Source organism: Cupressus sempervirens, chromosome 4 (genome assembly GCF_028749045.1).
Source record: "Cupressus sempervirens isolate cs-2001-9-10 chromosome 4, ASM2874904v1, whole genome shotgun sequence".
NCBI classification, from domain to species: Eukaryota; Viridiplantae; Streptophyta; class Pinopsida; order Cupressales; family Cupressaceae; genus Cupressus; species Cupressus sempervirens.
This window is the reverse complement of record NC_143121.1, coordinates 163,657,919-163,802,097: the sequence shown is the minus strand read 5'-3', so window position 1 is coordinate 163,802,097 and position 144,179 is coordinate 163,657,919. Positions and strand designations below refer to the sequence as shown.

The window sequence follows — 144,179 nt, the reverse complement described above, 5'->3', positions numbered from 1 at the left end:
TATGTCACATTGGTCAACATACGCTGGATGGGAAATGGCAAGCTGTCTTGCTGAGGTGGAAAAGCAAAATGTATAGAAGAGAGTAAAAGAATCCAAGTTCATTTCATTATCCTTAGATGAAGTCACTACGGTAGATAATATTGCTTGGGTCTGTATGCATGTATATAATGTAAAAGATCATGTCCGTCAAGCTAATCTACTTTGTGTTCGTAAAATGAGGGCCAATTCAACTGCAAAAAATTTATATTTAGAAGTTAAGAAAGCTTTGAATGAAATTGCTGGTATGGATGACTTGACAATTGCAAAGAAGTTAGTGTGTGTCGGAGTTGATGGAGCTGCAGTAATGCAAGGGCAAAGGACTGGTCTTTGTGCAAGATTAAAAACTAGTATTGCACCTTATATGCTTGGCATACACTGCATGGCCCACCGAATGAATTTAGCATATAAGATTGTAAGTACTTTTCCTACAGTGTCAAAAGTTGAAGATCTAATCCGTGAGCTCCACTCGTACTTTTGCAGAAGTCCTAAACGCTTTGCAGAATTTAAGATTTTTTCTGAGGGAGTAACAGCAGGAAATAAGATTCTCAAGGATGTTGAGACCAGATGGATATCTTTGCATGGACCAGCAAAACGAGTTCTAGCAGAATATCAATCCTTGATTGGAGTTCTATATGAGCAACGCCTTACAGTGGACAGAGCTCCTGATTTGTTAAATAAGTTAAGTGATATAGAGAACCTATTAACTTTAGCCAGTCTTCTCCCCATGCTGGATTTAATGAACAAACTTGTTAAGAAAGCCCAAGACAGAACTACGTATATTCATGAGTATTCTGATTTACGTAAAATGACATGCATGGCTCTGGATTCTTTGTATTCAGATCTCTCAGGTCATAGCCCAATTTTTTCAAGGTGGGAGATAATTACAGATTTGAATCATGCTGAGAATTTTTTACAATTCAATGGGAAAAATGAGCTATGTGTGTTTTTGAAAGGATTTCAAATACCAATGCACCAATCTAAAACAACCAAGAGAGGCAAAGTACTACTAGTTAGAAAGGATGATTTTGACAAGATTGTTAAATCTGTTAGTGAAAATGTGAAGTCTATTTCCTACCAACTTTCAAGTGAGATTCGTGAAAGATTCCCTCGAGAAGAAATTCTTGAAGCCATGAGTTATGTGTTTCCTCAATTTTGGAAACACTTTGGACATAATCCAACTAATGCAAAGTTGTTTCATAATAAACTTGACGAATTGATAACACAGTTTTCAAAGCATACAGATTGCAATGGACAACTAATACAAGGAATCTTAGATTCAAATAATCTTAAAAATCAATGTAAACTTTTTGCATTGTGTATGAAAAACCAAATGGAAAACTTTGAGAATCCATTCGATCCTAGTGCAATAACAAGGCTCTGGAAAAGGATAAGTCAGAGTGAAGTATTACGTACTTCAATATCAAAATATTTCAAACTTGCTGATTTATGTCAAACAATGATATTAGGGTCGGTGGAAGATGAGAGAGTTTTCAGTGCATTGGGGTTTTTGAAATCAAATGTCAGAAACAAACTAGACCAAAATTTGGAAACTTGTTTGAGGTTGTTTGTTACTCAATACAATGTTAGAGATTTTCCTTATGATAGGTCATTGGCCATTTGGAATTCCACACATGAAAGACGAGGCCTTTGCAACACTTTAAAAGATGGTGGTTCTACTTCTACTGCTGACTCCAACATAAATGATGAATTTAGGTCTCAAAGTCAAAATGAAGATGAAGATTTTACGGATTTTGAATACCCGATTCAGAATGAAGAGGAACCTATTAGTACTAGTCAGACTTTAGTTTCATATTTGAGACTGAGTCAATGAAGTGAATTGTGATTTAGTAATGTAGCATTTAGTTCTAAGGAATTTATAGGTCTACTTCAGTTCTTCCATATTCATTATTCAGTCATATTGCAATTACAATTTACAAAAATTGACTTCAAGATTTTTGTTACTCTATTGTTGACATAATGTTATTTTTGTACCTTTCTCTTGATTTGAGTTCAAGATTTTTGTTACTTGTTACTCTATTCATATTGTTGACACAATGTTATTTTTGTATCTTTCTCTTGATTTAGTTGTTTGATAATAAAAAAAGAGATAATAGAGACGTGTGCAAAGCCCATAACATCACAGAGAACTACTGACTACAAAACATAATGGAAAATTGAAATACATAGAGTTGGAACAATATCTGCTCAATTATACTTCAGTCTTAATCTAAAAAATAACAACAGATCGGACCATTTGTAAGCCTTGGGAACTCATATTTATATCACTTGAGTTGCAACAAGCTTCAGGCTTACAAAGGTTACATAATGATTCATTACAAAAGACAAAAGATAACAACAATTAAGATAATCATTACAATTTTTTGAAACCTTTTGTGACATATTTTAATAGAAAAAAGGGAAACAATTACAAAATGTGACAAGTGGCAAGTGATCATTAAGCCTGTCTTCCAGTTCTAACTGCAGCATTACCCACAGCGGATGCACCGCAAAGGTAAGGTAATCTGTTATGATGAACAGCTTCTCTTTGATATTCTACTACAACACTTGTCCTCCAATTGATTCCCCAAGGCCACCATCTTTTGTGCTAATCATCTTCTACTGAAGGGATTGATTTGATATCTGCTATAATGTTGAAACCTTTTGTGACATATTTTAACAGAAAAAGGGGAAACAATTACAAAATGTGACAAGTGGCAAGTGATCATTAAGCTTGTCTTCCAGTTCTAACTGCAGCATTACCCACAGCGGATGTATCACAAAGGTAAGGTAATCTGTTATGATGAACAGCTTCTCTTTGATATTCTTCTACAACACTTGTCCTCCAATTGATTCCCCGGGGCCACCATCTTTTGTGCTAATCATCTTCTACTGAAGGGATTGCTTTGATATCTGCTATAACCTCCCAGATGGCAATATCTGTATCCACAACAGGCCATGCTATATTTCTAACTACCTCTAATTCACTGATGTTTTTAGTCCATTTTGCATCTGTGATGGCTTTACCCTCTCCACTAATTTTGTTCATATCTGCTTCAATTTTGTATGTCATATCAATCATATCATATACAACTTGATCACTTGATTCACCTCTTGAAAATGCTATAAATCTTGGATGGTCTAATATTAGATCAAAAGATTCAGACCACTCTTGCCAAGATTTGACATACCCTTCATTGTTCAAAATTGTTGGAATGAAATCTGGGGTACCCAATGCTATGCTTTTCAATTTTCCCCTTACTGCTTCGATCTTACCAATGAAGAATGAATTCAATTCTTTAACTTGATGTATCATTTTCCTTATAGGAACAATGATCTCCTTAGGTAGTTCCTTTTTCTGTGTGAGTAAAGGAACTAACCTATCAAAGAATTGAATGTATGGCCCCCACTGGGCATACAATGGAGATAATAGTGATAAAGCCTCAGAGCATTGGTATTCATTACTCTGCAGAGTAATGTACATACTATGTACATTTACAGAGGCTCTCTTTAAAGCAGTGATTCTATGAATCAAAAACTGTTTCATTGTCCTGATCTTTGCATCATTGCTAATATCAAACTCATCCACATCCATATGTGTTACTGGATGTGGTTCTTCTGCTATCTGGTCAGTTTGAATATTCTATTCTTGTACCTCCCTTACTCTTAGTGACCTTTCTTCTCTTTTCAAATCTTCATTCTCCTTTTTTGATTCCTCCAAAGCATGTTGCAGAACATATGTTTTTCTCATTTCCTCTTCATACTTCTTCCTGGCGTCAAGGTACTTTTCATATGTCTGCACCAGTTGTTTTGAAGAATATCAATCTTGTTCTTGCCTAGCATAGCAGCAGTGTTTTGGAGGTTATAAATTTGATCTGAAGAAGTTGAATGTGCATTCCAAAAAATTGCATTACCTGCCGGTGTCTCTTTAATTTCCATCAGGGTAGGCTTCTGTGATTCTGGAGCTACACTCCAAATAGCCATTGTCTTAGTATCTATATTAAATCATGCCCCCTGCAATTCACCAAATGGATTAATCTCCTCATAAGAGATTGATTTTTCTTGTCTCCTCATTTGATCAAGAAGAAATGATGAACTAATATCCCATCCTGGGAAAACTATCATACCACTCCTTTGTACCAATTCCCTAGCCTCCTCTACAGTGAGGCTTTCACTATTAGGATCATAGGCTTGGAGCTTCTGCACCATTTCAGTCACTTTTTCATCTGTGTCTCCAGGTTTTACATGCAAAGAAAGTTCATTCTGTTTGAGTTTATACAGAAAAATTTTGAATTCTTCACTCTTGATAAAATCATCATCCTTCATGAATTCTTGAGCCTGTATAATTCTGTCATCCAGCATCATGGACTGCAGTTCTAAACTACTGGGTCTCATCTCCTCTTCAGTAGCTTGATCAATTAAGAACTTTTTTCTGGCATCATCAAAATACCTAGTTCCTTTTGGAAGCACTTGTAAGGCTTTCTCTCTAGCCTTTTCTGGAACCTCAATCAATTTTTGTTTCTTCTTGCCCCCTTTATCCTAGTCTGAAGGGCCAGGCTGATCTTCTTCGTCACTAATTTCCAATACAACATCTGCCTCTGGAGAAGAAGGGTTTACCCTATCTCTAGAATTTAGAGGAACTTGAGCCATAATGTTATCAAACTCCTCAATACACTTATCAATTTGTTTAAAATAGGGTAAATCAGAATAGAAGCCCTAGAAATTAGGATCTACTTTCTTCATTTCTTCCTCTACTGAGAGGATTTCTCTCCACTTCTGCATCCTATCAGCACAGACATCTTCATACAATACATCCCTAATGACATCCTCTTCCCAAATTTTCCTTCCAATGATGACATTATAACCCCTCATTTGTTTAAGAGCACTTGTAACAATGTTATATGGGTCATAAACCCTAGTGGGGGCAGTGGGGAAATTTAACTCTCTTAGGAAGGCATCAACTTCCTCAATGGCCTCTTTACCAATTTCAAAATCCCCTACTTTGAAATTTCTACACACAAAAGACCCCTTTTTAATGGTTGGCCCTAGATATTCTCTATTCATGGATAACAACTGCCAGAAAATTTCCACTACACACACCCTCTCTAGTACATATCTTGGCAAGAAATGAGGGGGTTGGGAACAACCAAAAATTCTAATCAATGTACAGTTTTCTAACAAAAAGGCACTGCCCCAATCATGATCAATTGGTCCCTCATCATCAAAACACAAAGTTGGTCTAACAATCTTCCTGATTAACCTAGGTAATCTTTCCAATTTTGAACCTAACATCCTATGAATAGTTGCAACAAAATCATTATAAAAAGAGAGGGAATTAGAAAAAGAGTAGAACCTCTGCCATAATCTTGTCCATCTTTGAATAGGCAATGCCTCTCCAAAATTGTCCAAACCTTCAATGAAACTGGAATCCACATGGCCCACATTGTAGAAGAGGATGAGATGCATAAGCACCGAGTAATGTAGAAATTTGAAATTGTCAAGATCACCTTGTTGAGCTGTCACCATCTACTGATGAATACTATCAGCAATGAATGTTCCAAAATCATACCCCACATTAGTATGTGGGTCCTGAATGTCTAGAGCTATCACATACAATGCTGGGGAGGCATCCATGGATCCATCTACTCCCAATAGTTTGTTCAATCCGAAACCTATTTTTTGAAAGTATGCACACAAATATGACAAGGGTATAAAATCAGTAACCATTTTCGAGAATTCTCCTTTCATCTTGTTTTGATTTTCCCTCGGGATATGTCACAACATTGCATGTGTTGTATAGAAATCTCTCTATTTCTAAAATGTTGCTGCCAATTTTTCTAGGTTAATAGGAACTGACATGGGACCTTGCAAATCAAATGCTTCAACAAAAGCATCCTTACTTAACATACAGAGAACGCTCATATCCTTTCTATGAAAGGACCGAGTGGTTGGATTATATGCATTTACCAGTGCCTTGATAAGGTCAACATCCACGTATACCTCTGGCATTATCAACTTTCCCAGGTTCCTCGTCCATGGATTTGAGACGGGAACCTTCTGCACCCTATTCTTGTAAAAGTACAAGAACAATTCAGTTCCATTGGTGTACGGTACTTGAGCATCTCTACAGAAGCTGTAAGCGTCTCTAAACGCGTGGACATTAGCACTTTGAGCATTGGAAGATTTAGGGAGAATCTTCAACCATTCTTCTACAAATTTGGCAGACAATGAAACCTTTCTACCCTCTCCAGTGCCCTTCTTTACTGATGATTCTGCTTGTGCCATTCTGATCTTACTGCAAATTCTTGAATCTTTTTGCTCTGTTAGCTGTAGATACCTAAGAATTCTAGTTTTCTGCAACTTCCTGATGGGCCACGGCGTTAAATTGTTAAATTTTAATGGCTTTAAAGTTTGAAAGCTTGCACGTGCATGGATATCTATTATCAATCACTACCAGTAGTAACTACTGCCTTTATTATCGATCAACTCATCAGCTGTCCGAAATCAGATAATAGATTTGAAAACCTGATCTTTTTTACTTTCAAAATTTCAAGCTTCAAAAATACATTATCATTGACAATTGTACAATCTTATGAGTTGCGAAACCCTTCGTTCTACGCTCTGTCGCAATCGGTTCAACTTAACCTTGAAATCTTTTCGCGAAACTGCGAAACCCTTCTTTTTCTTTTCTCGAGCTACCGCAACAGTTAAATCAAATATTCACTTTATCCTTGCGACCTTGCGATTAGCCTTATATCCTCTTCTAATGAGATTCCCCTTCTGTCACAGCTTCAGAACTTAACACGTTTCACATCACGTTGTCGCAGTTGTGAAAACCCATTTCCTTCTAACCGGTGTGAAGTGGCGAACACTGCTTCATCTTAACCTTTCGCGACTTCGCAAGATCACATATCTTTCCCCTTTCACCGCTGCGAACATGAGAAAACTACCTGAATTAACATTTCGCAGTCTCGCAACCAACAAACTAACTACCTGCATAAAACCTCCGACCTTGCGATCTCCCTTTTCGCGACTGGCAGAAGTCCTTGCCCTTTAACCGCTGCGAACATGTGAAAACTGCTTGAATTAGCATTTCGCGGTCTCGCAACCAACAAACTAACTGCCTGAATAAAACTTTCGATGATGCGATTTCCTTTTCGCGACTTCGTAACATAAAAGTTCAAACTGATGAAACCCTTTGTGAACCTCCGATGCCATCGACTTCGCATATTTTTTTTTTAACCTTGAATACAATGAATTGATTCGCCCAAAAACTTAAAATTTTAATGTGATTATTATTTTTTGTTCGCCAATGTATAATTTTTTTGTGGTTTTAAAATAACACAATTCGCCCCGATTTTACACATTGTTTGAGAGACTATGAATGATTCGCCAATGGAGATTATTATTTTTTCTTTGTAAACTATTTTTTTCGCCACAAAAAATAAATTTTTTTGTCAGGTGTTTTACACCTTTCGCCAATTTTTTACACCTTTTCTAAAGGAGGGGTTTCTTAAAGTATACCCTGCTAGTGACACCCTTGTTTTGACCATGGAGATCATTCATCGTTCGCGGCCACCCTGTACCGAGTAGTCTTCAAGGTGCTCTAAGTGCATTTTGAGGTCAATCTTCCGAGGGTTGTAACTTAAAGCTCATGAGGGCTATCAAGGAAAAGTCAAAATCTACAGGACGGTAATGTTGAGTTCTAAAATAACCTATCTCATTTTTGAGAGATCACATTCTGTTTGGATTTGGCACAACAATCTCGCTCGATGCCAAAACTTGTAGTGTGCCTCAGTTCATAGGTGCACCACAACATAACTTTGAAATTGATGATCTTCGCATCAAATCATCAAAGCCATTAGCTCTGGATGGGTGGGTGAACCCTAGTGACACCCTTGTTCTGGCCACAGAGACCATCCATCGTCTGAGGCCTCCCCATACTGAGTTGTCTCCAAGGTGCTCTAAGTGCATTTCAATATCGATCTTTCGAGGGTTGTAACTCAGAGCTCATGAGGGCTATTCATAAAATGTCAAATTCTATAGGAAAATGATGCTAAGGCTGAAAATAACCTATCTCATTTTTGAGAGATCACATTCCATTTGGATTCGGCATAGCGATCTCGAACGATGCCAAAACTCGCAGTATGCATCAGTTCATAGGTGCACCATAGCGTAACTTTAAAACTGTTGATCTTGGCATCAAATAATTAGTGCCATTAGCTCTGGATGGGTGGGTGAACCCTAGTGACACCCTTGTTCTAGTAGCAAAGAACATCCATCATCCACGGCCACCCCATACCGAGGAGTCTCTAGGGTGCTCTAAGTATGTTTCGAGGTTAATCTTCCAAGGGTCGTAACTCGAAGCTCATGAGGGCTATTGATAACCCCTTACCAATTTTTATGAACTTCTCTAATTAAGAATATAAATTTATAACAAAAATTGTTCAAAATTGCAAAAGTTGCAGAAGTTGCAAAACTGTAATTTTGCAACTTTTTCTTGCAAAGTGCAAATGGGTGCAAAGAGTTAGTTAGGGGTTTTAGCACAACCATAAAAGGTTAGAAATACCTATATAAGGTGTGAAATGATAGCATGCATTAATGAAGCCAATTCTATTAAGTGGATCAGTATGGGTTTTGTGAACCTTGTGTAGGAGGTTAACAAGTGTGTTTATGTCATGATAGCACTTCAAATTAACCATTGCATCCAAATTTGATAATAAAGGTTGTGAAAATGTTACTCACAAATTATTTCATTTGAATCAAATATAAAAAACATGATCAAAATTAATGATATTTCATAAACATGAATGATACACATAATCTACGATAAATTGAACAATACTAGATACTAAATTAATATGTATATCATTGTGCACATAAATGAAAAAAATATATATCAAAATACATGTATCTAGAGACAAATTACACAAATATATATCAAAGATCATGTATCCATAAACAAAGTACACAAATATATATCAGAATACATAGATCCATACATAAAATGTGGCTGGTCATGCCATCAAAATGTGTATAATATCAATGTTTATTTAAACAATGTGGCATATGCCATCTCAAAATGCCTCATGACACATCCTATGACAACTATACTATCCTAGGGTGCTGGTGGATGATCAAAATATAGCTCTTTGCTACACTAGGTGGATCACATGCCTCCTACATAAACAAAAAAGGAAAACCCAAAGTTAAACTACTAAATTTATATGATTCTTTGTATCTAACATTGAATTACTCAAATGCATAATGATCTTTTTTTTAATGAAGATTTATACTATTAAAATTTCATAATAAATACCTCTCTCATCGACCTCCTGCGCCAATCAGGATTCCTCTCATATGCCCTAGGCAATGGTTGTACCTCGATGATTGTGGCCTGTGTATGTTCAAATATGTTTTTCAGATGAATCTACAACTTAAACTATAAAATTATAACTCATAGCATGCTAAATTTATAACATATTTAATCATGAATTCAAACTACAACTTACTAGTGTAGACTCCTCAGGATATAGTGGCTACATCATCAAATCTACAAAACTTTCCCGTCGAACCTTGTGTGCACTGAGAGTTTCTTATGAAATACAAAATAGTAGTTGTTAATATCAAGGAATTAAATTTTGAATTTATTTATGAAGATAAGGAAAATGAAAAATAAATGATACTTATACATACAATGGGGCTCTCAGTGCGAATGGAAATGCCTAAGCATGTAAGATGTAGAATCTATATGGGCTCATCGCCAGTAGTCATGGCCTATATAAAATAAAGAATGTAATTAATTTTCATTACCATAAACATTTTACAAGAATGCATCGATAATTAATCAAATATAAAGCACCTAATTACCTTTCCTTTGTCAATGGGTGTTGTCTCATCCCCTGCACTTTGTCCCCCAGGGATAGGTGGTACCTACAAGAGCATGGCATCATCAACCTGTCTCAGCTCCTCCTCGATCATCAACTAAACATGAATGAAGATCACATACATGTATAAGTCAGTATGGCTTAAAAAATAAAATTACTCTATTATAAAAATTAACTTTAAATCGCATATGTCATAACAAAAAAATGTATACACGTACTGACACAAAAGGAGTCCATGCCTCTACATTCCCCTCCTCCCTCGCATCAGGGTCTGTAGGCTCTACACGTGCGTCTAGTGTATCCTTGTCTAATAAAAAATGATACTCAAGAAGATCACCTATGGGACCTAGGCAAATATTCTTGCATGTAAGGTAAGTGTGAGGCACAGAAATGTGTGATGAGCTAGCTGATGATGAACTGGTGCTAGCATCATCAACATGGGGAGGTAGGATTGACCTAGCCTAAGATATCAATAGGCTACTCAGTCTATGAATGGCTCTAATGGTCTGCGAGCTAGCCTCTATTATAATATTAGGATGCTACACTTGAGGAGGGGGGGAAACATTAGTAGTGGGGACAAAAGTACTAGCTTTCTTCCATTCGGAAGAGGGTCTAGTCTGAGGAGCTCCTAACCCTACACCCATGTTGGGCTTTATGCTCCAATAGTTCACCTTGAGGCCCAACACAAATTTTGCATACAATTTTTTGAGGAAATAAAATGGCACCTCTAAATTGCTATGTGGAGGGATATCAAAAACCATCCACCATCGATAACAAAAGTTTTCACATATGGTGTCATTTGTGCACCATTTAATTGATAGTTTGGGTTTTTTGCGATCAACTTGTATACCATTTTTTGGGTTTGCAAAAACATCAGCCAAATCATCTTTGGTTATATTGAGGGTCGCAACCTCATCACAGTCCAAGCCATCATCAAACATCTCATGCATTTCATCACACCAACAAACAGCGACATTTTGTTCATTGGTAAGGGTTTCAATGTTATCCACTATGGAGCCAATGCGAGTACATTATAATATATTCTTCGTAAACCCCTCAATTTGGTGAGATTTTCAATTATCAAATCCTTGATTTGAGGAGGGTTTTGAGGGGGTAAAGTTTCATTTGGTGGATGGTTTTTCTGGGCCACTGGATCGTTTGGTGGGGGGTTACAAGGAAGTATTCCTTGCCTTAGTGTCATCATTTTGATTAGCTATTCCTATCAATTTGCAAAACATAATTTATATTAAAAAACCTTAATTTTAACAATTTCTACCAAAAAAATCCTAAATTCTAACAAATTCAACTAAAACTAACAAATTTATGATAAACTTTATTAAATTTATATTAAAATTGATAAAAAAACAAAAAAAACCTACCTTATATCGTGTATCTGATAGAAAACCCGATATCCGAGCTACTGAGCATGAAATAAGCCTATGAAAACAACCCACGGGTCATATTCTTTTTTTATTATTATTAACACTAATAGATATCAAGTATCTAATATTATATCAGATATCCAATATCTATCAGTGTTACTACAAAAAAAAAAAAAAAAAAGATAACCCGTAGGTTGTTAATGAAATAAGACTGTGAAAACAACCTGCGGGTTGTCTTTTTTTTTTTTTAATAACACTAACAGATATCAAGTATCCAATATCAAATTAGATACCTGATAAGGGTTGGGCCTTACTTTCTAGGTTTGGTACCTGAATAGGTGAAAAAAAGTCAAAGTGGATTTTGAAACACTTTTAGATGTTTTCAAACTCTATTTTTTTCACATCACCACTTTTTGGCACACCATGATCCTACATATACCCATATAGAATATCTCTATTGAAATGCATACATATGCAAACTGTAAGTCTCGAATAAACATGTATGTAGAAAAATATAAAAAGCCATATACATTTGACCATCCAACTATTGAAGTACTAAATAGTCAAATAAATAGTGAAACATGTACATGCCATCGAGGTACTAAAATACACGTGTATGTAAGTCTCCAAAATATACAAAGTCTCCAATATCTAAATGCATCAATACACACACACACACACACACACACACACACACACACACACACACACACACACACACACACACTACTGCTACTACTACTACTATTAGAGGGACCCCTTAAGATGCACATGAACAGAATAACCCTCTGCTCGAGTCTCCTGGACATCCTGTGCCTGAGGCGCATCAACCAACCCTGCAAAAAATACACACACACACACACACATATTAGAGCTATATATATACCTGGGTCTCAAGAGGTGAAGGATGATCATTAGACTCCATCGTATCATCTATCAATGCACCTCTACTGTCTGAAACATTAGTATGTCCTAATCCTCTAGCATCATCTCCTAAAACTCCAACACCTACTGAACCACCACCAGTGCCACAATCTCCAACTGCTAGTAATGATGAGTGGAGTGGAGTGTGTAATTGGTTCAGTAATGGTGTAGAACAAGTGCTGAGTTGGAATAACATTTCCATGTACGATGAAAAACCCATGCTCAAACTAGTATCAATCTTAGATAGCACTCATAACTACTCAACAAAATCATCAAGGCCCTCAGCTGTGATTCTAACATCTCCAACTCATATGCCTGAGTCATCTGTAGAGTGTCGTGAGCCTGGTACATAATGTTGTGAGATATGTTGTGTGGCGACTATCACTGGTGTGGTTTGTGCCTGTGGAACTATGGGGCTCTAATGGTGTCTGATGGCGTCCATCACTAAGTGAACTGGCATCCCTTGTGTATTAGAAATATAATTGATACTCTGCAACATATCCTCCAAAAAATACATCGCTAAATCCATATGTGTGTGTTGTCCTGAAAGAGCATGAAAATCGTCTGGTATTGGTAGTCCAGCAACTCTATATGCTTCATCAGGGGATGTGCCTAAACTACTACTAGATGCCTCTAAAGATGATTGACCTAGACGACTCCGTCGAGTGTGAATATTATATTTTTAAGCATGAATCTTGCTACTATTTACAAAAGTGAGCTAGAAGGATTTGGCAATTTTGCATTACTGTGAAAGAGCATCATAACAACATTAGACATAGCAAGACAAAGTTTTGCATCTGATTGTACACACAAAAGCCCAACACGAATGCATCTGAATGCCTGCTCCTCATTGACTTTTGATGCCATTGAATCTACCAAACCCAAACCACTTCCTCCCATGAATTATTTTCATTCCTGCATCACATGCCATTAAACCACAAGACTCTGGCAGAAAATTTGATAAGTTACAATTGTAGCAAATAAAGTGCTTACCCAATCTAGAGGCTTTCCATTTGGTATGGAAGAAGAATATCAGAGTTTTTCTTTCCAGTGATGATCTCAAGTACCAGCACTCCAAAACTATAAAAGTCTACTTTAACTGACATCTACCCTTGCATTACGTACTCTGCAATCATGTAGCCACTACATTTGAATTGAAATTGTTGACAATAAATTGGCAGTAAAGCTTAGTTCAAAAAGACTGTGTTGTAGCCCTAAATCAAACAAAATGATAAAAAAACATATCAATAAAAAATCTATATTTGCCAAAATTGGGAAAACTATGAACTGAGATGCCTCAATAAGTCCTCACTATTTTTATGGTTGAAAATAAATTTGATGCAGCCACATTCAATATTATATTCTTAAAAATATGGAGGTCTGAAATTCATTAAATAATACTGAAGCCGAAGCTAGAACTTAGGTAGTTAAAGTCATAGGCACTTTATTGTAATTTGAAGTGATCTAAATTATTAAATTTACATAAACGTTAGTCAAGAAAACAAAGAAATTGGATGCTACATGTTGGATTGGTTAGCTTTTGCACCCTGGGGTTTATATTTTTTTGTAGTTGATTTTCAATCTTTGTAATCTTTTTGGTTCTTCTGATATATTTGTCTTTGTAGCAGTCATTTCTTTTTATGGCTATGTTACTACATTTATTTATATGTATAAGTCAATAGATATAAGGGTGGAAAGAGTTTTGCAAGGAATGGTTCAAAACCAATCAATGTATTGTTCTAGTATGTTGTGATTATCTTTCAGTTGTTATTCTAGTATAATAAATGAAGATGTAGTGCCTCTCATGTTTGTAGTTTGTACCCTATTTATTTTGATGCGAGAGATACTTATAATCTTATTATTTGGTACCTTGAGATGACCTGAGGGTCAAATGTTATACTATTGATTTAGTACCATAGATGCTTTATTGATATTCTATTCAGTTTATCATATTTGCATGTTGATGCTATGTTGACGGTAGATCTATGATGATATCTGATTATATAGTTTATTGGACATAATCCTTGATTATGTTATGAGATGGATTTCATGCTATGCTTATTTACTTCATTCTTGTATCTTTATGCTTTCTGCGAATGTGAGTGATGTAAATGGATTAATTAGGTATTTAATGCATTTTTATTCGCCTATGATATTATATGCAATTGTACTTAACTGTGTATTTTAGTGTCCAGGAATTATATCCCTGGCAGCAGCACATGGAGTTAGTGATTCAACTATTTATATTTTACCAATGTCGCCCTTGTATGGTTGAAGTATCCTTATTTTAATTGTTTTAATTAAAACCTTTTGGTGATTAGTAAATCCGAACTCATCTGCATTATGTGATTAGACTAGTGAGTGTATCTATGCATTTAGAGGTTTCCATTGTTGCAAAAGTGTTAAGTTATTTTCTACGATTTTGGGCTTTTGGGCTTTAAATCTTTTCGGATTTAATTTTTGGCAGCTTTGCCTTATGCGAATTCTTGTTACGGAGAATAACTTGTTTTCATTTCGGTTGATTTAGAGCCTAATTGTTCTAGTTGGCTATTTGCCCTAATTAGCTATTGACTCGAAAAGTGAGTAAGTATTGAAAAAGTGATTTTATTATTCACTTCTCACTTTTTGAAATGGAAAAATTGAGAGCTTTTTGAGAATCTTCTTCGAAAGGATTCAAATTCTATTTGTTTTGGGAGCTGTGCGTGTGGGTTTTTCATAAGGTTAGTCTTGTTGGATCCAACTCGAGGAGTTCTTGCTTTACTGTCACTTTCAACTGTTTTGGCGAAATATTTATTTTATTCTACAGATTTTAGTTTCTTTGCTTTTTGTTGTCAAGTAGGGCCTTCCTATTTTGTTATTTTTGCTCCATTTTAGCTTATGTTTCGTGTAGTAGTATGTTAGGAGGCTGAGAACTAGTGTTCTTCTTTGTTACTATATGTTGGTTTTGCCCAGTTGGTTGGGTATGAACATTTTCCCTATAATTGGGATGGGGTTTTGGGGTTTTGAGCCATTATGCTGATCATTTTTGCATACGATGTCCAAACTCATTTATTTTTGGATTTTTTTGATTTTAGTACCAAAAGGTCTAATGGGTTTTGATTTCAAATTTTTTCCAATTTTTGGGGTTTTAACCTCATTTTGCATGTCACCCTGTTTTCTCAAGTTTTCTTCGCACAATGTGGGTCATGGAGTGGATGATTCATTTGGATGTCAGTCTGACCATTGTGGCACTTTTATGTTGCTTTGGGATGCATGTTGCATCTGTCCTCCTGAATCTATTTTTGGCTAAGTGACTTTTTGCTTTATTTTCTCATCCTGTCCTTGTGTTGTGATCTTCGTGATGGTGGTGCGCCACACACAAGTACATGTGCATACATATATGTTGAGTGACCTGCAGGGCTCACCCTTTCGTGTACTTGCCAAAAATTATGATCATTGGGGTTGGGTTGGGAATTTGCATGCCTACAGGCACTCATCATTGGATGAGCATGGGTAGGGTAGGGTAGCATATGGAGGGGGCTTCTATCTCACAACCTAGTGATCATTGTGTCCAGAGGGTTGGCGAAGGAAGTTTTAATTAAGTGATAAATAAATGAAAATACTCAGAGGTAATAAATAATTTAAGATAATTAAAACTAGACTATGAGCCTTCTGTTGAGGGAGCGCAGCTGCCAATACTACCTTGGGCTTATCGAAGCCAAGCCACTCTCCATGATGTCAGCCCCTACATAATAGTCCATTGAGTTGTCTAACCAAGACCTATAGTTTATCCACTATTTGTCTTGGGTTCAGTCATCATATTGCCTGGCATGTGTGTTAGCCATGGATGTTGTTCTGTGTAAGTTTGTGGTTGGATCATTTTCTCCATCAACATGGCAGGTGTGGACCTATGGGTGCCATGTGGTTGGGAGGCATAGCTACCTATACCACTGCTAGGGACCGGTGTACAAAGACGGTCTATTGTTCTAACACGACCATGGCTGGATGTTTTCACTTGGTACTTCGGGTTCCAGAGTATGCCTTCTTATGATTTATGCTTTCATTGGAATGCTTGTATATCATTTTTAGATGATGTTAGATTTGATGCATTTCCTTCTTATGATGATTAACATGTGATAGGTGAGGTTATCTACTTGTAGGGTTATTTTATGCTTTGTTTCTAGCATGTTAGATTTCCTCATGCTTATGTTGTAACATGCTTAGTAATGACATCCTTATTATGATAGTACTGACGATCTAGTTGATGGCTTGGGATGTTATGCACGGGGGATGGCTAGGGCCCAGGATGGTCTTATGATGCAATTGACGGTTGGGAGGAACCGTGTACTTAGTGTTTTGTTCATTGCAATGTTATTTATATTACTGTGATGTTACTTTCAAGTACACTGCAATATTTCCTTTTGTACTTTTACATCTTACTATTTGTTAGATGGCTAGTTATTGGTTTCTATCTTTTAGATATGGTTCGAGTGTTCTTGCCTTGAAATGTGGATCTGGTACTCCCCGATGTGGAGATTTTGTTCTCTATTTTACTCATTTTGTTGTCCTTAGTTTTTCCTTATATTTCCGTGGGTGACCATGTGTTAGGATGGTGTGATATAGTAAGTGTTGCATGCCCATTAGAATTGTATTGTGCAATCCCTGATTGTGTCGCACGCCTCTTGGAGTTTTCTTGTGGGATGTTTTCCAATATCGCACCCCCTTTGAAGAAATGTCATACAATACCCTTAAAGTATCGCACACCTTTGTGAGCAGTATCACCTTATCCTTGAAAATGTCACCCTACTTCTTTAGAAGTATCGCATGATACTGAAAAGTATCACCCAATGTTGATTTAAAGTATCACCTGAAAATTGTGAAAACCTGTGCGAGTAGGCTGCAGGCACTTTTTGGTAAGACCCAAACTTTTTGGGAAGAGTTTTGAGTACCTTCTTCAATGTTCTTCAATCCTATGGTGTCACATTTTGGATTCAGAATGTTTCCATTCGAATTCAGTTCTACGTCTTTCCATTTTTAGTCCTTTAGGGTTTAAGATATATCGATTTAATTCATTATACTCAAGATATATTTTAATATATGTGACGAGTTCTTTGAGATAGGTTCCAGACCTCTACCAGCTAAGATAAAGATTCTAGGAAATTTTAGGGCATCAGAAATTCAAACTCAGCCAAATTTCAGGGCTTCAGGATTTTAGACTTAGCAAATTTTCAGGAGTTAGCATTTGTCTTTCAACTTGGTTGATTTCTTGTGTTTTCTTGTTTATGTTTTAGTCAGTGGTGATGCTTGGAGATCTTTGGTGATTGGTTGTTGGATAGTCTTCCGTTGCGATCTTTATGATTCATGTATGATGGTTTTCTTGTGCTTTCATACTTATTTTTAAAAAAAAATTATCTTGCTTGTATTTCATCCTTGTTCCAAGGATCTCTAGACAGAGCATTATAGAAGACCAAACTCTTTAAAAAAAAGGAAAACTTTAAAAGCTTGAATATACAGTAATTTGTTGTCCCTGTTGAGAAAATGTTGCTTGTATAGAATGGCTTGTTTTGTTATTTATGTTGCTCTTTGGTTTGGGGTGATTGATAAGAAGTAATAGAATGGCGAAATAAAGCATGGTGGACAATTTAATCTCATTCTTTACAACTAGTTTCTTGTTTTGGTATAGTCCTTAGATTTTCGAGGATACCTATGTGTGGTTTTTTTATCATTGTTAAAGTACAGTTAGAAGAATATTTGATTGTCTGTTGAGGATTAGTTGACAGCCTGTACAAGAAATAAGGGTTTGTATTCCTTGCATGTCTATAGTGTGCTAAGTTGTTTCTAGGAGAAATTTTGGCATTCGAAAAGCTTTTATGTCCTAGATTTTTCTATGCAAAAGACATTGTACTACTTTTGATGAATATTATGGGCCTAAGACATTTGAGGTTTCCCTAGTGCATACATGTTTCTTGAAATTTTTTTTGATAAAATTTCCGCACTTTTATTTTCAAAAATTAGGAAATATATATCTCGGTCCATCTTAAGGGTAATTTTTCTCTACACGTCAAGAGTACTTTGAAAATTGAAAAGAATTAGCATCCATACTCCACTAATGTTAAGTTGTGTCCTCTACCTCAGAGATTTGCACTAATGGGGTTTTATTGCTTTTGTTGCTATTTGACAATTGATTGATAGAGATTCATTGCTTCTTTATTACTGCTCTACGGTTTGTCTTAATGCAAAGACTGATCAAAACCCTATCTAATGAACATTAATCATGAATTACTTTCTAGCTTGTATGTGTTTGGATTCAAATTTTTTTTTCTCAATATTTTTTGGAAGGAAATTGGATTTGAAGTTCTATAAATAGATGCTATGCCAGGAAATGCTCCACCTGGAGACTTTTCAAAACTATGGGTAATGAAGTTTGTTTGTAGAATTTGGTGAGAAACAAAGGATGTGTTTGATGGGCAATAGTCTAGGTAATCAATTTGTTTGTTTCTTGCGGATGAAAAAGCATTCCTTTAGATGGGTGTAAGTAATATTTCCTAAGTTGTCATCAAGGAAGATCCTCAAGAATTAGCAGTTGATTTCTATGTTTGGTAGTTCAAACAATAAATTTCATTAATATTTTTTTTGATGAACAGTCTTTTTTTTTTATTAATAAATAATATACTTTAACAATAAATTCTATTAATATTTTTTTTGATGAATAGTCTTTTTTATTAATAAATAATATACTTTAAAAATAAATTCTATTAATATTTTGAGAGTGCATTTACTGATAATATTAATATTGTATTGTTGAGTATAGTGCCAAATTAGGAAAGGGGATTTACTAATTGAACATTGCAATTTCGTACTTTTCAATTTCTTATGTGGGGTTATGTGGGAAGTTCAAATTGCTTTCAAAATTTACAATAATGTGTATAGGAACCCTTACTTCTATCTAAAGTTTCAACATCAGATCATCAAATATAAAGTCATATCAACGTGCTTTTTAATCAAGGTGTCCTAAAAGATTAAAAAATGAGACCAAGCTTGTGCACTGTCATATATTTTGTTGATGTTGCATAACATAATTGGCTATGTTTTAGATCCTAGCAATACATTTGATTGTATCATGAATAGTTATTGCCACTAACAATTTCAGATTTGGAACTATTGATTTGATATTGTCAAAGAAAATTAACATTAAACCAACAAGTATTATAACAATTATTAGAATGTGTTCAGCTACTAGACCTTTCCCCTTAACAAAGATGTCAAATATTACTAACAACACTATTTTAAACTTGATCTTTCTCATTAAAGAAGATACCAGATGTTAGTATTAACGCAATTTCAAATAAGTTCACAAACTTTTACGTGTATTTTTTTGTATTTAATTTTGATCTTTCTTGTACTGAAAAAGAAATCTAGAATACAGATTTAAGAAGTATGCTCAGTTTAATGGGTATGAGTCTAAAATAGAGGTTAAATAGTCCCACTTCCATTAGACTGTTGTTGGAATGTAAATGTTCCAAAAGTTAGTCAAAACAGGAATCAAATAAGATTTCTAGATTTTTCATATTTAACTATTAAAAGTCTATAATTAATTAGGTGTAAATATGTTTTTGATTGATTGAGTTAGATCCCATTTTATTAGCATATTTGTAAGATCTTCTTGACTTCAGTTGAATGCTAGATGTTTGTATTCTATTGATGAATAACATACTGACTTATTTTACTATTTTGTTTTGTACCTTTCGTGCTCTTTAATTTTTTCAGCCAGTGATGAATCTATCTTTGTTCTGTATCTTTCCTGCTCTTTAATTTTTCTAATTTTTATTCAAGATTTCAGCCAGTGATGAATCTATCTTAAGAAAATGAGAAGAGTTCAATACGAATCTATTCAATTAAGTAGATATTTCTTTGCATGTGTGTGTGTGTGTGTGTGTGTGTGGTTTGCCAGACAATTGGATCATCACTCTATTCTTTTATTTCTCGAACAATACCTTTTGTTTTTCCTAATTATTTCTAACAAACCTACAATCTACATTTCACACTTAAATTATTTAAAGCAAGTTTTCTAAATAATTGCAAACAGAAAATAACTGATGCATAAATATAATTATTATATAATTTAAATAAATCAAACTTCAAATGATTAACCATTAGCAATCTATACTTAAAATCAGGTAAAGTCCATAATTAGCATGATGTTTACCATGTGCCTCCAACTCTTGTATGGATATGGGTCTCGTCCTGAGAGAAAATTCTTGCTACGCCAAAGTCAGCTATTTTTGGATTGAGCTTGTGATCAAGCAGAATGTTGTTTGCCTTTATATCTCTATGAATGATTCGTACTGGTGAATCCTCGTGAAGGTAGAGAAGCCCACGAACAATTCCAACGATGATATTATAACGTTTTTGCCAGTCTAGCTCTCTGCATTTCTCTGGATCTGTTATTCCTATTATTAACACTTTAGTCACCTCTTCATCTATTCCAGAGCAAATTAAGATATTATGATAACTTACCAAAGAGAAAGTTGTCCAAACTTTTGTTGGGATAATACTCGTACACAAGCAACCTTTCATTTTTCTCCATGCAACATCCTAACAACCTTGCAAGGTTTCTATGCTGAACATTTGCCATCAATTTAACTTCATTTATAAACTCTATTTTGCCTTGTGTAGATTTGGCATAAAGTTTCTATACTGCTATCAAATTTCCATCTCTAGTTATTCCCTGAACATAAATGACAGATTTAGAGCTCCCCATGTGTTGTTAAACTAACTCTAATTTAGACTAGAATGAGCTGTAAAACTACCTTGTACACAGCACCAAACACTCCTTGTCCAAGCTTCTTGTGGTCAATGAAATTTTCTGTGGCTTCTATCAATGCTTGTAATCTAAAGACAAATTTATGCTCGTGCATAAACAACTCAGATACAGGGGATAATTCACGCCTTTCTGTAGCATTACAAAACAATAAGATTAAAATGGGTAAGCTTAGTCTATTCATCACACTGGACTACCACAGCAAGAGGAATATTTAAGTAGAAATGGATTTCAGAGAGAACACCTTGGTTGGTTGTAGAAGTAGTTATTGCCTTTCCAAACAGGGCAGATTTAACTACTTTTCTCCATACAATCAGACAAATAACTAGCACCAGAATGTTGCCTCCCACAAAGCCTAAAACTATTGGTAATGTTTTTGAGGACTTCTCTGTACAATACAGTTCAATAATTAGGATTGTGTCCAGTGGTACTGTAATATTTTCAAAAATGAACATTAGAATAAGATAATTGAGATAGCTCCATTCACGTTAAAGAATTACATCTGCTCATAACTGTAGCATCTAGCTAATGGCTACAACTGAATAATAAAATAAAATATAGAAGAGGTTGTATTTTTAATATCATATTAAAAAGAAGTTCATAAAATATTGTATATGACATGTTAATGACAAGGTAAGCTTCTGACTGTAGAATGGCTTTTGCATCTAAAAGATTGATCTAGCCATCCAATCAAGGAGCAAACAGAATATTAAATAATAAACATTATGAAATGGACTGAACATGCTTTTTATAAGTTAGCTATTACTTTAATCTAAATTGTAGATTTATATAATAGTAAACTTTGACTGAGGAACTCTCTTTTTGTATTTAGAATGATGAAGTGTGATCTGTTTTCTAGATCATTTACTGTAACAATCTTCATAATTTAAGATTAATCTACTTATATAAAAGGAGGAAACAAGAAAAATAACTCGTGTAACATATAATTTGATCAGAAATACAATACAATATCTTTATACAATTATCTACTCGAAAATTGCCTCTCATTCCACTAAAGATTTCCGTGAACAAAACCCAGCACCCTAAAAAGTTTGAATAGGTACTGGTAGAGGAGGCGTTCATACTTTTTGATGCGGGAGGCAGGGGACCAAATTCCTCAGGGGAATGAGAAGGCGACTGAGCAGAGTAATAAAATGAGTACACTCCATATCTCGCCATGCAGCTGCCACACCTAACCTGAGCCCCTTGCTTTGTAGAATACTCCAACTGTGGCCTTGCTTTAGCAAAGCATTTTCTGCAATCTTGTATTGATATGTCCCTACAACACTGAACCCTTGTTTGCAGGGACGTAAGCTTTGTTGAACAGATCCGACAGAAGGGTTTTGATTGTGGACTGGAAAGCGTTAATATCGCTGCCGTTGGTCTCACCGTTCGACACAGAAACTCCATCAGTATCAAGTATTGAAAAGAAATCAGTGCTGCCATAGCGCAAGAAGCAATCATTCAACGATATTTTCCTTCGTTTACCGTTGGGGCAAAACTCTTTAATAGTGTTATTCGCTTCCCGCACACAGTTTGAGCAACTCGCTGCTGTTATATTTCCAGTACACTGTACCAAACCGTACACCTTATTGGGTGATTGGCCATGGGAAGAAGTGTTAAACCCTGAACTTTGAGGGGCGTTTTGAAACAGATCATTGATAACTAGATTCAAGTTTCCAGAATAGATGCTGCCATCGGTGAAAGTTGGGGATTCATTACAGGTGTGATATATGTAGGTACAATTGACTGAAAGAAAGCTGATTAGAAAAAGGGAAAATAGGAGGATTGGAAGAGAAGTTAATCTTTCGCAAGGAAAAAGGGAGGAAAGATCTGTACTTCATATTGTTCTTGCTCTTTTACTTCTGAACCCATTTGATATTTGCTCAAACCCTCTGAAGTTACAGGGTTTGAATTGGGCGAGATTTTTCAATGTCAAATGAAGTCTAGCAAACGCCCAGGCTGAGGCAAATATTGACCCAAGTCGCAGAAATTTCAATTCAGGTGAGCAGTAGAAGTCCAGTAAAAGCGCCAGCTGACACTTTAGTAAAGAGTAAAATATTGCCGTAGGTTCCAGTCTTCCAGAAATTGGAGGGTTTTAATTACTTATCATTAGGTGAGATGTTTCAATGTCAATTGAAGTCACGAATAAAGTCAAAGCTGCGCCTTCAATAAATGGTAGGAATCGGTCTATGGTGCAACTTATTTGTATTGTATGCCAGTGAAAATAATTTAGACTTGTCAATAGGTTTTTGGTCTATCAGTGCAGTTGAATGACTCACAAGAGCCCACCAAGAATGAAGTCTTGCTGAGTGCAAGGCTCTGACATCATAAGGGATGAGGTTGGGATTGTGCCCTGGGTGATTTTGATGGCATTGATGCCCCTGAGTCCCTGGCTCTAAGCCGAAGAGGTTTTAGGCACGAGTGGGCCTGTATTGGATCCCTAAAAAGTCTATGTGGTGGCCTTCATTGTTTGGTAGCTCGCAAGCTTTGTGTCTTCTTGGGTTGTCTCACGGGTCTAAGACCTCCATCAAAAATAATAATAGACTATGACATTATTTAACACTGGCTACGGGTGCATATAAGTGCCCTGTAGCCGCTTATTGTGTGGAATGGCTATTTAGATGAAATACGGAAGGAGAGTATACATGTAGGATTTGAAATAAGTTTGAAAGAGGTATAGACATTAAATTTCCACAATCTATTATAACTAGCAATTCCAAACTTTTGTGCTTGCAACTATCAATCAATAGATTTGTGCTAATATTTTTTATAACTATAATTCAATGTGCATAAATTACATTAAAATTAATTTTCAATTTAAGTAAAATAAAATTTAATTCTTTTAATAAACTAAATAAATATTATTTATTTATTTAATTTATTATATATTATTAAAATATCATTTAAAAAATAACATGTATAAAGTGAATAGTAAAAAATTGCCAAGTATTGGGCTAACCTTGGAATCAAGCAATTCATTGATATCTTTGAAATGGACAGACTTATCCTTTGGGATGAATTAAAGAATAAATTTAAACTTCTTGGTTCCCATAAAAAGAATTATAGTATGATTGTTAAAGCTAGTAAAGACATTCCTACCCTGTGTCATGTGGACTCTAATAGTTTTTTGAAGATAAAATATGGTATCATCATCTCCAAACTTAAAGTTAAGAATATTTATTATATTTTAAATTATAATGTTGACATCATCAATCATATTAACAATATTTGGAATATTGATTTGGATATTTCTTCTAGGAAGAAAGTTGTTTATTATTGTAACGCCCCGCCAAGGGATCCAAAAGAATTAACCTAAAGTTTCACTAAGTTCGCAAAACTTTTTTTTTTTTTTTTTTTTAAAGTAAGAAAGTATAACATACACATCAAACACATAGTAGCGGAAGCAATAACATGTAATCATCAACAAACATACATCACAAGTTACACCTTAAGGATCCCAAGACGTTGAGTCACATTTAAATTTAATTAATTCTAAGTCTAACAACTACCACATACATATGAAAGAATAATCAGAAAGTCCAATGTCCATAATATACATTTGTTCTGAATGCCTATTGGCAAATTAATTCGGAATGCTCAATCATCCACTGTACATGTCACAGGGTATGAAAGGCTTAAAAGAATATACATATGTAAAGATAAAGATACATCATCCTCAAATCCATGATACAAAGTACAGTAGAATAAATGAAACTAATAACATACCTGATACATCCATACATCCATAATGATAAAACATCTATCATAAAATCTAACCATCAATCCTAATAATCCAAGAACATAGTGAAGGTAAATGCCAACCAAGAAAGCTCCAGCCACGGTGACCACGGACGGATCTCAATGGTAAGAGTAAAAAGCACTACCACCCGACCGCGTGGAACCTAAATGGTCCACTCCCACCGCGCTGAGGAGATAGTCTCAAGTCCCAAACAAGGTATCAAACACAAAACACAAGTACTCTCTAAGTCTGGGAAATCCTAAAAGTATACTAACTCAAAGGTTCCAACATAGAAAGACATCTAAACCCAGAGGCACCACAAAGACACGTAGGAAACCTTCTATGCAAGCGAGAAAGTGTCATCACAAAAGTCACGTAGAAGTTACTCGAGCAATCCCTTAGGAATCCCGGGTCCCTAGTGATTCCTGCGGCCACTAGTATCCTCTCGTACTGACGAGGCATACTGCGGAATGCAAGGTCGTAACCAAGCGTTCTCTCTACCCCATCCTAGCCTGTACTAGCACTCAAGGTATGGGAGAGAACATACAATTATCTTATTAGGTTCATTTAAGTCAGTATTTAGGTGAGATGTTTTCACTTGTTAAAACAACTTACAATGGGTTACTCTAGGTAGCCTCTTACGGCCCCGATCCCCATTGCAAGCCACTTCTCGATACTACACATAGATAACCTACCATTGGCTCATGAAATCACAAATCAAATAATCATAATAAAATCACCTCAGTCCTATATAAGCGACTGAAAGCATCAAATAATAATCATATGATTACAACAGTTCTCTATCAGCAACTGAAGGCATCAATAATAAACCACAAAATCCAATGGTTCTCCAATGAGCAACCAGAAAGTATCCCATTAATAAATCACAATACTGATCAAAGACTCCAAAATGGTTAAGTCAACACATGACATCATCAAGAACATAACAAACACTTCAGTCCTCTCAACCAACCGAAAGTAATCCAAGTATAACTGATCGATGACTCAAAAATGGTTATCAAATATAACTGATCGATGACTCAAAAATGGTTATCAAATATAACTGATCGAGACTTGAAAATGGTTAAGTCAGGTATCTCATAAACATACACCTCAGCTTCACACAAGAAGACTGAAAGCAATAACAACTAGTAAATACAATCATGTCATAGAGCACTCCGTCACACTACCATGGTCGGGTTAAGAAAGATCGAGATCAAATCATCATAACATCACATTCACAACCCCGAGCCTCTAGTAACAACCTAAACTGGTCAATACTAGAACAAACCCCAAAACTTCAAAACATAGACAATATAACAAAACAATATAGTTCATATTCTCACTGCTAGATTGATTTGAACATATGTAATCAGGTTAAGTGTAATATTTTTGTTTCTAGTTTAATTTATGTTTTCACGAAAATAAGTTCACAGTTTGACCTACATGTTAACCCATTCATCTCATAATTAACATATAAATATAACCCATATAGATATTCGAATAAAATTTGTACAATTACTTTTCTTTTGATTCTAAGTCAATTAATCAATATAATTAGAAGGAAATTATTTATTTAATTATTGAAATAATGACCTATTATTTTAAATAAGAAATTTCAATTTAACTAAAAATCAATCCTATATAATCTACAGTTCTATTAACAATTTAATTAAACTAATTTTAATTAATTTAATCAATAATTACTGTGCTAATTACTTATTTTAATATCTCCATTAATTACTAATTTATTAATATTTATCCAAAAATTATTAATAAATTAATACTTACAAAAAACTATATTAAATGCATTAATATTTAATTATTAAATATTAATAAAGATTATTATTAAAACATTATTAAATAAAAACATATTAAAATTTATTAATAAAAATTTTAAATAGTAATAAAACCTTTTTATAATTAACATTAATTTAATTGAAAATCAAATATAAGAAATCCCGTATTTTTTTATAAGCCCGCCGGCTTAATCATAAGGCCGCCTGCGGCAGAGGCCTGCGACCGTCGGCAGTACTCTATACTGTCGCTGCCGCAGTACTCTGCGGGCAGGGATGGCAGAGCTGCCGGAAAGGTACGGGGGGGGGGGGGGGGGGGGGGGGGGGCGGGGTGTGGGTATTCCCGCCCCCTCCCATAATATTAAATTTGTTTTTTTTTTTTTTTTAATTTATTTAAAACTTTTTAAATCATTCACCTCCAAGTAAAAAGCATATTATTATTATTATAATTAATTTTTTTTTTTTTTTTTTTTTTTTTTTTAAACATTAACAATTGCAATCTAATAGAGAAAATAATTCCAACCCTACGAATTTTCTTTTTAATCTCAAAACTCTCCCCAAATCAATTCTCTCTCTTCTCTATTTTAATACAATCCTAAATCCCGATTTAATTTTGTTGAAGGATGTTCCTAAACAATTTTTTTTTTAATCTAGATTTACAAATGAAAACGAATAGCAAAAGATCCAGAACGAAGAAATGATACACTCAAGAAGACAAGATTCTTACAATCACAAAGTAGACAGAACATATTAAATTTCTTAAATCATTTAGGGGTCAAAACACCAGACCCTACCTGAACCCGATGCTAATACGCAATCCCCAAAATCTGTAAGAGAACTCGCTCCTTTTCAATAACTTTCTTCTGAAAATCTTTCCTCGAATTCTCCTTCTGAAATTTGCCTCCAAAAACTCTCTCCAAAATTTCTGTCTCCAAAATTCACAGTCCCCCCTTCGTGTCCAATATCTGTCGTCCCCTCAAATGAACCCCTAAAGCTGTGATAAAGAGTTTTCTCCTCAAATCGGGGCACTAATTGTGCGTTCACCCGAGAGGACTCTTTGCTCAACTGGGTTAACTCTCAAATTAACTTGTATTAATCTTTGCTTTATCTTTTTAATGCACATTAAATGGATTATTAAATAACTTTATTTAATATTCCACTTGACTTCTATTTTAATCTTTATTACTTTTAATCCCATGCACACTTTATGAAATTAAAAATAACATTATTATTTCCTCTTATTTTATCTTTTAATTTCTTTCTTTATTTTCAACACATGCTCGCATCATGCAATCTTACAACTTTTAATAATTAATATATTTTCACTTTTTAATTTATTTTAAAAACTTAATTGATAAAATATTTAATTAACTTAAATAACAATAATATTTAGCATTTATTTAAAAATGAACTCTAAATATATTATTATTAAATTAAATTAATATTATAATGTTCTAAATTATCCTTAAACTTTTATCTCCAAATTTAATTCTTTTTATTTAATTAATTTCTCAATTAATTAAATATAATCAAATATTAAAATATCATAATAATCTTCTATTAAATTAAATCATTAATTAATCGTTTTAATTAATTTCTTTTATATTTAAACTCATGCTTAGATCATGCGATCTAAAAACCTTTAATAATTTAATATCTTTTCCACTTTTAATTTATTTAAGAAACTTTAATTGATAAAATATTTATCAATTCAATTTATAATAATATTTAGCATTTATTTAAAAACGAACTCTAAATATATATTATTATTAAATTAAATTAATATTATCACATTCTAAAATTATACTTAAAACTTTTATCTCCAAATTTAATTCTTTTTATCTAATTAATTTCTCAATTAATTAAATATAATTAAGTATTAAAATATCATAATAATTTTTTATTAAATTAAATCATTAATTAATATTTTTTAATTAAACTTAATTAATAGAAAATACATCAAGGACTCATAAAGCAACATATGAAAACCCATCATAGAAGAACACATACTAAATCAAACAAAAGGGTTATAATCATGAAATAACATCATTTGATGCATTCGGAGGGTACTTAACTCAGATACTTGTCCTAATTATCAATTAAGACAATTGGCTAAAGGGTTTAGGATTTGGACTTAAAATTTTATCTCCCCTCTCTTACCATTGAGATAATGTGATAGGGTACGCTCATCCTGGCAATTCAGGGAAGTCGATACCCGGTACCTGCAATCTGCATAAAATTTACGCATGTACAGACACAATATTCTAAGCTAAACAGACAATGGCAGGAAGTGGTGCATCATGTAGATCCCGACTAGCAGGTGACTACGACTCCCTTCCTTAACCACATCAGAAACACCATACATAAAGAAAACAAACACACACACCATACACATGCAGTATGGGGTAAGTATCCATAAGAAAGCACATGTGATAATAAACCATCTAACTAATCATCATCGATAATTGAAAACGTTGAATAATCATCATACATGCATGAAATATAGAGTACCAAGTAATCTCATCATCTAATAAATTGAGTGTAAAACAACATCTGATAATCTGAAAGTAATGCTACTAAACATCAAGTATAAAACTAGCCTAAAAGAGTTTGGCAATTAAAACAAAATGTGAACTAGGGGTAGGCATTACAATTATCTTTTGAAAAGTTCTGTTGATCCTAAAATTAAATGTTTTAAATGGTTACTTATTCTCAATAAGCTACCTATTAGGAACTCTTTCTCTGATATTAACTATTGCAGCATTTGCAGAACCCCAGAAACGAGAAAGCATATTTTCTTTGACTGCAATTTTGCTAAAGAGGTTTGGTTAATGTTTGGTATTTCTACCCCTTCTAATTTCAATATTTTTGAAGATATTACTAGTTTTATCTCTAATGCTAGAAATGATGTTAATATGTTTTGGGATATTACCTCATCTAACATTTTATGGCAAATTTGGAAGTGCAAAAATGAAGAAATGTTTCAAAATATCCCCAGAATGCTTACTGAGTCTTTTCGAAGTCTCACATATTTCAAAAAATTTTCACAGATTCAGATGACTATGAAAATCAACAAGGCTAAATTCAAAAGGCTGCTCAAGGGCGGTCATGCTACCTTTTTTGTGAATGAGGTTAAAAATGGATATTTCTGGAGGTTGCACTTGGATAATATACATGTTTTCAATCGAACCTTCAGCAAAATTATCAAGGAGATTAAAAGAAGACCTCACAATGCTACTAGTGAGATGGTTTACATGCTGAAACAAATTCAAGATTAGAAAAGCATGGTGTGGATGGATGGCTCTATGGATTGGATGGCTTGGGTGGACACCTGGGATGATGTGCTTTACTAGGTGTCTTGGTTCATGATTTTGTTCTAGTGTTTCATTGTATATACTTCTTTTTTGATGGTGTGAGGCTTGGCCTCTGAACTCTGATACTCTACATTCTCTTGTATTTTTTATCTCCTTATTTCTAATATAAAAATAGTAAAAAAAAAAAAAAAAGCTAATATGAAAACTAAAAATTATACTAATTTAAAGTTTATCAACTTAAATATATAAATAAAATAATCATTTAAAAAAATCTCAAACAAAAATTTTATTATGAAAAATTAATATGAGAAATATAAAAATATATTAAAAATAGCAACTCCTCGCACAAATATTCTATTAGCTAAACTAATTTTAAAAACAAATTAAGTTAATTTAAAAACTAAAACTTCAATCAATTTTAAAAATTAAAAGTTAAATAAATGGAAGAAAAATGTGACTTAAAATTGGATATAACAATTAATTAAGTTTCTAAATAAATAAGGAAAAAAAGGGTCAAAACTAGAGATAAATTATAAATTATAAATTAAATAAAATCTCATTTCAATAAGTTCAAATATAAATGATTTCTAATTAAAATAAAATCATATTTATTTTTAAAAAATAAACAACCAATAATAACTAATTAAGTTAAATAAATATTTTTAAAAATAGTAGTTAATGGTAGAGATAATAGCTAATTAAGCTAAATAAATAAGAAAAAATAATAGTTAACAATGCAGATGATAACTAATTAAATTAAATAAATAGATAAAAGAGGAGTTAAAAATAAAATGAACTGAAAATTGAACAATAATTAACATTGTAAATGATAGCTAATTAAATTCAATAAATAGATAAAACAAGAGTTAAAAGTGAAATGAAATGAAAATCGGTCAGAAAAGTATTAACGGCAAGGGTTACAATTTAATGGTCAAAGGCTAACAACTTTCCGGCCAAAAAATAATTTTACAAAAAAAAAGTTCTCACATATAGCCTATGGACTACTAGCAATTGCAAGCTTTTGTGCTTGCAATGATGAGCCGATAGGTGCTTACTTTAAGTAAAACAAAATTTAATTTTGTAATAAATCAAAAAAAAAATATTAATTTATTTAATTTATTATATACTAATATCATCTTAAAATATTTCCAAAAAATTCTATTATGAAAAATTAATAAAGAATAACGTGTACCAAAAAATATAAACTGAAATAATTATAAAAACTAAGAACTAAACTAAAGGAAGTCTCAATGTTTCACCTCTGTGAGCATCACCTAGATCCAATGACTGCTAAGTGTTCTATTTAATATCATGAGAGATGGTTTATTGTAAAACACTACTCATTAAACATAAGTCAATGAGTTTGACTCAAAAACTACATATTTAAATCTTGATAACAATATCACAATCTCCTTAAACAAACTATTATGAAAAATTAATATGAAAAATAATAATAATAAATATTAAAAAGTAACAACTTCCACAAATATCATATTGGCTAAACCAAAAGTCAATATTTAAATGAAAAATTATACTAATTTAAAAAAAAAACTATTTAAAACAAAAAATTTCAATCATACAAATATCCTACTCATGAATCCTATTTGCTAAACTCAAAATCAATATTTAAAATAAAAGAATTAAACTAAATTTTTAAAAAAATTAAAAATTAAAACTTTAAAAAATAATTATAGAAGTTAAAAACTTAACTAATTTAAAGTCTATTGGCTTAAATATATGAATAAAATATTTAATTTAAGAATCTCAAAAAATTAATATATAAAATTAATATCAAAAATATTAAAAAAACAGTAACTTCTCCCACAAATATCTTATTGACTAAACTAAAAATTAATATTTAAAGTAAAAGAACTAAACTAATTAAAATAATTTAAAAACTAAAACTTCAATCAATTTTAAAAATCAAAATTAAATAAAAAGAAAGAAAAACATGAGTTAAAAGTGGAGATAACAACGAATTAATTTTCTAAATAAATAGAAAAAAAAGTTAGAAGTATAGATAAATTGATTTATAAATTAAATACAAGAGTTAAAAATTAAGAAAAATAAATAAATAAGAAAAAAAATAAAAGAGTTAACATGTAGATAATAGCTCTAATTAAATTAAATAAATAGGGAAAAGAAAGAGTTAAAGTTGGAGTGAGATAAAACTAGTAAAAAATAATTAATGACAAGAGTTGATAGTTTTTCGGTCAAAGTCCAATCAAAAAAGTAATTTTACGGGAACAAAGTTCCCACATATAGCCTATTGGCTAACATATAAAATGAAAAAGAGGGGGTAAAAATTTATTCAACCAAAATCAAAGTACAAAACAAAGGCACATGACCCACAAAAGCACTACATATTCATCTCACCCAATATCAACTGCTCAACAATCCCACTAAACTCATTAGGTAACTCCTCCCTTCCACTATTATCCCAGTCATCCTTGTTCTCTGAAGCCCATTTCGCAAAACAATCAGCCATTCTATTCCATTCTCTAAGAATATTACGAAAGGAGACAAAGTCTAAGGAATTACAAAGACTTAAAGTATGTCTAACCAAAGCAGCTAATTGCCAACTAACATTCTTTAAGCTTTGACTATTCAATATGTCCACAACAATCTGAGAATCAAACTCACAAATGATCTTCTTCTAGCATAAAGAACAACCCCTCTCAATTGTAGTCTTAATAGTAAGGGCCTCCATCAGGTTATTAGAATATTGACCTTTGTAGGTAGAGAAGAGAAAAACCATACCACCATCATTATCTCTACCTATGCCCCCAACACCAGCATGACCAAGATTCACATGAGATGAACCATCCGTATTAATCTTCAAAGTCCCAGCTGGAGGCGAGAGTCCATCTCCCATTCTGAAAAACCCTTTTCTTGCCATGGCGAGGTCTTTTTCCAAGGGTGTCACCACATCTACTCTCTCCCAAATTCAAATTTCCCACAGTAGAAAAATCACCAGGATCAATACTTTCAGACATATCACACTTTGTAGAGGTGGTCTCCTAAAGCCTATGGAGAATAATTCTCCATAGATGCAAACTTTCTAGCTTGGAGTCACAGAAAATTCTGTGGTTCCACTCTAGCCAAAGGTTCCATAGAATGAGAGACTGCCCAACCATCCAAGCAACCCACAAAAAAGAAGTCTTCACTGGAGGTCTACCCAAACTCTCCCAAAAATCAATTAAAGAGTACGTATGATCATAACCCTGTCCCGAATAAGGGCAACAAAAAAATAAGTGAGAAGTACATTCCTCATTCTTCGAATAGAGGGAACAGATAGAAGGTCCCTAAAAACCTTGTTTGTGAAGATTCTCCCAAGTGAGGCATTTGTTCTAAGCCAACAACCATAAGAAAAATTACATTTTGGCCAAGAAAGGTTAAACCAAACCTTCTTCCACTAGTTCACCTCATTTGGACCATGTAGGTTCCTATCAAGCATAGGATAACCTTGGGCCACAGTAAACTTGCCTTTTGGACTAGGACTCTAGGCCAAGACATCCTGCCCATGGATAGAGCTGCAAAACCTACTGTCCAAAGTTTTAGTGAGAGCAACACAGTCCTCATCAAAGCCACCTACTAGCCACTCCTAAGGGTCCTCCTAGCAAGTCACCTCCACTTAGCCCAAACACATGACCATCTTAAAGTACTCCACAGTAACCCATCCGGCATTAGTAAAAATGTGGCAAAGAGTCTAAAGCTAGGGAAAGCTAGAAAGAATGGGAGGATGACCATCCCAAGAGTCCTGCTGAAATAGGGCATCAGAACCATTGTTACAAATCTAGAAGATGCCTTCCTTAATAAGTTGAGCGCCTTTCTTAAGAGTGTCCCAAATACAAGAACCTTTACCTACCAGAGTAAGTCTTGGAACATCAAGATAATCAGCACTCGAGAAATACTTGTGGACAAGAATCTTGGCCCAATCCTAATCCTGACATTTACACTATCTCCAGTACAGCTTGGCAGCCAAAGTCGTGACAACAAGAGCCATCAACCTAAAACCAAGGCCCTCAACCTGCTTCGGCCTACACATAGAACCCCACTTAATGAAGCTCCATTTTGAGGAAAGAATGATGCTAGACAATAGGAATTGCCTAGATAAAGCATCAAAACCCCTCACAAATTTGGAAGGGGGAACCTGAACACAACATCTATAAATTGGGAGAAACTGTACCACAGTCTTAAGGAGAACCATTCCCCCAACTGAAGATAACCATCTATAAGTCTAGTGACTAACCTTACTCTAGAATTTATGCAAAATCCCTTGCCAGTAATATCTTCGCTGAAAACCCAAGACTAAAGGAACCCCAAGGTACATCAAAGGAAAAGATCCCATTTGAAATCTAAAAATCCTTGCAATCATGTTCTGAATAAGACAAGGAGTGTTAAAGAAATAAATAAATGACTTAGCATCATTAATACACTACCCGGAAGCTTTCAAATGGGTATTCAAAGCCCACCTGAAATTCACAACCTCACTGATTCTAGCCATGCCCATTAACCCAGTGTCATCCACGAACTATAGATGGGAGTAAGAGGGAAGATTAATATTCAAGCTCCAACCTTGGATAAGACCCTATCTCACCTGTGATTTTAAAAATCTACCAAGACCCTTTGCCATGATGATGAATAAATAGGGATATAAAGGATCCCTTTGCCAAAGTCCTCGAGAAGCCCCAAACAAATCAAACAGTTCACCATTAATGAGAACTAAGATGGAGGGAGAGGTCACATAGCTTAGAACCCAATTCACCCACTCCTCATCAAAACTAAAAGCCAAAAAAAAATTATGTAAGAACTCTTAGCTCACCTGATCATAATCTTTAGCCATGTCGAGTTTAATAAACATAGCTTTCTCCTTGGATGTTGACATAGAGTGGATCACCTCCATTGCTATCATAACCCCATCCAAAATCTATCTACCTTCAACAAAACCACCCTGTTCAGTAGAGATGAAAGAACCAAAGAGTAGTTGGAGTCTCTCAGCGACTAGTTTGGTAATAATCTTATGAACAACATTACATAACGCTATAGGCCTAAATTGGTCCAACCTATTAGCCTCTTCCTTCTTAGGTATAATAGCCAAGAAAGTAGAATTCAAAGACTTCACCATCCGTTTATTTCTATGAGATTCTTGAACCACTTCAAGGAGATCAAACTTTATTATTTCCTAGAACTCCTGGAAAAATTCAATCAAAAAGCCATTTGGACTAGGGGCCTTGCCTTTTTTCATATTAAAAACAACATTCTCCAGCTCTGGTAATAGGATAGGGCTTAAGAGGGCCTCATTCATCTCAGCAGAAATCAAGTGGGGAATACAATCCAAAATGGCATGCTCCTCAATCTCAGTAGGAAGGGCTTCCCTAGTAAAAAGATTAGAAAAGTAACTAATAGCTTCCCTAGAGATTTCTCCATAGGATGAGATCCAGTCCCCATCAAATGAGACAAGAGAGGAGATAGAACTCCCCTATCTCTAAGCTTTCACTGAGTTATGGAAGAATTTAGTGTTCCTATCCCCTTCTTGTAACCAATCAACATGAGATTTCTACTTTCAGAAAATTTCCTCCTAAAACTCCCATTCCTCCAATTACTTTAGAGCCAAGATCTCAACTTTACTCAAATCAGATGTCATCCACTAATCTCTAATCTAATGGGTAATAGTATCTAGCTTGGTTTGAGTAGCTACCTTTTGAGCATGAAAATTCCCAAAATGATGTTTATTCCATCTCTTAAGCTTGTACTTCACATGTTGGAGCCTCTTACTAAAAGTGTACATAGTTGTTCCATGGGCAGGCTTCCCCTCATACCTCCAATCCACCATAAGGTCAGGTAAAGATAGATCTCTAAGCCATATCAACTAAAATTTGAAGGAGGGCCATTTGGTGATGGAAAGCTTAATGGGCCAATGGTCAAGGCCCCTCCAATCCAGAATTTTAGAATTGATAGTCCACCTGTTGTTCATCCAATAGTAGGAAACCAAAAATCTGTTAAGCCTTTTTGAGATAGCCTCTCCCTCACATCTCCAATTATTCCATGTAAAGACACCATTGGATGTCTTCACATCAATGAGATTCAAAGAGCCAATCATATCCCTGAGCATATTTGAAGACAGGTCCAACCTTCTAGCCCACCTCATTTTTCCTCCAAACTAGTAATAGCATTAAAGTCCCTAGCCATAATCCATGGGAGAAAGGGTCTATGGATCAGATGAATCTGATATGAGATCATAAATGTGATTTACCTGAAAAATTAGTAGGAGCATATATATTGGATAAGAGACACCTTTCTCTAGTTTCAAAGCTAGAAGCAACCAAAGAGATGGAGAACCGACTGGAGATCCACCATAAGGGGGAAACTTTTATAGGGTCCCAGAAGCAAGCCTCCCTTCCTGAACCATTCAAGGCACCTACTCCCTGCTAAGAGCCTTGAGGCCAAATCTGCAAGGCGTAGTAAGCCAATCCCTCCATTGAAAGCTTGGTTTCCTGAATAAAGATTACATCTGGAGACTACGACTCAATTAATCTGTCAACAACCTTTTGTTTGGGGATGTTGTACAACCCCCTTACATTCCATGACAACTCAATCATTTATAGGGGTGAAAGAAATGAGAATCAATGGGTTTCACAGACTTAAGCTCAACCAAATTTTCACCCATTATCTGCACCTTCTCTTGATCAATCTTCCTACCACTCTTTGACAGTTTATCCAAAGACCCCTTTTTGAAGGATTTCTATTGTATGCCTAAGGAAAGAGGAGCCTTATTAACTTTTGCAAAATTAGGTGTCCCCTTGGGCTTATTGGGGATAGGAGTTGCCAAGACAGGACCCATCAAGCTCTATGATTCACCAATATCTCCAATATCCTACACTAGAGGAGGCAAATCAATATCTAACTACCCAGCCTGTTGTTCCCCTATAGATAGAATCTGATATTCACTTTGTATATCCCCAACTTGAATCTCCTACAGCCCTTTGGCCTCAGCAAGAAGCTCAACTGGGGTACCTTCCTCTGGGGCCAAATCTCCAAGAGCCTCAAACCTGTTAAAGGTGTCATTGGTCTGCCTATCCCTCCAAGTTCTCTTCTTTCCTTTACCTTTGTTACGAGACTTGACCTGAGTAAATCCCTCACTATCAACAGGTCCCATAGATGAAGTAGCCTTCCCCTTGTCCTCCCCAGGGGGTCCAGGAGTAGCCAAGGTGGGGGACTTGTTCCTGGGACAATTGTAATATAAATGCCCATATTCATGGCATATTCTGCATTTGAATGGTAGGGTCTTGTAATCCAGCTATTGGATCTAAGAAGATGATCCCATGCAAATTTCCATAGAATCTGGCAACGAATTATTTAAATCAACTTCTACACAAATACAAGAAAAAGAAATTACCTTACAATCTTGAGTTTGTGTAGCTGAACCCACAGGTTTCCCAAGAAGCAGTGAGATTGAGTGCATAATATCTTCTCTCCAAAATTCCAAAGGTAGCCTTGGTAAGTGGACCCACACCGAAACTCATGAGGGGATTTCCTTAGCAGAGTTAAAGCCCATATGCCAAGGCTTGATGAAAAGCCCCACCTAATTAAAGACATAAGGCCCCCCTTCAAATGCCTTATTCCTGTCTATTATGCTTGAAAAGATGACCATAAAGTAGTTATTGGCTGCTAAAAGAATCTCCATATCACCTTCTGGGTTCCACATTCAGTGAGCCTAGGATTCCAATACAAGCAAGGAAAGGCGAATACCCAAAAACCTACAAATAAGGGCACGATTGCTCTAGTATTCAACATCCTCTGACACTTGCTCAGGTTGTATAACCAAAATTAGTTGGTCCTCATCTCTCCGCAAACATCCATTCACTTTCTTTAATTGAAACACCTATTTTGAAGAGGATTCGCCATCCCTCAATTGAGGCGTACCATTCACATCCTTGATATTGACATGTAATGAAGACGAAGGCTCCTCCATCACTGCATCACCAATGAGAAGCTAGGAGGAGGGTATACCTCAATCTTCCATTCAAAACTAAATTGAGACTCAGCAAAAGTGAGAAGGGAACAGGGCACAAGCCCCATCAACTCAACCCACCACAACCCCCACCAAAAATGAATCACATAAATGTTTAAATCAATCAAAAATCTGCCACGGGCTAGAGAAACCCGACCACCCTATCCACCAACACCGACCAAGCCAAAAAATGACAGACCAATAAATAGACGACCAGCAATCCTCCCACTCTTAGGCCAAAACATTGCAGGGGCTAGGGCACAAGGGCCCTAGTGGAGACCAGGTTTTCACACGCACACATTCATCTCTCCGTCCGACTAAAACATATAAAATGATAGTTTAAATAAAAAGTAAATTATTTTTCATACATATAATTATGTATTAAAAAATTAAATTTTAACAGCTAAATTTTGAGTGTAAACAAATTTCAACATTGTGCTTAAATTGTTAGGACAATCTAGATAAAGTCTTTATTATGTGCAAAGTTGGCTCCCCACTTTACTTACATGTTAAATCATTATTGAAAACAAATCAAAAAAATACAAGAATGAGAAATCATCTAAAAGATCGTAGATTATAATTTTATATATTTTTTGATGTGTTTACATGTGAGTAATCATAACATATTGTCCATCAAGAAACAATACATGCAACAAATTTTTACAATCACATCAAATTAAATTCTAAGCATCCCAAGTAAAATCTACCTATAAGAAAATTAGAAACTTAAAAAGAAAAATAAAATGGAAACATTGTAATTATTAGCTCTTTTATGTGTTGAAAAAAGAAAGTTACACATTTATGATTTTTTTAGATTATGAAAAAAAAGGTTATATTTAATTAATTAAAAATTTCATACATCATTGAAAAAGGAAAGTTCAATTTTACGAATTCATTTTGTAAGACTCAATAAATTTTTTACATTATAAAAAGGGAAAAAAAGGAAATTAAATTTCAAGAATTCATCATTGCTAAATTATAAAATTGATAAGGTCTTATAACTTTTCTGTCAAAATGTTAAATTCCTCCTACAATAAGTGTATGACTTAATAATTTCATTCGAAAAATATTTCTTTCTATACAAAATTATGTGCAATTTGATCTAGCTTAAGCTTGTCTATTTTTTTTAATCTATAAATGACCTAAGCCTTCTATTATAATAGATAAAAGAAAATGAAGTTACAAAATTCTCTTTTCAAACAGGCACTAGTAGGAAAGAACCAAGTAAGAAAATCTTCGGCCTTGCATGGGACTGAAGTCATAAATTATACAAATTTAAAAGGGGTACACGCCAGTTTTAACATAATCTCTTTCCTACCGATTTATTCACACATGGACAAGCCAATTGCAAAGAAACTTCCTTGAGATATTGAAAGTTGCAAGTTCAAGTAGAAGCCATATTCCAATTTTGCATCAAATATCCTTCCTAGATTTAGAAATCCAATTGATATCTTCATAATAAAACACAACTATCTTTCAATTTGGGGTTAGTTGTCAGCGTCCAAGATTATTAAAAAATGAAATGAGTCAAAAATCAAAGTGCAAAGAATAGAGTGTCTCATAACAGAATCCCTTCTCAAAGTTACCTTTCCTTCCATATTAATAGTTGGTGTCTCATATTATCTATTAACTAGAGGAGACTACCCCATGTAAATCTGTGTTGATTAGAATAATCATTTTATTTTTATGTTGTATTTGTAATTATTTCCTAATCTAACTCTCTTCCCATTAGTTTCCATGACTTTCTAAGTTTGTAATGTTATCTAGCTTCGACCTAGTCCATAATGTTCATGTATAGTCTTCTTATCAATCATGTCTAATTTAACATAATGTCTACAATTATTATACTCGTTATTCTTTTAATTTATTTACTTGTGTCCTATTAATTATAGATCCATGTCTATACTTCCTTATTTGTCAGAAGAATTGTTTCCTCTTTTAATTTATTTACTTATCTGTCCTATTAATTATATATTCATGTCTATACTTCCTTATTTGTCAGATTGTGTAACACCTCGCTCAGGAACCCAAAAGAAATAGACCTATTATGTTACAATGTTTAATGAACTATTTTTTTTTTTTTTAAATTGACAACATCAAGATAACATTAATGTTGTGTAGCAATACGAACATACACATCAAATACACATAAGCAATGATAGATACAATTTCAATTACTCAAGGGTTCCTTTACATTGAGTCACATTTAAGAAGTTTAAATTAATTAGTTTAAGTTTCAAGTACAATGTCTCGTAAACATAAAGAAATAATAGATACATAATCACATAAGAAAATGCATAAGTATAACTTAAAAAATGAAAGTACATCCAGTAAATAACATCCACTGCACATCTCATAGGGTAATGTGAGAATAGATACAATACATCAGAATACATGATAACATATATACATCAATTGAAAAGAAGTCTCTCAAATAAGAAATAAGAATGATAAAGGTACAATTGCATCACCGAACATCCAACAACTGGAAATGTGAGGGGGACTCAAATGGTAAGAAGACACTACCTCCTGACTGTGTGGTTACCTAGTCAGGCATCCACTCCCACTGTGCAGGGAAGATAATGAATTGATCCAAAAATGGCTAATCAAATGTAAAACATTCCTAGGATAGCATTCCTAAAACTCAAAACTACCTCAAAGGTAACACATACTACTCAAGAAGATAAGATACTCCAAAAGAAAGAGCACTCAATCCAATACCAACATCGCATAACAAACATCATACATATACCAAGAATATATCACATCACCAAAATTATAAGATAAAGTCACTGAAAGATATCCACCTCAAGTTAAGAACCACGTGACAAAAGTACAATATCCATAAAACACCAATCACCATCAATGAAAGTAAATAACCACATTAAATGCATCCAACAATAACTACACCACTAGAGGTACAAACAAAATCTATAGAGGAGAGTCATGCTACATTTTAGAGAGTGTCATGACATGGTCAAACTACTTGAGTTACTCTGGACTAGTCTCTCAATAAATCCCAAACCCTCAAGCGTTGAGTTACCTAAGACTAGTTACTCTAAATCCTGGACCCTCAGTGTGACACATGCAGAACTAGAGAACCCTTTCAAGAAGACAAACTGAACCAGTGATACTATCATCCCATTCCTATCCTTAGTCAATACAAGAACTCAAGGCATGGGTGGGGAAAATATTTCTAACTTATCATTTTATTGTGTTTCCCCAAAATATTAATTACTAGATTATCACTTATTAAATAACTTACAATAGGTTACCTTGACACTAACTACTTTGGGTCCCAGACCCCTACTGCAAGCCACTTCCAAAGACATGTACCTAGACAACCTCTCCTAAGTACATAAAACACAATTGTGTCCCATACCATAACAACCATAATGATCAAAACCAATTCCTTAACAGGCAACCTAAAAATTAGTTGGTTCTCCCAACCCAAGTAGACATAAATGCACCACACAAAAAAATTCATACATGCTCTTTTAGATTTAAAAGAAAATACAAGCTCATCATAACATTTGGAATAAATATACGTCATAAAAGAAATCACAAAGACAACCTCTAGTGCACATCCTAACTTGGCCAATTTAACAACCCACAAAGAAAAGTATCAAAAAAATAAACATCACAAAACTATAAATAGAATATTAAAAAACACATAGTTTTCAACCACATGATTTAATTTCACCAATTTCTTTTGTTTAGTTTGGATCATAAAAATGTGTTTAGAAATAAAGTAAGAACATACATGTTAATATAAATTGTTATGCTACTAAACTTATTTAAAACAATAAGTATTTAAATATCCAATCTTTTTGTGCATATAAAATATTATGCAATATTATCATGCTATTAATTTAAATAATCTTAAATCATAAATTATTTAATTAATAACATAAATGTATATTATTAGATTAAATAATAATATCAATTTCATTTCTAAAATACTTATTTGACTTTTATTTAGGTCCAATTTTAATATTTACTTTTCCTTTAATTCATAATGCAACTAAAGATCAAATTATAAATTTAATTGAATTATTTATAATTTCTCTCAAAGTCAAATAGTTATTAAATTAGATGATTACAAAGTGAACTCTATCACAACTTCTCTTATAATATAATAAAATTCTAAATATTTATATGCAACTAAGAGTTTAATTATACTTAAATTATCACTAATACTAACATTTATTTTAGAATTACATAGATAATTTTTATTTAATTTTACAAATTAATAATTTTTTATTTTTTTTTAAATAAGTAAATTTGAAAATTAAATTATATAAAATAAAATTATACATGCAATTAGTATTTTTGCATGTCTTTGATCTCTCAAATCATGCAATCATACCACACTTAATTTTTCTATTTTTAACATATTTGTTTTCACATGCATATAACCATACTATACTTAGCTTTCTATTTTTAGCATATTTACTTTCACATGCATGTATATGTTTAGTTACAACATATTTTCCTGTTAATTAATCTTTTACTTTCCAAATAAATATTACAATTAAATTATTTTACATGTAAGAGTAATATTCGTCTATATTTAGAAAATTCATGATAATCACATAGTTTTAATGACAAACTTAAAGGTGAAACCCTAATTATTCAATTTATTGTTTTCTTCCAATTTTCAATAATCAAATTTTTGTTATACTAAAAAAAGGTTATAAGAATTGAGTCACAATAATTTTCTACAGTTTTTTCTATAATTTTCTCTAATCAAGTTTTTTTGATTAATAAGTTTTCCTTTCTCAAAATCTAGAACATAATTCTTTATTTAACAATCAATATAATAAATTAATAAAAAATATGCAAACATCGAAGAACACACAACGTAAACAGATCTTTTAATGAAATTTTACAATGAGTTTTAAAACCCTACCTCAAAACCACAACTAAAATCTAAGACAATCTATGAATGCATGCAAATCCAAACCCTCTAAAACTTTCAACAATTCTTTTGATCCCATTCTGAATTTTGCTCCCCAAACCCTGTGTCATTGCAAAATAAACTCTAGATCTCTGATAAAGACTTCTCCCCTAAATTGGGGCTCTAATTGTGCAATCACAAGAGGAAACTCACTGATCAATTATTGTTTATTACTTTATTACCTTTTACCTTTTCATGCACAACTTTTTTAATATTTAATTAAAATGCCTTTAGTAGTTATAATTTTTAAAAATTTTAAAAATTTAAACAATAAAGAGTAACTTGAGGAGTTTTCCACAATTTTTCACAAAAGTAGGCTCATTTTAAAGGTATAATCGAAAGGAATAATTAAAAATTAAAATTATTCCAAGAAAAATAATTTTAATTATTTACTAAAAAATATAGTTCGAGCCATATATTTTGGTAAATATAAAATAATATGGATGTACATGATACAACACAACAAATACAAGACATAAGAAGACTCTAATTCTGTCTATAATGAACCACCACTTATATCTAAAAGTTTGGCATTTTCCCATTATGTTACAATTCAATGTTCTTATATGTCAACACTTTGTTAAAAATAAGAGATTGAAGGAATATAATATAAATAAATAAAATTAACCCAAATAAATGCAATCCTCTTGCATCCTAATAAAACAATCATAACCTCATATGTCTCTCAAACCGTTTATATTTTTCGTCTACTCTCTCCTCCCTATTTTTGCCCATCAACTCTCGTTATTTATTTAAATATATTTATCTTCCTCTCTAATTCTTTTACCATCTCTAACTCATATACATACACATCTCATTCTTATTTCAACATTGAGTTCTTAACTCCTTGTTGCACAATATTCTTTCTAAATGATCTTATCAAGCACACAAATATACTTAAAATGGCAAAAATATTCCTCAATTAACCTATTGAACTTCTTGAACTTACCCATTGCACACGGAGAAATAATCTCTAATATAAAAACAGAATTGTAAACAGAATTTATCTAGCTTCAATTTCTGTAACGAAAGCTTCATTTACTGAACGAATTATCTAGTGGCCCTAGATGTCTGGAACGCTATTCTCTTTTCGCACTCCTCCAATTCCAATCCTGACTTTGATTTTCAAGCAGGAATCTTGGATTTGGCAATTTCGCATTACTGCAAGAGAGCATCATAACAACATCAGTCATAGCAGGACGAAGTTTTGCATCCGATTGTACACACAAAAGCCCAACAAGAATGCATCTTAACGCCTCCTCCTCGTTGATTTCTGATGCCATTGAATCTACCAAACTCAAACCACTTCCATGAATTGTTTTCATGCTTGCATCACATGCCATTAAACCACAAGACTCTGGCGGGAAATTTAGAAAGTTACAGTTGTGGCAAATAAAGTGTCTTACCTGATCTACGAGGCTTTCCATTTGGTATGGAAGAAGAACATTAGTGTTTTTCTTTCCAGTGACCATCTCAAGTACCGGCACTCCAAAACTATAAACGTCTGCTTTAACTGACAGTTGCCCTCGCATTACGTACTCTGGGGCCATATAGCCACTACATTTGAATTCAAATTGTTGACAGTAATTTGGCAGTAAAGCTTAGTAAGATTAGTTCAGAAAGACTGTTGTAGTCCTAAATCAAACAAAAGCAACAAAAAAAAAACCAAATCAATTAAAAATCTAGTTTATTTGGTAGAATTGGGAAAACTATGAACTGAGATGCTTCCTTAAGTCCTCACTATTTTTATGGTTGAAAATGAATTAGATGCAGTCACATTCAATATTATATTCTTAAAAATATGGAGGTCTGAAATTCATTAAATAATACTGAAGCAGAAGCTATTGGTTAGCCAGTTAAAGTCGTAGGCACTTTATTGTAATTTGAAGCCATCTGAATTATAAAATTTACATAAACATTTGTCAAGAAAACAAAGAAATTGGACGCTATATGTTGGATTGGTAAGCTTTTACAGTCTGGGGTTTATATTTTTCTGTAGTGGATTTTAAATCTTTGTAATTTTTTGGTTCTTCTGGTCTATTTTGTCTTTGTAGCAGTCATTACTTTTTATGGCCATGTCACTACATTTATTTTATATGTATAAGTCAACAGATATAGTGGTGGAAAGAGTTTTGCAAGCAATGGTTCAAAACTATGCTGTGATTATCTTCCAGTTGTTGTTCTAGTATAATGAATAAAGACCAAACTCTTTACAAAAAAGGAAAACTTTAAAAGCTTGAATATACAGTAATTTGTTGCCCCTGTTGAGAAAATGTTGCTTGTATCGAATAACTTGTTTTGGTAGTTATGCTACTCTTTGGTTTGGGATGATTGATAAGAATGGCAAAATAAAGCATGGTGAGTAGTTTATTCTCATTCTTTACAGCTAGTTGCTTGTTTTGGTATAGTCTTTTGGTTTTCGAGGATACCTATGTGTGGTTTTCTGATCATTGTTGAAGTACATTTAGAAGAATATTTGATTCTCTGTCGAGGATTATTTGACAGCCTGTAGAAGAAATAAGGGTTTGTGTTCCTTGCGTGTCTATAGTGTGTTAAGTTGTTTTTAGGAGAAATTCTGACATTCGGAAATCTTTTCTGTCCTGCATTTTTCTATGCAAAAGTCATTGTAGTACTTTGATGAATATTATGTGCCTGAGACATTTGAGGTTTCCCCAGTGCGTGCATATTTCTTGAAATTTGTTTGGATAAAATTTCTGTACTTCTGTTTTTAAAAGTTAGGAAGCATATATCTCAGTCCATCTTAAGAGTTATTTTTCTCTGCGTGTCAAGACTACTTTGAAAACTGGAAAGCATTAGCATCCATACTCCACTAATGTTAAGTTGTGTCCTCTACCTCAGAGATTTGCATTAATGGGGTTTTATTGCTTTTGTTGCTATTCGACAATTGATTGATAGAGATTCATTACTTATTAGTTCCTGCCGTGCAGGAAACTATTGCCTAGAGTTCGCCGTTAACTCGTTATTAAAACATTTCTATACATTCAATCTCTATGGCCGCATGTTTAGTTCCTGCCCTATCTTATTCTTCTACCATGGCTGAAGCTGCTTGACGTTTAATGACTGGCAGGGGATATTCAGATATTCACAACAATCGACACGAGAGAAGAGGGGATAATCGACAATCGAGGCTAGAGAAGAGGGGAAAACCGAGGTTGATGACAGGACCTCATAAAGGTTTTTTCAGGCATTTCCACAGAACGAGGTTTAGGGCAGGTCGTTGCTGGGGGATTACCAAAAGCACCAGCTGCCTGCTATGGCCTTCCCTCCTTCATGCAGGTGTGATGCGTGCCTTTATCTTCGGACTGTAGCAGATCCCTGTGGCGATTACAAAACGGAACTAGATGAGCTTCTTCTGTGCAGGATATGTTTGTTGTACCGGTGAGAGGAATAGACCGATGTGTTTGCGGAGGCTGCTGAGAGGTATTCTAACCCTTGTTTTTTGTTCTGGTGCTTCTAAACAATTCGCACCATTAGAGTTTGGATTTTTCTGGCCCATTGGTTTTTCTCCGTCTAGCAGAGTATCATAGGACTGTATGCTTCACATTACTGGCCTTTTCTTGCTTCATAATTGGTACTTTTGGTTTAATTGTCTGTGCCTGATAACTCTCGCCCAATTAGGGTTTGCTTGATATTGTGTGCGAAATTTCAATAATACCTTCACCAAGAACATTACAGAAACTTAACATAATAATAATTAGTCCAGGCAAACAAATATTAAAAGAATAAAATACACATTTCGACCAAACCTTAAGTCATCAAAAACCTTAAAATTTTAAAATAATTTTCGAGCTAGTCTACTCCCTGGAAGACCTAAAACTGCTAACGCTCAAACTGTGGATGCAAATGTTCACAGTAACAACACAGTTTTAAAATTCTGTCCCAAATGTGTATACAATTTTGATAATATCTTTTTACAAAGAGAAATTGTTGAAAACTCTAGTGAATATAAAAACAGAATATTAATGTTGTTCTCTAAGCTTGAACTTACCTCATCAAAAACTTGAAAGATATGAATGTTGGGTTGGTGAATGGTACACACAACAATCCAACTAGTATCCACTGTGTTGCACACAGTACGCATTACTATAGCTGCTGCATAGGCATCTAATCCTGAAATTTTCCCTACCTCTGTAAGAAGTTTATCACAATAATATCTGAGTTGATCTGCTTGCATGCCCTCCATCAAGTGAGAAACATCTGTTCATTGCTAGTCATTAATCTTTTCCTTCAATCTTAGCAGGCCAAAAACTAATGATTTATGGACTTCATTCCTTCTATGCCAATTTGGCCATCTACTGTATGAAAAATAGAGAAAAATAGCAAAATATAGTGTTTAAATGTGCTATTATTCAAGAATAATGCCCACTCTGAATTATATCTCCCCAACTGATAGTTAATTTGCTGACTGGAGACTTTTCCTGATCTATATATTTGAAATATGTGTTTTCAGATTATAGGCTGATGTTGCTTGATTGATACCTTCCAGATTCAGGTAATTAAATAGGGTCTTCACATCTGCTCTGTCGTGATGCTCCCTTATTTGAAGGCAGCAATATTATTGTCTCCTATATGATGCCTGAGCAATGAATCTTTTCTTCCTGAACATGTTCCATTTCTTGTAGTCGTTCATGGGATACTAGATTTAGTTGCTCCCTATCTAAAATTCATTAAGTGCCAGGGCATGTTGTAGGGTTTAATTAATTATGTCTAACCTCCTGTTGGGGCTACTGCCGGGCCAGCAACTTCGAGGTTAGTTTCCTGCAAATTTTTGTGTTAGGTCAATGTTTTAAAAGTTCTCAAGAACCTCAAACCAATTAATAATAATAATGACTTTGATGTTAGGAATCAGGAATATTAAACCGTTTGGCATTCTTAACCATTTCTCCTTCCACCAAATTTATGGTTACTCTGTTATCATAGTTACGACAAAAATCTAATGTCATCAACCATTATCTGTCTACAAGAAACCCATCTACAGACACCACTAGTCAACAATCCCTTGCCAAAATACAATTGTTTCACAACACACCAACTCCACAGCATAATGACATGCATTGATCAGAAAATACATGTGTTAAGTTCTACACCACTATGTGTTGACAATGTAGAGGCACTAGTTATCTCCTTACTCCTAAACAACCAAACAATATTCCTTTGCAATATCTATGCAAGACAAACTGCTACACTCACAAATATCCTTACAGCTATCAACACAGTAATGGCACTTGTTCCCACCCAAAGCTTTATCTACATTGTTGGAGACTTCAACATTGACATCTCTACAAGATCAAAAAACACCAGATTGTTAGAAGACACTATGCATTCATACAATTTGCACTTGGTACAAGAACCACCAGGCCCTTCACCAAGTACAATAACAGACCACTTCTAGATGAACACTTACTCATCTACACCACTAGCCAAAAGATTTGAAGCATACTGGACTGATCATGATATTCTAGTGACTTCCATTCCTACCATTCTTTAGCCACCATATGTAGTAAGCAACATCAAATTGTCCAGCACACTTATGCTTTGCAAATTTTACACACTGCACACTAACATATGCCTTGACACAAACAACTTGTCATTTATGTACGATCATACCAATTGCATTGTCATATTGCAAAATCTAATTAAACAAAAACACAATTGCAGGCTCTGTTAAGCATGAGTGCAACACAAGATACATCATACGGATTGGTCTCCTCAAAGCCATATCTTCAACAAGACATGGACCAGTTAAGTATGAAGAGTACATTGTCACCTCCTACATAAATCTATCACTGTCACACTTGCTTTCGTAAATCACCTTCTACTTCAACTCCTTCATTACTGTAGCAAACTAGACAGCACTAAGCAAGAGAAACACAGCCTTCAAAGCACCTATACAGGAAGGAGACAGGAAAAACAAAGGTATAGCTACCAAAGCCCATATCTATAACTTATGCAATTCACCTCCTTTCAAGGTAGGTTATGGCAAACTGAATCATGAATTCTAACTTGTTTTCACACTGCTATGTTTTCTTTGCCTGCATGCACAGGTGTTCCAAAACCATCATCTCAATGCCACATGATTTTGATCCTGCACTGAAATCAGCATCTAAACGGTACGGTAAATGAATCTTACTGAATACTAGCATGCCTAGACATATTGTAAATTTATGTTCCACACAGTGTTCTTATCATTTAGCTCTATTGTCTATTGTCCTCTACACACTAACACTCAAGTTTTCTCTTTCTTTTGTAGGTGCACAACAAAGAAGGATACAAATAGTCAAGCAAGTAGTCCCTCACAAGAGCCCCCTTTAAAACGGTAACAAAATAAAAATTACATAAGTGTCTTTTACCAAGCTCTTCTTTTCCTATTTGTAGTACCATTATGTTGTTTCCTTGTTGCTCACTACTGTCCATACTAATGTGCAATTTTCCATTGCCTTGTTCTCCTCATTTTACAGCTGCTGTAAATATAGTGAAACTAATTACCATACAAACAGGGATGCAACTGGCTTTGCTGAAACCCGGTAAGAGCTCACAGTTTCACTGTCCACTTCATGCTTTATACAATCTCTATAAAATCTACTGCTTATACTTTTCAGTTCTCTCATGTCACAGACAATTAAGCATAGCAACCCCACACAGCGGGCCTATTAGACCATCTCCACTACACAGCTACACGGAGAAACGGTATTAATTTACAACATTTTGCACCTATCCTAGCCACAACAATATTTCCCGATCTGATATAGTTCTTATTGCTTTCTCCATTCTACTTTCTATCTAACAAATAATTTTGCAGGAAGAGGCCACATATCCTATCTCTTCAACCCGAAAAAGCAAAGAACGATACAAAGCAAGTCTACTCATTCTCTCTTCATCCTCACCTAGCTTACACTTTCTTTCCTATATAATTCCCTACCTTTATAAACATTCTCACATGCTTGCATTCCCTCTTCTATGCAGTCTGCAAACCAGAAGCCTACAAAGTGTGGCACCACAACAGTACACCATTTCAGACTCCACAAGCATTTCAAACATGTAACATACTCAACTACTTTCATTGCTTATAGTTTGCTAACTTTTATTTTGACAGGGAGCTAATGAACAAACGGCCATGCATCCAACACCCTACACCACAAACTGAAGACAGCCACATAGAACAAAGGTATGTTATCATTGCCTTCAGGGTTAGTTTACTCCTCGCAAAGATGTTTTCAATTAGTTGCAAGATTTTTAGTCCTCGATTTTAGCGTATTCTTGTACACTAATCTGAGAGATTTACATTGTAATACATGTATAGACACTTTACAAGCCCCTAGAGTATTATAGGAGATAACACTACACATCATTCACAAAGAGCCCTCTAGTTAGACCCAGACACAATTGTAAATTTGAGCAACATGGTTTAATTGTGTAGTTACATGTGCAATATGAACTATATATCTCAAGTGCGAAAACAAAACAAGCAGTTGTGCTTTCTTCTAGTGGTGACATTAACTTTTTTCCCAGAAAACCGTACAAGATTTCTTTATAAGTTTATTTCAACACACAGACTTCATACAGTCATATATATATGAGGCTACCAGTCCCATTCCTACTATGCTAAGCTTGAAAGAGACCCTAATATCTAGAGTAATTGATTAGTGAGTTACTTTTCAACTTTTCATACTACGAATTTGTGTTCTTGTGGATTGTAATGATTTATTTGGACCCACTGACAACATGATTTTGACAAAGAGGGGAATTCAGAAATTCTCCCATACATTCAAGGTTGAACACATATTTAACAATAATCCAGCTCATTTACTGTTAAGGCCATATAATTTTTAGATTGGTAAGTTTATATCAAACCACCTTTTCTCTCACCAAGAGGTCCAGCCTGCATAGTTACATTCTATTCTTCCTTGAAAGAAATTAGTTCTTCCTCTGTGTCACAAGAAGATGGCTGTGGAAAACAAAGCTACAAAAGATTGTCGCAAGTGGCTAACGGCAGAGAAATTGATTTCTCTATATATAACAATGAAATGTACAATGAATACAAATATAATCAGTTTTCAAATTTGACAATATAATTCACTAGCAATAAAATTTCACTCCAATTCTGTGTTCTCTTCTCCTCATATTCAAAAAATATGTAACCTTCTTCCTCTATCAATCTCTTTATGTTCTCTAATTTTCTATCTTTTAATCGACATGAATATGTCATCTTCTTCCTATGTTTCCTTGATGATTAGTTCTATTTTTTAATTACATTTCCTATATTGTATTATTTCTAGTTTTACATTTCATATACCAAGAATGTAAACACAATTTAATATGCTCTAAAACATGCTGCTAACATCAGCATGAATTTTCTTCCTCTTCTTCTCTTCTTGCAGCTTGACCTCAGTACCTCAACAACCAAGCTCCATTCAGGATCTCTGTAGGAACTGGGCTGGCTTAGTCTTTGAAGGTGAAGTCTTGGTGATCTATGGACCAGCTACAAACAAAAACCCAAATACACAGAGCAGAGCAGAAATCGTCCATGCAGACCTTGTTGATGCAAATGGCCAGATGACAATTACAATGAACATCAGTAATGCTTTGATAGACAACTTCTTTCCACTCTTAACAGTTGGTTCCAGCATTCGAGTTACTAAGTTTGTTGTGCAAAGCAAATCACAGTTCGAACGAGGAGATGCAGCCTGCTCTATTGCGTTGACAGGCAACAGCGACCTCACCACTATAAAACCTGTTTGCAAGCACCACTGCTTGACACCTGACATGACAATTGCTCACCTGCGAGACCTTGAATCTATCTATCTTGTAGGCTCCTTTGGTGCTATTGCCACAAGCTACCACAATAATAGAGGACACCTAGAAGTACATGTAAAAGATGGCGATTCTCAGTACGACATGGCCACGGTAAATGTCTACCTCCCTATTTATTCAAATTTAATTCCCAACCTCTGACTGTGGACTAACTAATTCTTACCTTGCTTTTATTCACTAACTTCTACATTTCCAACTTATGCATTTCCAGGTTCACGTAGCAAGCACCTATACAAATTTGTGGGCTTCCCTCATCCGCCTGATCTCTACATCAGACATGCCCCTAGTCCTCTTCAAAAATTTCGTGCATAATGCTGCACGTGGTTCACCAATCATCCGACCATCACAGTCTTCATTCGTCGAACAACTTAATGATGAATGGACCAAGAACCACCTCAAGAGTCTCGCCAGATCCAATCTGCAGGCAAGTAGGAAGAGGCCACATACCCTATCTCTTCAACCCGAAAAAGCAAAGAACGATACAAAGCAAGTCTACTCATTCTCTCTTCATCCTCACCTAGCTTACACTTTCTTTCCTATATAATTCCCTACCTTTATAAACATTCTCGCATGCTTGCATTCCCTCTTCTATGCAGTCTGCAAACCAGAAGCCTACAAAGTGTGGCACCACAACGGTACACCATTTCAGACTCCACAAGCATTTCAAACATGTAAGCATTTCAAACATGTAACATACTCAACTACTTTCATTGCTTATAGTTTACTTACTTTTATTTTGACAGGGAGCTAATGAACAAACGGCCATGCATCCAACACCCTACACCACAAACTGAAGACAGCCACACAGAACAAAGGTATGTTATCATTGCCTTCAGGGTTAGTTTACTCCTACTCGCAAAGATGTTTTCAATTAGTTACAAGATTTTTAGTCCTCGATTTTAGCGTATTCTTGTACACTAATCTGAGAGATTTACATTGTAATACATGTATAGACACTTTACAAGCCCCTAGAGTATTATAGGAGATAACACTACACATCATTCACAAAGAGCCCTCTAGTTAGACCCAGACACGATTGTAAATTTGAGCAACATGGTTTAATTGTGTAGTTACATGTGCAATATGAACTATATATCTCAAGTGCGAAAACAAAACAAGCAGTCGTGCTTTCTTCTAGTGGTGACATTAACTTTTTCCCCAAAAAACCATACAAGATTTCTTTATAAGTTTATTTCAACACACAGACTTCATACAGTCATATATATATATATATATATATGAGGCTACCAGTCCCATTCCTACTATGCTAAGCTTGAAAGAGACCCTGATATCTAGAGTAATTGATTAGTGAGTTACTTTTCAACTTTTCATACTACGAATTTGTGTTCTTGTGGATTGTAATGATTTATTTGGACCCACTGCCAACATGATTTTGACGAAGAGGGGAATTCAGAAATTCTCCCATACATTCAAGGTTGAACACATATTTAACAATAATCCAGCTCATTTACTGTTAAGGCCATATAATTTTTAAATTGGTAAGTTTATATCAAACCACCTTTTCTCTCACCAAGAGGTCCAGCCTGCATAGTTACATTCTATTCTTCCTTGAAAGAAATTAGTTCTTCCTCTGTGTCACAAGAAGATGGCCGTGGAAAACAAAGCTACAAAAGATTGTCGAAAGTGGCTAACGGCAGAGAAATTGATTTCTCTATATATAACAATGAAATGTACAATGAATACAAATATAATCAGTTTTCAAATTTGACAATATAATTCACTAGCAATAAAATTTCACTCCAATTCTGTGTTCTCTTCTCCTCATATTCAAAAAATATGTAACCTTCTTCCTCTATCAATCTCTTTATGTTCTCTAATTTTCTATCTTTTAATCGACATGAATATGTCATCTTCTTCCTATGTTTCCTTGATGATTAGTTCTATTTTTTAATTACATTTCCTATATTGTATTATTTCTAGTTTTACATTTCATATACCAAGAATGTAAACACAATTTAATATGCTCTAAAACATACTGCTAACATCAGCATGAATTTTCTTCCTCTTCTTCTCTTCTTGCAGCTTGACCTCAGTACCTCAACAACCAAGCTCCATCCGGGATCTCTGCAGGAACTGGGTTGGCTTAGTCTTTGAAGGTGAAGTCTTGGTGATCTATGGACCAGCTACAAACAAAAACACAAATACACAGAGCAGAGCAGAAATCGTCCATGCAAACCTTGTTGATGCAAATGGCCAAATGACAATTACAATGAACATCAGTAATGCTTTGATAGACAACTTCTTTCCACTCTTAACAGTTGGTTCCAGTATTTGAGTTACTAAGTTTGCTGTGCAAAGCAAATCACAGTTCGAACGAGGAGATGCAGCCTGCTCTATTGCGTTGACAGGCAACAGCAACCTCACCACTATAAAACCAATTTGCAAGCACCACTGCTTGACACCTGACATGACAATTGCTCACCTGCGAGACCTTGAATCTATCTATCCTGTAGGCTCCTTTGGTGCTATTGCCACAAGCTACCAGACTAATAGAGGACACCTAGAAGTACATGTAAAAGATGGCGATTCTCAGTGCGACATGGCCACGGTAAATGTCAACCTCCCTATTTATTCAAATTTAATTCCCAACCTCTGACTGTGGACTAACTAATTCTTACCTTGCTTTTATTCACTAACTTCTACATTTCCAACTTATGCATTTCCAGGTTCACGTAGCAAGCACCTATACAAATTTGTGGGCTTCCCTCATCCGCCTGATCTCTACATCAGACATGCCCCTAGTCCTCTTCAAAAATTTCGTGTGTAATGTTGCACGTGGTTCACCAATCATCCAACCATCACAGTCTTCATTCGTCGAACAACTTACTGATGAATGGACCAAGAACCACCTCAAGAGTCTTGCCAGATCCAATCTCCAGGCAAGTAGGAAATCCTGACTCTTTTCAACTCCAACTGCCTTCAAACTTTCCCATAAGTGAAACAACTAATGCTATTGTGCTTTCTTTTGCAGGTTGTAGGCACCCTCAAGGCCAGAAATACTCATTTGGAACCTTACGAGATGTGTTGCAGTACATGTCATCGTCCCTTGACATTTGACAGCTCCGTCGACCTTGACTCTGCCGACTGTACACACTGTCAAAAACCAGCAAAGCCTACATGCCGCCACAATCTGTTATGCACATTGCACAGACAAGAAGGAAACATTGACTGCACTTTACATGGAGATCTCCTAAACCAACACTTCCCAGAGTTTACTGCCATAACATATGAGGACTACCAAAAAAACATTTCAAAAATGGTCTACGCTCTATGGAAGCTACAACTATATGGCACATTCACACTGGCTATCAACAACACTATTGTCAAGATAGTTAAGCAGTGATTTCCCCTTGCAATAATGCACTAACTTGTACTTGGAAAACACCCATCTCCCTACAATTCACAACTATCACTTCTGTATTTTGCTGAGCAATCTGTTGCTCAGGACATTTCACCTTTACTTTTGTATAGAACATGAACAATGGTTTTGTGTATCGTCACTAACAACAGTATGTATATTTAGCTCATATTTAACAACATTATATGCTACTTGTTATAGACACAAACCCATGACTTAATCTGAATCGTCCTTGCATTTTGCTGTATATTACAACTTGCACTTATTAATTTACTCTTACGCTACTTTGGGGCACTCAGTGTACTTTTCTGCTTCACTTTGGTTGTCTTCAATTTGCTCTACATTACAACTTGCAGCTATTTTTAGCATCTTTCAGCTACAACTCTTATCTGTTTGCACCTTATTTTGGTTTCTATTGTATCTGGTCTTTTGCATTTTCAGGCATAAATTCCCTAGTTTCTTTTTAATCTGGATTTTAGCTTTTTGAAGCTTAAATTTTAAATGTTATTAGCATATGGAAGCATAAATTCATATGGAAGCATAAATTCAGCATTTTAAAGCTTAAATTTTCAATGCTATTACCATATGGAGGCATAAATTCTCACACGTCTTAGCATTTCAAAGCATAAACTCTTATCTGCTTGCAACTTCTTTTTGGGTTTCCGTTATCTCTGGATTTTACCATTTTGAAGCTTGAATGCTCTTTTCCTTCGAAGGTATTTCAAATCTTATTCAGAGCTCTTTCTTCCTGCAAATCTGGCTGTTATATTAGAGCCTTCTTTCAGAGGGATTCAGTGTCTCAAATCGCTCGAGATGTTGACCTTGCCAGCTTTAGTTTCTTTTTAGTTATTACATCATATGAAAATGACATAAGCAGATTTCAATGGAGAAATCAAAGGTCTACACATACATATCATTTCAAAGATTGCTCTGTTTCAATTTCCTCTCTTTTCTCTATCTACCCAATCATTTTGCAATCATCAAATTTCTATTTCTAATATGTTAACCCACTGGTACTTCTGATGCACGCAACATTTTCATTGTCATGGAAATGTCATTTATGTTAGGATGATAAGGTACATTCATGTTACAGTTTGATCTAGGTATGTACTCAATGCTTTCCTATTAGTTTTGCCTGCATATACAAGGCTAATGCTCATGTGCCCCCCCCACCATTCGATAGGCAGCCAGTTGGTTAGTCAGTTGATTCATCAGTGGATTAAGTCAACTGCTCTTCTATTCCACAAATCGACACAATGATCCACCAACAAACCAGCACATCATCCCTGAGCTACAGTCAACTCTAAAGAATATATACTCAATAAATATATACAAATAAATTCAAACCTGCTCTTCTATTGACATACTCAACAAGAGTGATGTCATTGTTAATTCTAGCTCCAACGTATACTTGGCACTTGATTGCTCTAGACATGCGTAGCTTTCTCGTATAGTTTCATTCTTGGATAACTCAATGTTATTCCACTGCATATTTCTAAATAAACACCACCGATTCTCAAAACTGTTGTTTCATGCACTGAACTACAGTTGAAAGTCATGGTAGGGTTTATTTTAATTGAACATTGTTTGAAATATACATTGTGGGAATTGTGAGGGAATTCCTATTACAAAGGGTTGCTCGGAGACTCCTTACATTTATCCCCAACATACAGACTTCCCTCAATTCAAGAACAGAGACATTTTTCTTCTTCTGATTGTATGACAAAAATGAAAGCTCTGATGGCAAGACGTCATTATATCAAACAAAGTTCTCAAAAATAAAATTTGACTGCTTCAATCAAGGCCCCAGACTTAACATCAAGACGATTTGGCTCTCTCTTATACTCCTACTGTCAAGTGCATTGCAACTTCGATGCCTTGTCTGTGATTAGCTCTACCTGAGTAGCAATGCATTGATGGGTAAAATAACCCCTTCCATACCTCAACTCTCATCTCTATATGTGCTTGATCTAAGAAACAATACATTAGATGGTTCCATCCCCCTCAACATTAGATGCTATTTCAAGATGCACAGTCTACTCTCTTCCATCTGTTATGTCTTTGTACTGCGATGTTCTCCTTTACCTCAACACTACCTATTCCACCCAACTAGCTCAACACTGCCTATTCCATCCAACTAGCTCAAACCCGCTTAGCCATTCCTTCCTTCACCTCACCACTGCCTTTCTCTTTATTCACTTGGCAGGAACTAAGCTGCCCTATAGCCCTTGTTTATTACTACTCTGCGGTTTGTCTTAATACAGAGACTGATCAAAATCCTGTCTAATGAACATAAATCATGAATTACTTTCGGGCTTGTATGCGTTTGGATTCAATTTTTTTTCCTCAATATTTCTTGGAAGGAAATTGGATTCGAAGTTCTATAAATAGATGCTATGCCACGAAACACTTGCAGAATTTGGTGAGAAACGGAGGATGTGTTTGAAAGACAATAGTCTGGGTAATCAATCTGTTTGTTTCTTGCGGATGAAAAAGTATTCCTTTAGAAGGTTGTAAGTAATATTCCCTAAGTTGTCATCAAGGAAGATCCTCAAGAAATAGTTGTCATCAAGGAAGATCCTCAAAAATTAGTTGTTGATTTCTATGTTCGGTAGTTCTAACAATAAACTCCATTAATATTTTTAGAGTGCATTTACTGGTAATATTAATATTATATTGTTGAGTATAGTACGAAATTAGGAAAAGGGATTTAGTAATTGAGCATTGCAATTTTATACTTCTTAATTTCTTATGCGGACTTGTGTGGGAAGTTCAAATTGTTTTCAAAATTTCCAATCATGTATATAGGAACCCTTCCTTCTATCTAAAGTTTCAACATCAGATCATCAAATATGATGTCATATCAACATTCTTTTTAATCAAGGTGTCTTAAAAGATTAAAAAATGAGACCAAGCTTGTGCACTTTCATATTTTGTTGGTGCACTGATGTTGCATAACATAATTGGCTATTTTTTAGATCCCAGCAATACATTTGATTCTATCATGAATAGTTGTCATCACTAACAATTTCAGATTTGCAACTATTGATTTGATATTGTCAAAAAAAATTGAACATTAAACCAACAAGTATTATAACAACTATTAGAATGCATTCAGCTACTAGACCTTTCCCCTTACAAAGATGTCAAATATTACTAACAACGTAATTTTGAGCTTGGTCTTTCCCATTAAAGAAGATACCAGATATTAGCAGCAACACAATTTCAAAAAAGTTCAAACTTTTAAGTGTACTTTTTGTATTTAGTTTTGATCTTCCTTGTATTGAAAAAGAAATCTAGAATACAAATTTAATAAGTGTGTTTAGTTTAATGGGCGTGAGTCTAAAATAGAGGTTAAATAGTCCCACTTCCATTGACTGTTGTTGGAATATAATGTTCTAAAAGTTAGTCGAAACAGGAATCAAATAAGATTTCTTGATCTTTTATATTTTACTCTTAAGAGTCTATAATTAATTAAGTGTAAATATGTTTTCGATTGATTGAATTAGATCTCATTTTTATTAGCATATTTGTAAGATCTTCTTGAGGTCAGCTGAATGTTATATATTTGTATTCTATTGATGAATAACATAGCGAGTTATTTTATTATTTTGTTCTGTATCTTTCCTGCTCTTTAATTTTTCTAATTCTTTTTATCCCGTATTTCAGCCAGTGATGAATCTATCTTTATTCTCTTTCCTGCTCTTTAATTTTTCTAATTTTTATCCAGGATTTCAGCCACTGATGAATCTACCTTAAGAAAATGAGAGGAGGAGTCCAATACAGATCTATTCAATTAAGCAGATATTTCTTTGCAGGTATGACATGGTTTGTCAGACAATTGGATCATCACTCTGTTTTTAAATTTCTATTTCAATTTAACAACTGATGATTTAACAAATAATCACTTGTCTAAAAATACCTTTTGTTTCCCTAGTTATTTAGAACAAACCTACAATCTACATTTCACATTTAAATTATTTAAAGCAAGATTTTCTAAATAATTGCAAACAGAGAATAACAGATGCATAGATATTATTATTATATAATTTAAATAAATCAAATTTCAAACCATTAGCAATCTATACTTATCAGGTAAAGTCCATAATCATCATGATGCTTACCATTTGCCTCCAACTCTTGTATGGATATGCGTCTCATCCTGAGAGAAAAATCTTGCTAAACCAAAGTCAGCTATTTTTGGATTGAGTTTGTGATCAAGCAGAATGTTGTTTGCCTTTATATCTCCATGAATGATTCATACAGGTGAATCCTCGTGAAGGTAGAGAAGCCCACGAACAATTCCAACGATGATATTATAACGTTTTTGCCAGTCTAGCTCTCTGCATTTATCTGGATCTGTTATTCCTATTCTTAACACATTAGTCACCTCTTCATCTATTCCAGAGCAAATTAAGATATTATGATAACTTACCAAGGAGAAAGTTGTCCAAACTTTTGTTGGGATAATACTCGTACACAAGCAACCTTTCATTTTTCTCCATGCAACATCTTAGCAACCTTGCAAGGTTTCTGTGCTGAACATTTGCCACCAATTTAACTTCATTCATAAACTCTGTTTTTCCTTGTGTAGATTTGGCATAAAGTTTCTTTACTGCTATCAAATTTTCCTTGTCCAAGCTTGTTGTGGTCGTGGAAATTTTCTGTGTCTTCTATCAATGCTTGTAATCTAAAGACAAATTTATGCTCGTGCATAAGCAACTCAGATATAGGGGATAATTCACCCCTTTCTGTAGCATTACAAAGCAATAAGAGTAAAATGGGTAAGCTTAGTCTATTCATCACACTAGACCACCACAGCAAGAGGAATATTGAAGTAGAAATGGATTTCAGAGTGAACACCTTGGTTGGTTGTAGGAGTAGTTATTGCCTTTCCAAACAGGGCAGATTTAACTACTTTTCTCCATACAATCAGGCAAATAAATAGCACCAGAATGCTGCCTCCCACAAAGCCTAAAACTACTGGTAATGTTTTTGAGGACTTCTCTGTACAATTCTGTTCAATAATTAGGATTGTGGCCAGTGGCACTATAATATTTTCAAAAATGAACATTAGAATAAGATAATTGAGATAGCTCCATTCACGTTAAAGAATAGCATCTGCTCATAGCAAAAACATAAAATAAAATATAGAAGAGGTTGAATTTTTAATATCTTATTAAAAAGAAGTTCATAAAATATTGTATATGACATGTTAATGACAAGTTAAGATTCTGACTGTAGAATGGCTTTTGCATCTAACAGATTGACCTAGCCATCCAATCAAGGACCAAACAGAAAATATTAAATAGTAAACATTATGAAATGGACTGAACATGCTTCTTATAAGTTAGCTATTACTTTAATCTAAATTGTAGATTTATATAATAGTAAACTTTGACTGAAGAACTCTCTTTTTGTATTTAGAATGATGAAGTGTGATCTGTTTTCTAAATCATCTACCGTAACACTCTTGATAATTTAAGATTAATCTACTTATATAAAAGGAGGAAACAAGAAAAATAACTCATGTAACATGTAATTTGACCTGAAATACAATACAACATCTTTATACAATTACCTACTCAAAAACTGCTTCTCATTCCACTAAAGATTCCCATGAACAAGAAAAAGCTTGAATAGGTAGATGAGGCGTTCATACTTTTTGATGTGGGAGGCAGGGGACTAATTTCCTCAGCGGAATGAGAAGGCAACTGAGCAGAGTAATAAAATGAGTACACTCCATATCTCGCCATGCAGCAGCGAAACCCTTGTTTGCAGGGACGTAAGCTTTGTTGAACAGATCCAACAGAAGGGTTTTGATTTTGGACTGGAAAGCGTTCGACACAGAAACTCCATCAGTATCAAGTATTGAAAAGAAATTAGTGCTGCCATAGCGCAAGAAGCAATCATCCAACCATATTTTCCCGCTTTTGTCGTTGGGGCAAAGCTCTTTAATAGTGTTATTGGGTTTCCGCATACAGTTTGAGCATGTCTCTGATGTTATATTTCCAGTACACTGCACCAAACCGTAGACCTTATTCGGAGGTTGGCCATGGGAAGAAGCGTTAAACCCTAAATGAGTCCCCTACTTTCACCGATGGTAGCATCTATTCCAGAAACTTGAATCTAGTTATCAATGATTTGTTTCAAAATGCAAAAGTGGTGAAATCGGCAAGGAAGAGCGGCGCAGTGTGGAAAGAGAGCGACAAGACAAGATAAAATTCCTGGAACATCTGATGGCCGTGTGCAACGAGCGCAAGTGCATTCCCAAAACTTGGGCTGCTTTTTACGAGATTGTTAGGCAACAGCAGCTTCAGCTTCAGCTTCGACCTCCTTCCTTCCCATTTCCAGGGACTCATTTTCCCTCCTCACCTTGAGGCAGAGGCAGACACGTGGGTGATTCTTCTTCCTCTCCCCGCTGCTCTTTTGGATTCACGCTCACTTGTTCCTTTGTTCCCACCACCATTTCATTAGTTCTCCTCTTCTTCTTCTTCTTCACATCCTCCTCCCTCCTCCTCTTTCTCACGGGAGGCCTCTGGTCTTGAGCAGCATCAGGAGGACTGAGATCATGATTTAGAACCTCCCTTTCCCTTTCCCTTTCTCCACCATGATGATGCTGATGCTCTGCATCATCTACTGCTGCTGGAACAGCAACAGCAAAAGCAGCTTCAACCTCCTTCCTTCCCATTCCCAAGGACTCATTTTCCCTCCTCATCATCTCCTCTTCGGCATCAACATCTTCTTCCTCTCCCCTCTGCTCTTTTGGATTGCCCACTTGTTCGTTTGTTGCCCTAGCCGCCTTTTCATCGCTTCTCTTCTTCTTCTTCTTCACATTCTCCTCCTCCCACCTTCCCCACGCTTGTCTAGCGAGTGTGTACACAATCTGCTCATGAGGCTCGAGCCCACCTGATTTCTCATCCTCCGCCTTCTCCTTGAGAGTGTAATACTTAGCCTCCAGGGATCTTTTCTTATTCTAAAGCTGGGCATTGCTGTAACCATCCTCGAAATGGGACCTAACAATCTCGTAAAAAGTTGGAAATGCACTTGCGCTCGTTACACACAGCCACAAATGCTCCAGGAATTTTATCTCATCACTCTCTTTCCACACTGCGCCGCTCTTCCTGCCGATTTCACCACTGGTGCATTTTGGAACAAATTTTAGAACAAATTTCTGGAATAGATGCTACCATCGGTGAAAGTAGGGGATTCATTACAGGTGTGATATAAGTAGGTATAAGGTGTGATATAAGTAGGTACAAGTGACTGAAAGAAAGTCGATTGAAACTAGGTAAAATAGTAGGATTTGAAGGGGCAGTTAATCTTCGACAACGAAAAAAGGGGAAAGATATGTACTTCATATTGTTTTCGCTGTTTTACTTCTGAATCCATTTGATATTTGCTCAAACCCTAAAAGTTATAGGGTTTCAATTAGGTGAGATTTCTCAATGTCAATTAAATTCGGTAGTAAATATGGAGGTAGAAATTTCAACTCAAGTAATGTCCCCATCTTTTTAGCATCTCATTGGAATTTTTAGCTAGGCTAAGTAAAGAAATAAGTATAATTTTTTAAATTAATTTCTTATAAAATAATTAAATAAATTAAAATATGATTTATTTAAATATTTTAATATTATTATAACTTTGTAATAATAAAGTCATTTTAATATTATAATGTGAGAATATGTCTTTTATTCCATATTGGCTAGGGAAGTATTTTACATCAGAAGTGTTTGATAATATTCCTTGAGAATGACATCAAAAAATTTATAGCAAATTGGGCAAAGGATATTACAAAAGTCAAATAAAAGTTTAAGCTCGCACTGTCGAGATGAATATTAAGTAATCTTATTCATCATAAAGTTTGCTTAAAATAGTTTTATAAATAACTAATATAAATATAAAAATTTATAAAATTATATATGTTAGATAGTATTTAGTATTTTTAAAATATGATAAATAATAATAAAATTATTCAAATTAATAAATTGTTAATTTATTAATATAGTAGATTGAATTAAAAATTAAAAATACTTTTAGTGCAGGGAAAAGAATAATTTTGATAACATATAACATAGTTTTGATATATAAATTTTGTGAAATAATTTGAGTGGAAACTAATTTAATTAAAATTAAAATTTCTATTCATTTTTATTTTATTTTTTGAATAAAAATTATTTGATTTTCAAATATGAAAATTTAAAAAATCAATAAAAATTATGAAAAATATTTTCTTAAAGGGATTGACTTTTTAACTTTTACTTATTTTGTGTTGTTAATAACATTTTTAAAACATGTTTATATTGTGATATTACTATCAAGATTTAATTGTGCAACTTTTAAGTCAAACTCATTGACTCATGTTTCATGAGTAATGATTCACATAATTAGAACGCTTAGCACTTAGCACTCATGTGATCTAGGTGGTGTTCACAAGGAGACTTTAGAAATATTCAATTAACAAAAAAAAAATTGTGATTGGTTGACTAATTTTAAATGATAAAAATATTAAGTAAAAATAATCTACAAATATATTAATTTCATTGGATGTGCTCTTAGAGACTTTTAGTAAAATCAAAATTTACTTCTTGGCATCCCACTCATGGGAAAAAGAATAGGGAAAGAGAAACTTAGTCTAAATAAATTAGTTTAAATAAGGATACTACGCCCTTTAATTTTTTTTAAACCAATTTTAAATTAATTCAAATAACCTACCACTTTAGCTAGTTATAACTAATTGTCCATTAGATAAACCTTATCCTATATAATATTGTAACATTAATCTTCTCTTTTCTCGGTATCTACATATATTCTCTCCAATATGTGTGTGTGTGTGTGTGTGTGTGCACATGCACACACACGTGTGTGTGTGTGTGTGTGTGTGTGTGTGTGTGTGTGTGTGTGTGCACATGCACACACACGCACATGCACGCACGCGCGCGCACACACACACACACACACACACACACACACACTTTTGGCACCCTACAATTAAATAATCCAAATTTGATAGAATTATTTTTTATAATTTATAATTTTATTGGTATGTCATTTTTATTAATTATAACTCATATATATTAATATTTAATGTTATCAATTACTATGGTTTACAATTTCTAAAATGAATTCTTTGATTTTTGACATAACTAGTATTATATCTACCACACATCACAATTTGTTCATATGAATAGAATTTTCTTTTTAGAGACTCAATTAGTGTTTGTGTGAAGGTTATCATTATTAATGAATTTTTTGTGGAGGAGCATCTTGTGTATAAGGGAAATCTTCCATCACCCAAAAATATTTTGTTTCTATTTTTTTAATAAGGGTTGTTTCAGTGCAAAGATGTTATTTGTGGAAGCTTGCTATTGTTTCTAAGTTAGTCATATGAGCTTAGAATGTTCTAATTTCATAGGTAGAGTTTAATCTCCAATATATTGGCCTATCGATGGAGTTTCATTGCAATATCATATGTATTGGTGAAGTTATGAAGGCTTTTTCGTATTAAATTTTGAGCTCAATTTTGAAGGCCTGAGAGCTCCCAAAACAAGTTCAAACCATTTTCAATAAATGCTTATGCAATCAAGCATTGGAGATCAGGAGCTATCATTTTTGAAAAGAGGTTATAATAGCCAATAAAGTCTACGATTAAGAAGTTATGACCTATGGAAGTTGGGCTACCTAAAATTGTAATTTGAAATTGTTTTGAGTTGACTCTATGTGATAAATATGAAAATAAAGTAATTTTAGGGTTGGTTGGCCTCAAGGATTAGGCTGAAGTCTAGAACCTCCTTGGGAAATAGAAAATGGCCCATATAAGGAAGACCCATAGGGTTGTCTAGGGAAATTTTGGGTGGTTTTTCAAGGCTTTTTCTTATTGGATATTGTAGGGAAAATGCCCATGTGGCTTTGCATATTTTATTTCTAATATTTATAATTGCATACTTTTAAAGATAATAAGAATCATATTTCTTGTTCTTGTAAATTGTTGTTATTTCTCTAGTTATGTATTTTTGGCATTAAGGGGAGTAACATTCATCAAGTGGTATTAGATCAAAAGCTCCTAAGTCTGTAGGAAAATCATCAACTATGAGTTAGTTTACATCGAGACCATGGTTTAGGTTTTCAATGATAAGTGTAAAACTTACTCCAAGAAGGGAACGTGACAGAAGAGTCAGGGGTGTGACACTTGAGGTTAGAGCCTCTGAGTGACAAGCATTAACATTGCAAGAAGACATTTGTAGATGGATGAATCTTGTAGCAAGAGATGAAAGTGAGAATGATTTCAGGGAAGAAGGAAATGTTGATCATGAAGGAGAAGGTAATGTTATGAACCAAGAGGAAGAAAGAATTTTCAAGGTCATTTCCAAGACTGGGAAAATACATAATATTGAGGTCCTCACATTAATGGGAAATCTTAACCTAGAGGAATTAATCAACTAGATCAATGAATTAGAAGATTATGTTGAGTAAGAAGATATTGAGGATCCTAATATGGTCAAGATGGGAAATTTTGGTTTGAAGGGGCATGCTAGGATCGAGTGACAAGAGATTCACTTGGAGTGAAACAACAGAGGAAAGGAGAAAAACACAAGAGGGGACTAGATGGTAGATAAATTGAAGTAGCAATTCATCCTTGTTGATTATGATCTTGATCTAATGAAGAAGATGTAAGGGTTGAAGAAAGCAGAAAGATCTATTTAAGAGAAAATAGAAGAGTTCTATCAAGTCTTCATTATAACATGTCATGCAGATGTTTACAAGGAGAATGTTATATATTACCTTAATAGTTTGAGGCTAAATATTTAGGAAGAGTTAAGTCTATTCAAAATTAACCATATTGAAGTGGAATACAATTTTTCCCTGATGATATAGAGAAATTGAACACAAAGTTTGAGAGAGGGTAAATTGGAAGAGGTCATGGTGGAAGATCTAGTGGATGATTCTGTGGAGGTCAAAATGAAGATCAGAAGAAGGGTGCAACCAATAATAGTCACAATCATAGGGGAATTAATTTTAATTGTTTCCATGATCAGAATAATAGGTATTGAGGAGGAAGAGGAAGAGGAAAAGGACCTCAAAGAAGTGATTTTGTGGAACATGTTTTCAGTGTAGAGAAGAAGGTTATATGCCTTATGATTGTCCTCAATTTGAAGGAAGGATAGATAGGATAACTAAATGTCAAGTCAAATTGATACTGTGGATGAAAATTCCAAGTCATCCCATTCTAAAGATGTTGATAGTAGAGAAGTTCTAGTTGATAGAAGATTCCTGCTGAGTGGTGAGGATGAATTGAGCAATGGAGAAGCTTGACTCACATTAGGTGCAAGTGTAGGAGAAATTTTGTAAAGTGAATATTGATAATGTTCACACTTTCAATTTGGTGTTAGAGGAGATGGTCATGAAGTTAAAGATCAAGAAGAAAAAAACACCCATGTCCATAGTAGATTACTTAGGTGAAGGATGACCACAAGATCATGGTAAACAAATAGTGCCTAGTGAAGTTCAAGATTGGGGGCTACCTTGATGAGGTACTATGTGACATCATACTTATAGATGCATGTCATAAGATGTTGCGTAGGTTATGGCAATTTGACATGCATATGGTATAGGATGGTCATGTGAATATTTATTCTCTAACAAAAGATGAAATGGAGCATAAGCTAAACCATTAAAGGACATAGAAGAAAAGGTATTCAATAATTCCATAATATATTTTGTGGATGGAAGAAAGTTAAACAAGGTATGAGACATGCAGAATATGCACCATGATTTTTTTTGAAAAGTGCACATAACGTGATCTCCTTATGTGTACTATTGATCAAATTTGGAAATTAGTCTTAGCTCATTACCAAGCCAAAGAAAAAAAATAAAAAAATTAAGTTTGAAATAATATGGTCATATTATGCTTAACAAAACAAAATCCTATTATTAAGAACTAAAAGAATTGCTTCTAGTTCTCCATAACCCCATTAGTTTATGAAGAACCAGAAGTAATGAGAGTGAGATATATATATAGAGAGAAGGGGGTGAAGCAGTTGCAAGGGGGAGAGAGAGAGAGAGAGAGAGAGAGAGAGAGAGAGAGAGAGAGAGAGAGTTTATATTACTCTATAATAATTCCACAAGACTTGTCACTTCTATATTTGAATTTTTTTGTTTGAGTGCATGTGCACTAAAGACCTTTTATCAATTCTTGGCATACTTGTAGATGGTGAGTAGTCATCATCATCATCATCTTACAAAGGCTAACACACATATCTTACTTATTTCCTTTGTTGATTTCCCCTTTCTAGCTCTTCATGCAATTATATATATAACTTCTATTAAGTGTCCAAGAAGCTCTTCCCAATATTTTCCATTAGCCAAGTGGTCTTTTTCTCGTAATCTTGACAAATTGGTTATAGGTTTCAATCTTAACATAATTCATAACCAAATCCTATATAGCTATTTTTCTCCTTGATTGCTATAATTTTTATCATGAACTGAACATTTCATAATTAGTTGATATAGAATAATAGTTTTCTCTTGGCCAATCCTTTAGGCATATGATTGATCCTATAGATCCATATAAGAGTTGAAATCTACATTTGGTACAAGAATAGAAGTAGATCTCCAATTTTAAAACTTCATCACCTAATATATTTTTAATTTTGAATGGCACCATTTGATATTTTTTGTTGGCAACAAGAACTTTTGAAATAATAATCATTTTAAGGCAGACATTTCCCATCATTCTCATAAGATGAAGGCCTGAACTTCTTTCTAGTTGTTCTTTATCTAGTCATTCTTAAAGGAATAGAATTCTTACCAGCTTAATCTTCAAAGAATTGAGTGAGCTTTCTTTCTTGTTTCCAAATTCTTTCCTAAAACTTTGCAATCTATTGTCCCATCTGTCCACAAAATTTGGTGAAAGCTACCATGTTAGTGTAGATTTCCTAGCTGATGTCCTAAAATTATGTGGTGATGTGCTTGGCCTAGATGATTTCTTATAACTATGTGGTGCCCTATCTTTCCTAGGTAATGTCCCATAACTTTTCCTTCCTAATATTTGATGTCTTCTTGGTAGATATTACCCAAGGGACTCTTTAATTGGGAAAAATCCTAAAAGGAAACTCTCATCTTGTTTAAAAATTTGGAGGTTCTTATGTTGGAGCATATCATTAATTGCATCAATATCAAATACTATGATGCACCAAATCTTTAAAATCTCACATAAACCTTCAAAAATGTTTAGATGTTCTGATGACAGGCCTCTTGAAACTACCTCAAGAAATTCAGTTGCCAAGCACATCTTTTCCATTTGGTTGTGTAGATCATATTTTAGTATCAAAATCCTCTTGATGTCTTTTTTCCAACATATACAAGAACATATAGCCATTGTAATGTTCTCTTTCTTATCATCTTCAATTATTATTGTCAAAGTGTACATAACTGTCAAGGGTTTATCAACTTCACAAGCTATAGACTCCAAAATACCTCTAACAATTTGATGTCTTCCATCTGTTGATAAGTTTAATGATGGATAACAAAGATATCCAAGGATAATCATATAGAGACCTTCTCCTACTAGAAGCTTGTGCAAATAGATGATAGTTGAAATAGACACCTATTTTTTCTCTACTATATGTGATAGATTTTGAGCTCCAAGAGTCTCATACATTGATAGACTCTGATGATTCCTGAGATTGTTTAGACTTAAAAGACCTAGTTAATAGTCACCTTGGTTGCAATTAACACATGATATCCATGTGAGCCTAGATGTCAAATGATGATGGTGAATACTCGCCATCTACTAGTAGCTCAAGTAATGATGGGAGGTCCTCAGTGTACATGTACTTAGAAATAATATTTTAAGGGATCTTACGGGATCTTAAGGGGTTCTAATCTCCATTTTGATACATTATGACCCCGCATGACCCCTTTCAGCATATTAGACTCAACTAATCTATTCTTTCTCTTTCTCTTACCACTCTGAAAAATTTTGTGAATTAGGATTCAATGGCACTACATAGGATAATGATGGATGGATTTCTATTCCCTCCAAATATAGTGGTGGTGGCATATTGACAGGCTTTGATTATTCCTAATATTTTTGAGACCAAGAAGACCTAGTGAACATTAACGTTGATTTCACTTAACACGTGCTATGCATGTGAGCCTATGTTAGCAGGAACCTACAATACTAGATTGACAGGGAAACATGTGATGAAGAGGGAACCTACAACTATTGGACTATCATGGAAAACTTGTGATGAAGATGACACCTGCAACTACTAGACTATCATGGAAAATGTGTGATGAAGACAACACTTACAAGTACTAGACTGTCATGGAAAACCTGTGACAAAGATGACACTTGCAACTACTAGATTGTCATAGAAAATTTGTGATGAAGATGGAACTTGCAACTACTGGATTCTCATGGAAAACTTGTGATGAATATGACACCTCCAACTATTAGAATTTCATAGAAAATTTTATCTATGTTGTTTCAAATTGGGGGAGAGAGAGAGAGAGAGAGAGAGGTGGGGTGGGGTGGGGTCAAGAGGGTTGAGCTTGGGACACGAGTTAGATACTAAAAGAGGGGGTTAGATATAAAGATACATGAGAGAAAGTTAGAGTGTATGTGATAATATCGAGAGAGAGAGAGAGAGAGAGAGAGAGAGAGAGAGAGAGAGAGAGAGAGAGAGAGAGAGATCGGAGCCATTTAAGATGAATATTATTGTAGATTTCCTTGTTGTCATGGTGATGCATCCCTAGCTTAATTTCAAACCCTTCTTTCTACTATTCTTGACATACACACAAAAACCCATCACTAAATTTTCCTACATGATAAAAATAAAAGAGAAGATTGAGTAAAATGAATTAAAGTACCTTAGAGCCTTCATAGGAATTATCCATCATTTATTTAGAAGATGATTTATCTTCTTTCTCAACCACAAGAGACTCTCTCATATGTCCTAACATTACATTGTATTACTGCATTCCAATCAAGTTTTCCCTATAAGGTTCACCATTTGGATGAAGAACAAACTAAATGATTCGAAGACCCGTAGTATGAGTTCTAGAAGCTAAAATTTCATTCATAGAATTGGTGTTTGAATCTTTGTATAAAACCCACTATACATTGTCTCTCCACCACACTCTTTCTTTGTATAAAACCTAATGTGCATCATCCCTCCATTCATTTATTTGTTGAAATTAATCCATTTTTAGGTAGTTGCTTCATCAATTGGGCCTAATTAGGCCTATTAGACCTCTGAATAATTAACTATACTTTTACATAAACATAATGCAAATGTGTTGTGTCTAGTAAAGTCATACTAGACATATCACAATCATGTTATACCTATTATAGTCATATTATATCTAGTATAGTCATACTAGACATAACATGATTGTGTTATGCATAGTATGACAACTTATTCATACAAAGAATAATGTGATCACATTTTGTTAACAAAAAAGTGTGATCATGTTTAGACTTGGTAATAGGCTTGTTTGACTATCCAAAGTCTTGGGTTGATTTTCCCTCTATTTTTTATTGCTTTAGACATTTTTTCAACTTGCAAGATCAATTCTCATCTTTGACTTCATCAAGTTTACAAATGGTGAAGTGAGTATCTCTAAAATTTCCACCAATCTCACAGATTTTATTACCTTTCTAACCATACTTTTAAAAAGAATTGACAAGATTAGCATTGTGGAGTTATTTTTCTATATCAATGTATTAACTATCTTGACCATCCTCTCAGACATATTTCTACCATGTTTTTATTAAATTTTGATCTACTTAACCAAATGGAAAATAAATTACATATTATGGTTCTACACTTGATTTTATACACTTTTTTTTTTAAAGTGTTCATTTTAGATTATTTTAATGCAAGTTATGCCCAACGCATGAAGAGGTACCAAAATTTTAGGATGGATTCAATTCAAAAAATCATAGAAAAAAGAACTACTCACTAGAGAATTATGAAAAAAAAACACAACTTCTAGATCTTACCCTTGCCTATTATCCTACCAAAGGGCTTTTCAAAGTACTAAATATAACTATATATTTTGAGCACATGGAAACACTTATGTTATGTTTTTTAGAAAAAAAAATAGGAACATTTTTCTATGCACTTGGGGTTTGACCCTCTTAATCTTATCCATTTAAAAAAAAACCTTAGTATTTTAGAAACTAGATTCAGAGTACTACAATTTGTATATTTGACACATTTTCCCATTTTGAGAGCATGACCCTCAAATGGGTCTTCCAAGATCTTGTTTATTTGATTTCAAAAAAAAGGTGCTCACTTATAACCCCCTTTTTGCACACATCTTGGTGCACACACACCCCATGCACATATGTATTTTTCTATAATTTCAAAGGATGGTAAAGAAGAAATAGAAGATGTACTTGTAAAAGTTTTAGATTTGTTGGATGATTTTATGGATATTGTATCCAGTAATGTGCTTGATGAATTCCCACTAGTAAGAAAGATCAATCATCAAATGAACTTGATTCTAGGAGTCAATTTTTCAAATAAGGTAGCACATAGAATGACACTAGTAGAAAGTGAAGAGTTGAATAGGCAAGTATGGGAGTTTTTGCAGAAAGAGTTGATTCAAGAGAGTCTTAGTCCATGTGTTGTACCAAAAATATTAGTGAAAAAGAAGAATAGAGAATGGAGAATGTGTACAGATTCTTGGTCCATCAATAAGATCACCATCAAATACAGATTTCCCTTACCAAGGATGCATGATATCATGGATGTTTTTAGCAGAGCTACGTATTTCAAAGAGATAGTTTGGAAGAGTAGATATCATTGGATTTGGAGCATAGAAGGAGATGAATAGAAGAGTTCCTTTGGGACAAAAGAAGGATTGAATGAATTTTTCATCGTGCCTTTTGGGCTAGCCAATGCATAGAGCACTTTCATGCAACTCATGAATGAGGTATTTGTTAGTAGACCGATGAATGAAGTCGACTAAGAAATCACTACTAATATATCTCTAATCGAAGTCATGAAATAATATCATATAACTATAAATCCAGTATCTCTAAAACTAGCCAATATAGGAAATTAGCCTAAAAGAGTTTGACAATCAAAATAGAAAAGAAAACTATGGGTGAGCATTGCAAATTTGTTGTTACTTTCTAACCATTGTATCAATTTGAAATCATTTAATCAAGATTGACATAATAGTCATTTTTTAATACTTTAAACAAGGTTAACCTTACAGTCATTTTTAAATCCTTTAATTAAGGTGACATTCTAATGAAATATTTTTAAGTCTTCTAACAAGGCCACTCTTAATAACGTGATTAAATCATTTAATAGGGTCACACATAAAAGTGTGTATTGTAACCTTTAACAGGGTTGGCTCCTAATAGAGCTCATTTTAAAAGAGTGAAAATATTGGTGACATGTTGCTGGTGGTTTTCCCACATTGGGTTTTTGTGTTAAATTATGGTGCCATACTTGTGTGGATACTACTTTAGATAATTTATTGTTAATTTTTTACATTTTGCAAGTTTTTTATTATTGCGATGGTAGACTGCAAGTTTTATGTTGCTAATATATTGTTATAGAGACTAAGATACTTAATGTTTAGATCTAACTTGGTTTAAGTGTCTAAAAGTATAATTGATACATCTATACCTGAGGATAATTGATTCAACACCCCACCCCCCTCAATTATCATAAATCATTCTAAAAATTAGTATCAGAGCTTTGGTACTTCTAGAAGGAAAAAAGTGAAGGGACTTAAAGTTAAAGATCAATATGTACATGAAGGAGATACCCAAGGTTAACGAGGAAAACTTTCCTACATGGAAAATTATGATGAAGAAACACATTGCTAGCATAGGAGATTCAACAATATTCTACTTGGAGAATGATTGTGTGGTTGTACCTACACCTATTACAACCCAATAGATTAAGGAGGAGAAAGGACACAATCATTTAATGTTGGAGACTACATCTGTCCTAAGCTACTAAGAGTTCGATGACATAAAGGAATGCAATTCTACAAAGAATATGTGGGAAAATTTGGAAAAGATCCATGGCAGAGATAAGAATTTAATCAGACCCAAATCAGAAATCTTGAAAGGAAATTTTGATGACATGAAAATGATAGAAGTTGAGAACATTACTCAATATGTTGAAAGAATCAAAGAAGATGCAAATACTACTAGAGGAGATGATGAAAAGATTAGTGATGAGATTGTGATAAAAAAAGGTATTAAGAACTTTACTTCCTATTTATGATATTAGTATTTCTACAATACAAGAATTGGGATGTACTCCTAGTAATGACCTAACATTGGATAGTCTGGTTGGTAGACTTGCTACTTTTGAATTGTCAAAACTTTCAGAATCTCAATTCCCCAACGATTGAATCTTCTCTCAAGTCACAATTGGTTTTGCATAAGTTTAAGAAAAAGAAAGGAATGTGTGAAGCCAATGAAAGTAGATTTTTTGATGATTATCTTGAGGATCTTGAAGCATTAATGGCTAGGAGACTACATGGAGGTAAAGGAAAATACAAAAGTAAACTTTGTGTAATCTATTTTTCATCCAATAAAGTTGGCTATATTGTTGCAAGATGCCCTAACCAGGATGACAAGGATGAAAGGAAAGACAATAAGTTCAAATGAAGAAGAGATGGAAAAGACAACAAAGGATACAAGTCTTACAAAGGAAAAGGTAAGAAGTCTTGTTTCGTTGTTAAAGAAGAAAGTGATAGTAATTCTAACAGTAATGAAGAAGAAGTTGTTAATGTTACTATCAAAGATGATATTAATGAAGATGAACAAATTATAGTTGTTCCATGTGTGAGTAAAGGTGATAGAGGGATGATTGATTGTAGTTGTTCACATCGCATGACTAGTGATAAAAGTAAGTTTGAAAACTTAGAACATTATAAAGGAGGTAGTGTTAAGTTTAGTAATGATGCACCATATTTTGTGAAAGCTAAAGAACCTATAAAATTAACTAATAAGATCATATGAAAATATTCTTATTGGGTTGAAGGACTTAACTACAATTTGTTGAGTGTGGAATAGTTGAACAGTTCAGGCTACAAAGTTGAATTTGTGAATAAGAAGGAAAATATTTAAAATGGTTCAGGAGAATTGATTAGAAGTGGAGATGAAACCAAAGTTGATTTATTATATGTAGACCTATCTAATGACATTTGTCTATTTGTACAATGTGAAGATATATGGTTATGGCATAAGAGGCTATGCCATGTGAAATTTGATAATTTCATAAGTATTAATAAGATGAAGAGAGTATGAGGACTACCTAAATTTTAGAAACTTGATAATGTGATCTATAAACAATGGTAGTTGGGGAAAATGACAAAGTCTAGTTTCAAGAGAAAAACCTATACTTCTAATTGTTTTTTGAATTGGTTCAAACTGAAGTTTGTGGACCTATTTTTGTGCAAAGCTATTGTGGTGACAAATACTTTATTTTATGTAGATGACTACTCTAGAATGATGAGTATGATTTTTCTTAAAGAAAAATCTGATGCATTTCAAATGCTTAAGTGATATATGGCTAAAGGTTAGAAAGAAGTAGGTAAAAGATTGGAGTCTCTGAGATCAAATAGAGAATTTGAATTCATATTTGGGAAATTCAACACATTCTGTAATGATGGAGGAATTAAAAGATAGATTTCTACACCTAGGACCCCTCCACATAATAGTATAAAATAAAGGAGGAAAAGATCAATCATGGATTGCATGAGGACATTGATGAAGGCAAAGAATGTTGCATCTAAGTATTGGTGAGAAGTTGTAAGTACATATATTTATACCTTGAACTAAGTAAAAGTCAAAAAAGGTACAAAGCTTACACCTTTTGAGATATGGTAAGGACATGCATCTAATGTAAACTATTCCAATGTTTTTGGATGCAAATATTATATATTGAAAGACAATAGAAATAGAAAACTTGATGCTAAAATTGATGAAGGCATATTCTTAGGTTATTCTAGTAAGAGAAAAATATATGTGTTCGAACTCTACCACTATCAAAGTTATGGAAAGCGCAAATGTGAAAGTTGATGAATATGTAGACAAGAGTGACATTCATTGTAAAAAGGAACCTAGAGATTATAGAAGCTTTATATACATTGATGAAGGTGAGCCCAGTACCTTACCCAAACTTGAGAAGAAAGTTGTTGAGAAATAGTAGCTAGTACATGTTGAGTTATAGCCATAGCCTATTGAGCATTGGGAAGTACATGTTGAGTGTCAGATAGAACCTGTCAAGTAGCAAAAAGTGATTTCCAAACAACTAGATGAGAAATTCAAAATACATTAAGTGTAAGCTACTATCAACCTACAAGATGAACCTGAAGTAGAAGAAAGAAGAAGACAATCCACATTAGTGAAGTATGTGAGAAAACATCATGCACATGATGAAATAATTGGAGACAGAGACTTTGGAGTTATGACAAGAAAAAGACTAAGAAGTGACACATGTTTACTATGTGAATTTGAGCCTAAATAAATGAAGGATACTTTGGATAATGAACATTGGATCCAAGAAATGAATGAAGAGATTGAAAAAATAGAGAAGAATAGAACCAAGTCACTTGTGCCTAGACCGAAAGACAAGAATATTATTGGAACAAAGTGGATATTTAGAAACAAGATCAATGAAAAAGGGGAAGTAACAAGAAAAAAAAAGGCTAGTTTGTGAAGATGTGCACATGAAGAAGGAATTGTCTATGGGAAAAATTTTCCCTTGTTGCAAGATTGGAAGAAGTAAGAACACTACTTGCATATGCTTCTTACAAAGGATTCAAAGTATACCAGATGGACATGAATACAAAGGAACACATTGTTGATATATTCACAAAATCCTTACCTAAGGATGCACATGAATATCTAAAAGTTAAACTAGGGGTGATTCCCCTAACTGAGGTTACTTAAGCTATGATGGAGCTCTACATCAAATGCATTTATTAGAATATTTTACAAGTTGATATAGGACACACTTCAGGACTTGCCTAAAGTTGTGAAGTAAGAGTTACAAGTTCTTGAATCAGTTATAAGCAAGATGGTAGAAGAACATAGTTTAGAGAAGTGACCAAGAGATATTTACATGTTAAAGATGTACAGGAAAAAGTTACCTAGTGATGGTATTGGAGTGTCTTTGGCATTGTTATTGAAGAGAAAGAATTTTATGTAGTTACCATATGAGGAAACAAACTAATAGAGATGTTTCAAAGAGGCAGAGTGCATAAAGAGATAAATTGGTGAAAGGTGTTTCCATCAATCATAAGAGAAATAGAAGTTCAAGAGATGTATATTAAAGAGGGAGCTAGTTGATTTCATGTTCTTATATGATAGAGGGAGTCTATGTGTTGTTATACCTTGAGGTGTTGCATATCAGAGCTATGTGCATGAGAATCAAAATGAAACTAAAAGTGAGATTTTTGGACATTGAGATGATAATCATAATGAAACTAAGGATATTAATAAATATGTGTAAGAATTTGGCTTAGGCCAGAATTCACCCAAGAACTAAAAAACTCAACACAAGCACATAGTAGACCAAAATAGACAGAGTATGATCAGAATGATGATATTCATTCAATATGCCAGCTTAGCCAACTTGAGAGTACACTAGGAGTGCCTGCATATAAAGGCCTCAGGAGAGCTTCTAGAATGCATAGAAGTTAGCAACATGATAAGTCATACAACTAAGCACATGTCCACCATATATGGGTTATCCTCCATTACACACAGGATTAAGTGCGATGATGTGAGGATAAGCCTACAATTGTGTAGCACACAAATCAATGGTTTAGACAACATGTACTAAATGAGGAGTGCAGATAACTGTGTTGTCAATATGACAACTTAGTGAATGATGCATACTCCTGTGTTGTAGACACCATGTGCATAATTACAGTTGCGTAACTCAATGAGAGTACACAAACTCTTAAGTGTCTCACCTAAATAAATAATAAAATAATGCATTAACCTAAGTAAACTTAAGTAAGTGTAACAAGTAAATACTTATTTACACCAACACCCCTCTTAAGTGCAACTCAGGGGAATGCCCTTAAGCTCACAAAATCTAGGATGAAATGCAATATGGGTCCTGACTACGAGGCCATGTTAGGTACCCATGTACATAATGATATGCAAATCCCTCATAAAGTAGGGAAAGAGGGAAAACCTCATGGAAAAAACCCTCCCCCAATAAGAGAGATAAAATGATGTATGGATGGATGGAGTAATCAAGACCCCACCATTATGACATACATCCAGTATATACATAAGAGAATGATGAGAAGAGGAAGAGAGATAGGATGGACTCCCCCCCAAAGAAGAATGCCAAATAGTTACTGCTCCGATGAAGAAGCTGATCCAAGACTGCAGAATGGTGTTCCTCCCCTTAGGAAGAAATAATGCCAAGGGTACAAATGAGACTCTTCTGTTGTGTGTGGAAAGAATCCCACGGATAAGTGATTTCTCTAAAATCTACTCAACTGGTTGAAGAACCTATCCCAAAGAACTATCTATCTCTGCAACTGATGAAGAACTCTACTACAATTGTTGATCATAAGTATCCACAATCACTTCAACTTGTAAGGATCAATCATGTAGAGAATGAACAAGAGAGTCAGATGGATCCCTTGTGACAATTGAAGAAGGTAATTCTGCATCAAGAAGAAGAGGCAGATCATCAATACTATCCCCGAAATCTATCACTGAACCTGTATCTAGAAGACTGGATGTACCTTGTTGTTCTGGACCTATCACTATGGCATTGTATGCATGTGGACTGAATTGCTAAAGTGACCCCTCATTGCAACTATCAATAGAACCCCACATGTCTGAATCTATTGAAGCACTATCGCTGAAATCACTATCAATTTCCACACTATATGATGTTCGAAAAGGAGTAGAGGACAAATTGGGTGAACTTTCCTCAAAATGTACATCCTTCTCCACAAATATCTAATGTGTCTCAAGATCTAGAAGTCTATATGCCTTCACACCATTTTCATAACCAATGAAGTTACAAGGCTGAGATGAATGTGCCTTGCATCCCTTAGAAGATCTCTTTGCCCATGCATGACAACCGAAGACTCTGAAGTGTGTCACAATAGGTTTTCTGCCGCACCATGCCTCAAAAGGAGTTTTTCCATCTAAGGCTGGATGAGGAGAACAATTAAGAATGTGAGTGGTGCTGAAGATTGCTTTGACTTCTAATGATTGATCTAGAGACTTGGCATGGATCATGCAACTTGCCATAGATTTAAGAGTTTGGATCCTCAATGGTGTAACATCTGTCTTATGCAGACTAAATGGTGCTGGAGTTTGAAGATCAATGCCCTCATGTCTGCAAAATTCCATAAGTCTTCTATTCACATACATGCTTCCATTGTCCATGCGGAGTATTTTGATGGCCTTTCTAGATTTCTGTTCTACATGAGTCTTGAAGTCTAGAAATTTGTCCAATACTTCATTCTTACTATGAAGAAAATAGACCCAAGTGAACCTTGAAAAGTCATCAACAAAAGTAAGTATGTAGTGACCTTGGCTGAATGCAAAGGGACCTGTTAATACCATGTGAACCATCTGTAGAACACCTATTGCTCTAGAAGACTTCCCTCTCTGTAACTTCGCCTGTAGATGCATATCCACTAAATCTATTGAACATTCACCATTAGAAAAGTTGATTTGAGGTAGACCATTGACCATTTTGTATGTGCAAAGTTGCTGAAGATAGTGGTAGTCAAGATGACCATACCACTCATGCCATAATTGCATGTTTGAATTTGATTGAGATAACAAGGCCTTTGAAGGAGATTTGGGCACAAAATGAGAGAAAGAGTACAACCTTTTGTTATAATTCACTTTCCCTACTGCAACCAAGGAATCATCTTTAAGACTGTGCACTTTTACTTAGTTTGGAAGGAACTCAACTCTATGTCCATCTCGAAGGTGAGTGATTTGGTAGATTGAGAGGAGATTTGAACTTAGTTTTGGAACATAGAGAACCTCTTGAAACTCTCCATTTTCCATCTCCACATTTCCTTTTCCTTGAACTGCCATTTTGCTATCATTTCCCATGAAGATGTGTGGTACCTTTGAGTGATTCAATGAAGAAAAATCCTCCTTTGATGAACCCATGTGATATGAGGCACCTGAGTCAAATATCCATTTCTTTGAAGAGTTGGAATTAGCCATGAGTGCTTGCCCTTTGCCCTTTGAATCTAAAGATGACCCTTTATCCTTATAAGCATTAGGCAATGGAACATTATGTTTCTTCATGATGTTGGTTAATTCATCAATCTTTCTGAGATAACACTCATGCTCTTAATGACCCAATTTTTTGCAATACGTGCACTTCTTCTTCTCCTTATTGTTGTCCCCTTTCTTGTTGGAATTTGAGGACTTGCCTTGTTGATTGGATTATGGTGTTGTCTTTTTTGCATCCTCAGATTTTCTCTTCCATTTCTTCTTACCCTTTCCTTTATTTGAAGATTGTGCAGCTAAATTTTGAGAACCCTTATTGTTGGCCACCAATGCTTTAGACTGAGGTGATTTGAGAATCCCCATTGACTTCAACTTCTTTTCTTCATCATCTAATAGCTTAGAATATTCATCAAAAGTGACTTTCTTGTAGGCAGACCCTAAGGTAGTCTTTGAGGGGTTAAAAGAAGATACAAATGTGGAATACTCCGATGGCAACTTGTTATGTATGAGATAGATAAGTCTGTCATCTTTGATAAAACTCCCACAATTGATAAGCTTTGTCCTTAATTCATTCACCTTGATGATGAAATCTTGTATGGAGTCATATGACTTAGGATCTAAGGATACAAGCTCATCTTCAATCTTGAATACATCCTCTTCAGGCACTTTACCATATAGGCTTTCAAGGGTATCCCAAGCTTCCTTGGATGTAGTACATTTCTTGATTTGATACATGATATTATCATCTACCCCCAAACATATATCACCTAGGGCTTTCCTATCCATTGCTACCCAAGCTGAAATTTCACTTTCTAATGCCTTATCACCTGCTGGTTTAGGAAGAGTACCATCTACATATTGTGAAACTCCATTATGCATTAAGTGATACCACATTTTGATTGTCCACGTAGCATAGTTATGAGGAGTTAATTTAGAAAACTCAAAGTTGCCCATAATGCAGAAAATGAAAGAAAAGTGTAGAAAAGAGAGAACACAACACCAAGGACACCCCCCTTTTTCACTAAATCAAGAAACCCCCCCAAAAATAGATGCTTTGGGCACTTTATCAGTAGTGCGATTACAATAGCCACTTGCCAATTTTGGCCTTCATGGACTTCTAATTTTGCTTGTTACAACCTCTTAATGTAGTACAAATCTGAAACTTTACAATGTGCTACAATTCTGAAGCATTACAAAGAAAAGAAAGGCCCTATTGGTGAAAGTGACAATTTTGTCCACACAACCCTACAATCTGATACTAGATCTAGAAAGTAGATGAAAAAATATGCACTTTCAAAAAAAAAAAACCTATTTTCCACTCCAAATGTGCCCATATGGAGTGTTTGAGGTTGCAAAATGTAAGATTATGTAGGTACAGTCACCAAAAAATGTAAATTATGAATAATCCACGGACCAAAAATAGAAAATAGCTACATCATTGAAAAATATAAAAAATTCTACCCAATTTTTAAAAAAATTGCATTTGATTTAGAGTCTGGATGTCCGAGTTATGGCCTCCCAAAGTCGTACTACAAAAACCAAAATCAATCTAGAGAGGGGTTGCATCAACGAATGAAGGGATTAAATTTGATAGTCATACGACCGTTGCATAAGTTATAATTTGGCGTATTTTGACATCTAGATAGGCATCAAATTTAAGACATGAAAATGATGATATCAGCACACCCAGCCCTCGGGTGATGTGGCGGCTGATGTGGATTTATGTATTGTACAGAAGTGTAGGAAAAATCCACATGGTAGGTACACATGTCGCTGACATGGTGTTTGTCTGCTTCACTAGCAAATGGGTTGGACAATCCTGTTGGCACTTGCATGTCAGATGAGTCAGTAGGTGACATTATCACTGATTGTGCAGCTGACATTTTTGAATGCGACATGGGCTAATCACTAGGCATCGCGTAGCACGGGATTTGTGTGTGGTGGTTTAGTTTTGCCTCACCAGATTTCACAAACCATCCTTAGAGATGCCTTTTCTTGACAAAATACGCCGCTGGACGTGACTTATCACTGAGCCAGAATGTTCTGGAATATTTTCTCAGAGTGCACAACATTCCTTGAAAAATGTTGCCGGAACTTGTTTTGACACTAGATTTTTGTGTGGGTTTTATCCCACATGCATTGTGAGGTAGGATTAGCTGTTGTTTAAAAGGTAGAGGCCTCAATGCAAATGCCAAAGCGAATATGCTGGATGTGTGGGTTGTGGTCGCTAGAGGGGTTGTGTCCGTCGGTAACTATTTGTAAGGAAACTTGGCAACAAAGAATATAACCGTTTCCACATTACCCATAATAGATCTGAAATAAACACGGAATTAAAATCCACATGCAAGAGAATAGACAACATACCCACAAAATGTGACACAAGATATACCCTGGGAAACCCTCATTGAGGGAAAAACCCAGCCTCCAAAAGCATCCATCACCATGTATTATTCAGCAAAAATACCATTGTCATACAACCATGGAAGCCTTCATGGCCATAGCCACAACCGAGCAAACTATGTGAACAAGCATGAATCCACACATCCCATGCCATGCTTCCAACCTTCACAAATGCTCCCTTGGCTAACCTGTCAAGCCTTGTCCCGCTCGACTCTTGCCTTTTGTCTTCTCCTTGTCACTCTTTCTCTATACAACAACTACCCTTGTGCCTGCTTATATAGTAGCAAGTCCCACAAAACCGCTAAATGGTATTACATAAACCATGTGCTAAAACCATGTGCTACCTAACCCACTGACCCCACATTTAATATTGGGCATTTAATTCTTTTCCCCAATATTAAATAATAACATAAAATATTATCACAATGTTACAATACAACTCATCAAGAATATTTCATGGGAATCTTTCCATGTTGCACGTCCATCTAGGTACAACATTACATAATAAAAATAAAATAATAAAATAACAATATTATGCAATGTGTGCAACACCCATTATCTCAACAATCTCCCACTTGTTGTATACATTGCATAGGGTCAATACGTAGCCACACAAAATGAACAAGGGAGAAATCCCTCCCAGCACATCCACCATCATGGATAAAAAATATACCAAGTGCTCCATCCTGGTACCCGCAACAAAATCAAAGTATCCAGCATCTCGAACATGAATGATCTCACCTCCTATTATGCCACTCCCACTGGACATACATAGAAGCCATCCAAAGAGAAAGCCACCCAACCTGTTGCATTAGAAGATCATAAAATCTTGTACCAACTAAAATTCCAAGCACAAATAACCTGATCCAAAGGTAATCACATGTATCCATAGTTGTCAAAATATCCATAGCTGAATTAACACCCACAGCAAAGTGCCAAACCAATCCAACTATCCATACCTCAAAGGTATAACAAGTGAATCTTATATCACCGACATATCCAATCTGCAACCTGCAATCACAAGCCTCAAGAGCAATACCTGCCACATATATACCAAGAAGCTCCCACTGCAAAAGATAATGTCAAATCTATAACCAATCCACTCAACACATCTCAAAGAAGTGAATCCATGTAGCATCAAGGACATTCACAATACATAATCCAATATCCTGCAAGAACAACTCTCATAACAAGTCTCTAATGCTCTCCCAAGTTCACCACAACCAACAGAGGAAAGAGATAAAAGAATAACCATGTCATCTCTCACATGACATACATGAGAACAAACCAGTGATCACAATCTTCAACCAATCTCAAATCCAATGTAGGCAAAACTGAACATCCAGGAAGATAACCAAGACCAGAGAAACCATGCAAATCATAACCTGTATCATGTCCTTCTACACACACCTCTAGATGTAAATTGTGCAAGTATGATCTCCTCCATAAAACCCCAACAAGAAGCCTCAACAACACCCAAATCATACCATATAACTAATCATGGATGTAAGCCTCTCACAAGAAAATCAAACTCAATAAAACCATTCGTAAACCAAGGAATATGCCCAATATAAAACCATCTCCCAAACTCAACCAGCATAACAACATATGCACATGGAGATAACCAATGCTAAACCATCTCTCAAATGAACCCTCCAGAAGTAACTCATGTACCATAGCTCAAGATCCATATCCATGAAAGACAAGCATAAATATAATGCAATTGAGAGAAACAATGGGCTATACCTCTCGAGTAGCAAACCACCGAGTAGACTAAGAGTGGAGAATGAGAATGCTCATCAAGATACCCAAGTCTCCAACCAAGACTCATCTAAGAGCAATCTCCTCTCAAGTCCATATCAGGTGACTGCCCCTCGGACTTCCTGCTAAAACCATCAACCGTCCCAACAAATACTTCTCTAATCCAAGAGAAATCAACGTCACCACCGTCTCTAAGTATCCATGAGCACCTGTAACCAATCAATTCATGCCAACTCCAAATGCAACATAGAAATATCATGAAGTATCCAACTTATGATCAGTGTACTCAATACCAAGAAACTAAACCAAGATCAATGTCAAAGTTCCAACCATGGCCTCAGGAACATAAACATGACAATATGATCTTACCATCTCAACTACAGAGATAACATGCTCCTTATGAACATACCATAACATGTCACAACTCTAAACGCGTATCAAGAGTATACCATGACATAATAATGAAACCATCCTTATACCAAGGATAACATACCAAATAAAAGCATAAACCACACCTTTGCCAAGAATCCTATGAGTCCTCAAGATGCAACCATCTCCACACACCATGAAGAAAAAAATCTCCACATACTAGGAAGAACCATCTCCACACAACATGAAGATAACCAAGAACTCCATGAGTCATCAAGATCTAACCATCTTCATACACCATGAAGATAACAAGTGCACCATGCAAATGTCAAAGATGCTTCTGCAGCAACAGGATCTAAGACAAACCTCCAACATCTGCAAACACTCAATAAATATATCAATGCCAACAACTCCCACTCAACCGTGGTACCAAGTCACCTATGGCATCATAAAATCCATCCTCTCCAAACCAAGAAGATATAAACCAAACCAGGAACTAATCCTGCACTGTCACCCCATCACTGTCACAAGCTCCCACTAAACTATGTATCCAAGCTATCCATGACATCATGATGAAAAACCATCCTCTAATCATGAGAATCAACCAAGGCATTAAACCATCAAAAAACTCAAAGTGCACATCATGAGCTCCTCAAAAGAAAACTAAATAACTATGATCCTCAACCAAGAAGATATACCACCATAACTGAATCAAAAAATCTAAGCTAATGAACATCAAGGATGTACCTGTATATCCAATCATGTCATGCCAAAATCCATGACACCATGATCACATCCATGAACTGAGCATCTGGCTCTCAAAGTGTCCAACCTGTCAGCATAAAATAGTCAACCACAATCCTCCACCATGACTGTACCTGGTAACAGCATCTCATCCCTTCTACATGAAGAAAATAGTAAATCATGTGACTTAGGGCATAGACAACCCAAATCCAAGCCACCAATCTGAATATGCATCAATAATGAAAGATCAATGGACAAAGACAACCCATAACCAAGCTATAAATGCAACCTGTAAGTATAGACCGCTTACAACACTGCACAATTTGTAGACCCAACAAGTCATCATGCATATCCAAATCCAAACATCGATAACCATATCATCATGAGACCAATCTGAAATATGAACTGAGTATACAATGACATCAAATCTTAAATCTCCAATGCCATAAACTCACAATGTTACCATAGTCAAAATATACCTATAAACTGTTCAGATCAATATATCAACAAATAAATCATGCCAAACTTGCACCAAATCTGAACCAATGTGTAGAGCTCTCCAAGAGCTTTCCGTTGACTACTCGAAGTCCAAAAACCGACTCTGTATGCCCAAGTTATGCCCTAATCCGTGCTCAAAATAAACAACATCTGACTTTAGGGCTCTTAAAACCTGACAAAATTTCAAAATCATAGAACCAAACCTACACCATCTTGTAGTGCTTTGACTTAGCTTTCCAACGCTTGTAAGAACTCTGAAATTCGATATTCTGAGAGAAAGTTATGGTCGTTTTACTAAAACAGTCTTTTTATCATTTTCAGTACGATTTTTCATTTTTTATTTTTTCAGTGACAAAAATTCCGACGGGATTAAATTTGACGGCCATTATGGGCTGAAACCAAAAAACTCTTTCATTTCCTCTGAACATGGCCAAACTAGGGCATATTATATATCAAAATTTATGGAAATGTCGACCCGGATCCAGTGGTGAGGTCTATTTTTACCCAGGAGGTCATTTCTGCAAGCTACCCCCCAAAACCCTTATTTAAATGAAACATCCAAAAAAAAAAATCCTTTTCTCCAAGAATTTCACATGCCCAAATCTTTTAACATCCCATCATAACAGCAAATCCAAAAACCCTCAGATCTGCAATATATCTTGCCCCTTTTTTTTTTTTTTTATCCTCTCATGCATTCCCATGGATTCAATCTAGGGTTACAATAATAAAACCATAGCTCTGATACCACTTGTAAGGAAACTTGGCAATAAAGAATATAACCGTTTCCACATAACCCATAATAGATTTGAAATAAACACGGAATTAAAATCCACATGCAAGAGAATAGACAACATACCCACAAAATGTGACACAAGATATACCCTGGGAAACCCTCATTGAGGGAAAAACCCAGCCTCCAAAAGCATCCATCACCATGTATTATTCAGCAAAAATACCATTGTCATACAACCATGGAAGCCTTCATGGCCATAGCCACAACCGAGCAAACTATGTGAACAAGCATGAATCCACACATCTCATGCCATGCTTCCAACCTTCACAAATGCTCCCTTGGCTAACCTGTCAAGCCTTGTCCCGCTCGACTCTTGCCTTTTGTCTTCTCCTTGTCACTCTTTCTCTATACAACAACTACCCTTGTGCCTGCTTATATAGTAGCAAGTCCCACAAAACCGCTAAATGGTATTACATAAACCATGTGCTACCTAACCCACTGACCCCACATTTAATATTGGGCATTTAATTCTTTTCTCCAATATTAAATAATTACATAAAATATTATCACAATGTTACAATACAACTCATCAAGAATATTTCATGGGAATCTTTACATGTTGCACGTCCATCTAGGTACAACATTACATAATAAAAATAAAATAATAAAATAACAATTATTAAAATATGTCCACTCCAAATATTGAATAATACACCCTACGATATAAAATATAATATTCAACCACACAAAAATATAGAGCCGAGCCAGGGTGTCACTGCCCGGTTCGGCAAATTTTTTTTCTCTACTAGGGCAATTAATAAATCTGAAAATAATAATTCAAAAAAACCCAAAAATGACAGAGATGAATTAATTCAGATCCAAAAATCAAACAATCAGATCAATGAAACGACCATACTCGATCTACAAATTGGGGCCTCCGAGTTCCAATTTGCATTTTTTTTTTGCCTCACGATCAACTTTCACCTAATATAGGCAAACTTATAGTTGATTTTCACTGAATCAACACTTCAGATGCAACAGTGAGGTCAAATCTGGCTTTAGATGTTCCCAATTTCTGTGGATCCTCCAGATTTGTGTTGAGGTGCTGAAGCATGAATGGTCTTGAACGACTATGTGTAGAGAATCTCCCTCAGCTCTGATACCATGTAAGAATTTGGCTTAGGCCAAAATTCACCCAAGAACTAAAGAACTCAACACAAGCACATAGTAGACCAAAATAGACAGAGTATGATCAGAATGATGATATTCATTCAATATGCCAGCATAGCCAACTTGAAAGTACACTAGGAGTGCCTATATATAAAGGCCTCAGGAGAGCTTCTATAATGCATAGAAGTTAGCAAAATGATAAGTCATACAACTAGGGACATGTCCACCAGATATGGGTTATCCTCCATTAAACACAGGATTAATTGCGATGATGTGAGGATAAGCCTACAATGGTGTAGCATACAAATCAGTGGTGTAGACAACATGTGCTAAGTTCTTTGAGATAGGTTCCAGACTTCTATGGGCTAAGATAAAGACTCTAGGAAATTTTAGAGCTTCAGAAATTCAGACTTAGCCAAATTTTAGGGCTTCAGAATTTCAGACTTAGCAAATATTCAGGAGTCAACATTTGTCTTTCAGCTTGGTTGATCTCGTGTTTTCTTGTTTATATTTTAGTCAATGGTAACGCTTGGAGATCTTTGGTGTTTGATTGTTGGATAGTCTTCCATTGTGATTTTTATGATCCATGTATGATGGTTTTCTTGTGCTTTCATACTGGTCTACATTTTTTTTTTTATCTTGCTTGTATTTCATCCTTGTTCCAAGGATCTTCGGGTGGGGCATTACATCTAGTATCAGAGCCCACATTGCAACATTGGGATCTATGTGTTATGCTTCCACTATGGTTTTGTTTACTATTGGGTATTGCTATAGTATGTTTGATTATTTGATATCTGGTCGATTCATGCTTTCGACTCTTATGCTTGGGATATAACTTTGCTGACATCACCTTGTTGTTCCCACAATGATGCCTCCTACATGTAGACCTAGTGGCCATGGTGGTAACCATAGTGGTTTCCATGGAAATGAACACTGTGAAGAGTAACGACAGAAAGGAGAGGGAGAATAGGGTAACACTAATCAGAATTTCATATGAGCATTGATGCCAATGCTTTAGGAAATTCTTGCTCAGTTGGGCCCTTGTCTTGAGGAGCACCAACATGATCATGATCAGGAAGAGGGATCTCATGATGGAGATTCCTGTCAGTAGGAGCATACAGAGGAAAAGCATGAATGAGAATGTTCTTGTACACCACCCAATGGAAGAAGGCACCGATGGAGGGGTCATGGCTGGGATGATGTTGATCTCACTCAAATTGAGATGATGCGAGAACTTTAGAGGTCTAAACCACCAAAGTTTGATGGCTAGGGAATAGGACTCAAGGCTGAGACCTGGTTGCTTGATATGGGGCATTTTTTCTCATTGTTACCTTATGGGGGCAACATAAAGGCCCGTTGTGCGATCACACAGCTGAGGGAACATGGTTCCATTTGGTAGGATGGAGAGAGTGAAAGGCTTGGTATTAATGTCACAAATCCCAGCTGGGAGATCTTCGAGGAAAGGTTCAGGGAGAAGTTTCTATCACCATAGTGTAGTGAAACTTGTATTGATAAATTTCATGAGATTAAATAGGGCTTTATGACAGTTGATCAATATGAGAAGTTCCTTGGTGTAAAACAATATTTGAGCTACAAGCAGGATGATGCACTCATCACCCAACATTTTGTTAGGGGCCTCAAAGACTCCATCATTGGATATGTTCGTGCTCATCAACCGATGACACTTGCTCTTGTTGTGGAGAAGGCAAGGATCATAGAGAGCAATGTGGCTAGGGGGCACAGTGGTAAATCTAGTTCTCAAAATCAAAGTGCATGACCTTTGGGGTAGGATGCACAATATTCTCAATCCTTTGGAAAGGCCCAAACTTAGTGAACACCCTCTCAGGGTGGTCCTCACCATAAGAATATGAGGAGTTACTTAAGCAAGGGTGGACAGTCTTCGAGTAATTCAGGATAGAAAGGAGATAAAATAGGGGACAGAAATCTTAGCAAGATCGTCCTCCACAGAGTGTGCAACAGAATTCCATCAGAGGCAGTGCACCATATCCTAGCGCTACTCAGGATGGTTGTGGGATAGGTCCCAACTTTATTGGGAACTTCTATTCTTGTGGCCAGTCTGGTCATAAATCTTTTGATTGTTCGATCAAGCCATCTTCAGGACATGGTAAGGGCGTAACGAGATCTGAGCCTACTATAAGAGAGGTAGGTCGAAATCACCAAGTCTTTGCGGCAGTTGAAAACCATCAAGCTAAGCATCAAGGTACGGTAGTCGAGGCTACAAGTACATTGCATGGTGTTTCAACTTCATTTTTGTTTAACTTTGGTGCTTCAGATTTTTTCATATCACCATCTCTTGTTCAGCGATGTGGGCTAGTGGCAATGCGTCAGGTTGATAGGTGGCAGGTTGAGTTAGCCACAAGTTCCAAGGCAGTTGTTGACTCTTTAGTTAGGAGTTGCGATTTGAATTTGGGAACCTTCAGCACCATAGTGGATCTACGCATTCTACCTCTGGGGTCGTATGACATTGTGTTGGGCATGGATTGGTTAGCCACCCATCAAGTGAATATCGATTTTCGTCATAAGATGGTACAGTGTGTTGATGACACAAGTGGGTAGGTGGAATTTTTGGGAGTTCAGAAACCAGTCTCACTTTGGATGATCTCAACTAATTAGCTGAAGAGGAGTGTGCGGAAAGGATGTCAATTGTTTCTTGTGTCTATTAGTGATCTTGAGGAAGTTGAAAGTCGTATGATGACACTTGGTGATCACCCACTCCTTCGTGAGCATGCAGATGTGCTTCCTAATGAGATTCCAAGTATGCCACCGCAACGTGACATTTATTTTTGAATTGATCTTGTACTAGGAGTAGAGTCAATTTCACGAGCTCCTTACCACATGACTACTCTAGAGTTGAGTGAGCTCAGATTAGAGCTAGAGGAATTGTTGGCCAAGGCCATATTCATCCTAGTGTATCCCCATGGGGTGCACCAGTCATCTTCGTGAAAAAGAAGGATAGTTCTTTGCATTTGTGCATTGACTACCGGTAGCTGAATAAGGTGACGATGAAGAATCGTTATCCTTTACCGAGGATAGATGGCTTGTTTGATTAGATGAAGGGATCGCGAGTGTTCTCAAAGATTGATCTTAAGTTAGGATACCATTAGCTTCGTATCCAGGAGATTGATATTTATCGAACAACTTTTCATACACAGTATGGGCATTATGAATTCATAGTTGTACCCTTTGGGTTAACAATTGTGCCATCAGTATTTATGAGTTTGATGAATGGTGTATTTCGCACTTATCTTGATCAATGTGTCATTGTATTTCTAGATGACATATTAATCTATTCAAAAATTGTGGAGGAGCATGAAGTCCATTTATGTCAAGTATTGCAGTCCTTGAGAGACCATCAGCTATATGGCAACTTGAGTAAATGTGGGTTCTTCCAGTCAAAGATGAAGTATTTGGGACACATCATCACTGGTGATGGAATTGTAGTGGATTTGGAGAAGATTCATACTATTATGGATTGGTCGGTACTCACTAATGTCTCAGAGTTCATAATTTTATGGGATTGGCAGGTTACTACTGTTGCTTTGTGAAGGATTTCTCACGAGTAGCTCATCCCATCACTTCTCTTCAGAGGAAAGGGAAGAAGTATGTTTTTTCAGACAAGTGTGAGGCAACATCTAATGCTCTTTAGGAGTGTTTGATCAATGCACTAGTCCTTACAGTGTTTAATCTTGTAGGTGATTTCATGGTTTGCATAAATGCTTCTTTGGAAGGCGTGGGTGCGGTGTTGATGCAGGATGGTTGAGTGATTGCTTATGAGTCCAGGAAACTCAAAGACCATGAGCTAAACTACCCCACTCATGATTTGGAACTTGTAGCCATAGTGCATGCCCTTGTCCATTGGAGGCATTTTCTTTTGGGACACAGGGTTCAGTTGTATAGCAATCATAGGAGCTTGCAGTATATCTTTACTCAGCCAAACCTGAATGCACGACAACATCATTGGATGGAGTTATTATGCGAGTATGACTATGATGTTCATTACATTAAAGGGAAGGAGAATGTTGTCACGGATGCTTTGAATAGAAGATGACATGAGGTATCAATGATGTCATTGGGAGTGGATTTGTGGGGCCGTATCTTGGAGGCTTTGCCTAGTGACACTTGGTATCAAGAGGTGAGGGCGAAGATCAAGTCTGGACGTACCCTTGAGGGTAGATTTTCAGGTTATATGCTTGAGTCTAATGGACTATTGTGACACATAGGGTGTATCTATGTACCTGTTTCAAGTGACCTTCATACCTTGGTTTTGTCGGAAGCACATCGTGCATCGTATTTCGCACATCCCAAAGTCAAGAAGATGCATGTTGATCTCAAACGGATGTACTTTTGGGCAAGGATGAGATACGATGTTGCTGATTTTGTTGCTAGATGTCTAGAGTGCCAGAGAGTGAAGGCAAAGCATCAGCATCTGTCAAGTCTTTTGCAGCCACATACCATTCCAGAGTGGAAGTCGAATACGATATCTATTGATTTTATCACAAGGTTGCCTTGTCATTGCAAAGACATGATTGTATCATGGTGACCGTGGACAAGTTGTCCAAGGTAGCACATTTCTCACCCATGAGAGCATCCTACACAGCTTCTTCTGTAGCGCATATTTTCTTGGTAGATATTGTTGGATTACATGGGATCCCTCTTCTGATTATTTCAGATAGAGATCCAATGTTTACTTATGCACTATGGATGTCTCTCCAGTATGCTTTGGGCACACAACTCAATTTTAGTTTGGCTTATCACCCAGAGACCGATCGTCAGACTGAGAGAGTAAATCAAGTTCTGGAGGATATGCTTCGCATGTACGTTATGGACATGCAGGTGAAATGGGAGGACTATTTGAGTTTGCATACAATAATGGATATCATAGTTCTCTTGGCATGTCACATTTTTAGGCCTTGTACGGTAGACCATGTCATACCCCTTTGAGTTGGGATCGTTTAGAGGATTGAGTTCTTTTGGGTCCAGAGATTCTTCAGGATATGGAGCAGCAGATTGTTCGCATTATGGCGCATTTAGTTACTACTTAAGAGGACCGAGTTCTTTTGGGTCCAGAGATTCTTCAGGAGATGGAGCAGTAGATTGTTCGCATTAGGGCAAAATAAGTATGCAGATGCCCATAGGTTGGATCGTTACTTTTTTGTTGGTGACAAAGTGTTTTTGAGAGTGCGTCAGAGGAAGAGCCCATCCATTATGGGAAAGGCTCTAAGTTGGCACCACATTTTGTCAGATCTTTTGAGATCCTCGAGAGGATTGGTCCTATTTCTTATCAACTAGTGTTGCCACCTAGCCTATCGTGCATCCATGATGTTTTTCATGTTTCTATTTTGAGGCAATATATTCTAGATGTGACCCATGTTCTTGATTGGGATGCTTTGTAGGTAGTAGATGACTTACTTTGGAGCCCATTTGTATCCTACAACACTGAAGGCTGATCTTGCGAGGTCGAGACATAGAGCAGGTAAGGGTCCAATGGGACCCGAGCGATGAGACCTCTGCGACTTGGGAGGATGCTACACGACTTAGGGGATTGTACCCCTATCTTTTTGTTGGCTTCCAAGAGTAAGTCTATACTAGTGGGGGAGGATGTAGTGCCTCTCGCGTTTGCAGTATGTACTTTATTTATTTTAATTCGAGAGATACTTGATACTCTTATTATTTAGTACCTTGAGATGACCTAAGTGTCGAATATTATACTATTGATTCAATACCATAGATACTTTATTGATGTACTATTCAATTTATCATATTTGCATGTTGATGCTATTTTGAGATGACAATAGATCTATAATAATATCTGGTTATATGGTTTATTGGACATAATTGTTGATTATATTATGAGATGGATTTTATGCTATGGTTATTTACTTCATTCTTGTATCTTTACGCTTTTGGAGAACGTGAGTGATGTAAATGGATTAATTAGATATTTAATGCATTTTGCTTCGGCTATGATATTATATGCAATTGCACTTGATCGTGTATTTTAGTGTGCAAGAATTATATCCTTGGCAGTGACACATGGAGTTAGTGATTCAGTTGTTCATATTTTACCAATGTCGTCCATGTATGGTCGAGGTATCCTTATTTTAATTGTTTTAATTAAAACCTTTTGGTGATTAGTAAATCTGAACTCATCTGCATTATGTGATTAGACTAGTGAGCGTGTTTGTGCATTTAGAGGTTTGCATTATCGTGAAAGTGTTAAGTGATTTTTTATGATTTTGGGTTTTTGGGCTTTAAATCTTTTCGGATTTAATTTTTGGTAGCTTTTCCTTAGGTGAATTCTCATTACGAAGAATAACATATTTTCATTTGCGTCGATTCGGAGTCTAGCCGCTCTAGTTGGCTATTTTCCCTAATCGACTATTCACTCTAAAAGTGAATAAGTATTGGAAAAGTGATTTTGTTGGTGTAAACAAGTATTTACTTATTACACTTACTTAATTTTACTTAGGTTAATGCATTATATTAATATTTATTTATTAGTCACCTAGGAGAATGTGCACTCTTGTGAGTTGTCATGATGACATCACAAGGGTCTGCACCTCTTTTAAGCACATGTTGTCTACAACACAGGAATCTTCTACACACATATGACACTTTTTCATTCTTATCCATTCATCTAGAATGTTGGATAAGGTGCTTAGTTGTCTTATCTCCTAATTGTTTCTAGAGACATTCTACGTGCTTCCTAAGAGGCCTTTATATACAGGCACTCCTAGTGTGTATGTACATGCTTCTGAATAGTAAGCAATATCATATTGATCATATTCTCTCTATTTTTGTCTACTGTGTGCTTGTGTTGAGTTCTTTAGTTCTTGGGTGAATTTTGGCCTAAGCCAAATTCTTACAGATTTTATTATTCACTTCTCACTTTTTGAAATGGAAAAATTGAGAGCTTTTTTAGAATCCTCTTCTGAAGGATTTTGTTCATTCAAGGAGCTATGAGCATGGGTTTTCCGTGAGGTCGGTCTCATTGGATCCGACTCGAGGAGTTCTTGCTCTACTGTCACTTTCAGCTATTTTGACGAGATATTTATTTTATTCTACAGGTTTCAGTTTTTTCCCTTTTTGTTGTCAGGTAGGGCCTTCCCGTTTTGTTGTTTTTGCTCCATTTCAGCTTCCTTTTCTTGTAGCAGTATGTTAGGAGGCTGAGAACTCGTGTTCCCCTTCCGTTTCTATATGCTAGTTCTACCCGATTGGTTGAGTATGAACATTTTTCCTATTTTTGGGATGGGGGTTTGGGGTTTTGAGTTGTTATGCTGGTCGTTTTTTCATACGGTGTCCGAACTAATTTATTCTTGAATTTTTGGTATTTTAGTACCCAAAAGTCAAATGGGTTTTGATTTCAAAAAAATTCCAATTTTTGAATTTTTACCTCGTTTTGCATGCCACCCTATTTTCTCAAAATTTTCTTGGCACAATGTGTGTCGTGTACCTGGACGATCCATTTGGATGTCAGTTCGACCATTATGGCACTTTTATGTTGCTTTGGGATGCATACTGCATCCATCCTCTCGAGTTTGTTTTCACTTGAGTGACTTTTTGCTTTATTTTCTTATCCTATCCTTGTGCTTTGATCTTTGTGATGGTGGTGTGCCACACACAAGTACGTGCGCATGCATATCTGTCGAGTGACCCTCGGGGCTGCTCTTCCATGTACTTGCCGAAAGTTATGATCATTAAGGTTGGGTTGGGAATTTGCATACCTACGGGCACTCATCGTTGGATGAGCATGGGTAGGGTAGGGTAGCATATGGAGAGGGCTTCTATCTCCCAGCCTAGTGATCATTGTGCCCAAAGGGTTGGCAAAAGAAGTTTTAATTAAGTGATAACTAAATGAAAACACTAGGTGGTAATAAATAATTTAAGATAATTAAAACTCGACTATGCACCTTCCATTGAGGGAGAGTAGCTACCAATACTAGCTTGGGCTTGTCGATGCCAAGCAACTCTCCATGATGTCAACCCCTACATAGTAGCCCATTGAGTTGTCTGACCAAGACCTATAGTTTATGCATTGTCTATGTCTTGGGTTTAGTCATCATACTATCAGGCATGTGTATTAGCCATGGATGTTGTTCTGTGTGAGTTTGTGGTTGGATCATTATCTCCATCAGCACGACGGGTGTGGACCTACGGGTGCCACGTGGTTGAGAGGCATAGCTACCTATACCACTGCTAGGGACCAGTGTACAAAGATGGTCTATTGTTCGAACGCGACCGTGGCTAGATGTTTTCACTTGGTACTTTAGATTCTGGAGCATGCCTTCTTGTCATTTATGCTTTCATTGGAATGCTCATATATCATGTTTAGATGATGTTAGATTTGACACATTTCCTTATTATGATGATTAGCTTGTGATAGGTGAGGTTATCTACTTGTAGAGTTATCTTATGCTTTGTTTCTAGCATGTTAGATTTCCTAATGCTTATGTTGTAGCATGCTTAGTAGTGATGTTCCTATTACGATAGTACCGACGATATGGTTGGTGGCTTAAGATGTTATACATAGGGGATGGCTAGGGCCCACGATGGTCTTATGATACTATTAACGGTTGGGAGGAACCACATACTTAGTGTTTTGTTCATTGTGATGTTATTTCTGTTATTGCGGTATTTCCTTCTATACTTTTACTTCTTATTGTTTGTTAGATGGTTAGTTATTGTTTTTTGTCTTTCAGAGATGGTTCGAGTGTTCTTGCCTTGAAACGTAGATCCAGTACTCCCTGGTGTGGAGGTTTGTTCTCTGTTTTACTTGTTTTGTTGTCCTTAGTGTTTTCTTGTATTTTCCTAGGCGAGCATTTGCCAACATGGTGCAATACAATAAAGTGTTGCATGCCCATTAGAATTGTATCGTGCGATCCATGATTGTGTCACACGCCTCTTAGAGTTTTCTCGTGCAATACTTTCCAATATTGCACCCCCTTTGAAGAACTGTCATACAATACCCTTAAAGTATCACATGCCCTTGTGAGTGGTATCGCCTCATCCCTAAAAATGTCGCTCTTCTTCTTTAAAAGTATCGCGTGATATTGGAAAGTATCGCCTAGTGCTGATTTAAAGTATCGCTTGGAAATTATGAAAACCTATGCGGGCGGGCAACGAGCGCTTTTCAATGAGACCCGAACTTTTTAGGAAGTGTTTCGAGTACCCTATACAGTGTTCTTCAATCCTATGGTGTCGCATTTTGGATTCAGAATGTTTCCATTCGAATTCAATTCTACGTCTTTCCATTGTTAGTCCTTTGGAATTTAAAATATATCGATTTAATTACTTATACATAAGATACATTTTAATATATGCGACGAGTTCTTGGAGATAGGTTCCAGACCTCTATGGGCTAAGATAAAGATTCTAGGAAATTTTAGGGCTTCAGAAATCTAGACTTAGCCAAATTTCAAGGCTTCAAGATTTCAGACTTAGCAAATTTTCAGGAGTCAACATTTGTCTTTCAGCTTGGTTGATCTCTTGTGTTTTTCTGTTTATGTTAAGTTGTTAAGTTGTGTCCTCTACCTTAGAGATTTGCACTAATGGGGTTTTATTGCTTTTGTTGCTATTTGACAATTGAATTATTGAGATTCATTGCTTATTTATTACTGCTTTGTGGTTTATCTTAATGTAGAGACTGATCAAAATCCTATCTAATGAACATTAATCATGAAGTACTTTCGAGCTTGTATGTGTTTGGATTCAATTTTTTTTTCTAAATATTTCTTGGAAGGAAATTGGATTCGAAGTTCTATAAATGGATGCTATGCCAAGAAACGCTCCAGCTAGAAATATTTCAAAACTATGGGTAATGAAGTTTGCTTGTAGAATTTGGTGAGAAACAGAGGATGTGTTTGATAGACAATACTCTGCGTAATCAATTTGTTTGTTTCTTGTGGATGAAAAAGTATTCCTTTAGATGGGTGTAAGTAATATTCCCTAAGTTGTCATCAAGGAAGATCCTCAAGAATTAGTTGTTGATTTCTACGTTTGGTAGTTCTAACAATAAACTCCATTAATATTTTGAGACTGCATTTATTGGTAATATTAATATTATATTGTTGAGTATAGTACCAAATTAGGAAAGGGGATTTAGTAATGGAGCATTGCAATTTTATACTTTTTAATTTCTTATGTGGGCTTATGTGGGAAGTGTTAGGATAAACCACGGACAGAAATAAAAACTACATGCAAATATAACCAATAACAAAAATAATAGAACACACAGAAATGAACACAAGGCACCAAGATTTAACGTGGTTCACCCAATCCCTGGGCCACGTCCACCAAACAGCAAGTCCGATCTTATTACAATCCAGTGATTACAACCTGATTACAATCCGTAATCCCTTACAGCTCAATACCGCCGCAAGAACCAATTTCGTATCACCACACATAAAAATACCCAACCCTAAGCCCTTTTTATACAAGTATTAAACCGCTTTAGGGTTATAACATGTCGGCCATATGTCGGCCATAATATGTCGGGTACCATGTCGGCTACTTCCAAAAAAAAAAAAAATTCGGCGAACCCCACTATTTATGAAGTATGTACAGTACTTTCCTGATCAGTCACCACAATCTAACAATCTCCCACTTGGGGACTGATCAGGCTCCACACTAAACAACAATCTCCCACTTGGAGACTGATCCTGTAGCAATACAGCTACCGCATGGGGCTCCCACTGGATCAAACCACCCTGGACTTTGCTGTTCTTTTATTCACATTTAGTCTAAAAGACCAACTGAAGCTGAAGAGGAGTTCAGCTTCTCCCTTGTGACAACCTTTGTCAACATATCTGCTGGATTTTCATTGGTATGTATCTTCTCCAGCTTTAACTGTCCATCCTCCAAAACTGACCGAATGAAATGGTACCGCAACTGTATGTGTTTGGTCTTAGAATGCAGAGCTGAATTCTTAGCAAGATGAATGGCACTCTGACTATCTGTGAACAAATAATTATCCTTCTGAGGATGTCCCAATTCTTCCAAGAAGAACTGAAGCCATATCATCTCTTTGGCTGCCTCTGTAGCAGCAACATACTCTGCCTCTATAGCCCCACCAACAGTAAAGACATAACCTGTAGTACTCTGCCTGGTATCAATATCCCCAGCCAAATCTGAGTCAACATAGCCCTATAAATCAGTAGTAGAGCCCTCAAAGTGTAAACACTTATTGGATGTTCCTCTCAAATATCTGAGAATCCACTTGACAGCATTCCAATGCTCAAAACCTGGATGACTCATATACCTGCTAACGACTCCCACTGCATGTGCGATATCTGGCCTAGTGTATACCATAGCATACATCAAACTTCCGACAGCTGAAGCATAGGGTACCTTGGACATCTTATCCTCCTCTTCCTGTGTCTTGGGACACATCTCCTTAGTCAATTTCAAATGACCAGGTAAAGGTGTGCTGACAGCTTTAGCATTCTCCATAGAGAAACGTTGCAACACCTTCTCAACATAATCAGCTTGAGATAGCGTCAATGTTCTGTTCTTCCTATCTCTGCAAATCTTCATACCAAGGATTTGTTTTGCTGCCCCCAAATCCTTCATAGCAAATGCATGTGCTAACTAGCATTTTAGCCCCTTAATATGATGCATGTTAGACCCAGCTATAAGCATATCATCAACATATAGACATAAAATAATGTAGCTATCATCATCCAACCTCTTAAAATAAACACAGTAATCTGAATGACACCTGTTATATCCATGCTCATGCATAAAACTGTCAAATTTCAGATACCATTGCCGAGGTGCTTGCTTCAGGCCATATAAACTTTTCTTCAATTTGCACACTAAGTTCTCCTTACCTTTGACCTCAAAACCCTGTGGCTGAGCCATATATATTTCTTCATCCAAATCACCATGAAGAAAGGTTGTTTTAACATCCATCTGCTCTAAATGCAAATCTTCAGTAGCCACAAGACTTAAAACAGTACGAATAGAAGTCATTTTAACAACAGGAGAAAATATCTCATCAAAATCAATTCCCTTTTTCTGTGCAAATCCTTTTACAACTAACCTGGCCTTAAATCTTTTCTTACCTCCTTCCTCTTCTTTCAACCTGTAAACCCATTTATTCTGTAAAGCCTTTTTACCTGCAGGTAACTTGCACAAATCCCATGTCTTATTTTTCAGCAAATAGTCCATTTCATCTTTCATTGCAGACTCCCACTGAATCTTAGTATCCACCTGCACTGCTTCATCATAACTTTCAGGTTCACCAGCATCAGTAAGTAAAATAGAATACAAAGAGGGAGAAAACTTTTGTGGAGGTCTAATTGGCCTTGTTGACCGTCTAACATTCACTGGTGTGTGTGGTATTTGTTGTTGCAGTTGTTGCACATCATGAGGAATGGCTGGAACATCAGCTTTTGGAGTATCATCCAACACTACATAATCATCTTCTTTCTTCTCATGTTGCTGCAACAGATCTTTGTACAACACTTTTTCATTGAATATGACATCTCGGCTTCTTATAATTTTATGATTTTTAAAATCCCAAAGCCTATAGCCAAATTCATTAATGCCATATCCAACAAAGACACATTTCTTTGATTTAGCTTCTAGCTTGGTTCTATTTTCAGAGTCTATATGAGCAAAAGCTTCACAACCGAAGGTCTTGAGAAAAGAATAACTCACCTTCTTACCAGTCCATGCTTCCTCTGGAATACCACAGCCCAAAGGAGTAGAGGGACCTCTATTAATCAAATATACTGCAGTATTGACAGCCTCCGCCCACATGTGTAAGGGCAACCCAGCATGCAACCTCATGCTCCTTGCGCGCTCCATTATAGTCCTGTTCATGCGTTCAACCACTCCATTTTCTTGTGGAGTCCTTGGAACAGTTTTTTGTCTACGAATACCATTAGTGGAGCAATAATCTTCAAATTCATGACTGCAATACTCACCACCATTATCAGATCTGAGACATTTTAATTTCTTACCAGTCTCATTTTCAACCAAGCATTTCCATTTCTTAAAAGTTTGAAATACATCAGATTTCTGTCTAAGGAAATAAACCCATACTTTTCTAGTTGTGTCATCAATAAATGTAACATAATAATGAGAGCCACCAAGGGAAGATACCTGAGCCGGTCCCCATACATCTGTATGCACAAGCTCTAATTTCTCCTTTTTGTTTTCCTTCCCTGTCTTTACAAAACTCACTCTCTTTTGTTTTCCATACACACAACTTTCACAGAAATCCATATTCACACATTTTAGACCTGGTAAAACTTTCCTTGAATGAAGTACTTTCATACCTTTCTCACTCATGTGCCCAAGTCTATTGTGCCACAGCGCTGTATCAGAATCTACAGCAGCTATTTGTTCTCCCTGCTCAACTGTAGTAATTGTTCCTGAATATTCATTTTTCTCTGAAACAATCAAAGTAGAAGGAACAATATGACCTGTACAAAGATATAAGATGCCTACTTTCACACCTTTTGCTACTACAAGGGAACCTTTTGAAACCTTCCAATTTTTATCATTAAAAGTAATTACACAACCCTCATCACCGAGTTGCCCTGCTGAAATTAAATTCCTACTCAACTTTGGAACATGTCTTACCTCATGTAGTAGCCAATGATTCCCATTCTGCAACTTAATCTTAATTTTTCCCTTTCCAACAATCTGACAGGGTTCATTATCCCCCAAATAAACAAGCCCAAAATCCCTTTGGACATAATCAATGAAATAACCTCTATGAGGTGTAGCATAAAAAGAAGCACCAGAATCTAAAACCCATGAATCATCAACACTCTCTAAAGACAGAAGCAAAGCATCCTCTTCGGATTTATTACTTACCACATTTGCCTCTTTGTCTCCATCTGATTTATCTCCTTCATTTTTCTTTCGAGTCCAGCAATCTTTCTTTTTGTGCCCTGGTTTCCCACAGTACCAGCAATCATTTGGTCCTCTCGATTGAGACCTCCTCCCCTTTGACTTTCCTCTTGATTTCCCACGATTTCCAGAGTTACTTCCTCTTTCAGTCGTTCTGCCCCTGCTTTGTGCATTTAAAGCACTTCCTGATGTAGATCCACCTGAGGATTTTCTACGAGTTTCCTCACTTAAAATAACACCGATCACATCATCATATTTTAGGGTACTTGATCCAGGAACAGAATTACTCACCGCCATTACCAAGCCATTCCAGCTTTCAGGCAAAGAACACAAAATCAAGAGAGCCCTAATTTCTTCATCAAAATTGATACCCATAGAAGATAATTGACTAGTAATAGTATTAAACTCATTTAAATGATCTGCAACAGATCCACCTTCTGCCATTTTCATATTAAATAAACGCTTCATGAGAAATACCTTATTTGAAGCGGAGGGCTTTTCATACAGTGTCGATAGGGTTTTCATCAAATATTCTGTCGTCTTTGCTTTTGTAATATTAAATGCCACCGATGGTGCCAAGCATAACCGAATGCTTCCTAGTGCCTTTCTGTCCAAAAGATCCCATTCAGCCTCTGACATAGTTCCCTGATTCTTGGCTTTTCCTTCCAACGGCTTCCATAAATCCTTCTGATATAAATAGTCTTCCATTTGCATCTTCCATAAATGGAAGTTCTGCCCATTAAACCTATCAACCCTCAGCTTACCATCATCTGCCATTGCTCCCACTCAACCGTGAGACTCCCACTTAACCGTGAGACTTTCCTGCAGAGGATAACTGAGAAACAACTAGGCTCTGATACCACTTGTTAGGATAAACCACGGAAATAAATAAAAACTACATGCAAATATAACCAATAACAAAAATAATAGAACACACAGAAATGAACACAAGGCACCAAGATTTAACGTGGTTCACCCAATCCCTGGGCTACGTCCACCAAACAGCAAGTTCGATCTTATTACAATCCAGTGATTACAACCTGATTACAATCCGTAATCCCTTACAACTCAATACCGCCGCAAGAACCAATTTTGTATCACCACACATAAAAATACCCAACCCTAAGCCCTTTTTATACAAGTATTAAACCGCTTTAGGGTTATAACATGTCGGCCATATGTCGGCTACCATGTCGGCTACTTCCAAAAAAAAAAAAAATTCGTTTATGAAGTATGTACAGTACTTTCCTGATCAGCCACCACAATCTAACAGGAAGTTCAAAGTGATTTCGAAATTTACAATAATGTATATAGGAACTCTTACTTCTATCCAAAGTTACAATATCAGATCATCAAATATGATGTCATATCAACATGCTCTTTAATCAAGGTGTTTTAAAAGATTAAAAAATGAGACCAAGCTTGTGCACTGTCATATTTTGTTGGTGCACTGATGTTGCATAACATAATTGACTATTTTTAGATCCAAGCAATACAGTTGATTCTATCATGAATAGTTGTCCTCACCACTAACAATTTCAAATTTCCAACTATTGTTTTGATATTTGTCAAAGAAAATTTAACATTAAACGAACAAGTATTATAACAATTATTAGAATGCATTCAGCTACTAGACCTTTCCCCTTAACGAAGATGTCAAATATTACTAGCAACACAAATTTGAGCTTGGTCTTTCTCATTTGAGAAGATCCCAGATATTAGTAGCAAGGCAATTTCAAATAGGTTCAAACTTTTAAGTGTATTTTTTTGTATTTAATATTGATCTTTCCTGTATTGAAAAAGAAATCTAGAATACAAATTTAAGAAGTGCGTTCAGTTTAATGGGTATGAGTCTAAAATAGAGATTAAATAGTCCCACTCTCGTTGACTCTTGTTGGAATATAATGTTCCAAAAGTTAGTTGAAAAAGGAATCAAATAAGATTTCTACATCTTTATTTGATTCCTAGATCTTTTATATTTAACTATTAAGAGTCTATAACTAATTAAGTGTAAATATGTTTCTGATTGATTGAGTTAGATCTCATTTTTATTAGCATATTTGTAAGATCTTCTTGACGTCAGTTGAATGTTATATATTTGTATTCTATTGATGAATAACATACTGAGATATCTTACTAATTTGTTCTGTATCTTTCCTGCTCTTTTATTTTTCTAATTCTTTTTATCCAGTATTTCAGCGAGTGACGAATCTATCTTTGTTCTGTATCTTTCCTGCTCTTTAATTTTTCTAATTTTTATCCAGGATTTCAGCCAACAATGAATCTATCTTAAGAAAATGAGAGGAGTCCAATACGGATCTATCCAATTAAATAGATATTTCTTTGCATATATGTGTATACATGGCTTGTCAGACAATTGGATCATCACTCTGTTCTTTTATTTCTCTTTCAATACAACAACTTGTCTAACAATACCTTTTGTTTTTCCTAATTATTTCGAACAAACCTACAATCTACATTTCACACTTAAATTATTTAAAGCAAGATTTTCAAAATAATTGCAAACAGAAAATAACTAATGCATAAATATAATTATTATATAATTTAAATAAATCAAACTTCAAATGATAACCATTAGCAATCTATACTTAAAATCAGGTAAAGTCCATAATCATCATGATGCTTACCATGTGCCTGCAACTCTTCTATGGATTGAGTTTCTGATCAAGCAGAATGTTGTTTGCCTTTATATCTCTATGAATGATTCGTACAGGTGAACCCTCGTGAAGGTAGAGAAACCCACGAACAATTCCAACAACGATATTATAACGTTTTTGCCAGTCTAGCTCTCTGCATTTCTCTGGATCTGTTATTCCAATTCTTAACACATTAGTCACCTCTTCATCTATTCCAGAGCAAATTAAGATATTATGATAACTTACCAAAGAGAAAGATGTCCAAACTTTTGTTGGGATAATACTCGTACACAAGCAACCTTTCATTTTTCTCCATGCAACATCCTAACAACCTTGCAAGGTTTCTGTGTTGAACATTTGCCACCAATTTAACTTCATTCATAAACTCTGTTTTGCCTTGTGTAGATTTGGCATAAAGTTTCTTTACCGCTATCAAATTTCCATCTCTAGTTAGTCCCTGAACATAAAAGACAGATTTAGAGCTCCCCATGTGTTGTTAAACTAACTCTAATTTAGACTAGAATGAATTGTAAAACTACCTTCTACACAACACCAAACCCTCCTTGTCCAAGCTTGTTGTGGTCATGGAAATTTTCTGTGGCTTCTATCAATGCTTGTAATCTAAAGACGCCTTTCTGTAGCATTACAAAACAATAAGAGTAAAATGGGTAAGCTCAGTTTATTCATCACACTAGACTACCACAGCAAGAGGAATATTGAAGTAGAAATGGATTTCAGAGAGAACAACTTGTTTGGTTGTAGTAGTAGTTATTGCCTTTCCAAACAGGGCAGATTTAACTACTTTTCTCCATACAATCAAACAAATAAATAGCACCAGAATGCTGCCTCCCACAAAGCCTAAAACTATTGGTAATGTTCAATAATTAGGATTGTGGCCAGTGGCACTATAATATTTTCAAAAATGAACATTAGAATAAGATAATTGAGATAGCTCCATTCAAGTTAAAGAATTACATCTGCTCATAACTGTAGCATCTATCTAATGGCTACAACTGAATAATAAAATAAAATATAGAAGAGGTTGTATTTTTAATATCTTATTAAACAGAAGTTCATAAAATATTGTATATGACATGTTAATGACAAGTTAAGCTTCTGACTGTAGAAAGGCTTTTGCATCTAAAAGATTGACCTAGCCATCCATTCAAGGATCAAACAGAAAATATTAAATAATAAACATTATGAAATGGACTGAACATGTTTTTTATAAGTTAGCTATTACTTTAATCTAAATTGTAGATTTATATAATAGTAAACTTTGACTGAAGAACTCTCTTTTTGTATTTAGAATGATAAGTGAACTCTCTTTTTGTATTTAGAATGATAAGTGTGATCTCTTTTCTAAAACATTTACTGTAACACTCTTGATAATTTAAGATTAATCTACTTATTTAAAAAGAAGAAACAAGAGAAATAACTCATGTAACATGTAATGTGACCTGAAATACAATACAATATCTGTATACAATTATCTACTCAAAAACTGTTTCTCATTCCACTAAAAATTCCAACGAAGAAAACCCAGCACCCCAACAAGAAAAAGTTTGAATAGGTAGAGGAGCTCATACTCTTTGAGGTGGGAGAGGTGGGAGGCAGGGGATTAATTTCCTCAGGGGAATGAGAAGGCGACTGAGCAGAGGAATAAAATGAGTACACTTCATATCTCGCCATGCAGCTGCCCACCTAACCTGAGCCCCTTGGTTTGTAGAATACTCCAACTGTGGCCTTGCTTGAGCATAAAGCTTTCCTGAAGAAGAATAGTTCGCAGATCCAGCAGCGAAACCCTTGTTTGCAGGGACGTAAGCTTTGTTGAACAGATCGGACAGAAGGCCTTTGATTGTGGACTGGAAAGCGTTAATATCGCTGGCGATGTTCTCCCCGTTCGACACAGAAACTCCATCAGTATCAAGTATTGAAAAGAAATCTGTGCTGCCATAGCGCAAGAAGCAATCATCCAACCATATTTTCCCTCCTTTTTCGTTGGGGCAACGCTCTTTAATAGTTTTATTCGCTTCCCGCACACAGATTGAGCAACTCGCTGCTGTTATATTTCCAGTACACTGTACCAAATCGTAGACCTTATTGGGAGATTGGCCATGGGAAGAAGTGTTAAACACTAAACTTTGAGGGGCATTTTGAAACAGATCATTGATAACTAGATTCAAGTTTGTGGAATAGATGCTGCCATCGGTGAAAGTCGGAGATTCATTACAGGTGTGATATATGTAGGTACAAGTGACTAAAAGAAAGTTTATTAGAAAAAGGGAAAATAGGCGGATTGGAAGAGAAGTTAATCTTTCGCAAGGAAAAAGGGGGAAAGATCTGTACTTCATATTGTTCTTGCTCTTTTATTTCTGAACCCATTTGATATTTGCTCAAACCCTCAGAAGTTACAGGGTTTGAATTGGGCGAGATTTTTTTCAATTTCATTTGAGTCGGGCGTAAAGGTCGAGGCTGAGGAAAATGTTGCCCCAGGTGGCAGAAATTTCAATTCAGGTCAGCAGTAAAAGTCCAGGCTGGCACTTAATTAAAGACAAAAAATATTGCCGTAGGTTTCAGTCTTCCAGAAATTGCAGGGTTTTAATTAGGTGAGATTTTACAACAATATAAATAAAAAGATGATAAAATTTAGAAAACGCAATAATATAAACTAGCAATCGCACCTTAGTGTGCAATAGGTACGCCGTATTTTGGTGTAAAATTTGTTCCTAACTAATAGAAATGAGACATTTTATTTGTTCTTCTCAGCCTCCATCTTCACACATCTTTCTGCCCCCTTACTCTCTCACTCTCTTCCCTCTACACCACTCCCTCTATATTTTCCCTCTCTCTCCCTCTCTCTATCGCTGTTATAGCATCCATCGCCTATATCCATACAAAAGATATGCAATGTTCTTTGAATCTTCATTAAGATGATAATAAAGACCATTAATTGTCCATTTATTGATATTAGAAGAAGAAATTAAGACCACAAAGGCACTCTATTGTTCAAATATTTACTCGCAATATATAATGATTGTAATAGATATTAAAAACTATTTTAAATATTTTACGGTCATTTGTAATAATGACCACAATATTGTTACAAATGACTAAATTATAAAACTTTGTATTTATAAATAAATCTACAAAATTTATTATATATGAAAAAACATTTCGACAATATAGTAACAATAATTTGATTCTTTATAAAAAATAATAGATAACAAAATTCCACTTCTTAAGAGTGAGATTTCATCCTAGCTATAAAACCTTCATATACATTGATTTAACCATAACATATTTTATTTTTTTATATAAATGTAATCCTACAAGGAAAGTAAAAGTCCAACACCATTAAATAATAATTTAAGCTGTCTCTTTCACTGAAGTATACATCATCATCATCATATTTTAGTCCATCTAATTCCATTAGTACATATTTATTTATTAATTTTTAAAATGCCCCTTCCAACATGTTTGTGGGCGTTTGGTTCAGAAATTGTAAGAATTGTGAAATTTGTAGCTTTAAACTTAACATGATTTGAGAGTAAATGGGGCGAAAAAAGAACTAATGAAGTGATAGAAACATTGATTAATAGTTGAAGCCTCACATGGTGCAACAAAATGGGTTTTTGTTCATATTCTGCGTTACAACGTTTTAGGAGACCACATTTCTTTGAGGCATTCTCTGCCAAAGGTTCAGATGCATTGTCTATGCTTCTGCGTTTTGGAATTTTGGAAACACGACTACATGGGTAGTTGCAACTATAGCATGTGACAAAATCCTTTGCTTTATCTTGTGGCAGATTTCCATACCCAATTCAAAAGCCTCCATTTGGCACAGACAGTAAGTATGGTGGTAAAGAGTGTCGAATATGGCCTCAAACTTGCCCATTACATATGACTGGGAGTTTTAGAATTTATTTCATTAGATACATTTTGTGCATATCCTTCAATCGCATGAGTTTTAGTAGACCAGATTCCTTTGAGGCGTCCTATCAAACAATTCAGATGTCCTCATGCTATCAAAAGTTTGCTGACATGTCTACCAGATCATTTACAAATGAATTTTATCTCCAAAGACTCAATGTTTCTGTTAGTGGTTACCACATTCTACACCTCTGTCAGGCTGCTTTATTATGTTTGATACTTGTTGACGCATTCCAAAATCGGTGATGAAAGCAAGCGGCCCAGATGCTTTAAATGGTCGTCTACTCCTTTTTCGAGATTCTAAACCGTCGATCGCCATTTTCAGCTCGAATCCACCGTCAATGTACATCATGCGCTAAGAACGAAAAAAAGTTGAAAGTAGATCGACGTTTCACATTGCTTCAATGGCAGTCATTTGCTCTCCATGGCTATCAACCGTTGGATGTCAAACTGAGCCTCTCAACTTCATAGAGGAAACGCCTATGGCATAATAATTGAAGAATCACTCATAATTTCAAGGTAACTTCTGACAAGTTGCATATGTCAAAAATATTGGGGAATGGCATTCGATGGGACATGACACATGACACTTAGTGGATGCAAATATGTTGCACCATAGCCAACACCTTGAATGACTTGGTACACCTTTCACATTCACACTCATACCATCTCTATTGAATTATGGTATGGGTTGTGACATTTGACCACGGTATTGTTGAATTCTTGTATTGCCACCTAACTGTGGATAACAAAGGAAAAGTATTTAAGATGACACATCATGTGTCACCCATTCCCCCAGTTGAATAATTTTAATCTACCATTTTAAAGAGCAATTTTGAGGTGTTGATATATGTCATCATTTTTAGATCGTCTCGTTTCATTGAGTTATCATGCACCTAAAATTTACATATCACAAGTTCTATTATGCAATCTTGACATACTCAATCACCAAAAACCCTTGAGAGGAGAAACTTATTATCATTCTAAGTTATAGTGGTTAGGAGGACGGAGAGGAGTTGATGCTATATCCAATCCACACTTCTATCATTATTAGCATCAAAGAGAAGTCAAACGAAATTCATGGCTAAGGCCTCTAAATGAGAAGGGCCTGAAACAAAATTCCCATTAGGATCTTCAAGTTTTTTAATCATATTTATTTTTTGTGCTTGCAAGAAAACCTATGAAAGAAAGTAGTTTTTTGGTACCCCTCCATTAGCTATTGGACACGCGACCTCTATTTGCAAAAACACTCTTCTTTGGGAAGAGTATCCATCCACTCTTTCATAGTAGATTCTTGTTTAACATGGAGGTCATAGGAGCTATCTCCTATAGCCATTTGTTATTGGAGATTGTCCAAATTTCTAGAAAGGTCCTTTTTCTTTTTTTAAATATCCCCAAATTTCATTTTCTTGAACCTTCTACATATCCCTACCGATTTCCAACTTTTTGGACACTTTGAACATAGTTAAACCTTTGACCTAGGTAGACCATTAGTCTTTGATGAGGTCACTATATTCAGGGTAGAAACTCCACATGATTTCAAACCTGGCGGGGGAGACTCTAGGGCAGTTAAGGGGTTTCCAATTGAGAAAAAGAGTATAATGGTATGAGGTCATTCAAGGAAGAGAGGAAATAGAAGAAGTAGGGTTGATATCCCAAGAGGAAGAAGTGAGGATCTTATCCCACCTAACCTAAATAAGGCATGCTCCCTTCCTATTATTCAACCAAGTAAAATGGGAACCATATAGTTCAACATTGTAGAGGTTGTTAAAGGAAAAGAAATGGTGTCATGTCCCTCTCTTAGCAACGTAATTATAACAAGGGATTTGCCTATTATTGACTCTCGTAGGCAAATAATTATGTGAAGAGGGTCGATTTTGTCTTCCAAATAAGAAAGCGGGGCCTACTCATTTGAATATTAAATAAAGGTTGTATTCTAACTTTATAAAGTCAATTATTTAATTTTATAAAGTTAATATTTGTAGTGCAAGATGATTCCGGATGATTTCCAGAAACTTCCCGGCAAAGAGATAAATAAAGGACATCGGGCTCCCTTTGAGGCAAGCGATTTCGAGGATTTAACTTCTATTCCAATTAGAGTGATTTGTAACCTTCGGGTCTGCAAATTCTCAGATTATCTTTGGGAACGATAACTCCCATTGATAAGCAATTTTGAGGGTGTGAAATATCACCTGAATTATTGCCATCCGGAAGCGATACTACGGTCACTTCATCCGCGCAGTAAAGAAGAATCAGATTGTTGCAGGATCAGCGGAATTCAGAGGGAAACCCGGAGGGAAGAAAAAGCTAAGTCATATCAAAGAGCCACAATTCATGCCACAGGTTGGCGGATTTAAATCCTGGAGAAATCACAGGTAGCAATCCGATCTTTAGCCGGCAAGCTTAAAACCTCCGGTTCAGGGCGAGCGAATTGGAACCACCAAATTTTGAAAGGGAGGAATATTTTTATTTGCGGGCTCGTTGCAGAGATTAAGGCGGAAATTCGTAGCAGAATTGGGACGGATTGCAATCAATGTACACCTGAGGTGGGATCGATTTACTTAAATGAAGTGTCCACCAGTTTTTTAGGGTTTTTTCCAACGCGATCCGAACCATGTCTCTTTCGGCGGACACCTAGGGAAGGAATTTGCGAACTCTGGTTTCTACTAGACGACTTGCCATGGGCGGCTCTCCTTCAGCAACGAATCTGCATACAACTATTAACAAATTCAGCTCGAGGCCTGGATCCATAGTGGTCAACAATACTTAGGAATGGATTACGGGAATATTTCCCACTGTTGCACGATATCAGGAGATTTAAAAAAAAACATGCTTCCACAAGCAAGGTAACCGAGACCCTAAAACGACAGATGAGCTTGCGGCGCAAGTAGGGTATGTATAGACTTATAGCTATGTTCGGATTCCACCTATATTACAAGTTGATTAATGTAAGCCTGTGAGCACAATAAGTTACTTCTCAGGTATGAGTTTATATGCATACAATGCATTTATTTTCTTCAGGCCACTATGTCTATAGTACATGCATGTGCGTTTCATATTTTCTCCTCAGCCTTAATCTAAACAGCTCAAATTCAAACAGTTTTTCCAAGGTAATATTGTTATTAGCTTGATTTAATTAGTAAGGGTCAGTTCAGTGGTATCAGAGCAGTAGTCCTGCCATCCTGATTGGGTAAAGGTACTCTAATTTTCGGAGTTGTACTCGAAAACCATATTCAAGAACAGAGATATGGGTGAAAGACAGAGTCCGCCAAGATTTCCCAGAGTTGACGATGATGAAACCAGAGAATTTTACAGAGCCATGACTAACAGACAACAAGAAATAACTCAGACACTACAGGCTTTGACTACCATAATGGAAAGAGTTATTCAGCCCAGGATTCAAGATCAAGGAAGAGGCACATCTGATCACGATGATAGGAGTGTGGCAGGATCACAAGGTGCTCCTAGGCGCAGATCATGGACAACCAATAGGCCTACTCGTCCCACCTTCCTAAGGGAAGAGGCTCAGGAGATAGGAGAAGATGATGCACCAGAAGATTTCCAGGATGATCTTAGGGCTACTACGGCGGAATGGCAAGCATTACCCCCGCATGTGCGTGAGTTATTAAACTTTGATCGATATCTAAACCAAAGAAGAGAACATATGAGGAATAGCCGCCAGAATCAGAGACCTAGAGGGAGTCATGAAAGTGAGTTACAACGAGCTGTCAGTAAACTTACTTTGCCTTTCTTCGATGGGAGTGGTCAGATGACGGCACAAGCTTGGATTCATAAGTTGGACACCTTTCTAGCATTAAGGCCTATGTCTGAAATAGATGCCATCAGATATGCTACCTTGCATCTGGAAGGCGCAGCTCATGACTGGTGGTCACATGGAATGATTACCTTGCAGCACAATCAGGTAACATCATACCAGGACTTCGTGGATAGATTAGTTGAACGTTTTGATAAGAAGGATCCAGAAATTTTTTTTCGTGACCTTGCACAATTAAAACAGACTGGCAATATCGAGGTTTATATTAGTGAATTTCAGAGGTTGTCAGTCATGGTACCAGATGTATCGGAGAGGAGGTTAGTTATCTTATTTACAGAAGGATTGTCTGAACCCCTCAAGGGATGGATTAAGGCATTTGACCCACCAACACTGCAGGAAGCCATGAGGAAGGCACGAAGTATGGAACTTACAGCCCCTTCTAGCCGGTTCCCTCCTAGAAGTACTACCTCTTTCAAAGACAATAGGAGGTTTGATAAAAATAAAGGGAAAAGCATTGAAACCAAAGGGAAATCTACCACATCCCTAGATACAGAAGCATTAAATGACTTGCGAAGAAAGAAACTATGCTTCTATTGTAAAGGTCCATATGACAAGGATCATGATTGTCCCTTGCGACCAAAAGGAAAAGCCAATAGAGTTATGTGGGCATATTACGAGGGATCAGATTCCGACGGTACGGAAAAAGAGGATGAACACACTGGTTCAGAATCTGAGGAAGAGACGGGAAAGCCAGAACAGAAAGAAGAACCAGAATTGCATCTACAGCAAGGGCGTTTGTCTAGTATTCAACAAGAAGGATCTTTCAGATTACGTGGTGTCCTAGCAGGGCAAAAGGTGATTACATTGGTTGATACTGGTGCCACACATAACTTCATAGATGCAAGATTGGTCGAGCATCGTGGTATTAAGACAGAAGAATTTGAAGGCCTTCGTGTACAGGTTGCTGACGGATACACTCTTAAGTGTAACAAGATAGTCAGAGACATGCCTTTACGCCTGAATAATTATGAGTTCAAAGCAGACTACCACGTGGTCAATATGGGTGATTTGGATATCGTTTTGGGAATGACATGGTTACGTCTATTGGGTGAGGTTACCTTCCGACTCAGGGACATGGAGATTAAGTTCGAAGTAGATGGGAGGCAGCATGTATTGAGAGCTATTCGAAATAGTGATATCCGAACGATCTCTCTTAGACGATTGGAAAGATTGGTGAGACATGAGGATCTTGAATGGGCAGCCATGTGTACTCTCATGCCTACACAGGAGGAACAACCCAAGACAGAATATCATCCCGACATACAGATATTGAGAGAAAAGTACAGTAAGGTATTCAGCGATATTCCACCTGGTACACCACCTGATAGAGGGATCGAGCACATCATCGAATTGGAAGAAGGCGCTAAACCAGTCATGATTACTCCATACAAGCATCCCAAAAGGCTTAAAGATGAGATAGAAAAAACCATCAAGGAGCTTCTCACAATGGGACACATCAGACCTAGTAAGTCTCCTTTTGCTTCTTCAGTAGTTTTGGTTAAAAAGAAAGATGGTTCATTACGGATGTGTATAGATTATAGGATGTTGAATAAGAAAACCATTAAGAATAGATATCCTATTCCACGGATTGATGAGCTAATAGATGAACTGCATGGGGCATGCTACTTTAGTAAGATTGATTTGAGATCAGGTTACCACCAGATTAGAGTCAGAGAACAGGACATTGAGAAGACTGCATTCAGGTGTCATTGTGGACATTTTGAGTTTGTAGTAATGCCATTTGGATTGACCAATGCACCAGCCACTTTCCAGTCCACCATGAATAAGGTCTTCCATCATCAGCTGAGAAAATTCGTGTTGGTATTCTTTGATGATATCTTGGTATATAGTCGAACATGGCAGGAGCACATGGCGCATCTAGAAACAGTATTGAAGACTTTGCAAGAAGAATCCTTGTATGCCAAAGAATCCAAATGCGACTTGGGAATGACTAAGTTGTTATACTTAGGTCATATTATCAGCCAAGAAGGTGTACGGATGGATCCTGATAAAATTCGTGCTATTGTAGAATGGCCTACTCCTGAGAACCTAACTCAGTTAAGGGGATTCCTTGGTTTATGTGGATTCTACCGCAGATTTGTTTGCGGGTATTCACGACACGCGGCTCCTATAACCGATTTGCTTAAGAGGGGAGTTTTCGTTTGGACAGCAAAGGCACAGGCTTGTTTTGACAGGTTCAAGGAGATCATGACTTCGTGTCCAGTGCTAGCATTGCCTGATTTCTCGAAACCATTTGAACTCCAGTGTGATGCCTCAGGAGATGGTATTGGGGCTGTTTTAATGCAGGATAAACACCCAATTGCATATGAAAGCAGGAAACTCTGTGGGCCAGAGAAATCATTCAGTATTTACGACAAGGAAATGTTAGCTATCATGCATGCACTAGCTAAGTTCAGGCAATACTTAGTAGGTGGCAAATTTTGCATAAAAACTGACCACAACAGTTTGAGACATTTCCTCGGGCAAAGGGATCTCAATGATAGGCAGCAGAAATGGGTCAGTAAGTTACAGGCATATGACTTCGATATATCTTATGTTAAGGGCACACAGAATGTGGTAGCAGATGCTTTGTCACGTAGACCACATCTTAGTTCAATGATTGAGATCTCTGAGAATTGGAAGCATTTGATTATTGCAGAATATGCCAAAGATTCATGGGCTTCTAAGATAGTGGATGGGACACTTGTTGATACCAGGTATACACTTGTGGATGAATTGATTATTTACAAGAACAGGGTATTTTTAGTCCCAGGATCGAAGGTGAGACAGTTCATTATGCGAGCTCTTCATGATTCACCTATAGCTGGTCACCCCGGATACTTTAAAACATATAGACAGGTGCGAGAACGGTTCACATGGAGAGGACTTAAGAAGGATGTTTCACAGTATGTCCGTGAGTGTCCCATTTGCCAACAGAATAAACAGGAGCACACTTTTCCAGCAGGGCTGCTACAGCCACTTCCCATTCCGTGTCAGAAGTGGGAATGCATATCCATGGACTTCATTACCGGGTTGCCTAAGGCCCAAGGACGTGATTGCATTTATGTGGTGGTGGATAGGCTAACAAAATATGCTCATTTCTTTCCCATCACCACTACTCATACCGCAGTACAGGTGGCTGAAGTATTCTTCAGGGAGGTTTTCAGGTTACACGGGATACCCCGCAGTATTGTCAGTGACAGGGATAGTAGATTCTTGAGTCATTTCTGGCAAGAGGTGTTTCGATTATGCGGCACTGAGCTCACACCCAGTACTAGTTATCACCCGCAAACTGATGGTCAGACGGAGATAGTAAACAAATGGGTGGAAGGCTACTTGAGGAATTACGTAGCCGATCAGCAAAAAGCTTGGGTAAGATGGATTTATTTGTGTGAATATTGCTATAACACCACTTTCCACATGTCTATCCAAATGACACCTTTTCAAGCATTATACGGCTATGATACACCCAGTTTCATTGACTTATTGGTGAGTGATGTTCGGGTTCCACGTGCTGGGGATTTACTGCAAGAAAGTAAAGATATCATTAGCTCTCTACGTGATAACATCGCTCGAGCACAGAATCAGTATAAGCAATATGCAGATCAAAAGAGGACGGAGAGGAGCTTTGAGGTGGGCGACATGGTTTACTTAATGCTCCAACCATTTCGACAATCTACTCTCAAAAAGAGTGGGTTAGAGAAGCTTAAACCCAGGTATTATGGACCATTCAGGATCAGTAGGCGAATAGGGGAATTGGCTTATGAACTTGAGCTTCTAGCAGACAGCAAAGTATATAATGTGTTTCATGTATCACGTCTCAAAAAAGCATTGGGACAGAATGTGATACCCTCTGCAGTCTTGCCGCCTCTGGATGATGAAGGGAAATTGATTATGGTATCGGAATCCATTTTAGAAAGCAGAGAAAAATAGCTTCGCCGAAGAATAATCCGAGAATATTTGGTTAAATGGAAGAATCTACCAGTCGAAAATGCTACTTGGGAGAATGATACCATTTTGCAGCATCCAGCTCTGAGATTGCTTGAGGGCAAGCAATATCCGGAAGGGCGGACTGTCATGTCCCTCTCTTAGCAACGTAATTATAACAGGGGATTTGCCTATTATTGACTCTCGTAGGCAAATAATTATGTGAAGAGGGTCGATTTTGTCTTCCAAATAAGAAAGCGGGGCCTACTCATTTGAATATTAAATAAAGGTTGTATTCTAACTTTATAAAGTCAATTATTTAATTTTATAAAGTTAATATTTGTAGTGCAAGATGATTCCGGATGATTTCCAGAAACTTCCCGGCAAAGAGATAAATAAAGGACATCAGGCTCCCTTTGAGGCAAGCGATTTCGAGGATTTAACTTCTATTCCAATTAGAGTGATTTGTAACCTTCGGGTCTGCAAATTCTCAGATTATCTTTGGGAACGATAACTCCCATTGATAAGCAATTTTGAGGGTGTGAAATATCACCTGAATTATTGCCATCCGGAAGCGATACTACGGTCACTTCATCCGCGCAGTAAAGAAGAATCAGATTGTTGCAGGATCAGCGGAATTCAGAGGGAAACCCGGAGGGAAGAAAAAGCTAAGTCATATCAAAGAGCCACAATTCATGCCACAGGTTGGCGGATTTAAATCCTGGAGAAATCACAGGTAGCAATCCGATCTTCAGCCGGCAAGCTTAAAACCTCCGGTTCAGGGCGAGCGAATTGGAACCACCAAATTTCGAAAGGGAGGAATATTTTTATTTGCGGGCTCGTTGCAGAGATTAAGGCGGAAATTCGCAGCAGAATTGGGACGGATTGCAATCAGTGTACACCTGAGGTGGGATCGATTTACTTAAATGAAGTGTCCACCAGTTTTTTAGGGTTTTTTCCAACGCGATCCGAACCATGTCTCTTTCGGCGGACACCTAGGGAAGGAATTTGCGAACTCTGGTTTCTACTAGACGACTTGCCACGGGCGGCTCTCCTTCAGCAACGAATCTGCATACAACTATTAACAAATTCAGCTCGAGGCCTGGATCCATAGTGGTCAACAATACTTAGGAATGGATTACGGGAATATTTCCCACTGTTGCACGATATCAGGAGATTTAAAAAAAAAACATGCTTCCACAAGCAAGGTAACTGAGACCCTAAAACGACAGATGAGCTTGCGGCGCAAGTAGGGTATGTATAGACTTATAGCTATGTTCGGATTCCACCTATATTACAAGTTGATTAATGTAAGCCTGTGAGCACAATAAGTTACTTCTCAGGTATGAGTTTATATGCATACAATGCATTTATTTTCTTCAGGCCACTATGTCTATAGTACATGCATGTGCGTTTCATATTTTCTCCTCAGCCTTAATCTAAACAGCTCAAATTCAAACAGTTTTTCCAAGGTAATATTGTTATTAGCTTGATTTAATTAGTAAGGGTCAGTTCAAATGGGCAAGATCTTGCATACTATTAGAAAAGTTCATTAACCCTCCCACATTCTTCCAGGGCTAAACGAGGGAGTTAAAATCTCCAAAGACCATAACTTGATCACAAAGAAAAAAAAAATCATGAAGTGAGGTCATTCAATAATTGGCTTCTCCACTATCTAGTATTGGGTGCATATATATTGAAGCTTTTCCATCGTACTATTGGGGTGGTAAAGATGATGGAAAAGTAATACTCTCAAAAGGGAAAAATTCCCCCCTTGATAATAGTGGAGTTCCATATGGTAGCAATCCCCCCTAGTCCCTAGTACCTTCAAAGTAGAAGAAGAGAGCACTAGGCCAAAGTTTAACCATAATATTTGAGAAGTCGTAATAGATCAATTTGACCTCTTGAGCATGAGTATATCAACCCTATCATCAATAATATAATTTTTAAAAGAAAACTATTTGTGGGTATCATTATTCACCCTAATATTCCATGAGAGTGGGGTCATTTCTTACCTTTCAAGTTGAAGTCTAAGGTAAGTTTGCTTCCTTCAATAATTTCCCTTGCAACTTTCTTATGGTGTGAAGTTCTCTAAGTTTGTCTTCCTATACATGTGTTATTCCCCACATCCACCTTCTTTCTTCTTGTCTTCTTTTTTAAGTTTATCATTCAACATCAGCCCTAGGCATCCTGATCTTGTGAGTTGAGGATTTCTCATTCATAGCTCTAGAAGAACTTGTTTACCCAACTAAGATGGTACCCAGAATGCAGTTGGAATTTGTTTGAGGAGAAATCAAATAGAAACCTAAGGTACTAGCTTCTGGATTGAAGGGGAACCCAATATTATCAAGAAAGGTGTGGATTACACCTTCTTTTAGGGTGAAACTAGTAGAAACAAGGAATCCTACAATACCATTTGATACCATCTCCACCATAGGTTGGGTATTCTCCAAAGGAATCACATTACCCAAGACTACCTCCATCGCAGGTTCAATTTCCTTCAAGACTTCACAAGCCACCTTATTTTTATGTTTTGCCTTTTCTTTTGACACTTGGAAATCAGCATAGATGTGGCCCTTGGAGTTGAAGGTTTTGAAGAAAAGGGTAGCACCTTTGTATTCCACCACTTGGGACCAACTTCCCAACTTAGATTTTAGACTGATGAGGTTGGGGAGAGATTTGCTAATAGTCACATTAACATAAAATTTAGCAAACAAAAAATGATATTTCGTTAGATTTATAATATCAGCCATAATAAAGTTACCAAAGCAATTCCCAATCCACCAAAAAACCTACTCATCCTAGAATTTCAAGCGGGAGACTAGAAATCTCACCTAGATAGGACCCATGTAGTCAAACTTAGAGGGATCAAACCTCGAGTTGCACTTGGTCATACCAAATAAATATTTTCCAAAAATCCATGAGTTCGAGATAATATAGGAGAGGTCCTTAGTATGGGTAAATTTGAAAAGGAAGATTCTACTTGACATATAGTCTAAGTGGAGATACCCCTTTTATGTTTCCATTATAGACCAATACATTTATGAACCATGTCAATGGTAGGCCAGAAGTTAAAGAAGCGCTCAACCAAGGCCAAGTTTAACCTAGCCATAATTTCATCCACCACAACATTTAGAAGAGTGATCTCAATGTAATATTTGAGATAAGATATGCTAGCCATGAAGGTTTCCAACTTGCTAGTAGGGGTACCTACGACACATTTTTCGAGTAACTCTATGGGGGAAATAATGGTCAGACTTCCAAAGAACTTGTGACAATGTTGTCAGGACCTTTGTTACCAGAGATAGAGACTATAGGGGCCTCACAAAGAGCCAAGGGAATATAGGTATTACCACCCATAAGGGCAGGGGGAATTTGCACCTGCCACTATCTAGTAGGAAATCTAAAGTGCCAAAATGTGAAAAAAGTTAAATAGAAGAAATTAACCGTGTCAATCACTTAATTTTTTTTGTGAATACTGTGTTGTTGAAATAATTTTTGTCCTTAGTTTAACACTTAGATATTTTTCACAAAGTGTTTCCATAAATACCAAAGGGGAAAATGTTGGCATATTATCTTTAGATAAAGGCACTGTAAATGTTTCTATTGATGAAAACATACAATATTGGCATGGGCACTTAGCTAATTAATAAATTTTACTAAAAGTTTAACATGATAAATGCCTATGTACAAACAATGAACCTAGGGTGCAAATAGAGAGTTTTGATCAATGAGAACATGATACTTATCTAATATGGCTACAGTTTTAGATGTATGAAATATACAATGTTTACATACTTTAGGTAATATTTCCTATTCTTTTATGGCTATTGGAATATGTTTTGATTAAGTGAAATGAAATTTCCATAATATAATAGTTTTCAAGAAAACTTGTGGTGATCAGGAGAGTAAATCTAGAAAGTTAAATTATTTGGACAATTCAATTGCTTTGGAATATAGGAGCAAAATCCTATATATCAGCCCTTGGATAGTACAATACTATATTTTATAGGATTTTTTACTACACATTTTGTGGAAGCATTTTACAAGAGGACTAAATAAATCATGTTGAATGTTAAAAAATAAAGTTTTTTTGTGTGCAAGTATAGATAATTATAGGATATTGATGATATAATTATAGTCTTATGATATGTGTGAGTCAATATGTTGGAATAGATTATTTGAGATCTTCATTATATACAAATCAAGCATTGTGATGTCAAGTATAGTCTTTTAGTTTTGTAATACTTTTATTCTAATTGGATTCTGATTCCAGAAGGTGGTTTGACATTTATTCAAGATCTTGTGCACTCTTTCTTTTTGTTGTTAACTCCTAATAGGTCTAGGACCTATAAAAGCTATATCCTTCTATCAAAGACTCATATATTAACTACAATGTGATGAATACTAATAGTGTTAGACCTCTTAATAGAGAACTTTCAACTTAGTGCATAGTCGGAGGTACCATCCCCACTAGGGTTTTCCCTTGCCCAAGGTTTCCTAAAAACTAAATCATACTTTTTTGAGTTCTTTATTTTTTTTATTTACTTTCCAATGTTGTTATATATGGATTCTTCTTATTAAATTTCTATGTAATTAATACATTTGAAAGTGGTCCAACACTAATTCAACCCCCTATTAGTATTGCTTGATCCTAACTAGTATCATTCCATGATCTATATCATAAATATAATCAAATTAAATTAAATATCCCCTTATCTCAATAATTTCAAGAATTATGTTGCACGCTACCTTAAAATCACAAGAAATCACACAAATACCTATGTTTACTTACCATACCTTGCATTATATAGAACTAATATCATTAATGGATACATTATATCTACTTCTTGTAGTACTCATTTATATACACTCACAATACTTATGGTTCATTCACAATGCCAATAGTTGTACAAGGAGAAAATGTTCAAAATTTACACATAATTAGACAACATTATCATTAAAGTTAGAATTCCTTAACCTAGCTTATCTTCTGATTGCAACATGATTATAATCTACTGAAATAAATAATTCTTATGTACCATCTCATAGGGGTTCCTACTACATGAGTAAATTATCTAGGAATGCTTTCTAATCACCTCTAAAGATTAGTGGATCCACTTATTCCATTTATGTGACCTAGGAACTCATGGCCATCTTGTCATAACATAAACATCAATATCTATTATATAATACTATATATAAAGGCTAACATTATATAATTGATGTTGTGTAAGAAAAAACTGAATAATGCAAAAAAAGTTGGACAAATACCTTAATTTTGAAAATAAAAAGCTAGTTAGTATAAATTTAAATTCATTTAACATACACAGAGATGAACATTAATTTCATAAAAGTTGACAGTAGAACAATTTTTAAGACAGTATAAATAGAAAAATTAATTTTACAATAGTTATTTTAATGATATAATAATGATAACCAAAAACATACATATATGATCAACATAATTGTTGCATCAAAAGTTGATACAATCTTTACATCAATGTTCAATAAATGAATCCACCTATATGCTATACAAGTGAAGTACGATTAGATAGTACATGAAATGAGTACAACAAGAATGAAACTAACTAATTAAACTAGGATATCATTATAAATTTTCCCTCGGACAACTATTCATTTTTTAAATCTGAACACATATGCATCTCAAATAATCTTTCCATTCTCTATCATGAGACACAATTGATATATGTCTCATTTAAGCATCTAGAATAGTTTTCCATTTTCTATTTTAAGAAAAGAGTGCCATCCAGACACTTTTAACACCCAATCACAAAGTGGCTATGTCCTTGTGGCTTTTCCTAACATGAAGACCACCCAAAAACCTAACAACTGCAAACTATTGGGTTGGATGAGTTTCACGAGATAATAAAAATGAAAGTTATTAAGGAAATCATATATAATAGAAGCTTTGACCAAATGATTTTTAATGATAGATTAGTAATGGATGGTATTATGAGAAATACATCATTTTCATGCAACTACCCTGCCCTCATAACTATATTAAGCATGCCTCCCTTATATCATGCATGAAAAAAAGAGTATAAAGAAATGAGAAATAACAAAGTCTTAAGAGATATTAAAACATTTGATAAATCGTGGAAGCAACTAGTCTCGATAAATAATAAAATACCCAGCATGAACTTAATGATTAGCATGAAGGTAAAGATAATTTATAACTACAATCTTACATCTATTTCTAAAAATGAACAATTAATATAAGATATTATGCTTTTCATCATGAAAAATCTTATACCTCATAAAAAATCATATAAGAAGCGAGTGTTGACCAATCTATCAAGAACACCAATAGTGTATAACTCTAGTTCATCGTCATGAAAATATGTTGACCTACTCATCAAATATCCAAGAAATTTTCCCCATAACATCAAAACTTAGATAAAATGCATACTTATAAATGTGTATTGTCTCTTACAATGCATTATTCTTATGTGCAGTCATTTTTATGCTAATTTAGTTGATCATTTTATAGTTGATAGCACATCATTGAGATATATATATATATATATATATATATATATATATATATATATATATATATATATATATATATATATATATATATATATATATATATATATATATATATATATATATATAGTTCAAGCAAGAATAATGATTGAATTCTCTCCACAATATAATCCTGTATACATGCTATATCAATGTTCCACATTGAACATGATAGGAAATATCACTTCACATCATAAGGCTAAAAATATGGAACAACCACTCTAGCAACCTCAAGATGAGAAGAAAACTCAAAAGTGAAAGCTCACAAATTAAGTTAAATTTTTTTAAAGTGGTGAGAAATTTCAATAGAAATAAATATGAACAAGAAACACTTAGAAAGGTAGAAAATGTGGTGGCTACATGGTCACAAGAAAACTTTAAAATTTCAAGAACTATCCCTTTATCACTTATATATATATATATATATATATATATATATATATATATATATATATATATATATATATATATATATATATATATATATATATATATATATATATATATATATATATATATATATGGGAGGGAGGGAGGAAGAGTGAGTATATGTTGTATGGCACCTTATGTCCAAGGTGCACTAAAGAATATTACCAAACTTCTAGAAAATATAGCTCCCATCCTTGATATAAATTGATACTCATAATCCTTTCATCACACATGTAAAATGCATCACTTTCATAATATGCTACATGTAAACAAGCCAAGTCTAAATTTAATAGGCACTTATAACAAAGTGAAAAGGTCAATCCTTAAATTAACTACTCCAAGAAATCATAGAAGTTTACCTTCTTCCTTGCTATACACATAGAGAGATTTTGTAAATTCAAATGTATCATTCACAGAATATATTTCACAATCTAAAGTTTGAAAAGAAATTGGTAATATTGACTTCTATAGCTTGGAAAAGGAGCATACTTACCCTTCCTATCAGGACTAACCATATTGATAAACTCAACAATCAACATAAAGAACCAACATGCACACAGACTAAACTAGTTGATTTATAGTTTATACCACCTAGGGTCATGCCTATGAATACCGAACACAAAGCCCTATAATAGAACCTAGAAGCTTTGACACTGTATGTAAGACTCCAACCTAAAAAGTAAGTGTCACATCAGCAATTCTTATAAAATGTATAAAATTATATAAGAGGCACATTAATTAGACCACAAAATATAAATTCTAGTAAATTTAAATTTTAGAAATACAAGCATGAGAAAGAAGATAAATAGACAAGATCTTAGTTACAAATGACATTTTTACAAGATTTAACATCTGACTAACCAAAATATTCATCCAAGAGACCATTTGATGACCTTCTTAATAGGAGCTTGAGACACTTAATTAATCCAACAAAAAAGGGCAAGAATATTGTAGGACAATATTTTTGCCCTGCCTTGAGGTTGTTAAGCTTGTTAAAGAGTTCCTAACATGATATGGAGATGGTTGAATCCTTTATGTTGATGCATCAGATTTGGAATCCTGAGGGGCTGATGTTTCATCTTTGAAGGGTTTTATTCGAATTAAAAAGGTGAAAGGGTGTTTGGAGAGATCAGATGATTGACTAGTATTGGTTATTCAACCTGGGCAGATTTTAGAGGATGTAGAATATTGGAGCAAGCATGCACTTATTTGTAATTTTTTGGGTCTCTGTCTCTCTCTTCCTATGTTGGAATCATGGGCACATTAGATTTGGAATCCTATGGGGGATATGGAGATTCTCTTGGCTATCAATAACTATTTTCTGGTTACTTTTTTAAATGTGACAAACTGGAATAAGGTGTTTGAAGATGGTCCATATTTCTTTAACCAGGTAGATCTTTTTATTAAACCCTAGCACATAGGATTTAATTCTGCTGAGGAGATGCCCTCTCGGGTACTAGTGTGGGTTTGTCTACCAAGGCTATCTCTAGAATTTTGGAGAGAGGATATTCTCCACTCAATTTCGTTGTTTCTTGGGAAACCCATAGGTTTGGCTATACACACTCAAGATTGTAACGTAATTTCTTATGCACAGATTTGTGTTGAGGTTGATCTTACTAATCTACTGCTAGAATCTATGGAAATTTTCTTGGGCCCTACCTCATGGGTTCAACAATTGGACTATGAGACCCTACTTTTTAGATGCAGGACATGTCATGAGTATGGGCACTTACAATGTAAGTGTCCTCAAAATAGATTCTCTCAACCATTGGTTTCTTCTACTGTGACCCCTAAGGATGATAAGGGTAAGGCCCCTATGCTGAAGGGGTTTTCAGACAAGGAGGGATTTCTCATAGTTAAGCCTCGCAACAAAGGAAAAGGGAAGAAGAGAACTTGGATGGATAGACAAAATGATGGCACTTTTAATAGGTTTAATGTTATGGATGATTTGGTGCAAGAGGAAGGCATACCAATTGATTTGCCCTCAAGGGGTGAATCTCATCGAGGGACCTAAGCAGGGGAGGTATGGTGTCTAGCCCAATTACCAAAAGAGAAACAAGGTCAACCAATCCTTTTGAATGAGCCATCTCAGGAGAAGGATTGTGGTGTCCTTGGGGGGGATGAGGTACAACTTGGGGGCAATTAAAATTATATTGCTTCTATTCTCCTTGTCCAGAAGGGGATGCCGAATAAGAAAAAAGGTACCAAAGTTGCACCCACTTTAGGTTTACAGAAAAAGCCTTTTAAAAAAGGGTCCTCGAAGAAGTCTTCCATTAGTGGAAGGAAGACTAACTAGGAGAAGGTTAAGATGATGGGGGAGACATTATTTGAGTTAGGGTTTGTGAAGCCTATTGATTCCCACTTCTCTCAGCCTTCGAAATGATTATTCTATCTTGGAATGTGAAGGGCTTGAACAACATCCCTATACAAAAGGTTTTTCGTAGATTGATAGAAGCTCATTCTCAAGATATTGTTTTCATTCAGGAAACTAAGCTTACAGTTGATGGTTTCGATAGCTGTGGGCCAAATTTGTGGCCCCATGCTAGCTTGCAGGGAGTGGGTGCTCAAGGTAGCTCTAGTGGAATTTTCGATCTCTAGAATCCAAGGAAGGCAACTCCTCTATGGTGGATCTCAAGTAGGTATTCTATCTCTTTGATTGCTTCCCACTTTGAGACTAGAGAATGGTGCACGTTTTCTAATATTTATGCTCCTAATGATTTGGTGGGTAAATCTCTTATGTATTCACATATCACCTTTGTTCATTCCTTAGATCCTTTCCTTCCTTGGATTGTAGCTAGGGATTTTTAATGTTGTTACTAGTTTAGAGGAAAAGAGAGGTGGGGTAGCTTGGTTGGGCCCTTCTTCAAATATGCTTAGAGATAATATTGGTTTCTTGAATCTCATTGATATTAAACCTGACAATGGTACTTTCAGCTAGAATAACGAAAGGAGTGGGACAAAGGCTATTTTTGAAAGGCTGGATAGATTCTTAGTTTCTTACTTTTGGATGGACATCAGATGGTTCTTGATTGGAGAAGCTCTAATAATTGGCCTATTAAGCTTTCTGTCACTCCCTTCAAGGCTATTAAAAATCCTTCTTTAAAATTTCAGCTGATGTGGTTAAGAGATCCCTTTCTGCAATATCTTATGATAGTTTGGTGGCATGAGGGTAGGCCTTCTCATGGTTCTACCATGTTCTCTTTTGAGAAGAGGCTTCAACATGTGAAATTTAGGCTTAAAAAGTGGAACAAACGATGCTTTGGGAATCTACAGGACCAAAAGTTGGTAGCTTAGTCTAGGCTGGACAACGTCACTCGCGAGATTAGGGACCGAGAAATGACTATGGATTTAATTATTGCCGAGTCCTTAGCTCTAAGGGTGTTAGAGGAATGGGAGCTTTAGGAGGAAATTAATTGGTAGAAAAAGTCTCATACGGATTGGCTACAAGAGGGAGATAGGAACACTACTTTCTTTCATAACATGGTTAAAGTCCACAGGTCTAGTAATTATATTTTCTCTCTCGTCTCTATTACTAGAACTCATCTCTCTTCCAAAGAGGAAATTTCTCTAGAGGCGATTAGATACTTTTCCCAACTTTTCTCTAGGGAGGAACCAATTCCAATGTTGGAAGCAAGGACCATTTTAGATTGCATTCCCCATCTGGTTTCTAATGATATAAACAAGAATCTCTTGTGGCCTATTTTGTTAGGTGAATTGGAGAAGGTGGTTTTGGTATGAAGAAAGGTAAAGCCCAAGGATCAGATGGTTTACTTATTGAATTTTTCCAGGAATTTTGGGAGATTATTAAATTTTAACTTCTTGAAGTGGTCCAAGAATCACATAAGAACAAACAAATGCTCAATTCTTTGAATGCTACCTTCTTGGCTCTCATACCCAAGATTGATGGGACCAACAATTTGGATCAATTCAGGGTTATTGCTTTGTGTAATGTTACTTACAAAATTATCACCAAATTAATTGCTGAAAGGCTCAAGCCTTATTTGGCTACTTTGATCTCTGAGGAGTAGGGAGGCTTTGTTGGCGATAGACTTGAGTCCTTGATGGGGTTGTAATTGCATCATAGGCTATCCACTCTATGGCTACCTCCAAGAAAAAGGCCATGTTCATTGAGTTGGATTTGCCAAAAGCTTATGACTAGTTTAGCAAGGATTTCTTGAGTAGAATGCTTCTAGCTTTTGGATTTGATGTGGAATGGGTTGATTGGATTCTCAGTTGTGTGACTTCCCCTTCCTTTTTTGTTCTTATAAATGGAGAACCTAATGAGCTATTTTCTGCTTCTCGAGGACTCAGGCAAGGGGATCCTCTATCTCCATATCTCTTTATCATTATGGTCGAGGGCTTAGGTAGATTTATTAAATATCAAGCTGAACAAGGGCTCATCCATGGGTGGAAATGGAATAATAATCTTCGAGCTTACTCACACCTTCAATTCACGGATGATATTGGATTGATGGGCTTAGCTATAATCAATGAGACAAGAAACTTCAAAATGATTTTAGATGCCTACTTGTAAGCTTTTGGGCAACAAATAAATGAAGGTAAGTCCTCTATTTACTTCTTTAATACTCTGTAGCCTATCCAACATACAATTGCTAGGATTCTCAGGTTTTAGATTGGCTGTCTTCCTAATTTAGCTCTATGAGGTTCTATGAAAATGACCTCAGGAAAATATGAAACTGCAGATTATAATGGCATCCTTATAAAGGGTCAGTGCAAGAAGTTGGGTCTCACTTTTGGCCAAAAAGTGGAAGTGTTTTTCCTATTTTTGAAATTTTTTGTCAGTTGATGTCAAAATTTGAGGCATTTAGAGATTGAATATAAAAAAACTCTAGAAATAAAAATTTTCGTGTTCAGAATCTAGCTTTTGAATATGTAATTTATTTGTGTACCCATATGATAGATTATTTTTTTGGTATGGATCTTTAAAAACCACTTTTTCAAAATGCATGTTTCAGGACCATACCACGCTCATGTACGGACACCATAATTTGACACAAATAAATGAATTTTCGCAAATCCTTTTAAAGGGAGTTACCCAATACACCTAAGATTACCGTTGAATAATTTTTTAATTATTAATTATTAATTGGCTATAAAAGTAAATTTTAAAACCTCTCATGTACGGACCACATAATTTGATCAAAATCTCACATTTTTCAATTTTTTAAATAAAACCATTGAAGAATTCTATGTAGATTGATGACATATAAATTAATTTAAGAAAATTTATAGAATAAAAAAGATATTAAAGTTTTAGTGAATGTCACTTTTTAACATTTAGAAGATAGTTTTCATTAATAAATCATGGAAAAATAGCAATAAACTAATAACACTATAAAATTTACATTTTTGGAATCAGAACAGTAAGACCTATGATGGGTTTTTGTTTCATCAAAAAATTCAATGGGGACGACTATAAAAAAATTATGACAATACCAAAAATTGTTGATTAAATGCCTTAGAAAAAAAAATGGATCATACAGGCATGGCTTGCTGGGACCAAGCCTATGCCATGCCTTTCCCTGAGGCAAAACCCCATGCAAAAGTCAGGTGCCATACCAAATTCCCGCTCATGTCTCAAGAATCGGGCACCCAATTTGTAATTCAAAAATCGGGTGCTCGATTGCTTTCAACTGTTGTACTTGATTATTTAAAAATTGGGTACTTGATTAGTTTTAAAATCAGGTACCTGATTTGTAAATGGATACCCAATTTTTAAGCAATTGGGTACCCATTTCTAATGTACCCATTGGGCCCCAAAAGCTGCCCCACAAACCAACTTTCAATGATTGAAATGATTGAATAATAGTTGCGATCTACAACAACGAATTCTGTCACAGTTATTCTATTTTCTTGTCCTCTTATACAATTTGCAAGCTACTAATTCAAATTCAAAATTAGTGCAAACATGGGATCAAAAAAACAAAGAAAGAAGAAAGAAATTTTTTTGATAGATGAGGAGATTGTAGAAAATAAAGAGAATGAAACACAACATCAACGGGAGAGAAGACAAAGAATTAGAGACTTGAACAATGTTTCAAAGGAGAAAGACATTGAGGATACCACAATGGATGAAGAGGTGAATGAAGAGAACCCAATACAAGAAAATTTAGGTGCACATTATAATCATGCATTCAATACAAGTGTGTCTCCAAACCCTCAAATTTTCTCTCATGATGAAATTGGTGATTTTTTAGAAGCAGGTTACGATTTAAACGATTTAGATTTTCTTCATGAGAAACAATTGTCAAACGATCATGCACAAAAAACTCCAATTGAAATGCATGCCCCGAAAGAAATACCAAGAAAAATTGAAAATGATATTCAAATCCCAAATAATAGTAAAATAGTAAAGTGTCTGAAAATAAAAATTGCATGAATGTAGACATAGAAACACCAACTACTGAACAAACATGTCAGAATGATAGTAAAGTGTTCGAACATAATTTTCGTATTCCTAATGATATGTTAGATAATCTTGAGGGATTGGTTTCATGGAGACAAATTAGGACACATTTTAATAGATTGTATAGGCATTTTTCTTATAATAAGAAATTTGGGTTTCAATGTCAGTTAATGTTGCAACTAATTAAAACGTCTAAAATGCGAAAAGTAATGAGAAGGTTGGGAATGTATGCAAAACCCAAAAATAAAAATGAGTCTTTAAAACAAGTTGTATCCACTGTTGCTAGTGCCTTTGATGTTATCAAAAAGAGAAGTCAGTTTAAAGATAAGAATGCAACATGATGAGCAATAACAACAACTTTAGTTAATAAATCAACATCTGACAAAAGATTGATTTGCAACATAAGTGGATATCTTAATGTGAATTGTAAGACTTTAGAAAGAGCTATAAAGAGAAGGGTTAACTTTGAATGTGATCTAACAAATATTTTATGGAATTCTAGTGGTCGACTCCCGAGATGTGATATGAAACTTACTAGTGAAGTCAAAAGTTTGATTGAAATTTTTTGGCATGATAATACAAGAGTATCACCTAATTCAAGAGATGTTCTTAAGTTGATAATTGGGTCAAAAATATGTGATCCACATCCTAAACACCTTTTGGACATGACTCAAACTGAATTGTTTAAAAAATTTGTAGATGGTAAGGTATTAAATATTACCATTAGTCAAAGATCTTTTGAAAATTGTAAACCATGGTATGTAAGGATTAACAAGGAAAGAATCAGATTTTGTTGTAAAACTCATATTCAATTTTGTAACCATTATGATGTATTTCGATCTATACGTGGTACCATGCATAGTAAAGAAATGTTGCAAGAATGTTGTATGAAAATACCACCTCAAACTATAAAAGATTTCATATTAGGATTGTTGTGTAAGCCACCTAATGATCAATACTTTCTTTTCAATGCATGCCTTTTTGGTACGTGTGATATGTGCGGCAATCTTTCTTTGTTAGATGAATGTTTGCATGAAAATGCTTTGACTACTTTTGGACAACAATTAGTTGAGGTAAAAAGATTCAAAAATATTGAATATCCATTGAAGGATGGGAAGATTGGAAGAAGGTGTGCTTAGTTACAGATAAAGTTAGGTGTCATGCATTTATGGATGAGTTTAAGAGTGTGATCATACCAAAATATGTTAAACACTCTCAATATTCTAGATGGCTTGATGGACAATTTTGCATATGTAAGAATACATTTCCAATTGGTACTATACTTTTAGTTGTTGACTTTGTAGAGAACTACACGCTTGCATTGCAAGAAGAGGTACAACCACAATATTACAATTCAGTGCAAGTAATAATCTATGTTTATATAGTTTATAGGCATGAACCTGATAGTAAAGAGGAGGATCGAAAAATATTGAGAGAGTACCATTTTTATATGAGTGATAATAAACTCCATTCATCTGAGTTTGTCCAATATTGTTTCAAGGTCTTTTATGATAATTTAAAAGAGAGACAAATTCAAATGACACAAAATTGGATATGGTTAGATAATTGTATAGGACAATTCAAGAACACTAGAATGTTCTATTGGTTGAGTAGGATGCATAGTCAAACTAACATCCAACATGTGTGTAGTTTTTTTGAGGCTAGACATGATAAAGGAGAACATGATGGTGTTGGTGCATGCGTGAAGAGAGCCCTTAGTAGAGAGCAATTAAAATTTGAGGAAAAAGCTAAATTAAAAAATGCACATGAGATTGTCGAATGGTGTAACAAATATTTATACACGATATCAAGTCAGAACTCTACAATCAAATATTTCTTCTACCTAGTTGAAGAAAAGAATATCCTTTCAAGATATGACTGTGATACAATTAGTGGGTCAGCTAAATGACATTCATTTAGGAGTTCAGATTCTAACACTTGGACTATATAGACTGGGGAGCTTGCTTGTTTTTGTCAATTTTTTTTTGCAGGTGAATGGGAAGAATGTGAGAATATAGAATGGGTTGAAGATTGGCAACAAAGATCATTAGCACCCATTGACACACATTTTGAAGATGATATAGTAAATGAAGGCCAAAATGTTACTTTTGCATCAAAAGATTATGATCGTATTTCGGACCTCATAGAACCTGGTATGCACAATTTAATTAGATTTTTTTGTGCTCTCATGCTTCAATTTATATAATCTGCATATGTACACTCATGTGATTAAAGTGTTTCTGTAGTTTATCTTATCTTCTAGGACATGCTTATATTGTTATTGCATCTAGTGATAACAAGGAACATACTGAGTATTGGCTAGCTAGATGTGTGGAACCTAAGAAAAAAATGACATGTCATCAAGTAGATGATGATGGTTTTGAGTATCCAATTGGGTCTGTCATTGTAGTTGGCACCTAGCTACATAGATACCTAAAAAGAAGAAATGGTTTGCTAGCATTTGAAGACTACCAAACCGAAAAGAAGATTTTACACTATTCTCATTTGGTTGTGGCAAAAAATATCAAATTAGAAAGATACAAAGGGAGACCCTCCAATAAGGTATTATGGACAATTTCAATGGACGAGCATGAGACAATCATAGATGCATTACAAAAGAGAGAGGATACAGATGGTATAGTGAGATGACTACATTTAAATCAAACACATGTAAGTTTTTTCTTTATTATATATATATATATATATATATATATATATATATATATATATATATATATATATATATATATATATATATATATATATATATATATATATATATATATATATATATATGTACTTATATAATTTAATTACATGTATGTTTGTGTTGTCAATACCAATTTAGAGAACTTATGTATACCTCTTATTCAGGTCTCAATTACAATTTATGCAAATTTAAATGTTAAAGTGGATCAAATATCAACATCTTGTGCAATTTCACATAGTAAGTACATATGAATTACACATATCTTTACATAGTTCAGATACCTCATATTAATTTATGTATTTATTAACATGTGTTTTTGTTTTACAATTTTATTTTACAAGACCTCATTTGAAGAGATGTGTTGAACTAATTTTATATTTTGAGTTCACTTCTATAAATATATCATTGACATTGTCTTACATATATTGTGAAATATGTTGTACAAACTAATTTTAAAATGAGAGTTTACTTCTATTTGAAAGTTAAAGGTATGCACTTGATAAATTATAAATTAATTGTCAATTTAAGTAATGACCTCCTATTTTGTTCCATTACTTTTACATTCAAGCATGTTTAAATTAATGTTTGTTTGAAGTTTCAAATTACTATTGATTGTAATATTAAAAAAAAGTCACTTGTACATGATAATTTAAAGATCATTAATCATTGTATTGATTATATGTTATTGTTATGTTGATAATTGACATGTATGTTTAACCATGTTAAGTGAGAGGGAGGGAAGGATGAAGAGAGTGAGAGAGTCCAAGAGGTTTCTAAGAGGTTTTGATGGATTATAAGGGTTCCTAACGGGTCTTAAGGGGAGATAGGGAGTCCTACCAAGTCATAATGTGTGTTATAGGTTAAATAATAGGTCTTAATATATCTTAGTAGGGTGAAAAGGCCTTATTAGGTAATAATGAGTCTTACATTACCAAATGACACATAAGGACCTCTTATGATACATTTCTAGGTATTTTTATCCATATATATGTTAAGGGGACCTAGGGAGTCCTACTAGTTCATTATGTTTGTTATAGATTATAATAAGTATTGATATAATTACTGGCACATAATAGTTAATAATGAGTCTTACATTACCAAACAACACATTAAGATCACTTATGATACATTTTTAGGTACGTTATCCATACATGTGTGTCTTAAGGGGACATAGGAGTCCTAATAGGTCATTATGTCTGTTATAGGTTATGATAGGTATTGATATGTTTACTAGCACATAATAGGTATTGTTAGGTAATAATGAGTCTTACATTACCAAACAACACATTAAGATAACTTATGATACATTGTTAGGTACATTATCCATACATGTGTGTCTTAAGGGGACATAGGAGTCCTAATAGGTCATAATAATTTTTATAGGTTCTAATAGGTCTTAATATGTATTATTAGGATATAATAGGTCTTATTAGGTAATAATGAGTTTTACATTACCAAAAAACACATTAATATCACTTATGATACATTGTTAGGTACGTTATCCATACATGGGTGTCTTAAGGGAACATAGGAGTCCTAATAGGTCATTATGTCTATTATAGGTTATGATAGGTATTGATATGTTTACTAGAACATAATAGGTATTTTTAGGTAATAATGAGTCTTACATTACCGAACAACACATTAAGATCACTTATGATACATTGTTAGGTATGTTATCCATACATGTGTGTCTTAAGGGGACATCATAGTCCTAATAGGTCATAATAATTTTTATAGGTTCTAATAAGTCTTAATATGTATTATTAGGATATAATAGGTCTTATTAGGTAATAATGAGTCTTACATTACCAAATAACACATTAAAATCACTTATGATACATTGTTAGGTACGTTATCCATACATGCGTGTCTTAAGGGGACATAGGAGTCCTAATAGGTTATTATGTTTGTTATAGGTTCTGATAGATATTGATATGTTTACTAGAACATAATAGGTATTGTTAGGTAATAATGAGTCTTAAATTACCAAACAACACATTAAGATCACTTATGATACATTGTTAGGTATGTTATCCATACATGTGTGTCTTAAGGGGATATAGAAGTCCTAATAGGTCATTATGTCTGTTATAGGTTCTGATAGGTATTAATATGTTTACTAGAACATAATAGGTATTATTATGTAATAATGAGTCTTAAATTACCAAACAACACATTAAGATCACTTATGATACATTGTTAGGTACATTATCCATACATGTATGTCTTAAGGGGACATATGATTCCTAATAGGTCATAATAATTTTTATAGGTTCTAATAAGTCTTAATGTGTATTATTAGGATATAATAGGTCTTATTAGGTAATAATGAGTCTTACATTACCAAATGACACACAAAGATCACTTATGATACATTGTTAGGTACGTTATCCATACATGTGTGTCTTAAGGGGACATAGGAGTCCTAACAGGTCATTATGTCTGTTATAGGTTCTGATAGGTATTGATATGTTTACTAGAACATAATAGGTATTGTTAGGTAATAATGAGTCTTACATTACCAAACAACACATTAAGATCACTTATGATACATTGTTAGGTACGTTATCCATACATGTGTGTCTTAAGGGGACACAGGAGTCCTAATAGATCATTATGTTTGTTATAGGTTCTAATAGGTATTGATATGTTTACTAGAAAATAATAGGTATTGTTAGGTAATAATGAGTCTTACATTACCAAACAACACATTAAGATCATTTATGATATATTTTTAGGTACGGTATCCATACATGTGTGTCTTAAGGGGACTTAGGAGTCCTAATAGGTCATTATGTCTGTTATAGGTTATGATAGGTATTGATATGTTTACTAGAACATAATAGGTATTGTTAGGTAATAATGAGTCATACATTACCAAACAACACATTAAGATCACTTATGATACATTTTTAGGTACATATCTATACATTTTTTCATCTAGTAGGTCAATTTTATTTGTATGAATTTGAAAGCATAAATTTGATGTGATATTTATCCAATAATCTTTTTTATATCGGTATTAATGCTTTATAAATAGTTAAAATTATTGTTCATCTAGCACATATACTTACAAAATGTGTCATATGTTCATGAATAAAATATGTTTGAATAAAGAAAATGGTCTAAATACTTAAAATATGATGAAACATAATAATATATACTACATACACAAGCATGATAAGAAGTTGTAAAAAAATAGTACATGGTCTAACATACATCATAGCATGATCTATGAAGTTAAAAAATACATATATAATACAGTTTTAACTGTCCTAACACAAAGTGTATACATCATAAAAACACAATCTACAGGTGCCAACAAGACCTAATCTATCTAATTGAATGTCCTCTTTACTCCATGCAAAGAGGACTCAGATGGATCATCATGTGTAATATGAGTTGTCTCATCATGTGGGACACCCTGTGAGGTAGATGGATCACCCCGTATAACATGAGGCACATCTTATCATGTACATGCTTAATTGAAATGGGTTTCAAATTCTAGCTTGCAAATAAATTAAATATTCACTGCATAATAAAATAAATACCAGATGAGATGGGTGTTCCTCAGTAACGGGAGGAGGCACACTATGAAAACTACCAAATGCAGTAGTGGTGAGGTCCTGTAATTTACAATACATACATTTTTAAAATTTGATTTTAGAGCATAATGAACTATACATTATGTACATAAATCACAATACTGACCTCAAAGGATGATGTAGGTACCTCCATCTAGCTAAGTCCTGTGCTCTCAGCAACACTCATGGTGACATAGTCCTAAAATTATGGATACATAAACATTTAGTCAAAATTATATATACATGAATAATTACAAAGTACACAAACTAAAAAGTACATAATTTGGACACGACATTTTTTATACACTATAAATTTAACATGTATATATATGATACCTGAGTAGTAGCCAATGTCACAGATGTGTCTACAGGTATGCTAGCATGATGATCATAAGATGGAGTTGAAAAATAGACTATATCGAGGCCTATATGGATGAGTACGATATGGCTCCTGTTCATAAAATCAGAACACATAAAATATATATGTACATGTGAGTCAAAATTGTTCAGATTATAAGTTAATAACAATGTAAATACATAAAAATAGTACAAATTATTTGTCTTTAGTCAAAATTTCATACTGTATGTATTTGAGGCTGTGCCTTAGTGGTAACTGGAGCAGGACCTGTACTAACATCAAACTATGTAGCTGTGGACAATCCCTACAAAATCAAATAAAAAGAACATATGAGCACATGTTATTAAATTTGAGTTTGAATGTACATTTTCATAGTGTAATTCAAAGTGCATACCGTATAAGGGATGCCAATGTCTGTAGGTCTCAGAAAAAGACTATACTACCTCCTAGGAGGAACAATATCATCCATCCTCTGTTATTTCAAAAGTACAAATTAATATGGTTAATACAATTACACATGTATGTAGAAAGTAAATAGTTCTGTGTACTTTATATTTAAATTAAAATTAAAATTTTACCTATTGCTCTTAACTCTCTCTAGGCTCTCCGTGCTACATGAGGTCAACAAATGATGAAACATCTATCTCGTCACTACCATCACCATGGGCAACATATACATCATCATCAAAAGCAACACCCTCAACATAATAATCATCATGTGCTACATCAACATCGCTTTGGGGGCCTATGCATATGCCTCCACAACTAGTACAAATATGACCAAGTGGAGGAGCATGTGTCACCTGCATCCACTGCTGTACTAAATTGCTTGAAAGGGCACTCAAATGGGTGAGAGTAGATGAAATTGCTCGATGATGGTGAGGAGTAGGCATAATAGGCACAAGAAGAGGTACAAGGGGTTGAGCTCACTTGCGGTTTCTCATTCTATCACTTAACTTTGCCCCAAGCCTATCTTGAGGCATCCCTCCACCAACCCCCTAAAATGCTTTCATATCAAAATAATTGGGTTTCAAACCCAATTCAAACTCAGCCCCTAGCTTCCTAAGGAAGTACATGGGCACCTCATGGTTAGCGTGTGGTGGATGGTCAAATACCATCCACCACCACTCCCAAAAATGTGCTGTTATACATGGATGTGTACACCACCTAATAGAAATGCGAGGCTACTTCTCATTAATTTCCTCACCCATCTTAGGGTTTAAAAAATAACTTTTAAAATTCCCTTTACCTATATTGAGGTTATGAACTTGTCTGTATGATAAGCCATTGAAATAGAAGGCACACATGCTTTTCCTCCACAATCTAAATGAATCAATGTCAGAATCTAAATGATGTATGGAGTGAATCATGCCTTACATGCGATCTATAAGATGTAGTAGGTGAGGAGGGGGGGGGGGGGGGGTCTCAGATTGGATAGCCTCTATATCACGCATGAGGTTGTTAAGGTTATGCCTCATGCTCTCACGGAGCTCATCTGCAGTGGGTGGTGGAGGTGGGGGTGGACGTGGAAGTGGACGTGGAGATGGAGGGGGCAGAGGTAGGGGTGTGGGAGGGGGAGGGGGTGGCGGCGAGTCCATCAAATATAATCTGCATATATGTTTAAACAACATAAAAAATGACAAAATTACTATTTAATAAAATTTAAATCTAAAATATCAACTAGATATAAATGCACATATCTTTATTAAAATCATATCAATTAAATAAATAAAGTTAAACACTTGAGTTAAATTAAACATTAACTACTGAATTTAAGTCCAATCATAAAATAATACTCCAAAAAACTATATCTAGGTTAGTTCAAGGTTTCTTTTCTTAAAACAGGAGCCACCTAGCTAATTTTTCTTTCATGTACACTTTTTTTGTGACACTGGGGGATTGTATTCTCATTATGGATTATATGTTCATCTCAGGATCAAAAAAAGTTAAGATTATGGCAAGGTTATGGTTTACAGTTTTGTTATGTTTATGGTTTTCATGATGGTTAACCTTAAGATTATTATAATGATTACGGTCCTTTAATGTTAGGGAACTTACCTAGGATTATGGTTTTAGTTAGAATTATATTTAGGTTTTGGATATTTATTATGGTCCTATTGTTTAAAGGATATATAATAGATGGCGTTAGGATGAGAGTTAAGGTTACAATTAGAATGAAAGCTTAGAGATAGAATTATGACTTGATTAAATTATTTATGATTATAGTTTGAATCCTAAATATTATCTACTTTTTAATGCAAACTATAAGTCTAGATCATGTCCTAATGAACTAATACATGAACCCTATCCCTAACCATATAATAATCCTAATTCTAATCATAAGTACTTAAACTTCATAAATTATCATTTTTCTTAAGGTGTTTTAATGAGTTGTTGGATATAAACCTTGATTATAAACCAAGCAATCATAAACCTTAATCATAAATCTTAATTATAAACCTTAATCATAAATCTAAATATACTTATAAAATCTAAAGAATAATAGTTTAGATCCTATTTATATTCTAGAATTAAATAGAAATCCTAACACTAGATCTTGATCTTAAATGTTAAATGTTAAACCCTAACCTTATACATATAAATCATAGTTAAGGTAAATATTAGGGTTTAACATTTAAGCTTAATATTTTTATTTAGAATTAGGAGAAGGGCTTAGCATTTATGATTATTTTAAGGATAAAGGTTTACCATTTAGGATAACTTAGTTAGTCTAAGGGTTAAGAATTTAGGATGTAAAGGTTTAGGATAAGGGTTTTGACTTTACATAATTAGAATTTAAAAGTTAATGTCAAGGTTTAATATTTAGTAAATTAGGCGCATGCAATCATAAAATGGATGTAATCATGTGAATTCAAGTCACACTAAATAAACCCTACATGATGCTAGAAAGCTATAAAGTGTAATGAGATTATGATCTTGTAATATGGATTAGCTCTTGAAAATGCCCATAATTCACTTAGAAGCACTTGCAAATCACCTAGAATGATTTGCATAACCTTATTACAAAAAATGTAGATATCTCAAAAGCTTGAGTTGATGGAACATTTATAGAAATATCTGGGAGTTCAATCGTTTGGATTCATTCTCCATGAGTGGTGGAGGTTGAATCCTTGATTGATCAATACATGATTAAGCTTTATTGGTGGGAATTAATTTCATTTTCCATTAGTGATGATATGGATAATTGATCATTTCAATTAATGCATTTAATTAATAGTTCTAGCCATAGGATTCAAAAACTTGATTTGATTAATTATGTTAGGATTAATTAATGAATCAATGTCCCTTTTTTAAAATTGTTTTTTATATTAAATTATTGGTGTTTTGTCATGGGCCTCTAGAGTAGGAAGCCAAAGGGGAGCCCACATAAGAAGATTTCATTAGGGGACTCTAGAGAATATTGAGAGTAACACAATACTAGGTGATAGTCTAGACATAGGTTGTCATCTGAGCTAGCAAGGTAATTGATCATGACAGGCAGATTGCATCTAGCTAACTTCTCAACTAAGGATTACACAAGGTGAGGCCACTTATCATAAATTTAGAGAGGCCTACTATTATGATGCATACTCACTTAGGATATAAAGGTTTAGGCAACTAGTGGAAAGACAAGTTATTCACTTCTCTAGATATATTCTTAGGCATCCAAGGTTGTAGTCCCTCCTACTCGCACTGATGTTCCACCTCCACCTCTTGATGGTGAGGGAGGATTATTTAATTAGATGTCTGATTCCTTCTTCTCTTCTAATTTTTTTATGATATATCATTTTGAGACCATGATATCAATGTTTAATTAGTTTTAGGATTAGGGTTCAATTAGGACAAGAGTTAATAAATTAAATTTGGTTTTAGCTATAGAATTATAGTTAGAGCTTTTAGATTAAAAACCAATATTAATTCAAAAATGTTAGGTTTAACTTTTGTTTTAAAGTGTTGAATATATTATTGAGTTAGGTTTAAGTTTAGGGTGATTTGGTTTAGTCTTAAGGTCAACATTTAACTTGGTTCAATCTTAGGGTAAGGGTTCAATTTAATTAATGGTTGGGGAAAGGATTCAAGGTTTTAAATTTGGTTTGTACTGTTAAGTTGGGATATATAATTATGTTTATGATCATGGTTTGATTTAATTTAGTTTATAAGTATAATATTAATTAGTTAAGGGCTAGGGTTAGTTTTCAATCTAGTTTGATATTCAATTTGGTTTAGGGTTACCTGGGTTAGTTTATTTTAGTGCTATATTAAGATATTTAATGCTCCGATATCATTCATTTTTTGATATTTTGATTATATCACCGCCATACATTGATAGTATATGCAATGATTACAAATATTATTTGATCTCATTACATGTGTCATGGTAATTTTTTTGTAGTTTATACATGATATGCTCTTATATGGTGTTTTTCTTTTCTTATAATATAGTGTTATATATAAATTTACCTAAGTACCCTTCTTGATTATCTATGATGGATGTAGCAAATGACATATCTCTATATGATTCTTTTGACATGATATGCATGGATAATATAATGAAAATTTTAAATCCTTCCTATGCAATAAATGATACATAATTAGATATGTAAATGTTTTTAGATTCACATGTATGACATGTAGATGTAGATATGATGCTCATCTAGGATAATTTAGTTTATCATAAATAAGGTTACGATTATGGTTTGACATTTATAGAATTAGTACTTGGTTCTTAGGATAGTTATTTAATTATTTATATATTACCTAGTGTAGGTTTTAGCAAATTAAGATTATGGTTAGGATGACAGTAAGGGTTATGATTAGAGTTTTGGTTAAAATTGGGATTATAGTTAATCCTAAATGATGCCCAACCAAGGGATCTAAAGAACTAATCAAAAGTTTTACTAAGCAAGCAATAACATACATACAATAATTTACATTTATAAAAAACATAAGATATTACATTCCTTAAGGAGCACATTTACATTTCATTTTTAAATAATTATAAGTACTAAAATTAAAATAAATAGCACATCCACATGAAAGAATAACTACGTAAGTTCAATCCATTTAAATAATATACATTTGTTCTGAATGCCACTTGGCAAATTAATTCAGAATGCACAATCAGCCACTATACATGTCACAGGGTATGAAAGGCTGAAAGAATGTACATTTATAAAATAGTTTACATCATCCATTTTCAATCCATGAAACAAAGTACAATAAAATTTAAGCAAAATCATTAAATACTAAGTTTTGTGTTTGGATCCCTTGACGGGGTGTTACGTGATTAAGTACTTAGTTATATTTTTAGGGTTTTATCAAGTACATAACAATATGGTTAGGTCGAGGTTATAGTTTAAACAATGAATTTAGGTCGAGGTTATATGGTTCTAGGTCGAGGTTATACTTATTTCTAATTACATGTTTAAACAATGAATTTAGGTCAAGGTTATATGGTTCTAGGTCAAGGTTATATTTATTTGTAATTACATGTTTAAACAATGAATTTACATCTAATCTAATCATTCAACATTATAATTTAAATACATAAATTAAATACATTTCAAAACCTCTAAAATGATAATTTTTTAAATGAACATTTATGAAACTATATTTAAATTAACAGATACAATAATCTAAACATAATACTCATTAACAATGTAAATTTACAATTTTACGTATATTAAAACTATAAAAAATAAAAAATTAACGTACATATAAAATGTAAAATTGAAAATAATTAAGTAAAATAGTACAAAACATATTAAAATACCTAGTATATTGAAGACTAGCAACATAGGGTGGTTGGTAGAGCTGAAAATCGGGCTCTTGTATCTCTCTCTAATCGAGTTCCTATTTTCAAAGTTATGAAAATGACTTCAAAAATGCCAAAATCAGGCATATATGAGTTTTTGAAATCGGGTACCTGATTTGTAAAGCAATCGGGTGCTTGATTTTTAAGCACTTTGGGCACTCGATCCCCTTTTTACAAATCGGGTACCTAATTTTTAAATCACAGCTCGAGTGCCCAAAGCATGAATTTAGAAACGGGTACCCAATTCTAACAAAATTGGGTACCCATTTTTGAGAAGTACAATTCTACAGATTTGACTTCCACAGAATTGTGACCCAACTTCTTGTGATCACCCTAAAAACTGAACCTCTATAAAAGAATCTTAGATGAAATGAACACAAATGCTTGTTTTTTACTCCACTTCATCTTCTTCCATCAATAGGAAGATGAGATACAAAAAATCAAATATAAAATTGTAATTCAAGCATTAATTTAAAAGAAAAGATTTTGGTACTTAAAACACTAATAGATTTGGCATCAATTTGCGACGGCTATGTGTCACAATTATGATAGCAATGTGTTGCCACTGCGACAGACATTGACGTCGTAGTTATTTAGTTGCAATTTATGATGTCTACCCCTTGCCGTCGCATTTGTAACGCCTATCCGTCACTATGCAACCACCTTATTGGCACATTGACCCTATCACAATTCCTGTGTTTTCCGTCGCAATTGCGACGGGGTTGCTGTCGCATCTATAGCAACTCCATCGCAATTGCTGGGGTTGTGACGGAGTTGCTGTAGATGCGACGACAACCTCATCATAATTTTTGGGGTTGCCATCGCAATTGCAACGGTAAAAGAAGTAAAACAAAAAAAAAAACATTTAATGTCTGTTTACTTTGGTGCTCTGTTTTTCACCCTACTTAACATCATGTTCAACGGATTTATAGAGCTGTCTATTACTATGATTCACCTTCCCGTGTTCTACAAGCAGAGAGATTCAAAGCTGTATCCTGTCTAGGCTTATTCACTTCCTACATGGGTCATGAGAGTTCCTCTCTCACTCTTGGAATCTTCCATATGGGTCATTCTCACCTACTATACCATTGGCTTTACCCCAAATCCCCAAAGGAATTAGATTCAAGACCATTCGTTTCCTCATAGCGCCATCAATTCAGCACTTGATGAATCTAATCCATTCTCTCATGCAAGTTTTTTCGATAGTTTTTACTCTTATTCATCCTACACCAAATGTCTCTCACTTTTTTGTTTAATTGCTGCATTCGAACGGAGTAAGCTTGTGGAAAACACCTTTGGAACATTTGTACTCCTAATTGTATTAGTCCTTGCCGGATTTATCGTATCCAGAGGTACCATACCATTGTCAACGAAGTAGAATAGATTCTAGTAATCCAGACTTGAAATAATTTGACATTCCTTGCGGATCTTGTGTTTGCAGAGGACATCAAGCCCTGGTGGATATGGGGGTATTGGATATCTCCTCTCATGTATGCTCAAAATGCCATTGCAATGAATGAATATCTATCAACGCGTTGGCTGAATGTTAGGATCATAACTGTGTTATAACATATATAGATCAGAAAGGGGCATTGATGTTTGTTTTGTGTTTCAATTGAGAAATGTTATGATAATGTGATGATTGGTTGTTGTTGTAGCGTGGAGCAAGCAATGAAACAATCAGTGTGGCAACATTAGAAGCTCATGGATTGTTTCCTGAAAGCTACTGGTACTGAATGACCATTGAAGTATTGGCAGGATACACATCTCTCTTTAACTTGCTCTACACCCTCGCATTGGCCTATCTAAATCGTAATTTGAATTCCTGATATCCTCTTTCTCTTGATTGTATTGGGTAATTCAAATTATTTAGATTGTAAGTTGAATCCCTGAAATCCCCTTTCTCTTAATTGAATTGGGTGATTCAAAATACTCAAGAAAATAATGATCTGCCTGTCCATGTAAATCATAGTTTTTTCAGAGTCAGTTTTTCATCAACATTTTGCATCACATCCTGAGGATGGATCATAGAGTGTGTTCCGAAATATTGATGAAAAAATCCTTTAACAATCGATTCTAGAAGCATCAACTGAAGAATTCTTATAAATTGTCAAAACTTACTATTAAATCATTACTTATGTAGCTCTTGAGAGACCTCAAGCATTGATTCCAGAAGAAGACTTAGAGGAAAGCCAAATAGAAAGAGAGAGACTACAAGAAATGAAACTTATCTCTTTAGCTGGAAGTAAGCTTGTTTGAAAGGTTTTTCTATGTTGTTTGAATCAAATTTGGAGTGGGTAGGGAGGGATTATCAGTAATGTTTCTAAGGTGTTGTGTTTGAACTTTGGTCTCAGCAATTAAAAGGGGAATGGTGTTGCCTTCTATTGCAAATTATGATGCATTGTTGTTATACTTTTTCATGGCTCCGCTGGTCCTTACTATCCTAGATGTCTTATATAGATTTGTGGTGACATTGAAACTTATTTGTCAATGGAAAAGCAATCTCCTGCCATCAATAAGAAGTGTTGAATGTTCTAACTTTTATATTATTCTATAATTAATTTAGGAGAAAAGTGGAGAAAAAAAAAAAAAAAAACTCCTTATAGTTTTCTTTATGAAATACAAATTATAGCCATTCTCTTCATATAGTTACATGTTTTTAAAAGTTATAATAGATAAACTGGATGCAATCTTACACCAACATGCTAACCCAAATTATCATTCTCATTAGTCTCTACCTCTGGTCATTATATTTTTTTGAGCAATATAGTACTCATACAAACTATCATCACAACAGGAACATAAAATGCTCCACCAAATCGATGCTACAATTAGCATATATGGCTGTCCACGATTAAATCAAGCAAAATTTGTTCACCAAATAAACTATCTACACTCAATACTCTATTAGGTATATCACAATTAAAATAAAATTGATGGATCCACATAGTGTAATCAAATGCTGCATAATAATTGATATAATATTACAACATAAGCAATCCAAGTAGAGAGTGTCGTGATTGTCTCATATCAAAGTTGAACCAAAAGAAATTACCATTGTTGTGGGAAATAATAAACTTACTTGTCAAGTACTCAAT

At 35.1% G+C, this 144,179-nt stretch overlaps 1 protein-coding gene and 2 pseudogenes across 3 annotated transcripts; 1 reads left to right on the top strand and 2 right to left on the bottom strand.

Annotated features, from left to right (window-relative positions):
- Window positions 1–20,272: 20,272 nt before the first annotated feature.
- Window positions 20,273–22,873, bottom strand: LOC149560495 (cysteine-rich receptor-like protein kinase 10; annotated as a pseudogene). The gene is made up of 5 exons (XR_016363698.1): window positions 22,115–22,873; window positions 21,274–21,417; window positions 21,019–21,161; window positions 20,726–20,936; window positions 20,273–20,649 (listed from the first exon to the last, which is right to left on the bottom strand). The product of XR_016363698.1 is annotated as a cysteine-rich receptor-like protein kinase 10 (transcript).
- Window positions 22,874–43,488: 20,615 nt separating this feature from the next.
- Window positions 43,489–106,026, bottom strand: LOC149560493 (cysteine-rich receptor-like protein kinase 10; annotated as a pseudogene). The gene is made up of 6 exons (XR_016363697.1): window positions 105,098–106,026; window positions 59,930–60,073; window positions 59,502–59,817; window positions 59,191–59,425; window positions 44,262–44,412; window positions 43,489–44,210 (listed from the first exon to the last, which is right to left on the bottom strand). The product of XR_016363697.1 is annotated as a cysteine-rich receptor-like protein kinase 10 (transcript).
- On the top strand, window positions 51,237–59,149 carry LOC149560494 (uncharacterized). The gene is made up of 4 exons (XM_089824703.1): window positions 51,237–51,780; window positions 51,899–52,322; window positions 52,431–52,502; window positions 53,731–59,149. The coding sequence occupies exons 1-2, from the start codon at window positions 51,430–51,432 to the stop codon at window positions 52,229–52,231; spliced, it is 684 nt and encodes a 227-aa protein (XP_089680829.1). The 5' UTR covers window positions 51,237–51,429; the 3' UTR covers window positions 52,232–52,322; window positions 52,431–52,502; window positions 53,731–59,149.
- Window positions 106,027–144,179: the final 38,153 nt, after the last annotated feature.

Bases quoted from the DNA above. Each gene is read 5' to 3' on its own strand.
- LOC149560494 (XM_089824703.1), top strand. From the start codon at position 51,430: ATGACAATTACAATGAACATCAGTAATGCTTTGATAGACAACTTCTTT. The intron at 51,781-51,898 runs GTAAATGTCTAC...ATGCATTTCCAG, and splicing joins CTCAGTACGACATGGCCACG to GTTCACGTAGCAAGCACCTA.